This window comes from Botryllus schlosseri, chromosome 6 (genome assembly GCF_051294905.1).
Source record: "Botryllus schlosseri isolate E-star chromosome 6, Bs_hap1, whole genome shotgun sequence".
NCBI classification, from domain to species: domain Eukaryota; kingdom Metazoa; phylum Chordata; class Ascidiacea; order Stolidobranchia; family Styelidae; genus Botryllus; species Botryllus schlosseri.
Window position 1 is genome coordinate 4,013,688 of NC_137241.1, and position 121,033 is coordinate 4,134,720.

At 40.7% G+C, this 121,033-nt stretch overlaps 3 protein-coding genes across 6 annotated transcripts; all 3 read left to right on the forward strand.

Annotated features, from left to right (window-relative positions):
* Nucleotides 1-39,714: 39,714 nt before the first annotated feature.
* LOC145440917 (uncharacterized) lies at nt 39,715-84,565 on the forward strand. Of its 4 annotated transcripts, XR_013915652.1 has the most exons (38): nt 39,715-40,076; nt 40,537-40,703; nt 41,177-41,301; nt 41,624-41,730; nt 43,382-43,519; nt 45,418-45,578; nt 46,299-46,426; nt 49,393-49,513; nt 49,592-49,670; nt 50,315-50,362; nt 51,415-51,638; nt 52,195-52,410; nt 53,418-53,572; nt 53,802-53,831; nt 55,957-56,102; nt 56,428-56,958; nt 57,933-58,020; nt 62,791-62,977; nt 63,369-63,573; nt 64,261-64,444; nt 64,955-65,085; nt 65,252-65,347; nt 65,407-65,493; nt 66,182-66,295; nt 66,631-66,805; nt 66,997-67,206; nt 67,633-67,753; nt 69,411-69,532; nt 71,852-72,001; nt 73,548-73,750; nt 73,997-74,161; nt 75,905-76,144; nt 78,753-78,965; nt 80,742-80,928; nt 81,695-81,924; nt 82,042-82,276; nt 82,883-84,264; nt 84,296-84,565. XR_013915652.1 is itself a non-coding variant. In XM_080318689.1 (37 exons), exons 1-37 carry the CDS (start codon nt 39,877-39,879, stop codon nt 83,066-83,068), a joined length of 6,105 nt encoding a protein of 2,034 aa, XP_080174815.1. In that variant the 5' UTR covers nt 39,715-39,876; the 3' UTR covers nt 83,069-84,565. The 4 variants fall into 4 exon arrangements, 3 of the variants coding, with proteins under 3 accessions (XP_080174815.1, XP_080174817.1, XP_080174816.1); XM_080318689.1 differs by having other exon boundaries at nt 82,883-84,565; XM_080318691.1 differs by lacking the exon at nt 78,753-78,965 and having other exon boundaries at nt 82,883-84,565.
* Nucleotides 84,566-86,425: 1,860 nt separating this feature from the next.
* Nucleotides 86,426-97,238, forward strand: LOC145440476 (putative imidazolonepropionase). Its single transcript, XM_080318087.1, has 9 exons — nt 86,426-87,302; nt 89,248-89,479; nt 89,937-90,025; nt 90,550-90,711; nt 91,398-91,623; nt 92,175-92,299; nt 93,303-93,396; nt 93,862-94,022; nt 96,908-97,238. The coding sequence occupies exons 1-9, from the start codon at nt 87,154-87,156 to the stop codon at nt 96,996-96,998; spliced, it is 1,329 nt and encodes a 442-aa protein (XP_080174213.1). The 5' UTR covers nt 86,426-87,153; the 3' UTR covers nt 96,999-97,238.
* A 514-nt stretch (nt 97,239-97,752) lies between these two features.
* Nucleotides 97,753-101,636, forward strand: LOC145440475 (lysosome membrane protein 2-like). The gene is made up of 2 exons (XM_080318086.1): nt 97,753-97,860; nt 100,071-101,636. The coding sequence occupies exons 1-2, from the start codon at nt 97,812-97,814 to the stop codon at nt 101,543-101,545; spliced, it is 1,524 nt and encodes a 507-aa protein (XP_080174212.1). The 5' UTR covers nt 97,753-97,811; the 3' UTR covers nt 101,546-101,636.
* The last annotated feature ends 19,397 nt before the right edge of the window (nt 101,637-121,033 follow it).

Here is a 121,033-nt window from a genome sequence, read left to right on the forward strand (position 1 = left end):
CGCACCATGTAACCAGGTCAAGGGCAACTTTGAGCTTGACAAACCAGCCAATATCTTCTGCTGGTTCCACCGTGCTAATGGTCAGCCCCTGGTGTGGGATTTCAGGCTCCATGTTAACTGTATTGGTATTGGGAGCACTATCCAAATCTACAGCAGCAATCACGGATCCCACAAAGACTGGTGCGATGGGACTTGAGCGTCCGTCCACATCGTCTTCACCATGTAACAGTATCGGATTCCACGGAGCGTATATTTGTCCGACCAGAAGCACGGCAGACAGTTTCGAAATGTCCTGTTTTCTCACACACCGAGCAATTGTAATCGGCAGCAGGACAGAAAAATCTACCAAACTGGTGCTTCTTACCACAGTATTTGCATTTTATCAGCGACGTCTTGGCATCCTTTCCATCTTTCTGTCGAGCAGTAGATCCTGTTCTTAGTGGAGGTTTCTTTGTGACTGCATCAATCGTAGCAGATTTATAGGACGCGACACCATGTTTGACGTATTCGCGTTTATCGATGATCGATTCAACTTTGCGCAGTGTCAAGGTTTTCGGATCCTCGGCGAAGAGTTCTGACAAGGTACCGGTGTCCGTACAACACAGAAGGAGTTTATCCATAATAACTTCCTCAAGACACCTCTGCGGATGATAGCAGCACTTGGCTGCAGCTTCGCGAACACGGAGTGACCATGGCAAAAAAGACTCGTCCTCCTCCCGTTTCAAGAATAGCCAAAACTTCCTTCGCATTCTGAAGCGGTCATCACGAAGCTCAAAGCACGCGTCAAATTTGTCAATGACTAGTTTGTAGTCATTTTAATCCTCAGCAGGAATGTCTTGATCATTTTCTCGTCGAGCAGGAAGCCACGTGAGATTCTTATAAATTGACTTTCCCTCCGGACCAATAAGACTCAGGAGGTGTCCTACCTTGACGCAGTCATCCTTTTGTGATAATTCTGCAGCACAGAGATACGTTTCAAAGTCTTCCTTCCAATCAACCCACGCTTGAGGCGGGTTGTTTCCAGCCAGTGATAATGGCTTCGGGTGCAGTCCTTGCAAGGCAGTATATCCACTAGCCATAATTCTGAGTAGCTAAGTAATTGCTATCAGCTGCATTTACAACGCTGTCACCATGTAGTAGCGTGACTGACGGTCTGTCTAATATACGAGACGTGAGTCCTCAAGCAGCCATGTATTCAGTGACGACCAAGCACCGAAGCACCTGCGATGTCGTCACACCCTAGTGGCGCCATAGAGCTACCACTACACTTAGGATTAGAGCCCGACCGATTATCGGCTCGCCGATAATATCGAGTCGATATCACGCTTGGAGAGAAATATCGGTATCGGCCCTTGAAGGTAAAAAAATATCGGCCATTTTCGTGACGTCACAACATGGTGGAAGGGAGTCAGAGAAGTCGATAGAAGACGTGAGGACGGTAAATTATAAAAATGAATGGCCAAGCTGCATATAGTGCGTACTGCATACAGGGGGCAGTAGGCGTGCCTATCTGAAAAATATTATAGATAACTAACCACCGTTATGCCCCACTGACTTCGAGGGAATCCCCCTGCAGTAATCGATCACCAAAGACGGAGAGCAGCTGGATGGATAGTTGTCTGCAGAAGATTTCAATCAGTAAGAGAAATGAGAACTGCAATCATGCTGGACTGACCCTCGTAATGATAGAGAAAAGCGTCGCGTCGAAACATTTCTCGGTTCGGTACCAACAGAGCTAATTATTCCAGTAATGTATGAAGTCGTCTGACTGAGGCCTGCGGGGCCACCATGATAGTGATAGGAAATATGCAAGCATAGAGGGCAAGAAAATCAAGCAAACGTGGAGTAAAGCCAATAATTGATACGAAAATTTTTGATTCCATGATGACATTGGCCAATTCTGACAAAAGAGTGTAAAATGTTGATTGTTGAAATGCTGGTCATGGTCAAGGCCCAAGGGGAATGGGTGGAGCAGTTGCAGACGTGGACAATTTGAGTTGTTTTGCACATTCTCTTCAGCTATTTGTTAATGATGTGCTGAAGGCTCCAGGTGCATTGCCAGAAGAATATCAATATTAATATCAATGTATGGTGAAACCATTGAAGGAAAGATCCCCTGCAAGGGAGCGGTGGAACCGAAATGAAGAAAGATTTCCAATTCTTGCTGTGCCACTAACTATGGTACCAAGTGAAGGACTGCTCAATGTGTTTAGTACTATATACATCATCTATGGAAGACCACAGAAGTTCACTCCGAGAAATTGTGCTTCGTGAACTGTAATCTGCATTTGCTGGATTGGTGCTTTTGATATGTTTTTATAGTTCCTGGATAATTTATTTCATGTTCAAGCATATCAATGGCTGTAAAGTTGCTGAAGGAAATACTCTGATGTGTTAAATATGGACCTTGAGCTAGATTCCATATCTTTTGAATATCGGCTGAATATATCGGGGTTATCGGTGGAGCCTGGAGGTACTGGATATCGGTCTTATCTGTATCGGCTCAGAAATCCAATATCGGTCGGGCTCTACTTAGGATGTTCTCGGGGTAAGAATAGATTCATAGAAGAGCCTCGGGTATTGTGTGAATGGTGACTGGTGAGATGAGTGAAATAGTCTAGGAAGATTTCTGGTAGGCTCTCATTGTAGTAGCCATGCATGAGCTTACCTATTTCATAAAAGTGGATATCTTCAACTTTTAAGATGTTCAAGCGACTATATAAAGGATTTACACTATCTCTGCGATTGGCGAGACAAGTCAATTTAATTGCTTTATTCTGCAGGCTTTTAATCCGATTCAAGTATTTGGCTTTAGCTGAACCCCACAATACGACCCCATAAGTCAAGTGCGAGTAGAAGAGTGTGTGATATATTGTTAGTCGTGTGGAAAGTGGTAATAGGAAACGAACTTTTCTTAAGATTCCTATGGCTTTCGATAGTTTAATGCAAATTGAATTAATGTGATCACCCCAGGATCTCTTATTATCTATAATTATGCCAAGATAAGATAGAGACGTCTGGAAAGTAAGTCTTTCATTATTGAGCTTCAGTACTATGTCTTTTGGAGTACCTTTACCAAAGAACATACAGTGTGTTTTTAAAGTATTTATTGTTAGTCTATTGCTGCACATCCAGTCATATATTTTTATTAGATTTGAATTACATGAATACTCAAGGTCAGCTGTATTACAAGATGAGAGCATGAGAGATGTGTCATCTGCAAACAGTTGAATTGTGAAGTCCGATACATTGTCTATATCATTAATATAAATTAAAAATAGGAAAGGACCCAGAACTGATCCTTGAGGTACACCCATTTCAATTTCGAGCTTATCTGTTGAGACTTCACCATTTTTAACAAATTGCCATCTATTACATAAATAGGACTGTAGTAGCTTATACATGTTACCCCTAACTCCATAGTGAGATAATTTCTCGAAGAGTATTGATCTATCCACTGCATCAAATGCCTTTTTTAGATCTAGAAAGATGCAGATGGTGGATAGATTACTGAAAAGGTTTTAAAGATGTTATTTATACTATCTATAACTGCATGCTGGGTTGAGTGACGCTCTCTGAAGCCAAATTGTTTTCTGAATATTATGCTAAATTTCTCAACGAAGCAAGTTAGCCTTTTAAGTATTAATTTTTCTATAATTTTAGAAAAAATAGGCAAAATAGAGATTGGTCTATAATTGGTGAGATCTTTAGGATTGTCTTTCTTCAGAACAGGCGTGACTCTGGCTACTTTCAAAATATCAGGGAAGATCCCAAGCTCGAAGCATTTATTGATCAGTTTAGTGAGTATAGGTAATATTGTATATATGATCTCTTTCAGAATAAAGACTGGAATACCATCAGGGCCTGTGGCTGTATCATTCTTAAATGAGTGAACTATCGCGATGACTTCATTCTCAACGACTGGCTGGACAAAGATAGAGTTCTGTTGTGGTTTATTGAGATATTTCTTGTAGTTATTGGTAGGCACATGTTTGTCAGCAAGGTTTCTGCTAATATTTGTATTGGTTTGTATTGGTTGAAAGCCTTGCATATGTCAAGTTCAGATGTTACGGTTGTATTGTCTATGCTGATTTTAGTTGGAAATTTTTTTTGCTCAGTTGATTTAAAAAGTTTATTAAAGAGCCCCCATGTTTTTGTTTGATCACCTTGGTTCTTATAAAATTGATCCTTGTAATAGTTGGTCTTCGACTTTTCTTCAATTTGGTTAATATATTTGTGTAATTTTTATACAATTCCACTTTGCTATCTACACCGGAAAGAAAATGACTCTTGTAGAGTTTGCGTCGAGTCGCTATTGAGATTCGGATTGCAGAGGTCAGCCATGGTTTATTTGCGTATCTCATCTCCCTGCGAGTTTTTTTGCGGAGAGGTGCATGTTTTTCAATTAGGGAGTTGATGGTATTAATTAGAGATGAAAAGTTATTGTTTATATCATCAGTTTGAGTTCTACTTTCGACTTCAAGGTCATTTATTGCATCAAAAAGTTCATTCGAGAAGTTGTCCTCCGAGAGATTTCTATAGTTACGAGTGTATAGGCTATTTTGTGTTTCATTCCCACTGAAGCATTCATGATTTTGCAGAAAGTTGGTAAGTGATCAGATATATCGCTTCTTAATATTCCGGATTGGTGCTCGACCTGATTGTTGGTGAATATGAGGTCAATTAGTGTCTGTGAGTTATGAGTTATTCTAGTTGGATCTTTAATTAATGAAAGACACGAGAAACATGATATTAGGTTGGACAGATCCACAGAATATTTGTTATCTGATTTAAGGAGGTCTATGTTGAAGTCTCCCAACAAGTAAAAAGTTTTTTTGTTGTAGGGTCAACTTCTCGAAGCAATTTTCCATTGCATCTATGAATTGAGCCATCGATTGGTGAGGGTGTCTGTAGATTGCACCTATTATGATGTTTTCTCTCTTTTTGTTTTTCACCAAAGTTATTTCAATCCACAGGTCTTCACAGCCTTGAAGATTCAGGCCAAACTCTGAAGTGATATGGAATTGGACATTGTTCCTAATATAGAACCCCACTCCACCCACTACTGTGGGAAAATTTGCATTGATAAATGTATATCCATCAATATGGACGTCAAAAGGAAGGACAGTAGATAATCTCGTTTCACTTATGGCGAGTATGTCAGGATGTCTAGAAAACTCAGAAATTAACGAAGTGACTAAGCCACTGTTTTTAGGAAGTGATCTTACATTAGCATGTAGCATAGTAATATAAGGGCTATCATCAGTAGGAGCATTAAATTCTTCTATTCTATAATAATTAGAGAATCCCTTGGTAGGTCAGAGCTAGATAAATTTTTGACATAAGATAATTCCCTAGTTAGTTGCATGTTGTCAAGTGATGAAAATGGTAACTCCGAGTTTAGGCATTGGCAGCAATAATAATACTCATCAGTAGTTCCGATAAGATTGAATTGCGGTGTCGTCAGTTTGGTGCACTTCAAATGAGTCCAGTAGTCACGGATATCACAGCAAATGCAAGGCTGATTTGACTTGCATGGTTTGTGGCAAGAGCCACATGGAAATAAGACGGGCATTTTCTTATCTATTGATCAAGGCTGAATTAGTGGTTACAGTTCATTCTAGGGGGATGCCATACCTTGTCAGATCATCATCACTTCTGATTGTCCAAATTTGACTTTCGTCGTCCTTTCTCAAGTAGGATACTCCTTGCCTTGTCCATATGTATTTGAACTTGTTGGCTCTTTTGAATTTTAGGCATGCATTGAATCTTTTTCGGTTAGTCTTCGTAAGGCTCTCATTGATGTATATTTTTTCTTTGGTTTTGTGCAGTATTGATCTGCTATTGTAGATCATGTCACGAACTCTTCTCGAGCAAAATTTGACTATCAAGATAGGATCAGGATATAGTCTTCAGTTGGTTGAGCTAGTCTATGACAAGCACTTATATCGTGCTTTGTGACTGTCACATCTACTTTCTTGGCAACTGACATCACAAGATCTTCAGTACACTTGTTCTCGTGGTAGGATATTCCTTGCAATTCAATGCATTCTCTTCTTCCATATTGCTCCAGATCGTTTATTGCTCTATTGGTCTCTCTGTTGGATGTTTGGAGGTCGTGTACAATTTTCTTCAGGTAGTTATTTTCCGATTCGACTTTCGACAGTTGCTTGCTCGTAGTATCAAGTTTACCTTTTATCTCCTCATATTTTTCGTTTAGGAATTCGGCACTCTTTTTGAGTTCTATGATTTCCTTCATGAGTTCAGAGAACTTCTGGCCATTTTGTAGTTTTTGATCATCCATCTTGTCTGAAAGTGCATCCAGCTTCGATAGTATAGTTTCGTAATCCACATTCTTTTTGGACGAGGATCTTTGTGACATTTTCTAGCATCACAGTGCAGCAGTGCATATAATGATATAAGTTATCAATACGTATGTATATATCTTAATCCAACCAATTTTCATCATCTCGCGACCCGAGCCTCAGCCATGAAAAGGAATTTATTTTTAATATTACAGTTGTATGCTACAATTTTACGGGCATGTATGACATACAGAACGCGCACACCATAATTCTATCCAACACAGCTCTACAAAACATGTCTGACGCACGTGATTTCAAATCAGGGCGAATTAAATTCCTCTGCGTATCGCAGTTGTTGTACTACTGTCTACTCAGATTGCAAGAACGGGACTATTCCGTGAAGACAACGGAGTATATCCAATCCACCTCGAAAGGTTTGGCCATCCAGCATCGGTAATTTTTAGACCGAGGTTTTGTCGCCGTTTATGTTTTTGGCACCGCATTTTATCAGCGGTTTGTTCGCTAATACTTTACGTCTTTATGTGCCCCGAGGCAGAAGGGGTTGGCCTCGAAATGAATGAGTCTCATAGGCCTGAACTCGCTCGTTGCACACCCCTACACTAGTTCATCCCAACGATCTTCGGCCATGTTTCCCAGAAAAACCAGTCGGACAAATCTTATCATGAGTTCTCATGATAAATCGACAGATAGCTCTGGCACCGTGTCGACCAAAAATTATACTCTTTGCGGTCCATGCTTTAATAACCCTTGAAGGGGTAAAAATTTGCATTACAGTAACTTGCAAATGTGGCTGTGTAATGACGGTATTTACTACTATCCTCGTGCCTCGCGCAAATCGAACATTTAGTACGAAAATACGATGATTGTTTAGCGAAAGAAAGCAGAAAGTCAATTTGACGTCATTTTCTCAGCCTGTCGCAGGCTCAGACGGACTGATATACTGCATGTTTGCCACTATAGAGATTGTAAAGATCTCTATACTGCCACTACACCAGCTTCAAACCAGGCTTTTGGTTACGTAATAATTAGAGTGCGGCAATATTAAGTCACTACGGCTTGTGAGAGCTACGATGAGCGGAGTGTAGTATTAAGTTTTTACAATTGCGTCGCAACTACATAAGTTAGCCTACACTGATCTTAAATTTCCTATTAGAGTTATTTGAATTATTCCACGTCAGAAAAGTTAACAATTAATCACGATTTTCATTCGCACTTGATCCGGATTTTCATTCGCACTACCTTCGTCATTCGCACTTGATCCGGATTTTCATTCGCACTGTTCGCACCACCTTCGTCATTCGCACTGTAATTTTTTTCATGCGCACAGGTGCGAACCGTCACACAGGTTGAAAAGCACTGATATATACAATGATTGGAAACTCCAGTGAGCTCTGCGTTTGAGCGCGTCACGAGTCATGCTTCAGCGGAGTCTTCTTCATTTTTTACAGCCAGACTGTTTAGAGCAGTGGTTCCCAACCTTTTTCGACTCATCGCCCCCTTTTGAAGCTCCACACCGATCATCGCCCCCCAAATATTGGGAACCGAAAAATGGGTATACAAACTGGGATCACCGGCAAGTTGACTAATAAAAAATAAGGTCTACTTTTCGGCTCGACCTCGAAATTACACTTTTACAGCTAAATTTTCGTGAGTTGACTAAAAAGAAAAGTCATTTCTCCAACTTGACTCGAATCAGGACGGTAACAGTACTTCGTCGCCTCCACCCAAACGTTGGTCTTGGGCCGCCATAGGGTGATAAACCAAACCCCAGACCCCCTTCAGCCAGTGGGCTCTTTGTCGCTACATCGCTACATATCAGCTGTACCCTATTTCATGTATTGTTTGGTGAGTTACCATATTGCGCCTGAACGCATTCACAATTCACAATTCATGTTTAAATCAGTCAATATATTCGTTGGTCAGACTTTCAAATCTCGTATACTCAAATAACATATCATGTTAATCTCAAGTCGCCTGTACCGAAGAGTAATTACTTTTGTCTTACAAAATATATCGAGTAATAATTACTTTGTCTTGCAGAATATACCGCGTAGTAATTCCTCTATCTTACAGAATAGTAACGACTTTTAAAGTTGAATAAAAAAGATGCGTCGTAGGGATATGAGTACAACCGAATTTGTTATGGATTTTAGGTTTTAGTGATTGTATGGACTCGTGTATGCTTGGCTGTTTTTCATACTAATACTGTTTGAGTTGGTCGGGTAAGTTACAAACGGATTTACTTGACAATGTTTTTGTGGTTGACTCTTTGAATATGGTAAGATGGTAAGATGTCGAGACGTAATACTATTTCCGTATACTCAATTACAACAAAACATAACCCGCATTCAAATAATCCGTAAGCTACAAGTGGATTTAAAACTTGATGCTGTTTTGTGGTTAACTCAAGTCAGTGGTCATGTTTGTGTTGATTTCAGGAATGATCATGACGAGTTGGCCGGGTAAATTAGGTAATGTGGTAGTAACTATGACCGTACAGAGTTGCTGACATTCCAATATCTTTTACGCTGTAATATACGGATTTAATTGTGATAAATTATTTCTCAGTTATTGTTCAGACATTCAAATCTCGTATACTCAAAATATAATATGTTTATGTCAAGTCGTATATGCACCGATTAGTAAATACTTTGTCTTCAGAATAGTAACGACCTTTACAATCGAATAAAAAAGACCGATCATACGAATACAGCCAGGATGAATTAATTCAAGTTTGTGAGTTGTAGTGATATAATCAAGTAAGTGAAAACTAGATTTTTAACACTTGTTAATGTTGTGAATAATTCTTTCGAGTATGGTAAGATGTTAAAATATCTCTTTGACAAACGGAAAGCGGGATCGCGAATAGAGTTGTATTGTTTCATTACTTGTTTCAAATCAATGTGCGTATAATATCGAAATGGGACTGTGGAAAAGTTGGTAGTCATGTTTGTCAATCCTATTTCAATTCACACTACGCCAAAGTCAAAATATTTGGTTTCGGATTATCTCAATTTACCTATAGAACATCTCGCGAATGGATTCCGACACCGTACTATAACTAGATCGCTATGTCTGATGCATTATCGTGTCAGTGACGTAGGATTTTTACAATTATTTCACAACCTTTTTGAATAAGCGTCAACTTCACAGAGGATTAGGGTTGGATCAGAAATAAGTGAGAATTTGTCGGTATCCGAATCACCGTCTGCGACGGTTCTGTTATTCGTTACATATTAAATCTTACCAGTGAAATCCAGTTCTGCGACAAACTAATTACCAAAATAGTACCTTGTGATTGATTGGAATGTATGTAACAGCAAGTCGCGAGCGATGGTTATGTCTTAGGTGTTATCTTGTGAGCGATCGCGAGATTTGTAACCTATTTCACACCTTTTCGAAGTGTTAGTTAGTGAGCGTGGTTATTGTTGATTTCCAATCGCCGTCTACGCCGGCTCTGTGGCAAACTAATTACCAAGTGACTGATTCCTAGATTTAGCCAGCTATTTCACACCTTTTTGCTGAAAGTACGAGACACCGTCGCAGCCTATACCTGAAAGTACGAATCACCGCCGCACTTATAAGAATAACGATATATCATTGTCGCACTCACCGTAAACGTTAGGATTACCTCGAATCGGTCATATATAATAATTTTGAATATACATTGAGTAATGGCGTTAATGTTTACTAAACTTGATATTCAACACCACTTCACCAGAGATCCCTATACCCGTAACGTTAACAGGCAGGTCATCGACACAACGTATACCTGAAAGGGTGGTATCACCAGAGTGTACTCAAAGGTGGTGTGGACACAGAAAGAAATTCTCTCGTTCACGCTTCACTTGGGTAGTCAAGATTGTTATTTTCGATCCGTTTTAGTACTGACTCAGTGCAAAAGTCGGTATTAGTATATGTCGATTTTGACGATGTTTCATATTGATATGGGTGACCAGTTTTCGTATGGTATATCTGGATGATGTGATCTAATACTGTACCAAGTTTCAAGGTCCTCACTTCATGATTAGGGCAGTAGTTGCGTTACCGAAGTCAAATATGCTATTGTCGATCCGTCTGAAACAGTGATTTGACGCAAACGTAGGTATCGGTATGTGTTGATTTTGACGATGTTATATACCGAGATGGGTCACAAGATTTGGTATGGTATATCTTGACGATATCGTGGAACACTGTACCTAAGTTTCACACTCAATGATTAGGGTGGTAATCGCCTTATTCAAATCGACTAAGTATAAGTGTGCGCGGCCTACGCATTGCCGATTTTACGCAAAACTCGCTATTGATATGTTTTGATTTTGAAGGTATTCTATACGTAGTTAGCAGACAAGATTTCGTATGGTGTATCTTTATTATTTCAGCTAATCATGTACCAAGATTCAAGTCTTTCACTCATTGATTAGGGTAGTAATTGCCTTATCGAATTCGAAAATGCCTAGGTGAGAGTCAGACTGAAACTAGGCTACCGCATAACAGATTTTACGCAAAAGTCGCTATTGATATATGTTAATTTTGACGGTGTTCTATACGTATTTGGGAGACAAGATTTCGTATGGTTTACCTTGATTATATCAGCTAACGATGTACCAAGTTTCAAGGCTATCACGCATTAGGGTAGGGTAGTAATTGTCTTGTCCGAATCGACTATGTATAAAGGTGTGCGCTAAACTAAAACTAGGCTACCAAATAGCAGATTTTACGCAAAAGTCGCTATTGATGTGTGTTGATTTTGACAGTGTTCTATACCGAGTTGGGAAACAAGATTCCGCGTGTTATATCTTGATTATATCAGCTAACGTGTCAATTTTCAAGGCTGCCATTCAATGATTAGGGCAGTAATTTCGTTAGCGATGAGTACACCCCAATCCTTGAGTTACAACCCTAAAACTTGAATCAGTGTTGGATGACATCATGAAGATATACCATGCGGAAAAATGGACACCGGCCAGTGCCGGCTTTTGCGTAAATTCTGTTATGCGGTAGGCTAGATTCGAGAGGCCAGACGCTGCAGCTGCATGTCTTACATACACGGTCGACTTCGATAGCGAAATTACTGCCCTAATCATGAAGTGAGGACCTTGAAACTTGGTACAGTATTAGATAACATCATAAAGATATACCATATACAACATCTTGTCACCCGTCTCGTTATGAAACATCGTCCAAATCAACATATACTAATACCGGCTTTTGCACTGAATCAGTACAGAAAACGGATCGAAAATAACAATCTCGACTACCCAAGTGAAGCGTGAACGAGAGAATTTTTTTCTGTGTCCACACCACCTTTGAGTACACTCTGGTATCACCAGGCCCATTTACATGACGGTTTAAGTCAGCTTCGAAGCTGACTCGTCGATCCGACTCTCTCGTATTCGATGAAAAGAGAAAGGCAAACTGCTTCAAGTCGACTCGAGCCTCAAGCTGTTGTGTAATGTGGTTTACGATCGGCTTGAGTATTTGGTCATTGGCGTGCGGCGATTTTCGTTCGACGGCGCTGGTTTTTGCCGCGCGGGCTCTTGGCATCGTAATTCATGTTTTTCATCTGATGTTGAGAAATTGGGCGAACATGGCAAGGAAAAGTGGGGTTACTTTGTAAGTGCTCGCTTGTTTACGATGGAATATATGTAGTACACCAGTACACCAGTACCGGAGTAGCAACCGTGCTCTGAGGCAGTTTTATATTTGACATTTACGCTTCGATCTGTAGTAGCCTAGTTGCTGTCATCAGCTACATAAAATGGCTAACAAAGTAAAACGTTGCATCTGTATTTCAACTTCTCAGACTACAGTTCGGAAGTGATGTGGATTGTACCGGTAATACAATTCGACTACGACATGCATAGTGAACTGATGGAAGAAGCGGCCTTGCAGTGTGCTATATCGATACGGGAATACATGAACGATTGCTGCATTTCGTCAGTGGTGGCTCGTGACAATATCGGGTGGTGGGGCAAGGGCCGCAAGCGACTTGTTATCAATATGACGTCACAGTAGCGTTTTTCAACGTTCATGATGGTCACATGAATTTCCCGTAAACAATGATTTTTAACGTAGGTGCCGCGAGAGGTTTGCCGGTGGCGTGACTTGAAGTGCGGTAACAAATGTTTTATTCATTGTTTTTTATTCAAATGATTATTTTACAAAATGTACGCGAACTAAGAATCGTTCCCATGCCACGAATCAATTATCAGGGTATCCTTAGTAGCATGCGTTATGATTTCGTGGTAGAGATTACGCAAGCGCCGAGTAAGACTATACCAAAAAATACACAGACCAACTACCTACAAAGAGCATTCGCATGACACCTTGTGGTGTTTTAATCGTTCCATGCTCAGCAATTCTGTAAAGTGCTGCAGCGCCTCCGACCCGATTTGTATATGGTAGGATTCTCGTCCCGAAAGCGAGCAAAACAAGGCGTTTTTATCCTCGCCATAAGTAAGCCATTCATTTTTATCGAAATGCGCTGAAGAAAAGGCACGAGTGCGTTTTCCTCCGGCGTACGATTGGACCAATGGGCAATTTCTAGGCTGATACGGACCTATAGTCGCTTTACCTCTAATTTTTGCTCTGAAGGCAGCTGGCTAAACGGCGTACGGAGCAAAGATTCAACACGATTCATGTTCGCACTTGACCTGACTACTTATCTGCAGAAATAGAAATGACTATAAATCGAGAGATTGCGTATGCCTTACTGGAAAGGTCAACGAGTTCGGACACATACGCAATTGTTATCTCATAGATTGGACAATGAAATGTCATATTGAATCCAAAACATCATTCTGAAGAACTACGGATAGCATCCTCGGAAATTCGGTCCCGGTACAGCTTGGGAGATTTTGACCTTGAGGCTGGAGATTGTCACACGACACATACGGCTTACGGTCTATCTATAGTGTCTATACTGTCTATATGTCTGCTGCAAAATCGCCTTCGGAAAATATATTACCGAATAAATACGTGGATGAAAGCCGAAAACTTGGTACACTGTTACATGAAATCATCGAGAAGTAGCCTCATGACCGTTTTCGGTATGGTACACTGTCAAAATTAATACGAATTGATCAACGCCGAATTTTGCGTAAAATTTACTGAGGAATAGGCTGATCAAGCGATAAGCTGTTAGCCGCCATCGAAAACGAAACAGCTATCGCGCTTGACAGGGGTTGTAATTGTGAGCAAATGGCCCGAAGGCCAACATTCCACGGTGAAATTGACATTGGAGAATATAAAATAAAACTAAATATTTGAATGCAAACCGAGGATGTTAGTGAACTGTTTCATGATATCATCATCTCATCACCTATCTCAGTATGGAACACAGATACACCGGTTTTTGCGTGAAATCCGCGATGCGTTAGGTAGGCTGCGTTCATCGTTTGTTTTGATACCTATAGTGAAACCAGTCGTCAAAACCAACCCGTTCACATAGCATGAAGTTCTCGAACCAGTACCAAATTTTGGCGTTCACACTCGAGTGATTTTGATATCTTGGCCTCAAAACATGAGCGTTCATACTTGAGCGTGGTTACGAAGACTTGCCGTTTTGCGGGCTCGTTACAGTGATGAGCATCGGACGGACTCGGATAGCATTCGGACCGGATATTAGACAATTTTTTGGCAGTCGGATAGGATTCGGATATTATCGCAGACTTTTTTCCGGATATTGTCGGATAGCTGTAACTTTTGATACGGATATTTACGGATAGTTGTAACCAGATGTGAGATTTGATTACAGGCCCATAGAAAGAAGTCATCGATTCAATAGTTAACCAAATACAGACAGCTGACACCTTGCGATATGAATGGTAGCAGTCTGAAAATGTCTGTCAAGAGTCCAAGAAAATACAAATAAACTATCGCCACTACCATTCAAGAGTAGACAATACTATAAGGTCAGCCATCTTACCACATTTATTTGCTAAAATACATCAAGTATACCATACTTGCCAGTCCAACGATATATAATATGTGAACTGATAAAAGATGGTATGATTAGACATGAGCTCTCCTGACATAGTTATCATCAGTACAGTATTCTCGCAGAGCAGTTTCTGAAGTTCACAAAATTGAAGGTTTTGTTTCAACGTCAGTCACAGAACTGCATTTGCTTTCCACCTTGACATGTAGTTTTTGAACCCATAGCTGACGAATGTCACAATAGGGCATACAATCTCCAGAATCCTCAAAGTAGTTGTTGTGGCAGTCTTCTGCAGATAAATATAAGACAAATCCCTCTTTGCGTACTTTGTTGCATGACTGATTTTCATACTACCACAGTAGTTGTATGATACCCTTTCAATCAGCACTATACAGCGGTGCTTGTGCTATGGCACAATCTTTAGCTACCATGAGTCTTCCGGCAGTTCATGATCATAACGGAATATATCCCGATGACGTTTAAGAAGGTAATAACTCCATTTTGTGAGAAGGTATTCCCAGTGCGGACTTGGACTTTGCTTCAGCTTGGCACGTCGAGTTAACAGCTACCGTACCCACACACTTATAGCCCGACCAATCAAATAAGATATGCATACAAACATATACAAGTAGCTTTCTGCAGTCAGAAAATTATATCGAAAGTTATATAAAAAGATATGTACACAGATAAAATGTACGATAATTATTATAACGATGCCTCGACTATACAGTAGCCTATCGTCCCCTTTGAAATCATTCAAGATACATGCATACCTTACTAAGGTAAACTAACAACATATAACAAGGCTATGAAATCCAGAATTCCTATATACAGTAACAACGAAACCCAAACCTATTCAACACCTGCTTACACTTCCCTTCCTTCAGCAGCTATATTTTCTCCAATATGATTGACGGAATCAATCATCTAGAACCACTGAGCCATATAAACAAAAGCTGTTAGTTTTTTTTTCAACGAATGGTCTGTTCATGTAAATTTGATTTCAGTTTAGGAATTATGAAAAAAATCTTTGGCGTTATTATGGTGCATTTCTATATGATTTAAACGAGAGACCATGTAAACAGTTTGAAAGTCAACACCAAATAGTGGTGATCAGTGCGTTAGGGATGCGTCATTTCTCTTGAGTGGAGCTCCATCAACTGTTCGAAGTGTACTCCGTACCGGCGTACCGTGCAGTTTACTTTGCATTATTTGAAGACCTCGAATGTTGTCAAACTGCTCGTGCTGTCTGAGTTTCGTTTCTCCATAATAATGGATCAATGAGGAAAGTCGACGTCTTGAGAGATAGCACAGCAAGAGTGAAGTATGGCGAGATTGCATCCTGATTTATGGGACACTGCCTCTATGCAATAATTGCTATGAAAGTGAAACACCACAACTTTTCAAGTGGCCCAATGCACCTTACAAATCATATCCGAAAGGCCAAGGATACAGCACAGTTGGAGATAAGTTTCTTCTCTTCCAATATACAAGTCGGCAAGACAACTACTGACCTACTATTAGTCACTGGAGAGGAAATTTGGACAGCTAAAGAGGGACATTCAGCGATTCAGGATGGTGCTATTATTGACATTTTGTGTGACTCGACTATAAGCGTCGTGCTCAAAACTTTGAACTGATTGACCAAAGGTACAATAAGCATCAGCAAGTTTCTACTGAGCAGGCCTTCACACATTCCAGCATTTGTGGGCAAAATGCGGATCATCTGCATCCAACATTGATCATCTGAGATTGTAAAATTCCAGGGTTACAACATTGCTACTATCACTTCTTGATATTGGGTAATATCGTTAAACGCCTGATTGTTATATATGGCCATGGCCTAATAATCTGCCATTTTTAATTTTCTTTTGATCCGAGATATCACTTTCATTTGCACACTAACTTTAAATTAGTAGCGTTTTGTTTCTTCGCGTTAACGTTCCTATAATTAAAATTCCAATTTTTGTTCGGTTCGTTTTTGTTCATTCCATAGATACAATTTGTGATCTTTTAGTGCAGAACTGTATCTAAGCTCAGCTGTACAATTGATATTCTGCGATATCATTATTTGATAAGGATTTTTCGGATTCTTGTATGAGATTTTGGGATTAAGTCGGATAGTTGGATGAAATTCTACGGAGTCGGACGGATAGTTCCGCAGACACAAAAACTGTCGGACGGATTCGGATTCTCAAAAATCAACATCCGCTCATCACTGGCTCGTTATCGCGCTAATTAACGCGACGTTACGTCTGCGGTGGACGGTGTTTTGGTGTTGGCGCGAAATTCGTCAAACCTGCTCTCCAACCTGGTTTGAGCGTGCGTTGACTATCCAGTATCTTTACAGAGTAGATGGAGGGTAATGTAATGCGTAGCCGTGGTACATTGTGGAGACTGCAGGAAGTTGTTAAACTGGTGCAGGAGTGGAAGACGGAGAGAATTCAGGCCATGACCCTCGTCGGAACACCGACTAAAGAAATATTCAACATAATTTCGAATAGTTTAAACAAAATGGGAATGGAGAGATCTCCAGATTGCTGCTTAAAAAAGTTACAGGCCCTTAAGCGGGAATTCAGAAAGCATAAAGACAAAGTTACCAGCAGAGGTGAATCAGTGGACCTTTTCTCCTGCCAGTATTACTGATGTGTATGAAGATTTAGATGAAACCATTGGGAAAGACCCACTGACTCGAATAATCTCGATGGTAAGGTTTTTTCGAGTGATGCAGTTTAATATAGATGGATCAGATATATTATTGGGGTGGCGGAAGTGCAATGAGTTTGCTCTAAATACAACACTGCTCTCATTTTTACAAGTGTGACAAAGATGTGGTAAAGTGTATATAACACATACAGTATATGTTATTTTCCTTGTAGAAGGCTTGAGGTTGAGATAGAGACAAACCAGCAACCAGTCAAATTATTTTATATTAATTTCATTTCAAACTTAATATGTTGTTTCAGATTCTTATGCGAGTACTAGTTCGGGCAGCAGTGAAGTGAAGATAAGAAGGAAGAGAAATATCGATGCTTCAAGTAAATATAGACCCTCTGCTTAATACATAGTGTCACACTTATCTATAGGCAGCGGCATAGTTATATGCAGTCATGGATGTATATGAAGCTTGTGTTTTAATTATGTAATCAGCTAACTATCTTGCCATCAGTCTTGTGAACAGTGTCTCTTTGTGCAGGTGAATCAATACAGTCTGTAATCGAGAAAGCTGAAGACGGACAATACAAGCGGTTTAAACAGTGGATGCTGTTTTTAGGTGAGTCATTCATCAAAAGGCTTCTCATGAGTTGCCACCTGTTAATCATGATACTTCCTATTCCCATGATGTTGATTATGTAACAAACTTTGAAAATTTTTATGGGGTACCCTATGCAGCTGTTAAACTATTTGTACGTATAAGATAGTGACAAGCAATCAAAGTCTTACGAAGTTTCACCTCAATGCTAGCAGTCACAAAGTGTTGCGAATATTTCCCGTAATTGCAATGCCAGGTCCCAGAAAGATGAATATATTGTTTGCTGTGGAACTAATAAATCTATAATTATTTGTTGCAGCAGCATACAAGAAAATGAAGAAGAGGCTCCAGTTCCAGCCGTACATGTACTGGTCGAAAGTGAATAAATATTTCATCTCCGAAGTCTATATTGCATGGGCTCTCAAATCGGGTTGCGTCTGAGTTTTCAGGGGTACGCGAGCAGCTCTGCTTTTCTGGCACTGACAAATTTCATCAACAGCGTCCTTGGAGTTTATGTGACAAGCAACAGAAAATCGAGCATGCTAAATGCAGCGTTCATTTAGGCTTAAATTGGCATGTAACGTTACTGGCCTCACCTACATTAACTGTATAGTGAATCAGTTTCTCCAAGTCAATGAGCTAATGCTAATAAGTGTGGCCGACTGAAGACCTCGGGTTAGTTGACTACCAGAATCAGTGTCATCTGCTTATAATTAAAGCTACTTGACTAGCCCTATCGCATTCTCCGCTCTTGCTTATGTCTGATATGGTAGAGTCCTATTTAGCCAGTGACAAAAAAACGTTTCATTGTTTATTTATTAGGATAACCTGCTCTTAGCAGAAAGCTGAATGACTGTCGTGTCAAATCAAAACAAAGCATATTTAAACATGTCGCGTACTCAAATACCAGACTCCAGATCACATTCAGTGCTGGTAGCTTCGATTTCGTCATCCACTACATCTGTACTTCTGTAGGTGGCAACTCTGCTTAGTCCATGTTCTCTTCACAAAAGTTGTGCAATCTGATGCATGATGCTATCTGCAATAGCGCATTCTCGGGCAAAGCCCCACACCTCTTCAACATACATCGCCAACGGTGCTGCAGCCGACCAAATGACTGCTCCACTACTCGTCTTGCAGAACATAACTTTTAAAAATAGACTTTAGCTTATAGCCTAATTAAACAACAACATATCAGGCTTGTATCTACCTTGTTGAAATATTCCTCAGAGCGTCTACATGGGTTGCTATAAGCTTTGATCAATCATAAATACTGCTAGTACATTACGTTATGATTCATTGCTTCGAAGCAATCAAGAAGAGGTTCCTTACGCTAACATCCATACTGGCCTGTTGATCAACAAACAGACGTGAGCAGAGCCGTCATCAGGTTCGCACAACTGCGCTATACCATATTGGCACTTTCCTGCATTCATAGAGTTCATCCTTCCTTCCAATACTTTGATATGAACGGGGAAGCGTCACACCAAACGGCGTCAAAATTTTCTCCTCAAAACCAGTGCGTTCATTTAGCAGTCAATTGTGACGTCGATGTCGAAACCAATGCGTTCACCGTCACGTTGCGAAGTTCGCTTGCGTTCACATTGCTGGTTTTCGTAACGGGTTTTCACAATCACTCGTGGCGAAACCAAACGATGAACGCAGCCTAAGTGTCAGATCAGCGCACATCTCTACCATACTCGAACTTGATAACGAAATTGCTTCCCTAATCATTGAGTGCCAACCTTGAGACTTGGCACAGCGTTCGATACTAAAATCAAGACATACCATGTAAAAGCTCATGACGGATCTAGCTAAGGAGCATCGTTAAAATTAATGGAGACCAATACCGGCTTTGCGTGAAATATGTTTGCGATACATGACGGATCAGCACACACTCGACTTTGGAAACGGAATTACTACCCTAAACTTTGAGTAGAAACCCTGAAACTTGGGACAGTGTTAAATACCACCATCACGACATGACATACCAAGTTTCAAGAATTATCATGGCGTGAAACACCATCAAAATCGACCTATACCAGCAAAGGTCGACTGAACGCATATCACGGTATCCGAGTTCAGACATAGATACGATTGTTACATCACACCTTAGGGGCGACAGGCATATATGCCCGGTTGCTCGGCCATTTTACGAATAGGAGAGAGTATATCACCGTTTCTTAATTGTGCGCGGCTTTGAGAGAATAGATAGTGAAAGCTTGTTATGAGCGCTACCGGGGCAAGCCCCGGCTAGGCATTCACAAAGCGAAAACACAGAAGAGAATTCGATTTTCGCAGAGACTTCGCTATGTATGGGCATTTGCAAGCGAAAGCACAAGAAGAACGCGGGTTTCGCTGTGATCTCGGTATATATTGTGCGCTGTGCGTCTATAAATGGTCAAATTGTTATTGAACAGAATTTTAGGTGGGGCAATGCCCCAGTTGCCCTATAGGACGAGCCGCCACTGCATTTCGTACATAGGCCTACTGTTCCACTGGATAAACTGATGTGAGCGCGCATGTGATGGGATGGAGCTGGTGTCTCTCCCGGGTGGATGATATGGAGATTTGTGACTCCCCTGGTGATGATGAAGCGCAGCGGTGTTAGGATTATTGCTTTGTTTTTAGTTCTGGGTTATAGGGTGGATTGCACAGATGCCGATTGAAAAGTAATCACCGATTGCCTTAATCGGCGATAATTTAATCAGCGAGCAAGGTCCCCTGGTGACTCTGTGGTACAGATACGGATTCGCCTGTGAGTTATCTTATCGCGGATTACTGACGCAAATCGACGCAAATGACGTACTTTGGCAATCAGCTGTTTTCGGTCGGTGGCGATATGAACTGTGTCGTCATAGGGGAGAGATGCGCTCTTCATAGATATGTATGTTTAGTTGATGTCAGATGTCATGTGCGTATATAGCAGCAACTAAACTGTTGCTACTGCACAGTGTAAGGTTATGAACGCCAGAACGCACGTTTTGAGGTTATGAAAAGAGGTATTGTAGGAATAGCGCACCAAAATCATCGTCTTATACCGGTATTGCTATGCCAGAAACTCTACTTCAAATTTCGTATATTGCAGGACATTTATCTCATTATTACTCAGGGATATCTAGAACTAGATAGATACTTTTCAGATATAATTTTATTTTCCGTTTATTGGTGCATTAGTCATGATAGTCGCTTCACCAATGTGAAGATATACAAATTGAGTTCATACACACACATTTGCATACGATTTTGATTTCTCCATACCAATGACAATTGGCTCTGCAGGAGTGTAGAAGTAAATTTTAGCCATTGCAAGGATCTAACTGTTGTGCAATGTGACGATGTTATCATATAATAAGTCATATGCATACGTGTGCTCAAGTGCTGTACAAACAGTAATGCATTTATGTTACAATTTTGCAATGCCTAGTTATCTGCTGTTACCCAGTTGAGTAATCTTGTTTGTTGACAGCCAAACCTCACTTCAGTTTATCAAGAATTTGGTCAACCATAAAATTCAATACAACCTGTTTTATAGAGAGCTACATTAATATAGTGCAATATCGACTGATAATAACAATGGATCCATACCTCAATGTTCTTGCTACCCTCCAGATGTTGGAGAGCCTAGCAGAAGAGAGAGTGCCAAGAAGATTGGTCAAAGACAGAGCAAATCCCTTGGAATATACCCTGGAGATTAGCGACACCGATAACGTGACGGCACAACTTCAGCGCAGACAGATTGTTCAAAATCACTTCTCTGGAATGTCTTGAGCATTTCATCTCGTGTTTGAACACCAATAACCACACTGTCCTGAGGGACGAGTTTCAGCTCTTTGACCGAGCTGGACGAGAGTATCTGGCTGATAGTATCTATGACTGACTTCCGATATTCTTAACTAGCTTGTTAATCCAGAGACAGTGTCTTTCCGGTACTTTGTATTATTGACGAACAGCGAACACGGATCAACTAATCCAACTGATAACAAGACGTTAAAAAATACTTGCAATACTGCAAAATAAAAAGACATTACGTCAATGCCCTACCAAACGAGGAGCAACTCATGACCCTGCTAACTACACGGCCGTCGAAAGAACGAGTGAAACGTGGTCGTGCTTCTTCTGCCGTCCGATGAGGCGAGTCGAGCGTGACCATTGTGACGAAAGAATAGTGTTAAAGAACCACCGTGACACACACATTCAATTCCTTGCCAATTATTTTTATTACGAGATCCAGTAGCCTATGCTGTAGTCAGAATTGGACAACTAGAAAATCAGCTTTTCAAAATTAGACTATAATGATAATTATGGCTGCATATTTTTCCAAATTAGAATAGAATTATAGACAGTAGTTATTTTTCAATTAAATTAGAATATGGATTACTGAATATGTGAAAATTGAATCTGCACAGCTCGCTTAGTATTGTAGAGTTCTACTGTAGAATTTTCAGCAAAACCAGAAATTAAGTTAGAATTATATTACTGGCATTTTGCACTTACTATTTTAATTATACAGCCAATTAACTAGTTGTCCAAGTCTGGTTTTTGTGCTATTTCGATTCGTTGCTGTATTTTCTCAATTTTGCAGTTCTTTTTCCATTTCCAGTTTCTGGTACTTGACATGCATCTGTAATTCAAAATATTTCATTCTGATATCATGCTGCTCCTTAGCCATTTCCAGGACGCTCATTTCTGAACACCACATTTTGATCACCAACATTATGGTTAAAATATGATTCTTTCTTTTCATCAACACACCTGACTCTCATTTTCGAGACAATTAGCGTTAAGCTTTTTGTGCTCTCTGTTTCATCTTGTATATCTGAATGTAGTAATGAATAAACTGTGGGTTGCATCACCATCATTGTATGCTAACACTTACCGGTCTGGTGTCCCATCCTGAAGTCTGTCGAGGGAATTGAAGGAAGCGTCACATCGCCATCAACAACGAAAAGGGCAGCAATTTCATTTGCTGCAAGAAAACTATGGTTAACAACAGTTTTATTGATTCAATAGAGTTCAAATTCAATAGAGCAATGTTAATGTCAATCAAAACAACCCGCAATGTTCCATTTGAAGTATTCGTGTGGCTATGGTAGTACCAACACGATTCATATGGATTTCAAATTAGTACCTCAAATTACCATCGCTGTTGTGACATGAAGAACCAGCCTCTGTGTTCACATCCTTGTCGATGATGAAGGTACAAACTGAATCTTCGGAATATGCATCTGAATAAACATTTTATTAAAAATTTTAGTTAGAAATACATTAGAAAAGTTACTTTCAAATTATTTTTTCACGGTTTATCTTAACCTCGCGAAACATAGGAAGGATGGATGACTAAAATCATGACTTGACTCGAGTTGGAATACGATGAATGGATTTGACTCGAGTCACTGCTTCAATATGACATACTGTATGAGAAATCCTGACTCGAAGTCAAATCTGAAAGTCAAGTTGCAAGCCTAACAATAATATGGCCAACGATACTGCTCAGGCACCTGCACAGTAGCAAAGCCAGACTGTTGCAAGTTAAAATTGGATGCAAGTTCCTCTGTCGTTGGTTGTAACATATTAAAAAAGTTTATGTCCAAAATGCACTCACCATTGTTCGTGTGACTATCGAATACGCAATCGTAGTCATACCGATGTTTCAAACATTCAATTTGAGATGGAATTAGGTCTGAAAAGTGATAATAATTATACCAGTGCTATAAAATCAATTGCAGATTGATCAAGGAGCGGTTCACATTAGGAATTTGCTGAGCAGTGTTCCCCATGTGTCGTTTTCGTATAGCTGATGACGTGGAGCAGTCTCTGGATATGGTTAGTTTGTTGGGAATTACAAAAAGACAATAAATCCATGTTTCTCATGATCATCAAAATTTGTCGATTTAGTTCAAAACAAGCGTTAAAACGTGAGTATGAAGCACGCAGTGAGTCACAATAAACACAGATGGAAACAATACATCTCCTAGTGCGAATTGTAAAGAATTGTCAGTAAAATTACCTATTGAAAACCTTTTCCAAGGAGTTCGTCAACTGGAGGTGGGCCAGTTTTCGCCCGTTCGACACGTCGTGATGCATATAACTTTTTTGATTTTCGTTTCAAATTTTTCAATACATTCTGGTTTTGGCCAGTTGTACGGCTGCACGCGCAGGACCAGTATTCATAGGTGCATAGGCTATTTCTTACTGATTACATCTCAGGCCGCATCTTTTTGTTTTGCCGTCAGTTTTTTTGTCTTCTTTGGTGTCAATATATTCTTCTATCAATTCAATTATTCTAAACTTTTCCTGTCTGTTGCAATTTTCCGTCCTCGTATTTTATTTCCAAAGTATACTATTGAATTCTGTACAGTGTACAGTACAGTCTGTAAAAAAATGTCATACTGGTAATCATAGCATAAGGTACATCGGCTGTGGTAAGCCCAAGCCCATAATATGCGCCAACAGTTGTAGTAGTGTCTGAGTACAATGTTTTCAGCTAATACCGCAACTGCACGTCAGAGCATTCAGTTAACTGCATCTCAATACCAAATACTAGTGTACCTATAGCCAGCCCAGACCGCAGTCAACGCGAAGCACACATCCGATTAACTTTCTAGACACCTCGCTCGGCGGATAACATTTGGCCGATTAAAATTCACCGATTAGTAGCAGATCGGCATCTGTACCACGGAAGCCAGCCGATTACTGACGTTTAATCGGCGATTAGGAATTAATCGACATCTGTGCAATCCACCCATAGTGTTCTGCTGATATGATGCGGTCGTGCGGGTGTTCACGATTTTCAGCTTGCCGTTTTGATATTGTATTCATGGTAGCCTATGTGTTTGTGAGGGTGCTGAAATTGGCACTTCTCAAAGTTTAATTGGTGGGTAGCAATTTAGTAGTAGTGCTCTATATTGCTCTTTATGACAGTTTTTATAGACATTCTTGGTATTGTTAACTTCCTGTTTGGTATATCATGCCGACAAGATGCTTCAATAAAATATCTGCAGTAGTTCCTGTATCGTGACTGACTCTTAAGTCACCGGCATACATGGGGTATAGTCTGTTACAGAGGAGCGGCCGAACAACTAGAGGCCACATGGGGTTTGCAAGTGGGTCACTTGAGTGTTAATGACCTTATTTTAATCGCATCGACAAGTGATGCCTGCCATATCAAAACAGTCGTTACTCCCGCCTATACTCCGCGGCCCATCTTCGTTGACGCCGAAAAAGCTAGCTGATAACTTATACTTGTTGTTTTCCTCTACAATCATGATATGAACCAGATTATTTTTCTCTACAAATATCGATATTATGAGTATCTCATCATCCTCGTTAATTTCGAGGATAAGAAATGTTTCAGAGTACGACCAAACACACATCGTCGTTGTACCCTTTGTACGGGGTAAAGCGACACCGGGTCGTCCACGATACAGCTTCCTGAAGGATCATGTATAAACAGGGCCCTTTAACGAGTCAGCTTGGAGATGAGACGTGACGTCACTAGAGACGACTTGAACGCCAAGTCGAGTCGAACATGTAACCAGGCCTACCGACGAGACGGCATATGTCATCAGCGATAGGGACTCGAAAAGGGTGGAGTCACCAACACGAGTTTTCACGGCAGGTCATGAGCGAGCCCTATACCTGAAACGCTGGGTTCACCAGAGATCCCATAAGAACACATGGCACCATGCGACCGAGAGGGGGGGTCAAAAGGGGGGGTCACCAACACGAGTTTCGCGGCAGGTCACCAGCGGGCCCATAAGAGCCCCAGGCACATCACGACCGATCTATACTACTACTGTCGTAATACCCAAGACAGTCGCACCAGCCTCGCCAGCAACAAAGAACTACGTTATGAAAGCATACGGGAAACAGCCGCTTTGAAAGAAAGACTGCTATTTTCAGAGCAAAAGCTGAGATGAAAAGAAAGTTTGTTGAAGATGAAGCAAAGTTATCGCAATTGGCTCTGAAGAGTCAGATTGCTGAAAAACAAGCCGTGATCAAGGCTTGTGAGCAAATTGAAAGGGAGGAACCCCTTTGATTTTGATGACGATGAAGATGTCGTACGTGAAGAACCAAGTTATACAGATATACGGTTTAAGGTTCCCGTCGTATTAAATTCGGAAGACAAGGTACAAAAGTTTATTAGAAGAGCTTCTTGGAGGTACAGAACTTCAATATACAATTAAATAGTATATTCATATTGAAATGAACCCGAATATTTTCGGCTGACACTCGTCAGGGGTAATCGTCAGCAACTAGTAGAGAATTGGAAAGAACATTGTATATCAACAATCGTATCACAAAATATGACGTCACCAGCATGAAATTTCGAATGAGAGAGCGTTCAATGTACTATTTTTAGGTGGTTCACGAACTCCTTTTGTTGACAGAGTTTTGGTTGGTGTATTTTGATAAAAGTTGATTCCAAGGCACACAAATGGAATTGTGAACGGCCTCGCTCGCCCTACGATTCGAAATCGGTCGTCTCGATAATTATTCGCACAAACCGGATTATCCAACAGATGTTTGCCGATGGCAGAATTAATGGCCTTTGATCGATCAGCATCAATCTTAAGTGGATGAGTTAAGGGTGAGCTTTTGACATCGCGTGACGATTACCCCTGACGAGTGTCAGCCGAAAATATTCGGGTTCGTTTCAATATGAATATACTATTTAAAAGTTTATTAGTAGTAACTCACACGTCCGTCCTGAAGTTGGGCATTGTAATATTCCGAAAATATAGCTACACTAAATATAAATTTTACGATCCACAATATTTGTTATTAACGTATACTAATCGCGCAAAGTGTTGAAATCGTATCCGATATAACTTCTCCGTATTGATATTCGCCTAAACTTCGGGCCTTATAATATGGGGTAGTGCACCATGCCATGATATTCTCTAAAACGGGATCTTCTATAGCAAACAAAGGGTTAGTATCGCATTTTCATATCAATACTATAATTTGCATCCCATGATGCGAAAGAATGCTTATCCTGTCGATAAATTGATTCCTCGCGGAATGCATCAATACGAATCAAGCTCTCTGCGCCTTCCGCATAGCTCAATTTGCAGCTTTTGACAGTCCATGAAAACGAATTACGACTGTGTTCAAAACTACTTACTTACTTGAATAGATTTAAAGTCAGTCAATTCTACTTCTACTTCAAGTAGTTTTAGGTGACTTATGTAAGAAGTACTTCTACTCGTACTTGAGTAGATTTTTTCATCGCTACTTCTACCTGAGTAGCTTTCTTGACTACTTTGACCACCTCTGATTAAAACAGAGCTTTTGTGTCTAAACTTGCCCCATGTGTCAATCGAGGCGACTCGAACAGATATTCCTAGTTTATCCTTGAGAGCTGTATAGATCAGTGGTTCTCAACCTTTTTCACCTCGCGGACCGGTAAACTTTCAAATAATGTCCTGGCGGACCGGTGACCTTTCAAAATTGAAATGAAGCTAAACTGTAAAGTATGCAGCCGTTTTTTTGCAATTATATGGTGCTAGCGAGTGACATTTCGCGGGTTTTGGTCGTAATTAATTATCTTCATGATGGCATCCATGTGATTTTTTATGGTAGTCGCATTCTGCTAATTAGAGGTAAAATTGCCTTGTCCGAATAAACGTGCTACCGCCGAGAGTCGTTTACAGTCTTTCGCGCCGAATGCCATGGGTTTAACCGACCACGCCAACTCGAATAATATTCTTCTCTTTGACAATATCGAGAGAAGAAGCGTTTAGGAGTCGAACCAAGCACCTTGTCGTGCTACCTTGCTCATATGGTCACTGCCACCGGACGCATAGGGTACACTGCCAACTACGAATACAATGCGTGCCGCAAGAAAATACTATACAGCAACTATACTGGCCATCGGCCAATCCGTGCCGTAAAAGCACTTCGTCAGCTCTCCGCAAAAACGTTGGTCTTGAGCCCTCACATAGCGACAAGACAAACTTCCGGGGGCTTCGCCCCCAAACTCTGCAGTGGGGCGAATGTTTTCACCTGTACTTGTCAGCACATTCATTAGGCTCAGTGTAAGCATAGAGAGTTCATGTAGCTCAGGGGTCGGCAACCTTTTGCTAGTCGCGGGCCAAATTTCAGGTGCACAACATTTTGGCGGGCCGGACCGGAATTTTTCTTATTACTATAGTTAACAGTCACGTCGGTATATTACCCTACAATGCTGCAATCTCAATCATACAAATCACAAAAAGAGCAAAACACATGTATTTACACTTCACCAACGCAGGATAAATGTGACACTTGGCGCAGCTTGCTTTGTGATGGGTTTTCAACTTCTGGCAACAAGTCAGATGAAGCTAGAATCAGGCCATATTCAGAATGTGCGTTGGGATACGTGATCTTAGCTTGCTATTCGTGAATTTCATTGTTGAAAACTATTGTTCACATGCGCACGTGCTACCAAAAGTCGATGCTATTTCTTTTGCATTGTTGGTCAAGCTGGGATGAAGACCCATTTCAAGAACGTACTTTTTGTCAAAGTCAATCAGCGATATGCTCTTTGTATGAAATTTGTCATTCAACTCAACTGCATGGCATTTCAAATGGGCCCATTTGAAATTTTCTGGCAATGGTATTGGCGCCCACATTAACCGGAGTACTGGGTAGTCAGAATTTATTTTGTACAGAACGAATGTCGGAAAAGCGGATGGAAATTCATTAATTAAATTTGGTATATCACAGTTACAAATGTATAGTGCTGATACTAGGTTTACTCTCCTCCAGTATAGGAAAGTGAGCTTATTTAGTTGTTTCCCCCTGAAGTTGCAAATTCAATTTGTTTAGATGTGACGTTAAATGTTCTACGAAAGCAAGATTAGATACCCATTTTCGATGACAAGATTATGAGTCGGCGATGTTTGTATTTTCAAGGAAAGTTGCTATTTCATTTCTCAGTTCATACACTCGTGCAATCATCTCGACGTAACAAAGCATGTACCCGTTTTGCCAGTGACACTTGCTACCGTCGGGTTTGCCCAAGACACAGAAAACTTCAGAAGAACGCATATTGATTGGAATGCCGAACAGCTTCTTGTAGTTGAAGTGCTCTATGTTTCGTTGTTCTTGTGTTTGAAATATACGTGACAAAGTAATGCTTATTGGGGTAGGCCTATCTTTACTATTGCTTTTGGGTCTGCATTCATTACAGTGGAACATATTGACTCAAAGGCTTTTCGCGTGCGCCTTGTCAGGAGTTAGCGACGCAAGAAGAGCTTACTGAAATATAGACATACGAAAACCAAATTGGCAAAATATGACGTGACAATGCAACAATAAAAAGGATCGCTAACAGCTGTACCGGTACTCCGGTAGTCATAACAAAGTGACAAGAGAAAATCAAATCATACAAAACACAGACAATTAGCGGTATTTTATTTAATATTTTAGGATTGCATAGATAGGCCTACTATTTGTGCTTGTTATTGTGCCGTTAACTCTTTGATGGGGGCACACGGGGGATCTTTGAGGTGATGGATTCTGCTGTGGTGAATGTGGTTCTGAGAGCAATATTCAAGTTCAGTACCGCCAGTAACATTTGAGGTATCTCTGCGTTTCTCTGAGAGCTATTAGGGTGATTAACATTTAAAAACAAGGTATTCTGCGACTCACGCAGCAGCCTGATTCTAAAATCGGAATATGACGAACCCGTTCACTTGTGGACCAAAAACCCTTTTTCTCCGTAAGGCTGTACTGAGTTTGGTCCGAAAGTGAACGAGCCCCGTAGGTGCGTGAATTACATGTTCCGGAATCATCATCCGTAAGTGGAAGAAAACATTCTAAATTTTGACATTTGTCGAAGCAGTGCTGCACTGCAGATTGGAACTCATTACGAAACGGCGGGCCGTATTCTTGTGGTAACTAATTATTTCGTCGCGGGCCGGACGATATCGCTTGGCGGGCCGGATCCGGCCCGCGGGCCGTAGGTTGCCGACCCTTGATGTAGCTTAATCGCACCAATATCGAAAATTTTTGATCATTCATGACTGAATCGGTTTTCTCGCTGCCGAATTTTTAGCACGGATCGGAGTCCCCTGTTAGCCTAAGCTTCATTATGTGTTGGTACGTCTTGGCGCGGTAATGGCTGATGCCGAAATGCCTATTTCTATAAATCATGCTTATTTCTCAGAGAAGAGCACCTGATAAACAAGACATTTAGTGACACTAAATCGCGCAAATCGCGAAAAGAAATGTTGGAAAAAGTTTTAAAATACTACGCAGTGATTTATGTTAATTTACAAAATAATTTTGGGCTTTTTTCAAGCTCGGCCCCTCTCCAATTGGGTGGTTTGGGGTGCCCCAGTTACGGTCCTGCACAAAATGAATGAATTGAAAACGAATGATCGCTCAAACTGCGCTGTTTAGCGATGGGCCGGCTCGTACCTGTTCTGTAGCCTACTTGTCGCTCGCATGTTCTCAAATGACACGTCTTGAGCTTTAAGTCAAAGCGAACATGTTTCCAGCCCTGTTATGTCACGATGTTCTGGATCAGTTTAAAATTTGATGTTTTATTTATTTTATCAATGTACAAGCCTTCAACATTGCATCTTGAATTTAAGGTATAGAATTGTATGGCGGACCGGCAAGAATGTCGTCGCGGACCGGCATCGGTCCGCGGACCGGCGGTTGAGAACCACTGGTATAGATTGCTGGTTAGCTGTATTTTTGTGGATGATTGACAATCGTTAGCTGTCGCTATTGCACAATGTACATAAGTATTATACCAGGGGCGGGCAACTTCTGCAGTCGGCGGGCCTGATATAGAATAATTAAGTAATTGGCGGGGCGAATTGCTGAATAGATACATTATTCGCCCATCGATCCACATATACGAGGAATAAATCGTATTTAATCAATGTATTTTAACAACAGCAATGTCACTACAAAGCCATATCTCGCCGATAATAACGAAGGCAATGTGGATTTGAGAACAGCATTTTTATACAGGCACCGCCATGTCTTCTTCTCTCTATTCAATTAACACACGGTGCAATATTAAATAAGATTTCATGGCGTTCTATAAGCCCGGTACCCTAAATTGACAAAGATTTCAATCCATTAAAGTTGTTTTCTAACGACAGTACAGGTAACAAACGTACTAGTAAACACAAACCGAATTGTCACACTGTTGCGTCAATTCACCGATGACTCAGTATGAGACACTTGATCTCGACCAACGAATCTACATTGGGCAACCGAAACAGGTGAACCTTACGTGGTGGGTATTTTCGATAACACCGGCATGGCAAACTCTAATCTCTCTACTGGCAATATCAGAGAAGGTTGCTTAATTATTCAGGCAAGGCTAGAAGCAACAACTAGCAAAACACAAATCTAATGGCCACACCGACATTCACAGGTAACTTCTGTAATCGTACATGTTTAATTTCTATAGTACAGGTACGAAGCATTTTGAACAGTGTTGCTCCGTCGCGGCTCTTGGACTTCCAAAGACCACTGTCGGCATCAGTCTATCTCACTGTTTGGAGTGCTAAAGTCTAACATAGTAATAATGATGATCACTCGCTTATGTGTAGAATGCAGAAATATTTGTATGACCTCATGGCTTCGGTAAACTTACTAAAGCGAAAAGTCACTGTCAAGTGGGACATTGATTGATCGTTCACATGTTTAGCGTTGATATTCGTCGGTTATACGTGCCTTCACACTTCAAATTTTTATTATTATCGAGTGTGGTCATAAATAGGCAGGGAACAACTTTGATGCGTTCAACACAATAGGCGTGTAACACATTTTATTCCGGGGTCTTAACCGATCGTTTACCACACCTTCTATTTTACACCGTATCCGATACAGCTTCTCCATATTGCTCTTCGATTAAACTACGGGCCTTATAATATGGGGTAGGGCGCCATACAATGATATTTTTCTAAAACAGGCTGTCCGACTTAACAGAGGATTAGTATCGCATTTCCATATCAATATACTATCATTTCATCCCATGATGCGGACGAATGCTTATGGCAGTGGTTCCCAACCTTTTTCCACTCACGTACCATTTCGAGGTTTTATGCAGTGCTCGCGTACCACCTATAAGTTACGCGCGTTTCCCATATTTATGACGTCATACTCACGTATTTGACCTATGCGAGGTGTAATATAACAAATTTGATTAAAATAGGTGTCAAACAGACGGCCCGTGGGACGGATCCGGCCCGCCAGACGATTTTATCCGGCCCGCATAGCAATTCTGAGTAGATTGAAAAAATATTATATTATCCATCACATCCACAGTAATATACCAAATTACAACGCAACCAAATATCTAGTATTCATCACAACGCATACGCAGGACTAACGCCAGATTATATCAGTGTTAGGATCAAGTCACTACCTTCGAGTCACGAGTCACTTCGAGTCATTGCACATTTTGACTCGAGTCAAGTCAAGTCAATCGATTCTCGAAGGTGACTCTAGTCAAGTCAAGTCACTCGATTTTTGGTAGTGACTCGAGTCAAGTCGAGTCAAATCAAGTCAAGTCACGAGTCAAGCCACAATTCAAGTCATGTTGCCTTTTCGCCGTAAAAGGCATGATTACGTCATTGCATTTTGCTAGCTGTCTGAAATACAGATTGAGTGGTCATTGATTCTGAACTGAAGAACGAATATAGAGTTTAATATACTAGCAAGAAGCCGCTGTATCGCTCACATGTAGGCCTACGTACAACTGGTAAACTGCATAAGTAATTGCATAGCCTCAGTTTATACAGTTACTAGCCAAAATAGAGAATAGAAAAACTAATTAATAAGATGCAATGAATTACCCATTTACAAATTGATATGATACAATTCGAGCCTATGCCGTTGGTTGAGAACTATATAAACTTTATCCAATTTCAATGAAACAAGAGGTTGGTTAAGGTAAGAACAGATTACAGAAATATACATTTTGCTACTAAATTACTTTGCTACTAGTTTACGACAACATAAGCAGTAAGCTTCGATCATTTCGTTTGATGTCAATTTATTTGGGAGATAACAATGGAGACTCAGTAAAACGTACGATCAGCATTGAATGATTGGTCGCTCTCACGGGTTACACCAGCGTTTCGCGAACAATCCGAACTTATGCAAGATACAGTGATTTTTGTCGACACCGATTACTTGATGACTTGAAATTGACTCGTGAATTTTGCTCCGAGTCACGAGTCAATTCACATTTCTGATACGCCGAGTCAAGTCAAGTCAAGTCATTTTACCAAAGTGACTCGAGTCAAGTCAAGTCATACGAAAAAGGTGACTCGAGTCTGACTCGAGTCAAGTCATGACTCGAGTCATCCCAACACTGGATTATATGACTAAATCAAAGGGAACAAGGAAATATGTATACTTGCATCGCCGGTAATGCCACTGTTTTAACGGTTCTTAACTGTATTCAACCGGACAATCATCGTATTTTCTCCAATTTCATTGCCGCAAATAATGGCGTTGCGATTCGCTAACATGAACCAGGGCTTTGGAGCAGCCATAAATTTGCATTGCTCCAGCTCCGGAGCTTTCTTCTATCATACATTAGCTCTGGCTCCAGCTCCGTAGCCGCATTATTACCACTGCTCCGGCTCCAGCTCCGGCTCTGAAAACTATGGAAGGTACGTGTCTCTCTATCAGGGTTGTAACCAAGTCATAAAGCTCCGAGTCACAAGTCAATCTCCCTTTTATAGTTTTGACTCGAGTCAAGTCGAGTCATTTTCAATTCACCACCGAGTCAAGTCCGAGTCCAAGTCATCGAGCAGAGGTTCGGGTTCGAGTCCGAGTCATGGTTTAATGACTCGAGTCCGAGTCCAAGTCATTGTGCTGACTGCTCAGTTTCCAGTTGAAGTCTTGGTGAACCCACTTTTATAACTCTGTTTGGTAATGTCGAATGATTCACATTTATAAAATAATAATTTTCCTCACTTTTAGCAGTTTCTGGTCGCCTTTTCAAGTACCAGTACCAATAGACGAGATCCTAATAGGGTGGTTACTTAACTGTTATTCGAAATTACAAAGAAATATCGGTCTTTACCGTCTGAATCTCGAGTCATATGACTTGGTTCGAGTCATGTGCAATGACTCGAGTCCAAGTCGAGTCGAGTCATTTCCGCATTTTGAGAAAAGGACTCGAGTCAAGTCGAGTCATCAGAAAATCGTGACTCGAGTCTGACTCGAGTCGAGTCATTACATCCCTGCTCTCTATATCAGGGGTGGGCAACCCGCGGCTTGCGGGCCATATGTGGCCCGCGAGAAGGTTTTGTTTGTTTGTTTGTTTTATTCGCAACATTGGCGCTTATCGCCTATAAGGTTATTTGCGCCCAGCACATTAATTGCATCAACACACTTTTGCGGTCTTGCTTCGTCTTTCTGGTCATTAGCTGCCATCTTTCCAGAGTTCTCTTCTTCTGGGCTTTTCAAGGCGCTGTATTTACAGCGGGATCGGCGACGAGAAGCCCAGATAAACCTCCGACACATAAAAACATGGCAGAGCCGAGACTCGAACCATGCAGCACCCATTGGTGTCGTGACTGCAGTGTTTAATCAACTGCGCCACTCGCTTCCCCACCCGCGAGAAGGTTTTGAGTAGCCCGCGAACTAATTTCCCACTATATTATCGAAATTGAATTGCTCAGACTGTGAACTTGCCAGGCCAACAAAAAAGATGATTAGTCTGGCCGCGACACTTGTGATGTTGATGACTAAAATATCACAGTTTCGACGCATTGGCAGATCCAGGGTCCAGTCACATTTTTAGTAAATCGTCGTACATTACAATAAACTAAAATAGTAGTAAGATTTTTCTTCACGCTTCGCGTGTGTAATTGTCACACGATTTCTTTCTTTGTAGCCTATACCCCCACCTGAAAATGAAAATAACGCCTGATTTAGCCGATTGAGTCTAACTATATATTCGTAATTACGAGATGAAGTATTTTCGCGTTTGCGCTCGTAGAAAGATCGTCGGCGATGAAATAGGCAGAAAGTGATTGTCGTATATTAGCGGAAACCTTTGATATCGATATGTCCAGATGCCGAATAGTCCTGTCCTTGCAAACTGAGCCCAGCGGGCGGTATATAGTCGACCAGCAATATACCCAAGTAATAATAATATTAACTTTGAAAATTTTACGCGCCTGGCGCGACAAGTATGCAGCGCACTCGATCGTCAATTTCATGTGGCCCTTTAGCCGAAAAGGTTGGCCACCCCTGGTCTATATAGAATACTAATTTACCCGTAGGTTAGTTATCTATAGTAATATAGAGTCTGTCAGCCGTCAGTAGCATCGGATGCAGCAACTAAGGCATAGGTGCCGCCGTACCGGCTTGTGACGACATAATGAATACTTGTCAATTGTCGATAACGTCATAGTTGCACTATAACGCACTTTACTCTGCGCCATTGTTGTGTACAGCATTAAAATTCTGATGCGACGTTTTAACACTGGCACTGCACTCGTTAACATTAAGCCATACAACTCAATTCAATTTTTAAATGTGCGATTATTATGCAACTGTAACTGTAGTAAGAGCAATATGGGCGGGTATAACGACGTGATCAATAGAAATTCGATTTGTACCAAATGGCCAATGGTTTGACGTTCGATATTGGTGCACTTGTTACCAGTCCATCCGGTGCCGATCAAGTTTATCTGAATATTATATCTTCCGGTTGAACCAAATCTAATAATCGAATTAAACACTGTGTCATGCACATTGCGCCATGCCCATAACGAATTAAACTATGCAGTATGCACATTGCACATTTACAAGTCACAGTGCGCGATAATCTGGGAATACTAGAGTATCAAGCAGACATCAAGAATGAATTAACGAAACAGATGATTACAAACTGGAAATCGCGTATCAAATCAGTAATTTGTCTCCAACATAAAATAACATGGGGTTTTGAGATACTCTCCTGCCATCCCTTATTTACGCTCGAAAATCCTTACTGGAGTGAATGACGATGATGCGCAGTGATGAATTCCAATTAGCATGCATAATTGCATAATCAATAACACTGTCCAATTTCGCGGCCTGATTAAAGAACTATCCCGAAAAAACGAGTATTTGGTCATCCGATTCATAGCAACGATAAGCTCGTGCTCGTCATATCGACATGTCCCACGAAATCACGTTGTTATCCTCACTCCCATTTCGCATAATACATAGTGATCATTATTTTCGAACCGTACAATTGGCCAACAAGGTTATGCTGATGATGAAATTGCGGGTATGCCGAATACCCACAATATTCACGCAGGCATATTTCGCATACCGAGGTTCGGCAATCATGTATGAAAATTGAACATTCAACATATGACTGCTTAGCTGTTAAATCCCCAGGAACATGGTTAGTCGGAAAAGGTAGCGTCAAAGAGGGAAATATTCCTAATTTCGCGAAGGCCTGCTGTTGAATTATGTGAACTCAGCAGATATGGTTGTTGCATATATAATTGCATCTTATGAAATACGTCGGAGCCGGAGCTACCCCTCAAATAACTGGCTCCAGCTCCGGCTCCGGCTCCGGCTGAATTTTATGTAGAGCTCCGGCTCCGGCTCCAGCTCCAGTAAAAATGCACTGCTCCGGGGCTCCGACTCCGGGCTCCGGCTTCGGCTTCAAAGCCCTGCATGAAACCCCTATGATCCGTGTATTATCTATATATGCTTGATAATATAGTATTCCAGCGAGAAGCAACGGCACGAGGCAACATTTTGGATTCCGTTTACTGGTCCGGCCCGCGAGCGATAACATAACATAACATAACATGGTTGGGTTATATTTTTATCTGAACAAGTCACACACAATGTACAATGCGATAAGACACAATGCGATTTCATGAACAGATAGGAGGATGTAGAACGACACGCATCAGTAGCGATCCTTTACTCTAACATCCACCTCGGCCTAGATAGTGCCCGATGTCACAGTTCTTTTTCGATGTTGATCTCTTTGAAGCCGCGGCCCTTTCTACTAGTTCTTTTCCATTCATTGTGAGTGCTTTCTTTCGTCGGGTCTTTTTCTGGGCTTTTTTGTCGCCGTAAGAACGGCAACGGCAGGGGAAGAGGAGCCCAGATAAACCTCCGGCGGGAATCGAACACGGTTCGCCTGCGTGCTGGGCGCTTATCGTAACCACTACACTATCTCCCCTGTAAAAGCGATTTCATGACTTGGATCCGGCCCGTGATGCAATTTGAGTTTGACACCCCTGAACTAGGCATTATTAGCCAGGGTTGATGGGATGCATGGAAATGTTTTTTTCACCACCAGTCACAAGAAGAACAACATAGTGAAATAACAACACATAACAAAAGTCAATATAATATGCGATGGCCGCAATAACTCGGTTTCGTTTCTTCGACTTGATAGTCATTAGGGATGAAAATCCTTGGTCGCATTCCCACGTATAATAGGCTTACCATACGTCCTCTTTTAAGAGGATTTGTCCTCTTTTTTGACTTTTTTGAAAGTGTCCTCGGAGGACGCCCTTTTGTCCTCTTTTTTGAGATTTTGTCCTATTTTTTGAGAATTTAGGTCAGATTTACAGGAAAATGCGAGTGATATGCCGCGCAGAAGTGAAGCTCCAGCGGGTATTTCGGAGGGAAAAGCGGTGATTTTAGCTCTGAGCGAAAAGATGACCTTGGAAATGTATATAGCTGTGAAAGGCTGATCGGATTTTGAAGATGCATGGGAATCCGCATGTTTCTATCATCATCATCATTGGTTTATTAGCAATTTTATCAGTTCAATACACCACAAAAAATGCGATACAATGAATAGACAGGAAGATGTCGAAGCGACTTGGATTTGTCAATGGAATCGGACACCCACCTTGGCCTAGGCGTAGTAAAGAGGAGGCATGCACACTGAATGAAAGTAAAGAATACAGTATAGAAAAAGAAAGCGACAAGAAATAGGGCGGCATGTCATGGGAAGCGAGATCGATAGGTCAGTCGTGGTCCGGTAATCTTGAGGATGGACTGTATTTATTTAGTAGTAATTGCTTGTATTTCGACTTGAATGTGGACATGCTCGTCGACTGTCGGATGGCCGGCGGGATACTGTTCCACACATCAGGTCCGGCATATTTGATGGAGCGATGATCTTTTCGGTCGATCATATGATATTTGGACGACGTGGACGCGCGTGTGTTGTACCTGTGCGCTTTTGATTCAGAGGTAAAGAAGTCATTGAAATATTCGGGGCAACGACCGCAGTGAAACTGATACATAAACTTGGCGATTTCTAGTTTCCGCATATCTTCTATGTTTAGGACGCCGAATCTCTTCAGCAGCGACTTATTGGATGGGCAGCCAGGCCCCTTTGGGGCCCTAGCTATGATTCGGAGCACTTTATGCTGTAGTTTCTGCAGTGGCTTGAGTGCAGTTTTACTGGCAGCCCCCCAACAGAGGATGCCATAATGTAACTTCGATTGGATTAAGGATTTAAAGAGTATCAGGAGAACCCATGCTGGCATGAAGCGCCCAAGGCTGTAGAACAGGCCGCACTTCGGTGATAAGTTAGTTTCTAGGGACTGAATATGACTCTTCCAGGACATGTTCGAGTCCAGTAAAACTCCGAGATATTTGGCATTATCTGTGTTGGAAACGGGCTGACCAGCGATATTAACGGTTAGGTTATTTTTTGAATTGACTGTCAGCAATTGTGATTTCGAGGCGTTTATGCAAAGGTTGTTCTGGGCAGTCCACTCATGGACTTTGGGCATTTGGTCACCAGTCAGGGCATCCAGCTCTGCCGTAGAAGATGCGGAAGAGAGGAGGTGAGTATCATCAGCGAACAGTGTGGTGTTCAATGAGGAGGTTTCAAAAATGTCGTTGACATATAAGGTGAAAAGGACCGGTCCAAGTACTGAGCCCTGGGGCACACCACAGGTCACCGGGTGAGGAGAGGACAAGGTGTCTGAGATCGCAACCATTTGTTGGCGTCCAGTGAGGTAACTTTTCATGAGCTCAAGTTGTGGGCCCCGAAGTCCGTAACGCGCCAATTTCGAGATGAGAATTTTATGATCTACGCAGTCAAACGCTTTTTTTAGGTCGAGAAAAATGCTACATCCCACATTTCGCTTCTCTGAGATATCATAGTACTGTTCGGCCACTGTTAGGAGGGCATGAGCGGTTTGGTGTTTGTTTCGGAAGCCAAATTGTTGAGGGGAAATGACAGACATTTTGGCGAGGAATGAGGACAGGCGGGAGAGGAGCAACTTTTCGAATACAATCCCGATGCATGGGAGAACGGATATCGGACGGTAGTTGGTGACATTAGTTCTATCCCCAGCTTTGTGTACAGGGACTACTCTGGCTTTTTTTAGATAGCTTGGGTAGACTCCATTTTCTATCATGAAGTTGAAAAAATGGGCCATATATTGACCGATATGCAGGCTTATCATTTTTAAAAACCATGATGGGATTTGGTCATAGCCGTCGGCCTTGTGCGATTTCAGTTTGTGGATGGCTACTTCCACTTCGTATTTGGTCGTAGGTTCAAGCACAATTGACTGGGATATCGATCTCACCTCTGACCTGGCCGACACAGGTTTTGTAATAGAAGAAGCAATATTTGGGCCTACGTTACAAAAATATTCATTGAAGTGATTCGCGATGGCCGCCGGGTCTGAAAGTTTGTTTCCGGTATCCGAATTCACAATTTCCGAAACAGACTTATGGCCTTTTTTTAAGATGTCATATCAAATTATAGATAACTAACTGAGGTATCTATAATCATATCATAACTCATAAATCATAAAGGCCAATTCAAGTTGTTTCGACACCGTCCTATCTTTTCATTGCATCGCAGTCTTGTGATGTTTTGAAATGATGAAAATAAAAACTGATTGACTGATTGAACAAACAATCTGCTCTATACTGCTTTCGGTGGTCGTTCGGGGCAAAATAACAAACTTCTGTTAGCAGGTTTGTTCGATTTGAATAGACTGATATATCGTTGACAGGCCTGGCAAGTCCTATACGCTGTTAGTGGTAGTTTGTGGCCGAATTTCGTGTCGTAAAGATATCAGTTAAATTATTCACTTGTTATTATGGAGTTAAATTGTTGATAGACGTTGCTGCTATCGGTACGGACACGGACGGCCAATCCGTAGATTAACGGTAATCAACAAAAAAAAACAAGCACCACTCACGAGATCATTTTATATTTTCGCATATTATCATGAAGTTGCTAAACTAGAAGGCCCTGGTACACCAAAAGAAAACCTGTTCAAGCATTGCAGCAGATAGATGCGTTGGTCATGAACGGATACCGCCGAATGATCTATACATCATACTCCAATCCGAAAGTTTAAAGGGGCTGAGGAATGAAGAAGATCTTCAGGAGAAAGAAGAAATCAGCTTCCGAAGGTGGCAGCATTGGAAGCGGATTATCTGGATCTGCGTATAATATATCGCCCAAAAAAGATTTGGGAAAGCTCCATCGTGCTGCTTATGAGGGGGATCTTAGTAAATTAAAGACAATCTTGAAAAGAGGAGATGTGAATCAGCTTGACAAAGAGAACAGGTAACGTTAATAGCTTTGACACATTCTGGGGTTTTAGTAGCCGTTGAATTCGGAAGAGCATTGAAATTTTTGGACAATCCAATGGCGTGAATGTTTCATAAGAGGATATATGGCACTTTTGAGTATGCTACCTGAGTGATTCGATTCTGAATTGAGTATCAAGTATTCAAGTGTTCAAATAGCCTATTAGGCCTACTGAAGGTATTACACTGCAACAGTATAAATGATGTAGAAAGTTCAGATAATAATGTACCTTTTATTCAACCACAAAGAATAGGCTATCATGCCAGTTCTACATCACATTAAAGATAATTTGGTGGTTTTCTGACCATGCCTATTTCTTTGCACTTGGTCACTCACAAGCTATGAGTTAATCACAACACATATTTTATTCCCGAATCATTGTGCCCAGTGCTATACTTGTAGCCGAACAATATGAATGTTATTTCCCTATTTTCAGGACGCCGTTACATCTGGCCTGTTCGAATGGAAAGTACGATGCCGTTAATATGCTTTGCGAGCACCCGAACGTCAACCTCAATCTCTGCGACAACGAACGCAAGTCGGCCTTGATGAAATGTGTTCAATGTGAACACTTGACTTGTTTCAAAATTCTATTAGAAAAAGGTAAACAGCATTACCTTGCACTTTGTTAATTTGTAAATTCCAATTCTAATCCATTTTCATAATAATATACGTATTGTGCCGGGAGATTTCATACTGAAGGGGTTGAGTCGCAGTCGTAAATGGCCATTTCATTTTGTACAGTACTGGGTAGGCTTTTGTGAAATGTGAAACCATAACTTCTTTACAGTTATAATATGTTAAGTATTATTGTGATAATTTGGCCATGAAAACATTGTCTGGTACATCGGTGGTCTTGGTAATGGTCTATTGTTACTGCATTTCTGTTTCCCTTGTTTATTTCTCATCCAGTACTTGTACAAACTACTGAATTTTCAAAATGTGCAACTAGAACCAGAACTACTCATTTTTCAAAATTCTCAACTAGAACTACTCTCTTTTCAAAACTCGCATCAGGAACAAGAACTAACGACCTACTCGTTGTGTTTTTGAATACATGATTTCTTGTATATCAGGTGCCGATGTATCCTTGTCGGATGAAAATGGGAACACAGCGCTACATATTGCAGCCAGTATTCCGAACAGCGATATATGCTACCTACTCCGGGATTACAATGCCGACCCGAAAGCTAAGAACAAGGTAAGCTTTTCAGCAATTGCGATAGTTTTTTTTCGGCTGACACTCTCCATGGGTAATTGGCTGCAATTGGTAGAGAATTCAAAACAACTTTGTATATCAACGATCGTATCACTAATTACGAAGTCACATGCATGAATATGAATATATTATTCAATTGTATACTGGACTTCTGTACCCTCAAAGAGTGTCTTCAAATAGGTTATTTATGATATGAGAATGATACTTGTTTACGTGTAACGTGTTGTCATCTATGCAGACTTGTCGGGACACACTTAGTACGCGGATTCCAGTCATTAATTTGCTTGATTTATTTTATCGAAAGGATGGTGCTACGCCCCTTCATGTTGCCGCGTCGCTCGGAAGTGATGAGATAGTGAAGTTGATGCTGTCTTCTGGCGTTAACATTGATGAAGTTGATGAAAATGAAAAGTAAGTTGTTGAAGAATTTGAGAAAACAATTTCTGATTTAATATGTCAAAAATTTTCTTCTCTTCTCTTCTACTGGTTGGAATTGAGCCAAATTTCGTGTGCAGCATTTTTTAAACCAACCTAATAATTTTATTAAATAGTCAGTAAAATTTGGAGAAAAAATATGTTATTTTTGAACAACCCTACTGTACATATCCTATAACTATGCATTTATTGGTTTTCTGACAATCCAGTTGGGGGGAAATTCTGATAACTGCCTCCTCGTCCTGATGTGGTCCGGATATCCACTAGACTAGTCCCCTCGTTACTTTATGTATCATGTAGCCTTGGATTGGGATGAAAAAGTGTTAGACCTCTCTGGCTCTCATCTTCTTCAATATAATCAAACACTTTCAATCCCCCCCCCCCAGACTTCTTAAAATGTAAATCACTGTTTGAAACACTCTGAAAATGATACAAATGTGACTGATAGACCTGAAATTTCATTCGAGATTCTTTGGTGATCCTCTTCGAGCTGAATTTGTTAGTTGATGTAATGCAGCAAATTTGGTGAATAGGTTTTGCAGAACCTTGTTGCACTGTTGGTATTAAATTTGATAGCTTGGGCTATGTTTTGATTTTAGTTATTAGTATCAATGTCAATAATCTCATAAACGGGGCTTGATTGAGTGCACTTATACATTGTAATAGTAAAGGCCCATTCATTAGCTCCAATCCATTACAAGCTGTCTGTAAAATATTCCAGTGAGGGCTTTGTGTAATCGAGTGCTACTTAAGGCCAAATGACATTCACGTCGTTTAAACTTACCACAAATCCGTTGTCTAAGGCCTTAAGAAATTGACCGTGTCCCATATCATTGATTTAGCACCAGTAATAAAATGCGGTGTGCAAATATAGTTAGTTTGGTAGCAGTTTTGGTATATCGCGTCTTTTTTATTTGACTTGTGAATCATAAAAGACTAGTATCTTCTAATTTTGTTTGCTTGCTGAATGTGTGTGAATCTTCGTTGGACTCATGGGGGATGGGGCTCTTCATGGAGTTCACCCTCATCAATTACATTTATAGGACATATTCATTCAAAAGTTATTGATCTGTAATTCTAATATTAGACTTCTCAAGCCTACTGCCGTAAAATTAAACTGAATTAGACTTTTGTATGCAATTAAATAATACTTTCTATACCGCCACCGTAAATGTAGCCTAATTTATGTTCACATGAATTTTGGGGTCATAGCAAATTTCAATGCCGCCCCTAAAGTGCCAATCCTGACTTTTCCTCTTAATTGGCGAACCCGTTCACTATGCTGCAATGTGTTAAGTGGGTTATTACTGAAATATCTGAGAAGATGGATGGAGATTTATTTCATCGACTAATGAGGCCAAAAACTATGTTCAAATATGCGTTATAAAGCGATGCTTTGTTGGTATTAAACTGGATTGAAAATTGAATTGATGTAATTATTTTTGTGTTAGTGATAGCACAGTCTAATGGGGTCTCTATATTCGTGCTGGATTATGATATTTTACGTTTTGCGTCCAGCATTATCCTCCTTCGAAATCACTAGGGGATACAGTACTTTCGAAATATTTGGTATCGGTACTGTTTATGTAACGTAAGATTGTGTACAACTTATTTTTCCGTCCTCCAGGACCGCGTTAATGATCGCTGCGCATAAAGGCCATCTGACCACTGTGAACTTGCTTCTTTCGAAAAACGCCAACGCGGTGTTGCGTGACGTGAATGGCTGGACCGCCGACGATTATGCTAGCATGGACGGTCACCACCCGTAAGTATAAATATGTAAATGTCTCCGATTCTTTTGTCTTGTTTGAATCCGTAGCTTTTAGGTAGGGCTGTAATGAATTGACTTGAGTCAATTTGTGTATTGACTCGACTTGTACTAGAGTCATTGGACATGAGTCGACTAAGTCATATGACCCAAGACTCGGATGGGCAAGACATTCATTTCATTGTAAATCGGAAGAATAGTTAAGTTACCACATTATTTGTGATTTGTAATAAGAGTGAGGAAATTGAACGCAATGACTCTGACTCTGACTCGAGTCTCAACACTGTGATAACCTCACAATTAGCACAATATGAATACCGTAAACCGGGGTAACTTTGGACAATTTTGAACAATTCCGTTTGGTATCTCGGAAATGCTGGGGTGTAGGGGAGGCAAGTTTTGTGTTTTTTAGGGGTCATGGAGCATAGATTAGAATTACCTAATCCAAAATCTTCATGGTCATAAATAAGTACCTTATTTTTGTAAATTATCCGTGTCCAAAGTTATCCCTGCATGTGGGGTAACTTTGGACAATGTAGTTTTTTGTATGATTTTACACTCAATTGTTTATGAAACCTCGTAAATGAGGCTTATTTGGTAAGAGTTGATGAGAGCAGTGGCTAAAACTGAAACAAAATAGTATATGTCTGGCCTATTGCATGATTTTTACCTAATCCCCCCCCCCAAAAAAAAAAAACAAATAGGTCATTTATGAAGGCTAATGGGCCCTAATTCATCTCTTATCTCAATTTTCCCTCATGCCTTCGCCAATTGGGACTTATAAAATAACGTATGGTGATAAGGGATATACACTTTCCCTTTCCTATTTCCTCTTTGATGGATATAGCCTATTTGTCGTAATTTATGATATCTCATATTCAGCAGGCGCATCTTTAGTAGTATGTGATAAGTTTTTGAAGTAGCTTACACCCGACTACAATCTCTCAGCTCATTGCCTACCCTTTTTTTCATATTCTGGCAAACTCTAATTTATTAACCTTCTCATTCCATTTTAAAAAGCCATCAGGCCGGTAATAAGGAATAGAGTTGACCATACACTTTGACACAGATGAAGCAGCCACTTTCTAGAGTTCTAAATATCACATTTTCCACTGTCAAAAGTTACCCCATTCTGATAAACTTTTACGGGGTAACTTTGGACATCACATTTTCTTGTATTGATCTAAGGGTGAGCCAACTGAGATTTTTGCCATGGATTAAGACTACTTAGAGGTATCTGCTGCCAAGTTTTGAATCTATGAATCACATGCTAACTATGTTTGATTGTAAGAAGTTTAACGGCCATAAATTTTGATGAAATTGACCCCCTCCATTAATTTATCAATGTTGGGTCAAGTTTATCTGGTAGTGAAATGAATCCACCTTTTATTGGGACTACCTGTGGTACTGTTGCCTCATGAAAAGAATTGGACACCCAGCGGCAACCCTTTTCCACCAATAACCATTCAAATCTTTTACTGCCTAGTGTCCAAAGTTACCCTTAAGTCCAAAGTTACCCCGGTTTACGGTAGGCCTAATACATTCTTACTGAAATGAAGCCAATTATTTTCGGCTGACACTCGTCGGCAGTAATCGTCAGCAACTAGCGGAGGATTGAAAAGAACATTGTACAATGAACAATCATATCACCTAATATTTGTATATTAACAACGGTATCTTACATTGGTGATACGATTGTTGATATACAAAGTTCTTTTCAATTCTCTACTCGTAGCAGACGATTTCCCCTAACGAGTGTCAGCTGAAAATATGTGGGCTCATTTCAATATGAATATAAGCCAACTATTCAATTGTATATTGAAGCTCAGTACCTCCAAGAAGCTCTTCAGTTTACGCCAGTTTTTCCCATTGTAATAAGCATCGTGTTTATTCAGCATTTCGCACATTATTATGGAGCACAACGCGAAGAAACGTCCGATATCCGGGCAATCTCATCGATCGACCCTGGCCAGAAACACACCGAAAACGACACCCCAACGGTTAGGGGTGAGGTCCGCTTCCGGCATCGGCAGCGTGACTCTGGGACTCAGCGACGGTACGTTCTGAGCGAAGTTGGAGAAGCAGAAAATTTTCAGCCTTTCCAAATTAAATTACAATCAGAATTATAGCTACACAGTGTTTTCCAAATTAGACTAGAATTAGAATTATAGCTACACCGTTTTTTTAAAAATTTAGAATATATTAGAATTATAGCTACACTGTTTTTTTTTCAAATTAGAATAGAACAAGAAGTATAACTGCACAGTGTTCTCTGAATTAGATAAGAATTAAGATTATAGCTACAGTTTTTTTTTTGAATTTAGAATATATTAGAATTACAGCTACACAGTTTTTTCTAGTTTAGATTAGATTAGAATTATAGCTACACTGTTTTTTTTTCAATTTAGAATAGAACAAGAAGTATAACAGCACAGTGTTCTCTGAATTAGATAAGAATTAAAATTATAGCTACACAGTTTTTTTTTCGAATTTAGAATATATTAGAATAATAGCTACACTGTTTTTTCCAAATTAGAATAGAACAAGAAGTATAACTGCACAGTGTTCTCAGAATTAGATGAGAATTGGAATCATAGCTACACAGTGTTTTCCAAATAAATTACGATTATCATTGTAGCCACACATTGTTTTCCAAGTTAGACTAGAATTAGAATTGTAACTACACAGTTTGTTTTTTCGAATTTGGGTTCAACTAGAATGACAGCTAGGCAATTTTGTAAATTGTGTTGTGACTGTTTCTGTTTGTATTTCGCAGATGATTCCGAGAGCGAAGACACAACTAGTGTGAGTAAAGCCGTCGAAAGTAAAGGGAAATACGATGATGATTCGTGGGCTTCTTCAACCAGTTCTGAAGACGAGGAGCCGAAATATTCAGTGGTAAAGGTGAGCGCTGTGTTGTCTTCCGAAGCAGGGTACCCCGTGGTTAGGGGATCGTGTTAGTCTGCGTGATAATGTTGAATTCGTCAAATCTACTTCGATTCTTAAGTTGTTGTTTGCTGTGAGTTCACTATGAACGTGCGAGCCTCCCGGCATACTTGGCATTCATTGGATTCGTAAGTGTTGATATAGCAATCCGCCGGGTATTGTTGTATGGTCTTGTGTATACATATTTAATAGTAGCACTCTCTGGTAACCTGATTCAGATGCTTTTAAGGTGTTTCGATTCCAAATACATCACCATATTTTTGCTGATACTAATGAGAAATGAAATATGATACTGTTTACCTACTGGTAATATTATACGTGTAGTAAGGTGTGATGGACCGCGGGTTCAGGCGCTTTGATATCCATGTCATTGCGTTATTGTGCCGTGTTATTCTTGAGGTTCCGGTGCCTTTGTGAATTAGATCTTGTCCTGCCTATTACATTTATGGAACGAGTGTGGTCTTGTTTTACACCGAATGATCCGATTAACGATGTCCTCGCGTCTTCAGATGCTGCAGCTTTCTTATTCGGAAAGATATTGGTGCTGCCGTGTGTTTATTCGGCCAAAGACATTGCGTTTTTGAGTATTAGAAACCGGATAACCAGCACTGCAAAACAAGATTCATAAATATAATTAGGGCTGTTCAAAAATCACTTAATAACAAACCTCAAGAACTCTGCAGGCCTACAACAAATTCGACTCAATTCCAATCTGTGCAAGCATTTCTATTAAAGGAGAATGTTTTAGAATTATTTAATAAAAATAACAGTTTTTCAAGATTTACTGGCCACCCCATGAACCTATAAAAATAAAAATAGGTATAAAAATGTACAAAAAATTGGGCCTAATTCCAACAAGTCGGAGCAAAGTTATGCAGCAGAAAATTTTGGAATTGAAAAAATATTATTTATCATGTCTAATTCTGTAATAAATTATGAAATATTTTCCCAATACTATTTGTTTCATCTCCAGAATTTTCTACTCCAACACTTGCCCTTTTACGGGTTGGAATTCAGCAAAATTTGATGCCGATATGCATCGTATTTCTAGACGACCTAATAATTTTACGCCAGGGCAACCTGTAAAATTTGAAAAATTGCCATTTTTATCTAATAAATACACCCAATCTTCTCTGATATCCATGTTTCTACAGATTGGAATTGAGCCAAAGTTAATGTGCAGCGTTTTTTATCCAAACCAACAATTTCATCAACTTTCAATTTTCCCTATTACATTTTTTAACAACCCTAATATAGCCTACATGTAGCTTACACATTGTACAGTCAGATGGTCCTTATTTCCATGCACATTATTTACAAGTGTAGACCTGCTAACACAGACACAACGCCTTATACGCATAGGCTACCCACTAAGGACAATATTCCGTGTATAGGTAAATAACACATCCGCCCCACAACGCAGTGATTACTTTTTGTGGCAAAATGTCTGATCTGCTGCAACATACAGATTCTACCATCATATTATTCACATGCGTATTCCAAAGAATAAATTCTTTCGGGATATCTCACCTTTGTTCAATACCAAGTGCTCAAAAGTTGGCGGTAAGTTACCCAAGACATGAGTCTGCGTTGAATCAGACATGAGACAGGAATTTATGACGAAGTAAGCTATCAGCGAGTCTCTGTCTAAAAACGCTATTCTCGTGTTATCGTCTGAAGTATCTGTTCAAAACGCTGGGTTTTCATTGAAAAAATGTCGAGTGGTAATTGTAGTTGATTCAGTAGCGTCTTGCCATGTTCAATTTAGCCGGAAGGGATTTAAAGCACTTGACCCCGGCACTGTTTGAACAATGGACTCCTACAGGGCATTAGTTATGCGGTAGGAATTTGAGGCAAAGGTTGCTTGCTGTGTAGCATACTTTTGTTTCCAACTACATATTCTAATCTTAAGAGGCGTGAACATGAAAAGTGTACATATTCCGCGATTAATTGCAAGACACGAAACCTTCGGCTGATACATATAGCTGTAACAAAGCTTTTTATTTTTATTTGTCAAGCTTCTTTCTGCCAATGCTATTTGCAGTAGTTCGTGCAGCGACCTGAGCAGTAGGGGTGTTCAAAAATGACTTTGTCTTAAATTTTGCTGGTTACTTGATAAAATTGTTAGGTTACCTAATTGAAGCCTGCACACCAAATTTGGTTCAATTCCAACCAGTAGCCGCGTTGCTACAGGAGATGAAAGTTTTTTATTTAATATATAAAAAATGAATTAAAAAAATTCAAAATTTTCTGTTCACCAAATTTGGTTCAATTCCAGCCACCGGAAGCGGAGTTATTGCCGTTGAAAAATTTTGGATTTCAATAAAATAGTATTTACGGTGACCAATTCTTTAATTATTTATTATAGTTGTGCCCACCGTAAATACTATTTTATTCAAATCCAAATTTTTCGACATCAATAACTCCGCTTCCGCTGGTTGGAATTGGGCCAAATTTGGTGAGCATCGTTTCTGTAGACAACCAAACAATTTCATGGGGTGAACAGAAAATTTTGAACTTTTGTTCATTCACTTTTATATAATGAATAAAAAACTGTAACAATGTAACAATGCGGCTACTGGTTGGAATTGAACCTAATTTGATGTGCAGGCTTCAATTAGGTAACCTAACAATTTTATCAAGTAGCCAGTAGAATTTGAGTCAAAAAGTCATTTTTGAATACCCCTACTGAGCATAGATGAGAGATAAATTAAATTAGATATGTATTACATGCATTTCGTTCCAATTAGTCAAATTACACTGGAATTATCTAGTTTCCAAGTCTGTCCTGAACTGGCGATGTTCCAGTGCGTCAATTCATATTCTCGTAAACTACTTTTTTTGTAAAATGTGCCAGCCTACACTATACTATCGCTTGATGCTTTCATTTCACATCCACGAATCTTCCATTTTTATTCCCGTAGAAGAAGACCGATGCCGAAAAGCCAAAAATCAACGTGCTGGAAGCCATGAAATACAGAAAACCGAGTTCAGAGTCCAACCCAGTGTCGTCGACACCATCTAACCTTTTTCTAACTACGAGCGGTGAGTCCGTTTCCTGTCAACATACTGCTTTCAATTGCGCTTTCCACAGTTCAATGTTTCATGTTGTTTTGTCTGCAGCTCGGCAAGAAATGGAGCAAAAAATGGACGACCAAGTGAACGATGGCGACGATTTTGAAGATAAAGAGTTACGCTCAAGGTAGCGGTGAATGCTGTCATTCAGAATTCGCTTTTAAGTAGTAATATTGATCCAGGCTTTCCATTGATTTCGTAATGAGCTTAACAGCACGATATTCTCATGTACTTTGAGTGTATTGGAGCCAGTTTTGTATACAGTTTTCGTGCAGATACGTTTTGTTGTATTTTAGTGTTGTATTTTAGTGTTGAATCTCATGTGTTGTATAATTTTAGTGTTGAATCTCATGGTTTATAGCCGAAATTTATAACAGTAGCCAGATGTATGATGGTGTATCTTAGTCTGTTGGGATGTGTGACAAGACGGCATCATAAATTTACCGTCAGTGGTGTGCAATTTTTTTTCCCTGTCTTACATACTTGAAAGAAACTCTGGATTAACAGTGTTAGCAATAATTTATTTTGACTAGGGTTGCATTTGAACCAAAAATCAATTTCAAACAAACCTGTTTTAAAACATGGTGTACAATAATGTCATTGACCATTGAAGATAAGACTTCCAACCACTGTCATAAACAGACCAAAAATATCTTCGACCAGTTCCATTTTCATTGTGACGTAACAGTCGTAGCTCCAAAAACGAAATCAAATCTCTAAAAAACATCATCCCTGTCGAAATTCAGCCTGTAAAGCTTGTTGGTTCTACAGCTGTGAACCTGTCAACGAAGAAAATTCGCCTGACCGCTCGAAGAAAAGGTAACTCATTTCCGATAGTGCCAGTGTCCTAGTAGAAAGTAATTTTGGATATGTTGATATGGACATTATGAGTGAAATTGTGATGTCAACTGAGCAAAATAACCCCTGTACCAGTGTACCACGGCAACTGAATTTATTTTCAAAAATTTCATCTGCGAAGTGTAATTAATCAATTTACCATACGTTCTCCTTTTTCAAGAAACGAAAATGTCCTCCGAGGACGCCCAAGTTCCCTCCTTTTTGGCCATTTGTCCTCCTTTATAGCGTTGACAGCCAGGCGATTGTACACGGGCGCCCAAAAATGCCATAAATGACGTGAAATCTGTAATTCAACGGCAGTGATGACAAGGTTGGCTAAAAAAAGGTCAACGGCAACCGATTTTACGTGGAAGCAGGTCATTTTTTAGTCAACCAAATACTTTATTCCGTATATTGTATCCTCTTTTTCGGTTCTCAAAATATGGCAACCCTAGTTTACGTTGATCGAGAGAAGTGGTCTTATCTGATCTGCTAAAAGTATGTGGTTTCGACATATCTTTGAAATCGTTCTGCTACTAGGGTAGGGTACAGATTTTTATGTTACTTCTAGCCGTACTTGATTACCAACGATCAGGGTTGTAATGACTCAAGTCATGACTGGACTCGAGTCACGATTTTTCGATGGCTCGAACCAAGTCATATGACTCGAGACTAGGACGGCTGAGACAGAAATTTCATTGTAACTCTGAAGAATAGTAACATGATTGGTATTTCGTCTATCAGTCCTGATGCTTGGAAGATTGGGCCAGAAACTTTTAAGACCGAGGAAAATTAGTATATTATGAATGCGAGCCATTCTCTATCACTCGAGCAGAGTTGAGAGAAGTGGGTTGAACACGGGATTGAACTCAAAACTGAAAAGTGAACACAATGACTTGGACTCGGACTTGACTTGTGGTGAATTGAAAATGACTCGAGTCAAAACTAGAAAAGTGTGATTGACTTGTGACTCGAAACCTTGTTACTTGGTTACACACCTGCTGACAATGGCAACTTTCACCTTCGATCTACAGATACGACAGTAAATCGTCAAAAGGGTTACCGGTATCCCCCAGCAAACCCCCGTTACCCGCGCAGCGCTCCCCGAGACCGGCCAAAGATCCTGAAAAAAGTGAAGGCCAGTCGATGAAGCCGGCCGGCAAAGATGACGATTCTCCATGGGATTCTCCGGAAGATGAGGAAGAAGTTCCGGACGGGGCAAAAAATCTCCAAGTTCCGAAGCCTGCACTGCGATTAAGTATGATTTACATAAGAATTTTATGGGAGGCAGTAGCCAAAATCAGGGACGTATACAATGGCGTCGAATTGATGTTCACTTTTTTTCTGGATTCCGGGAATTCGCTGATTATATAGTCATGTTGCCTGAAAAACCGTTGTACACCAAATGTGGCTCGATTCCAACTGGTTGGAGTTTGAATTTATTACAAAAACATTGAAATAGATATCAAATTTTACTGTCAACCGCCATAAAATTGTTAAGTTGTCTAAAAAAACGATGCTTACCAATTTTTGCTCACTTCCAACCAGTTGAAGCGAAATTATTGCAGATGAAATTTTTTCAATCGCGATAATAGCCTTGACGATGGGTAATCCCAGTATTACTAATGAAAAACTCAAAAAAACTTTGCTTCTACCGGTTGGAATTGCACCAAATTTGGCTCGATTTCAACTGGTAGATGTGAAGCCACAGGAGTTTGAAACTTTTGAATTTAATATAAGAAATTTTTTCAAAGTTTGCTGCTCTCCCCATGAAATTGTGCGAAAACTAAAAACATGCGTGCATTCGTGTTCAGGTCCACTGAAGAAACAGACGTCAGAGGAGATTACTTCGAAAAATAAAAATTTCGAAGATGCGTCTTCGAGCGATTCCGATGTTTCCGAACGAGGCAAGGGCGTTACCGCCGTGAAATCAAAAGCCGTCTCCCCGGAACCGTTAAAAGCTGCGGACAACGAGGAATTCGACTCGTGGGACGATAGCTATTCTGAAAAAACGCCGCCGCCAAAGAAAGGTATGTTGGCAAATATGTATGGTAGGCTATTGGTTAAGCGGCCGGCTCGTTGATCGGTAGGTCTTGGGTTCGATCCCTGGCCGGGTCAGACCAAGAACCTGATTAGTAGGGTGATTTTAACCTAAGAATCTGAAGATTTTGACCTAAGAAAAAATCAAAATTTTGACATTTTTTGACCTTGAAAAACTTGAAACGACAGATACTTTCCTACATTCTCGGGTAGAAAGTGTATGTCCTTACTAAGTAGCATGCCAAGTATGGAGAAAGAGCGTTCAACAGCAACAGATGTTGGCTGACAACACTGAAGTTGTGCGTACACTGCTGGTGACACACGGTGTTACTTCATTCTGACAACGTTATCTACATCACAATTTTTCATCATGCTTTTCTTGATATAAGAACCATGCAATGCCAATGCAGTCTGGTTTCAGTTTGGAATCTTAGGATATTGCGGTATGTTGACCATAACATCATGTCAACCTATTTGTTTCATTTCACCATTTATAATTCACTATGAGTAGACAATGGGCCGTCGACAACGATAGGCCTATAAAGTAGGCCACAAGGTGTAAAATGTCAAATGATAAGTTCACTGACAGTGCAAACGTCTGCGATACATACGAAATGCAGGTTGCAAAAATCTTGACTTTGTAAACAATTTTGACAATTTTTTGATCTAACGCTGCAATTTTGACAAAAATTTGACTTATTTCGACAAAAATAATCGCCCTTCTGATTAATAAAACTAGCATGCATGACTTCCCCGCTTGTCGCTCAGCATTACCGGGATAGCATGGAAAGAAAGAAAGAGAGAAAGCCTTCAAATGCTTTATCTGTAGCTTCCTTGTTCTGCAGAGTATGCACATCACGCACTTATGGTATGTATATCATCACGAGTCGGTGTATATGCCACAAAAACATCGAGGAATAATATATTAAACGTCCTATTTTGAAACTACTGTATTTGCCATACGCAACGGTCTAAGCTTGCTTCCTTTTTGTAACAGCGATTCCCTTCAACCTTCTCGCCAAATCTGCCGAGTTGAAATTCGATGACGAATCGGAATCAGATCGCGAGCAAGTAAAAGAGACTGCGACCGTAACTGCGCCGAAAAAGTTTGCGGCAAAAGATGACGGAGACTCGGACTCTTGGAACTCCGACGTAAGAACTACGGCACTAAATGCAGGGAGAATAGTTTTACAGAGGCACTGCTTTGTGAATATGATGCGATCTCAAATTACAGTTGGATGTATGAAGATATTTTCGGTAGAGACTATTTTTTCCTCGATACACCTAATCCAATTCGTGAATTTTCACCGTAAAAATAATATAGCGCAAACTGGAAAACCGCTTCCAGCAAAATAACAGGCATCACTTATTTATTTTGCAGAAAGTCAAGAGTGCGAAAGAATTACCAAAAGTAAGTAGTCAACTTTTTTTCGGATAATTTTTTACTAGCATTTTATTTTTTATAGGCAATGATTGAAGCTTACATTGTCCAATTGATTGTAAGACACTCTATTGCTTAACGAGATTCGGTTATATACATAATGACTTATCAGACTTCGCCACGTGGACCAGGCTTTTTGCAAGTTACCTTTCTGAATAGAGGAATTTACTTAAACTTTGTGGTCGAAACCAACTGATCAAATGTGTTTCAGGGGACACAACTGTAACATTTGAAAAAGCATTAAAATTTTCAAGTTATTTTTTGGGGCTGGAAATATTAACAAGTTACCTCTGCTTTGACATCATGGCCTTATTTCACCAAAAAAAAACAAGAAAAAAATTGTAAAATTTCGATTTCACTCAGCATACTGTCATTATTTTCTTTTATTGCGAAAATGTTCTACAGCGTTTTTCTCCATTGTAAAATTTCGTTATATCGCTTCATCAGAAACCAAAAATTTGTGCGAAATTTTTTGCCATAAATGTCTCACTCGTGGTTTTTTGAAAAGCCAACATCCAGATCTACGTTTTTCTAATTTCTGTTTGGCCTAGGTATAACATGGTTTGAGTTAGAGAACATCACAGCAAACATTTGAAAAAACAATTAATTTTGAAATTTTAGCAACACGCGGGACTGTCCTATTACTTCCTAAAACAGGCATTAGATCAGAAAAGGAGCACTACCGTATTTCTCTTGTCAAACCAAATTCTGTGGGTTAGAACTACAGTTTGTGATATTGAATAGTATATCCATATTGAAATAAACCCGAATATTTTCGGCTGACACTCGTCAGGGGTAATCGTCAGCAACTAGTAGAGAATTGGAAAGAACATTGTATATCAACAATCTTATCACAAAAGATGACGCCACCAGCATGAAATTTCTAATAATCGGGGCAAAGAGAGAGCTTATGCTTAATGTACTATGCTTAGAATCCTTAGATGGTATACGAACTCCTTCTGCAGGCACACACTTGGTGTGCGTATTTTTATAATAGTGTTCTCCAAGGCATACAAATGAAAGTTTGAACGGCCTCTCCCGACATCGCAACTCCTTTTGTTGACAGAGTTTGAACAGTCAACAGAGCCAAACGAACGAACAACCAAAGATGTTTATATCCATCTACCTTGGACTGGTCCTATTTCCGCCCGTTTTGAAAAGCAGTTGATTTCTGCGGTCAGTAAGCGGTACGACACAGTCAAAACCGATGTGATTTTAACAACTACACAACGGCTCCTTTCAACAAGCAAAGACGTGCTCCCTGCACTTCAACAAAGTAATGTAGTGTACGAATATAAGTGCCACTGTGATTGTGGCTACGTGGGAAGAACGTCAAAGCGTCTGCAGGAACGCATAAACCAGCAAGTCCCCAGATTTATCAGAACACGTGCATCACGCTCGGTGAGAAGCTCACCCTTAACTCATCCGCTTATTCTGCCATCGGCAAACATCTATTAGATAATCCGATTAGTGCGAATAATTATCGAGACGGCAGATTTCGCGTCATTGGGAGGAGCCGTTTACACTTCCATTTGTGTGCCTTGGAGTCGACTTTTATCAAAATACACCAACCCAAACTCTGTCAACAAAAGGAGTTCGTGTACCACCTAAAAATAGTACGTTGAACGCTCTCTCATTTGAAATTTCATGCTGGTGAAGTCATATTTTGTGATACGATTGTTGATATACAATGTTCTTTCCAATTCTCTACTAGTTGCTGACGATTACCCCTGACGAGTGTCAGCCGAAAATATTCGGGTTTATTTCAATATGAATATACTATTCAATTGTATATTGAAGTTCTGTACCTCCAAGAAGCTCTTCAAATCTGTGATATCTTGTTTATAGCATAGCGACACCTAGCAGCTGTGAAAATGTCATGCGGATGGGGGTTGCCCTTGGCGAGATAGCGATGTTAAGTGGATAGTCCCCTTGATAGACCCCGTCATATATCAAAATTCGAGACAATGACGCCCATATTTCCTATTTTGGTCGAAGTAGCCTGTATTTTCTGCCCTCATCAAAATGTGACATATTTCAACTAGAACTTGTAACTCGGGGAAAATTCAAGCTATATCTATTCTTTTATCTTTAGATGTCGCCAGGCAGCAAGCTACCGCCGTTGAAAACCTCGAGTCCAAGTAATAAGACAGGCCTTGGAATCACGTACGGGCAGCTAAGTGGCAGTGACTCGTTTGACAGCGACATCGAGTCTGAGAGTTCGTGGGAGCTTGAAAATAAGTACGTTGACCAGCTCATCGAATTTAACAATTTTCAGACATTTCACCGTGAACTAGAACTGGAACTACTCGCTTCTCAAAATGCTCAATTAGAACTAAAACTGGAACTGCTGGATTTTCGAAATCCGCAACTAGAACTAAAACTAGTGATTTTTCAAGATGCGCAACTTTGAACAAGAACTAGAACTACTCGCTTCTCAAATGCACAATTAGAACTGGAACTGCTGGATTTTCAAAATCCGCAACTAGAACTACATGATATTGGGAATCCGCAACTAGAACTAGAACTACTCGAGAAGAAAAAACATCAATGTTGTTGCTTTCAGGAGAAAGTCGTCTTCCAAGAAAGCGGATGAAGCAGAACGAAAGAAGTCGGAGGAGCTCAGGATACAGAAAGAGAAGGAAGCCGAGGAGGACAGAGAAAATCTGAGAAAAGAAGAAGAAAAACGAAAAAGAGAGACCGAAGATAGAATCAGAGAGGAAAAGAGACAGGAGGAACTCAAACAAAAGCAACTGGAAGAGGATAAAAAGAGGGAAGAAGATGATAAAAGGAGAAAGGAAGAGGAGGAAAGGAAGCTGGAAGAGAAGAGAGAGCGAGAAGAGCGGCAGAAAAAACTGGCAGAGGAAGCCCGCTTGCAAGTGGAGAGAAAATTGGAGGAGCAGAAGAGGCGGGAGGAAGAGGAAGAGAGACAGAGGCTTGAGATGGAGATGCTGGAGAAAGTGAATCGGGAAAACGCGGAATTGGAAAGGATCAACGCCGAGCTGAAGAGGAAGGCTTGGGAGGAGGAGAGGAAACAGTCTGTCGGGATGATGAAATCCGGGGCGTTGAACGAGTCTTTGAAAGCGGCCCTGCAACAGTAAGTGCGAGTTATTGAAATGTTTGTTTGTTAGTTGCGTTTTTTTCTTCTTTGGAAGCGCTCTCTCCTATTCCTTCTCTTTACTGTGATGCGAAGGCAGTTTGAAAACAGATGGAATCCTTCAATACCAAACATGATTTTAATGTTTGTGCACTGAAAGCAGCTTTGAAATTATTATGTTTTCAATATGGAGTTGTATTTTTTCCGCGTTTTTGACATGCAGTTCTGACGGTCGCTATTTGTAACCCGAACCATATTTAGGCTGTAGTAGAAGGGGGCTTCATTTGTTTGTGTAAGTTTTTGAAAGTAGTTTGAATTTATGGGGTGTGGTTCAGACTCATGAGATAAGTCATTACACGTTATTGACATCGCATCCACTGCATCAGTGTACGATTTTACTGAAAAAATCAGTAATTTGCTTGCAACTTTTTTCTGTACATTTGTAAGACAAAGTTCTACGGTAATAAGATAGAAACATGTTTCTTCGGCAGCTTTTAAGCTCAAAACTAGCTTTCTAGCGTGGGCGGTCCTCAAGATATGGCCGAAATTAGCCATTTTCGGCGGGTCCTGTGAAATTGCACGGCCGCTAGAGGGTGCAGGAACCTGAAATTATGATGAAACTGTGTTGTATGGGTTTTTTTGACGTGATATGATTGATGACACATACAAATAATAGAATTTTAGAAAATACATTCAGCTACCGCGGGTACTATTTCGCGCATTCCTCATGACAATTTCACTCAAAAATGTTATGAAAACTTACCCAAAAACTAGTTTCTACTTCACAAAATCCAAAGTATAAAAAAATTGGTTTTGCAGAATGTAGAAGTCGGAACAGTCTAAAAAAAATCATTTGCGTCTGCATTAAAAGTATGCGAAACCCTGCGGCTTGTACCGATGCAAATCTTTCTGAAATATGACCTCGCTTGGCTTTGTGTATTTTTGTGAAAGTTCTCTTTTCCTACCAAATCCAGAGCTTCTGAAATTCCGAGCACCGAAAGCGAGTCCAGCGAGGACGAAAAGAAGAATAAAGAAAAACCGATTCAACTGGGTGCCGGAGAGGTCAGTGTTGTTACTTAGTGACTATTGTGATGCTACAAATGAAAGCACTTTTATCTGAATCAAGTGTTAATTCCAATGATTTGGGTTAAGTAGTGAGATATTTTTTCCATATACTGAAATTATTCGCTGCTTGCTACTAAGAGTAAAATTATCAAACAGAGTTATAGTTTCGATACTCTTCTCATACTATTGTGACGTCATCATAAGTGTTACTCGAATCTCTCAGTCACTCACTCTGCTGTTGTTATGATAGCTTAGGGGTGAGGGGGCACATGATCATGCCACATTTCAGCGTGGGGGTAAAGTCTAAGGTTGAGTCGTGGGTAAGCATTGCTTTTTATAGTGGGGTTAGTTTTTAGGTTATAAATACATATGCTCAAATGTCGAGCAATCACTTGGTTTGAAATGCGTGCTCGCTGAGCTGTACAAAAATGCCTATTTTTTCAAATTTTACTGGCTCGTTGACAAAATTGTCAGGTTGTCTAAAAAAATGTGCAACAAATTTGGCTCCATATGTGCCCGTAGAAGGGAAGTTGTTGGAGTAGGAATTTTGGATTTGAAAAAATAATATTTACGGCGGGAAATATTTATGTAATTAATTATAGTATCACTCACTGCAAATAAAACTTTCAATTTCATGGGGTAGCCGGTGAAACTTGAAAAAAGTTTACATTTTTATAATAGATCTAAAAATTTCTACCCTTGTAGCTTTGCTTCTGCAGGTGCTTATTGAGTCTTCTTTTGCGAACCTAACAATTTTATCAACAATCCAGTAAAATTTGGAAAAAAAAAACACTTTTAAACAGCCCTAGCACACGTGCAATGTTTTTTACACGATTTTTCAAGATGTGTTATTCTCAAATACTTTTGTGCATTCGATATAACTTGGTGACAAATTGCGTGTTGGTGTGATTAGCACGTACATATTCATAACATGCGAGCTTTGCGAACTTGACGTAACATTACATTTTAAGTGCCGTGTCCGTAATGGTAATGAATTTGAGAGCATTCCCCGTGAAACAAATTACGGGCTTAACGTGCCATTGATATGTCGTTCAGCTCGGTGAGCTTAGCCATTTTGACGTTGATTGGCCTATTCAAGAGGCAGCTGGTGCAAAATATATCGATTATCATAAGTCCAAGTGGCAATGACGGCCTGTTGAGTGGTCAATATAGCCAATGCATTCCTGAGCCTTGTAATTCTATCATTTATTGGCTCGCCGTGTGTACAGCAAGGGGCACAGTTATACAACTAGAAGATTTTCAGATTTTGCAAATTATATTATAATTAGAATTGCAGCTACAGTTTCTTTTTCAAGTTAGACTATAATTAGAATCATTGCAACTCATTTTTTGTCAAATTAGATTAGAATTAGAATTGCAGTTACTTAGTTTTTCCAGATTTCAGTTCATATCAAACCAAAGTTTATTCTTATAAGTATGACGTGGAAATGGCAAATGTTTGTGTAGCAAGCTCGGCTCGTTTTGCACTATACAGCTCTCCTGTAGCATTTTCAGAACAAAATTTGATTAGAATTAGAGCAAAGAAACATTTCACAAATTAGATTAGAATTACATTTCTGACATTTTGCTCAAACTAGTGTAATTGCACGATTAGAATTATGTAGTCGTCCAAGTCAGCGAAGGGGGTGAATATATTGAAAGGTTTTGGTAGGGTTTCGCTTGTAATGATACGCTGGTAGTTGAAAAGTTGCTACATTTTGTTAGAATTTGGGCATGATATAGGTTACTTTGTTGTATATTTTACAATGTTATGTTGTTTTAATTGAAATTGCCAGACCCTATAATTCAGAAATCGTTTTGACAGTGAGCAATGAGAATATGATCACTATTCAGTGTGTGCGCATATTTTATTATTCGTAAAAGTTAGTTACAATTACAGTAGGATAGTGTATGCCTCTCTGGCTTAGTATTAGTAACCCGGTATGCAAGAGTAGGTCTCAAAGTTAAACGACCAGAAAATTTTCAGCTTTTTTTTCAAATTAGATTAGAATTATGGCTACACAGTATATTCTGAATTAAATTACAATTAGTGAGTTTGAAAATACTTGGAAATTAAATTTTAAGAAAAACAACAAATTCCATTCCTATCAATCAAAATTTTCGGTAAAACCAGAAATCAGATTAGAATTTAAATGAGAACTTAGAAATATTTCACGAATTAGATCAGAATTAGATAACCGGCATTTTGAGCCGATTAGTCATATCAGACAGTTATAATTGTAACAAATTGTAATTATTAATGGAAGAACCTGCCACCGTGAACACTATTTTTTTCTCATCGAAATTTTTCACATCGTTTTTTATAGCCTACAATGTAACAATTTCATGTGGTGGCCAGTAAAATTTGAAAAAGTTTTATTTCTAATTGAAAGTTTTATAAATCCTAACACTTTTCTCCTCCAATGCTTCTACAGCAGTGTTTCCCAACCCCGAGTCCGCGGACTCAAATGAGTCCGTGGAAGGGGGTGGATGAGTCCGCGAGCACACTAGTTGACAAATTGCCAACCTGGCAATTCCGTGTGTGTTTTCAATGTATAGACGCTAGTCTCATGTCGCATTCGTTATTTTAGAGCATTAATATTGATAATACCTTGAGAAAGGGTCATCGATCAAAATTTGGAGGTCTGTTTTCTACCACGGACATAGTTTTAGCTTCAGCAAGTCGAAGATCTATGATAATGTCAAAATTTGCAATGTTTTCGTCCACTTCCGCATTGTGATTCCGCAATATGTAATTTGCGGACTAGCGGGGCTCGTTCACTTTCGGACCAAACTCACTACATCCTTACGGAAAAAATAGCTTTTTGGTCCGAAAGTGAACGAGCCCCGTACTGGTCCGGGTTTGTCAAATTAAGATTTGAGACTTGGGCTTCAACCTTGATGGGTGATTAGCAAAATACAACTCTTGAACTGTTAGTCACCTTAATAGCTGTCATATAAAATGCAAAGATACCCAAATATGTGACTAGCGGTACCGAGCTTGAATAGTGCTTTCAGAACTATATTCATTGTAGTAGAATTTATTACCTCGAAGACTTTCCGCGTTCCCCTTATCAAGAGATATACAATAAGAAGGAGAAAGAGTTTGTCTACAATCGTTAAGTATGCAATAAATATATACCGCTAATTGTCTGTGTAACGTCTTCCGTGTATTGTATAATTTTATTTTCTCTTATCCCTTTATTAGACTACCACTACCGGTACAGCTGACTTTGGCCAGCTAGCGTTCCTTTTTATTATTACATTGTTACGTCATATTTTGCCAATTTGGTTTTCGTTAGAACCTATTTCTGTATGCTTCTTATTGTGCCGTTAACTCTTGATGAGGGTCATACGAAATGCCTTCAAGTTAATAAATTATACTACAATGAATGTAGTTTGGAAAGCAATATCAGAGATACCTCAATAAGCGATGTTTCGCCACGTATATTTCAAACGCAAGAACAACGAAACATAAAGCTCTACAACAAATTGTTCAGCATTCCAAGCAATATTCGTTCTTCTGAAATGTTCTGTGTCTTGGGCAATCCAGTTGGTTGCAAGTGTCACAGGCAAGACGGGTATGCTTTGCACATGTGTAGCATCTTCCAGGCTTGATACCAAATATGTCAGGTATGCCTATAAACCCTTATTATCGCCAACTGGAATTTTTCAAAATGCCCTACATTTATGCCCGAGGTAGCCCATTGGCAAAATTGTCATAACCAATTCTATCCTGGTTATAAATGTACAATTTTGGTCGGATTGACTTGAATTTGGTACGCTTGGATGCGGAATTTGACGCTGACTATTCACATACCGAAAATGCCAGGTATAAACCCCTATGACAGCTCTTCATACACACGTATGCACGCGTTTTCGGCGCGATATACGCTGAGTGTTATTGTATTTATTGCGACTTATGGTCCACTTGTAGACGTTATTTGGATATTGATAAATCGTAGGGACATGTGCTCATCACAGAAACAATCTATAGTTGTCTATTATCAGTAGAACTCGAAATATGGACTACATTACTGAACATGAACAGTTGTTTGCATTGCAAAGCCGACAGATATGGAAAGACAACTTTAAAAAGGCTTCTTTGACTCAATTTAGGGCAAATGTGCAGTCGATAGAGCATAGTCTTTCAGATCTTTGCTAGCAAGCTGCAACAGCTCTTTTGCCATTTCCCACCACATACCTGTGTAAATCTGACTTTTCAACCCCGACGATGATCAAAAGAAGTATCGCAATAGACTTCAACCGGTAGATGACATCAGATGTAGGCCTACATTAACAACCATAATTCCGGAATTCGATAAACTTGTCAATCAAGTTCAAGGACAAGGCTCTAATTGAGTGTGTGTTTAGTGAAAAACAGTGCTTGATTATTTCGCTGATACCGTCTTAAACTCTCTTGGATAGAAATCAAAAAACCTTATTTTCGTTAATATATAGCTTGAGTCCGCGGATATATAGGCGAGCTTGAGAATAGTCCACGGGCTAAAAAGGTTGAGAACCACTGTTCTACAGGATAGATTTCAGTCAAACTTGAGGTCCAGCATTATTTCTGGCAACCTAACAATTTTATCATGTAGCCAGTAAAATTGAAAAAAAATTGTTATTTTTGAATGTATGTATACGGGTCTCTTAATTTTGTATGCATGTCTTTTCAGCGAGGCTGTAAAAACTCATTTTTTAATGTAACCGTAGCCGCATCGCGATCGCGACATGGCAATGCAATTTGTGCCTTTTCATTCGAAGGACATCCGTCCGTTGAATGTGGGAGGTTTGAAAGGGTCTCCCGCCCATCAGAGCGTCCAAAGAGACGCCTACGACGTCCGTAACGATGACACCAATCTCGATACCTTGACCGAAGAAACGGAATCTGATGACCTTTCGTTGTCCGAGATCGCCGACCCCGCGATTCAGCAATCTTCCGCGTTCTCGGGTGAGTCTCACTGGCTTTTTAGGGGCCCCATTGCGGCGATCCTGGTCAGTTACAATTTAAAAAATATACCCAGGCAAAGGTCATGAATTCTGACATAGGCAAACATGGGTGGGATAGTTCTGTTTGTGGGATATTTTGCGATACGATTGTTGATATACAATGTTCTTTCCAATTCTATACTGACGATAACCCCCTGACGATCGTCAGCCGAAAATACTCGGGTTCATATCAATATTCATTCAATTATGTATTGAAGGTCTTCAAACATTCAATTACCGTGATACGGGGGATATTTCGCCAGTTGTTATGTCAATTTAAGTCCTTAAACTGTTCAGTGGAAGTGGAAACACTTGAAAATTATTAGCGTTTTACGCCATATTTCTTAATTCAGACTCGATAAAGCTCACCGAAGAAAAACAGAAGCTTCACCTGCAACTTTCAAAGGAGCAAGACGCCAACAGCGTCGCGCAAGACCAGTTGGAAGCCGTCAAAAGGGAACAGAAGCAATTGAAACTGAAGGAGAGAACGCTGCTGGAAGAGAAGAAAACTTGGGAGCTTGAGAGGGTGGAATCTCAGGCGGAGAACAGGAAATTGAGGTGAGGGGATCTTCGTGTTTTTCTATGAAATTCTGTCCCGGCAACACCTGTACACATCTAGCGCTTAGAGCGCATTTCCAAGACTTTAGAGCATGTATTAGAACAATTTTACGACCATTGCTGTGCTTATGCATGAAACAAACTAGATAGGCCGCATCTGGATGCCTGTAATATATATGAAATAGATCAATATTCTCGAAACTACCATGCTGTGACATCATCAAAATTGTTGATGTTAGTTCAAATTCTACTGGCTAGTTGATAAAATTGTTAGGTTTTCTAATAAAAAAATACGCTGCAAATCAAATTTGGCTCCATTCTAACCTGTAGAGGAAAAGCTATTAAGAGTTTTGGATTGATTTTAAAAAATTGAAATATTATTTTCAAATTGGCTGTTGTCAAAGAACAATGCATAACAAATTTGACTAATTCCAACCAGTCGATTTGCAATAATAGTATTTACGGTGAGTAATTACTGTATATGATAATAATTGAAGAATTTGACACTATAAATAGTATTTATTTCAGGCTCACAGTTATGTACTCGAATAAATTCTCTTTTACCGGTTGGAATCGTGGTAAATTCGGTGTGCATTGTTTTTTTAGCCAACCTATCAATTTTATTAACTAGCCAGTACAATTTTAAAAAAAAGTTATTTTTATACAACTGATGTGCTTCTCACGCAGTTTCGAAGTGGAAAACCTGACCGAGAAGTTTGAAACCGTCTCGTTGACTTTGAAAAAGCAAGAGGAACGTTGCGAGAGACTGGAGGGGCAGCTCCAAGTGGAACGGGGAGAACGTAGGGAGCAGGAAGTGACCTTGCGGGACTTGAGGCTGGAACTCAAGAACTCAAACTCGGCCGCGAAAAACGTGGGTTTTAGACTCGACTTGACTCGAGTCAATTTTTGTATTGACTTGTGCTCGAGTCATTGTGAATGATTCGATAATAGGACTGCCGAGACTGACATTTCATTGTAACTTCAAGAATAGTAAAGTCACCACATTATCGGTACTGCGTCTATTAGTCCTGATACTTGGTAAATAGGGCCAGAAACTGCTAGGACTGAAGAAAATTACGCTATTATGAATGCGAGCCATTCTATATAACTCGAGCAGTTGACAAAAGTGGGTTGAACCGGATGGAACTCAAAACTGAACAGTAACATAATGACTTGGACTCAAACTCGAGTCACAACATTTTGACTCAGACTCGACCCGCTACTAGCTGACTTGGACTCGGACTTGACCTGGTGATGAATTGAAAATGACTCGACTTGACTCGAGTCTAAACTATAAAATTGAACTTTCCACGTCATTCATACTGTTATCATTTAGCGGTACTCGAACCACTTGCCCAGCCTTACATGCGACCTTGTTTAGGCGGAGCTGAAATGCGAGGAACTGCGGAAAGAGCTGGCCACGGAGAAGGAATCCAACAACCTGGCTAGAACAATACAAAAGGATAACTTTAAGCTCAGCGCCACTCTGCAGAACGAGGCCATGAAAGACGAGTGAGTTTTGTTACAGTCACGTTTTCGCCGAGTTTTGTTGTGATTGCGCTGTTTAAACCGGCTGTTCTTAACCTTTACCCATGTATATATGGTTTGGCGAAGGAATTGAAATAAATATTTTCTCCACCGCTTGTATTTGTCTAAAAAAGTGTGTTTCCTCTTTCAGTCAAGTTGCGATACTGGAAAAGGCGGTGAACGAAAAAAATCAAGAACTCATCAAGGTGCAGGCGGAGAGGAACAGATATGAAGACGCAAGCGTCAGGTACGCTCTATGCCTGTGGTATTGTAATGTGTCGGGCATGCAAGCTCTGATTTGTGTAGGTATAAGCAAGAGTTGGTTAAACTACGCTCTCAAGACTCGGATCAGCACGGGCAACTTTTTCAAGTTAATCAAGAACTCAATGAAAAGTGAGTTTGCGTTTCTTATTACGAGCCAGGAGTCTGTTGTTAGGTTTGGTTTGCCGCACGATTGAATAATATCTTTTTTTATGAACTTATCTATAATTTTTGACGATTTTTTAGACTCTGCGACTTTAAAATTATTTAAATATATCTGTTGATATATCTACCAGTGTTGGGTTCGAGACACTACCTTCGAGTCTGAAGCCATTTCGAGTCATCATTAATATTGACTCGAATTATGTCAAGTCATTTAAAAACGGTTCAAGGCAAGTCAGGAGTCGAGTCATTCCGAAATTTTTCATAGTGACTCGAGTCGAGTCAAGTCACGAGTCGAATCGCACAAATTTTCAACGCGAATCAGCTCGAGTCGAGTCATTTTCAAATTTGTCACGTCGAGTCAAATTTTTATAGTCGCTCTAGTCATGAGTCATTCCACATTTCTCATAAGCTGAGTCAAGTTGAGTCATTTTAGGACGGCGACTTGAGTTATTTCGGTAAAAAAAAACTTGACTTGAGTCATCCCAACACTGATATATACTAATTTTCGTCAAAACCGGTGTAGAAATCAGCCTAAAAGCTCGTTTGCGTGATATCATGAGGATTTCGGTTTATTGCTTATTAAATAGTTAATTATGGCACAGCCTGAAGCTGAAATACTTCATACTTTCTCTGACCTCTCGACATCTATCTTCAGGCTCGACGAGAAAGAGCTGGAATTGCGCGAAAGCGAAGAAGCGCTGCAGCTGACGGCGCTACAGTCGATGCAATTCAAGCAGGCGTACGAAAACGCCGCCTCGCAACTGTCAGAGTAAGGACTCGTTGTAGTTTCACGAAAAACTGTGCGGCTAGCTAGCTTTCTGAAAGGATTTTTCATTTTTCATGTGCCGAGGTGGTGTAATACATATTCATTACGGTTCAGTATTCATTACATTCAAGTTCTGGTGTTCATTGCGCTTTGCTAGATAATGTAAATGTAACTTTTGCTAAATTTTTATTCATTACCGTGGAGACCAGGACATATTGTAACATTGTGAAATCACCGTCGTAATTTCTCGTCGGTTGATAATAGTTTTCGTTTGCGACCATAAAACTTTCCTCAATTCAATCTCAAGAAACTCGATCTGATTCGCAGTGTTTTTTTAGCGCAAAGCGAGAAAAAGAAACACTCGCGCACGACTTGAACCTGCTCAACGTTCAGCAGTCACAGCTGAAATCGGATTTGGAAGACGCGCGGTCCACGCTACTGCGCGAACAAGAGCGCACCACCAAGCTGGACGACTCGCAAGAGAGAATGAGAGATCGAGAGAGCGAACTGCAGGTTTGAATGGGTCTCCGTTTACAAAATATAAGATCTGTATTAATTGCTGACGATTACCCCTGACGAGTGTCAGCCGAAAACATTGGGGTATATTTCAATATTAATATACTATTCAATTGTATATTGAAGTTCTGTACCTAAAAGAAGCTCTTCAGATAGAATTTTTGACGCTATGTTCTAATTTCGTTAAGAACAAACTGCTCGCGGCCGAGACCAGGGCCAGCCGTCTCGAAAACGAGCTGCAGATATCGCATTCCTCCAACAAGCAACGCGTCGAGGACAACGCAAAGTGGGAGAACGAATGCGAGAAGTTGCGCGGCGTCTCAAAAGAGAACGAGAGAAATATCGTGCGGCTCGAGCGGGAAATCGCGGAACAGTCCGGCAAGCTGGAGGCGATGAAGGTTCGTTTCTTTATATTCGATTGCGTTTTGTGGCCTCAACTGTAAAAAATCAGACAATCGGCGAGCCACGACTTTAATAAAGCTAATAAATTTTATATTTTAATGAAAATTATTTAGTTTGAGCTGTGCAGATGCGAGAGCGTTAAAAAGGGAAGTATCAATTTCTAAGAAAATACTGACATTTTAAAAATAATATTTACATTGAGCTGCATCAGAGAAAGAACTTTTGAGAAGGAAAATTTCTATTAAAAAAATGGAGATTACAGAAAGGTGTTATTTAAATGGAACTGCACTAGCGCGAGACTGAATGCGTTTCAAAAAAATTCGAATTTCAAAACAAAATACCATTATTATTGAACGTCACCGGATATGAAACCAAAATTACTATTTCTTAGAAAATTTGACATTTTAAATATAATCATGTAGATTGAACTGCACCAGCGCGAGAGCGAATGCGTCCAAATGCGTCAGGAAAAGGAAGACGTGCAAAGCCGCAGCGTCGTCTCTGCCGGCGAGCAGCAAGAGAAATTCAACAGCAAATTATCGGGTGCGTATTCTCCGTGTTATACGGTCTTCGCCGTGCCGTAAAGTGAGAGATATTTGTTACGACTCAGACGTGCATTTGACGCTGGAAAAGCAAATGGGCGAGATGTTCTCGGGGTTTGTTCTGCCGGAATCCTGTGATGCGAACGGTACTTTATGTCGGTCGGCATGCGTGATGCGTATTATTGCCTGTGTGAATTGTTGCTTGGATGTTCTTACTGTACTCTGATAGTGGTTGCTTCATAAAGACTTGGCTGGACTCGGCCAAGATATCAAAATGAAAGAAAAAAAAATCCTACAAAAACAGGATTTTCCCGACATGTTAAAAATGAGCAGGAACTACTCTTACTCCATTGCGGCGCATTGTACTTGACATTTGGTACCGTTGTAATCGTTTGTGGTCATTTACTGCATCTTGTGCATGTGATGCTAATGTGACTGGGACATCGCACAGTACCGACTAAATTTTTAATGGCATATTATCGACACAATTTTGATTTTGAGAACTATGATAGCGGCAACCAGCATCTTGATGTATCCGCCGATGTTAGAAACTCGAGTGATTTTGCACTTTTTGCTGCGCAGGTTGGAAATATGCTGGCTACTCTGGCATGATTTTCGTCATTCTGTTGGCAATGTCGGTGGGATTTGCCTCATTTACGACATCCTTGCCTTGTATCAAGTATGTAAGTGCCCCAGAGCCTTGACTGCTCACAGTTCTGTTATACTACGAAATAGGCTCGCTTCGATAAACTGATTCACTTTTCGGCACCACAAGAACAGAACCTGGGATTTAGGTATTGTCAGTTGACACGGCATCTTAAGAATTGCAATGTCTTGGAATAATGATAACCGAGCCCTAGTTTGGCACCGTGTGCTTTGCGTATTTATCCAATATTAATTTCATTAACTTGTGCACCGTGAGGATTTGAAGATATCCAGTTCGGTTGTTCAAAAATAACTTTTTTTCCCGGATTCCGGGGATTCACTGATTAAATTGTTGTGCTGTCTAAAAAACGCCACACGCCAAATTTGGCTCGATTCCTACCAGTAAAAGCAGAGCCAATCGAAATTTTTGAATTTATTATAAAAAATTAATTCTTTTTTCCAAATTCTACTGTCAACCCCGTGAAGTTGTTGGATCGCCTAAAAAAAACTCTGCTCACATTTGGCACAATTACAACCCTCAGTCGCAAAGTTATTTTAGTTTTTCATTAACAATTCTGGGAATACCCACCGTCAATGCTATTCTTGCTAATCCGAAATTTTCAACTGCAATAACTTCTCTTCTACCGGTTGGAAGTTGACAAAAAATTTTATGAATCGTATTTTTAGGCAACTTAACAATTTCATTGGGTTGGCAGTAAAATTTGAGTTCTTTTTTTTTTAAATTTTTATAAGAGATTTACAAATTTCAATTGGTTCTGCATCGGCTTCTACTGGTTGGAAGCAAGCAAAAATTGTTATATGTCGTTATTTTAAGAAACTAGACAATTTCATGGGATTGACAGTAAAATTAAAAAAAAATCCCAAAATTTCAATTGGCCCTGTGTCGACCTATACTGTTTGGAAAACCCTTATCCAGGCATGTGATGTCGTTAGAACTAACCCTCACTATCGGTAACGCTCCCGACAGCTTAACAAAATCGTTCCGTATTCAGTCTTGCAGAAAGAGCACGAAAACGAACGGGTGGCGTTTGAAACTCGCAACACTCAGCTCACGCAGCAGATCGAGCATTGGAAGTCGGAAGTGGAACGGATAAAACGCGAAAAGCAAGATAAGGTAAGAAATTTAGCTTATTGTCGGATATGTTTGGATAGTTGGAGTAATCAGTACAATGTGGAGATTTTTGATGGGCCGGACATGGCTTTGTTATGTCTGCGGTTGGTCCAGTAAAGAGGAACATCTACTTTTTGGGAGTAGTAGGACCTAATTGCAGTACTTAGGTCTCCTTGATTTGTGATGTTTTAGGGTGGAGCCCAATTCCTATCCTCAGCCAAGTTCTACTCAAATGCGTATCGATACTCAACTAAGTATCGATCGTTACTCAGCGTTGAGTGCGCGCCAATTCTCTCTACTCAGTTGAGTGTCGATTTCCAGACGTCGTTTTCCGAGATGGCGTTGCCAGATTTTTTTCGCCTTCGACCGGACACGCGTGAACGATTTTGTCATGACAACACGACGCTGTCGTCATTATTTCGTCACTGGCCTACAAACTAGACGCAGTTCTCACTGATTTATCTAAATGCAATGAATACCCTCAGCTGATCCACACTCTTTAAAGATCACCTAATATGAATATATAAATCCTTGAAGATACCCGGAACGTTCCTATGCCCCACAGAAGTATCTTTGCTAGTCGCTACAAACCCATTCGAAATATATACAGATAAGTTTCACATGATGCGAACACGTAAGTGCAGACCAGAAATAACAAATAATGCATCTATTTCTTATTTCCAATAGCATATTGCTGCTATCGTCTAAACTGGCTTGAAGGTATCCTAACCCTGATATTACCTGGAACTCAGTGGTGGCTTTTGGGGTAGGCGGTCGCCCGGGGCCCCCCTGGTCGAAGGGGCCCCCCTATTCAGATTATAAGGATAATAACGAATAAACATGGAAATCCGTGTACCAAGCAAGAATATGATTCCGTACGGATGTGTCAATCATCATCAAATCTATGCATTTGTTAGAAAAGTCCCGTATCCCGATGATGATCACGTCTCTGCATGCAGTAGAATTACTTAGTCTTGATGTAGTCTATCCTTAGACACATGCATTAATAGACATAGCCGAATCCAGCACCTGGTCAAACGTTACCGCGGGAAAGGGGGGTCTGGTGGGCGGAGCCCCCCCAGAAGTTACGGTTAGATACTTATAGCCCCCCCGGTAAGTCTCGCCCAGGGTCCCCCCGTGCGTAAGGCCACCACTGCTGGAACTCTATCTGCTGAGGTTCATACTGGGGTCTGTTCAAGATGTTTCATCCATTTAATTGTGGGAAGAGCATGCGTAATAATAAGTATCGTTAAGTTATATTATTCATCTGAACAAGTCACACACAATGTAAAATGCGATAAGACACAATGCGATGTAATGAACAGATGGGAGGATATCGAACGACACGCAGTTGCGATCTTTTTTTCTACTGACATCCACCTCGGCCTAGAGTGCCCGATGTCACAGTTCTTTTCGATGTTGATCTTTTTGAAGCCACGTCCCTTTCTAGTTATTTCCATTCCTTGTGAGTGCTTTCTCTTTGTCAGGTCTTTTTCTAGGCTTTTTTGTCGCCGTAAGAACCGCCACGGCGGGGGGGGGGATGCTAGCGCATTGAGACTGTAGAAGTTACCGTTCCGGTATACCGAGATGCCGTACGACAAGTCGAAAGGGTACAGAAGATACAATTATAGACACAATATCCGTCCAAGCGCCACTGCGTTCATTCGCTCAGCAGAACCTCACTAGTGTACCTATTCCAGCTATATACGACAGTGCCGGTACTACGGTATTTGGCGGGTATTGCCGGCAGTTGGCTGCCCGACCGTGAAAATTGACACTTAAGTCTGGTGGTGCGCTGACTTAGATTTGAGTGCCGATCTGGACGCATTTGAGTATGAGTATCCTTTTTGGCGTGAGTTGAGTTACGAAATCGTTGCTGAGTAGAGAATCGCTACTCAGTAGAGAAATTGGGCTCCACCCTTAGACTGCTTCTACTTCTATCGTAATTTTTTTTGGCTCATACACTTACTTTCGATGTCGTGGCTTTCGAAAATTAGAAATTAGTTAGCCAAAAGTTTGCCTCGCTTTTTTTACGAGTGAAATCGTCATAGAAACCGTGTGAAATAACCTCTGTGTCTTGTTGTGGGAATATTTTTTATCAAGATTTTACATTACGTATATATAGTGTGTCTGTCGTTAGTCAAGAATTTTGAAACTAGACACCCGCCGATTACCAGCCAAAGTATGCGGCGCCTCGACCATTTACACTAGGAATCTGCGGCCTGTTACGTCTACTTGACCAGCAACCTTGACTACTCTGAGACTTCTGTATTTGATCTAATCCCGATTGAAATTTTTGAATCTGCGATTGTCCGTGTTCAGGAAGAGGAACTGGCCGAGGCGCAACAGGACCGGATAGAAGCCCATAAAAAGTTGGGTTACGCGGACGCTTTTTCCAAGTCGGCCTCCAAGGAGCAAAAGTATCTGGCCGAGGAAAATTGCAAAGTTAAGGAAGACAACGTGAAGCTTCGGGTACGATGTCGTTTCACTAAGCTGCGCAACGTGTATGACTAAAATTTTCTCATCAATTTTTCCCCTTTTTGCATCATTTCCGTTATTAGAATGCTGGATACCGTAACTAGGGCTGAGCACAGTGAGTTGCGTAATGAGAGGTGAATTTTTCTAGGCTACGGCGTGGCAAAATTGAAGGTTTCATAGACTCCCGCGGTGGCAAGAAAGTCCTTGAACTGAACCTATCGTTGATAATATAACTTTTTCTGGAAAGACGTGTATAATAGGGTGCGATTCCAGCTGGTAGATGTGAACGCACAGGAGTTTGAAAATTTGAATTCATTGAAAAAAATTTGAACTTTTTTTTGAATTTTACTGTCAACCCCGTGAAATTGATAAGTTGTCTAAAAGAACGATGCTTGACAATTTTTGATCACTTCCAACTGGTAGAAGCAAAGTTATTGCAGTTGAAAATTTTTGCTTTCACAAAAATACATTGGACGAAAAGAAAAACTTTGACGACTTCGCTTCTCCGGGTTGGAATTGCGTCAAATTTGTTTTGCATTGTTTTTTGTAGTCAACTCAACAATTTCATGGGGTGGACATAAAAATTCGAATTTTTTTTTATAATATATTCAAAATTTTTAACTGTGCATTCATATCTACCAGTTAGAATCGAGCCATATTTGGTGTGCACCGTTTTTTAGTCAACCTAACAATTTTATCAATAAATCCCTGGAATGCATGAAAAAGTTTTTTTTAGCCACTGTAGTGTATAATTTCAGTACTCAATAATATAATTTCACAACTCAATAATATAATTTCACTTCTCCATAATATAATTTCACAACTCAATTATATAATTTCAGTACTCAATAATATAATTTCAGTACTCAATAATAAAATTTCACAACTCAATAATATAATTTCAGTACTCAATAATGAAATTTCACAACTCAATAATATAATTTCAGTACTCAATAATATAATTTCACAACTCAATAATATAATTTCACTTCTCCATAATATAATTTCACAACTCAATAATATTATTTCAGTACTCAATAATATAATTTCAGTACTCAATAATGAAATTTCACAACTCAATAATATAATTTCAGCACTCAATAATAAAATTTCACAACTCAATAATATAATTTCAGTACTCAATAATGAAATTTCACAACTCAATAATATAATTTCAGTACTCAATAATAAAATTTCACAACTCAATAATATAATTTCAGTACTCAATAATAAAATTTCACAACTCAATAATATAATTTCAGTACTCAATAATGAAATTTCACAACTCAATAATATAATTTCAGTGCTCAATAATGAAATTTCACAACTCAATAATATAATTTCAGTACTCAATAATATAATTTCACAACTCAATAATATAATTTCACTTCTCCATAATATAATTTCACAACTCAATAATATTATTTCAGTACTCAATAATATAATTTCAGTACTCAATAATAAAATTTCACAACTCAATAATATTATTTCAGTACTCAATAATACAATTTCAGTACTCACACCCCACCTTTACTCGCAGTCCCAAGTGTCCTTGCTGGAGCAGAAGCTGGAAGAGCGATCCCTGGAGCTGAGCGACCTGCAGCGACAAGCGGACCGGTTCTACCAAGCCGAGGCCAACGCCACCCGGCAGGTGGACTCGCTGAACGAGAGCCAGCGTCTGGCCGAATCTGCAAAGTCCCGGACCGAGCAGAGGCTGAAGGAAACGGAACTGGAGAATATAAGGTGAGGCTGATTTAGGATTAGTTGTGTTTGAATTTGCGGGGCTTAATCTTTGAAGTCGACGGTAGGACTGAGTCAAATCGAGTGACGACTATAAAAATAAAATTGACTTGTGACCCGAAACCGTGTGACTTAGTTAATAAAACCTTTCGGTGAAAATGTCTGAGAATTTATACAAGATTTGAAATCGCGACCATGAAAGTTTCGCGTTCTCTTGTAGGATTTCAAGCCTGCTGCATTTTTTTTCAGGCTCAAATCCGAATTGGAGTCTGCCAACTCGTGGAAGGACAGACTTCAAGAAAGCCGCGAACAAGACGCTCGCACCAAGGCCGGTTTGGAAGAGAAAATATCGAAGCTCGAATGCGACAGAGTGCTCGCAGAGGAGAAGCTCACCGCCGAGATGGCCGCCGCTAAGTATGTTCTAACCGAATAGTGTCTGACTATAAATTACTAACCCACTGATAGATGCAGCTTGAAGACAGTAGGTTCGTCTGCTGCGTTGATGAAAAGCAGTATTACTGGTCACCCAATCGCTGGTGACCCGGGCGCATTATCTAATAGAAAGCCACTGTCGCGCTGATTGCTAAAATAGTCCTTAAAATCTTGCCGGGGCTCTGGAACCATCCTGAAATCACCCGCAAAGTTGGAAATCCGCTTTGTTCCGAGCAACTGGGGTGCTGCAATAGGTTATTGAAGGGTTCTAACCAAGTGACAAGGCTCCGAGTCAAGTCGAGTCATTTTCAATTCACCACCGAGTCATAGCGTTAAGACTCGAGTCCGAGTTCAAGTCAATGTGTTTACTTCTCAGTATCGAGTTCAAGTCAGGTTCAGCTCACTTCTGTGAAATTCTGGTGATATCGAGAGCCTCGCATTCATAATATATTCATTTTTCTCACTCTAAACATGTTTATTCAAACCAATAAAAGACAGTTTCTGGGCCTATTTTTCAATTGTGGGTCTTGATATATGAGACTTGAATTAGTCATATGGGATGTCTCGAGTCATATGATTTGGACGAGTCGTGCGCAATGACTTGAGTACAAGTCGAGTCAGTACACAAATTGACTCGAGCCAAGTCAAGTCATTGTCCAGTTTTGAGAAAATGACTCGAGTCAACGAAAACTTGCGTCATCATTGTTGTGTGCATCAGATGATAGCTCAATTAGGGTTGTCCAAAATTTGGAAAATCTCAAAAAGTCTCCGTGATTGTGTCTCATTCTATAGATTATTGATAAAAAACAACAATTAGCCTGAAAGAAGCTTACAGGAAAGCCGTTAAGATTTCGGCCAAAGCGTTTCTGCAGGATCAATAAGGACTTTGACATACCATATCCAGCACAGCCTGTGCTAGTGTTCGTACATTACCACCTCTTTTCTGCGTTATCATTAAGGACTTCAACAACTCCTACAAGTGCATTCAATTTGTTGTAGGCATCTGATAAATACCAAGCATAACCGGCGGATTCCGCCGATCCCTAGAGCATTCAAAACGTCACCTATATACTACAGCTTCAGCCCAATAAGATCACACAAAGTATAGTGTCATTGTTAAGCTTTATATATTTGTATTCCCTGATGGTGGATCCGTACTGAAACGGTGAATTCGCTCAACACTTGCATAAGCGCCTTTGCTTTCTCTCGAAGAAAACACGACATGTAGGCTTCAGCCGTTTCCTTCACAATAAAGCAGTCATGCTGTAAAAGCTTCTGTGAAGCAGGTGTTGTTTGTTCATCATGTATTTCGTACCTCAACATGTCCTGAATTGATCTTAACTCATCACCTGCCAAACTACTAACAATGCGCACTCAGAATCCCCGCCGGTAGCAGACTTCTTGAACACCTAATAAGCAAGCTGCTGCTGCCGTGGTCATTGAAGCATAGCCGAATAGCCAATCAAGAGCCGTGGTTATTTGATTACTAGTCTTCTCGCCGTTCTATGGTCAGTGGCACGCCCATTCTTGAGCAGCTACTTTCAAACGCTTTGGCCGAAATCTTAACGGCTTTCCTGTAAGCTTCTTTCAGGCTAATTGTTGTTTTTTATCAATAATCTATAGAATGAGACACAATCACGGAGACTTTTTGAGATTTTCCAAATTTTGGACAACCCTATAGCTCATACATTTCTGCCTCCAATTTATAATCATTTTTCTCCACAGAATATTGAAATCCGAAGCCGACGGCCATAAGAGCATGTGGGAGTCTGAAGTGAAATCCAGATCGAAGCTGGAAGTGGAGCTGTCGAAAGTCGCGAAAGAAGCGCAAGACGAACGCGTCAAGGCACAGACGCTGCGTGACGACCTCACCACGGCTGTGAAAGAGAAGAAGTCCTACAAAACCAAGTACGAGCAATTGAAGAGAGAGAAGGTGGATGCGGAAAGAAGGGCCGAGTCTTACAGGTTGGTTGTACTCTTGTTACAATGCTATGTGTTAGGGCAGGCGCGGAATTTAAGCCTTCCGATTGTATGCGAACCCTTTTCTCCTTTGAAATGTTTTCTCTACAATGTTTAGTGATAGTTTTGCACATTTCCGATACAATTTTGGCATGGATAAGTTTCTGATATCGCTCTACGGATTTAAATGTTTCAGCAATCTGTTTACTCCATTTCCATTACATTTTTATGTTGTTTCTTTGCGTTTGTTGTTCTGATTCAGCAAGCTTAACATTATGTGTTTATATAGCCGTAGGCTAACTAATAAATAACCCGGAACGGTGCTGTCAAAAATTTTACAGAGACTAGTATGATATTTTTCCAGCGTTTCCATGTTTTTACACAATTCTTGAGCATATAGTAATAATAGGAGCATAATTTCGGTTTACAAGACAACGCACCTCAGGCCTCACTACCTTACTAGAATCATCAAAATTGATATGCCCAGCCGTATCAGTGTGCAATGCAAATTTCGCTGTATGCTTGCCACTATCATACCTAGCCTGCCTTTGTGTACTTGTCACTTCCAAGATTAACGAGCCGGAAGCATTTAAATGATCTTCCCACTTTCCAGTGGATTTTTTGTGATGTTTGCCAAGGGCGTTATACAAAAGTTCAGAAAGTTGCCTTCGTACAGTGGTGATGAGGAGGTACATTATTACATGGTGCTTAACTCACCGGCTGAGTAATTAGCTACAACAATAGAAACTATTTTCATTGTTAAAACTGCCCTTTAATAAACATAAACAGGCTATTGTTTTGGAAAGGATGAGTTCCAACTGTAATATGCCTAAAGTATCTTCAGGAAAGAGTTGATATCAGTGAAACGGGGAGCAAGTTCTGCTGAATTTATGCGAAGTGTGTTACATGTCAACATCCATTATCTAGATAGTGAAGCCAGCATTAGCATGTACACTTGTACACCTGTTTTATTTACCAGCAAAGCACAGTGTATTTAGCTCAGGATTTGTTGATTTTAGCTTCAGTTGCTTGGACAGCTAAGTGACTGATCATGTGTATAGCGTATGTATGTTGTCAGGGTACGGCAGCTTCAAATTTCTTGATTTCGTGGCAAGAGGCATACCGCTGTAACTTGGATACATTTGGAGATTAATAAAATGTCATTAGCAATCAGCTATGAGACAGACACATAATGTGTGCTGTGTATTGAGCTGATTTGATGTTATTTTTTATTGCAACTAGCACTAGAACACGTCATCAGCCGCGGCATAGAGCGGAAATTAACGCAATTCAACGCAGAAAAACCAACAGAGCCCACCGAACGAACAGTAAAAGATGTTTATATCCATCTACCTTGGATTGGCCCCATTTCCACCCGCTTTGAAAAACAATTGATTTCTGCGGTCAGTAAGTGTTACGACACAGTCAAAACCAATGTGATTTTTACAACAACACAACTGCTCCCTCAAACACGCAAAGACTCTCTGCCTGCACTTCAACAAAGTAATGTAGTGTACGAATATAAGTGCCACTGTGATTGTGGCTACGTGGGAAGAACGTCAAAACGTCTGCAGGAACGCATAAACCAACATGTCCCCAGATTCATCAGAACACGTGCTTCACGCTCAGTGAAAAGCTCACCCTTAACTCATCCGCTTAAGATTGATGCTGATCGATCAAAGGTCATTAATTCTGCCATCGGCAAACATCTGTTAGATAATCCGATTTGTGCGAATAATTATCGAGACGACCGATTTCGAATCGTTGGCGAGGCCGTTCACAATTCCATTTGTGTGCCTTGGAGTCGACTTTTATCAAAATACACCAACCAAAACTCTGTCAACAAAAGGAGTTCGTGTACCACCTAAAAATAGTACATTGAACGCTCTCTCATTCATGAAATTTCATGCTGGTGACGTCATATTTTGTGATACGATTGTTGATATATAATGTTCTTTCCATTTCTCTACTAGTTGCTGACGATTACCCCTGACGAGTGTCAGCCGAAAATATTGGGGTTTATTTCAATATGAATATATTATTCAATTGTATATTGAAATAGGGATTTGTAGGTACAGTGAAACTTATTCAAGTAGAACTAGGAAACGAAAGGTTTTTTCATTGATTGTCTGCAATACCGTAATATTTTTAATCGCAAGGGATGTTAGTAAACTGTGAATTCGGACATTGCGCATTGAGTGGCCGGGGCCTTGACTGGTTGAAATCCCTGTGTGTGTGTTCTTTCTGTCCTTGTCTGGCTGATTATAATGCAATCTGTGCGATACCGATCTCACTCGTAAAATAATGCAAATCTATTGAAAAAATACTGCTATTATATTTGTATGCCTAAATAAGTTCCTCATGGCACAGAATTTGAATATTACAATGGACAATACATTCATATTCGCAATATATTCAATTGGAAAGCTCAGAGTGAACAAATTGTGAATGAATTGTTCGTTGCAATATTTGTATGACTGTAAATTATTTCATGTTAGTTATAACAGACCTAAACAAATTCCAAATTTTTGTTACACGACCTTCGCTAAAAATAGTCAAGTATCACTGCCCTTGTCACTTTGAATATCCCCGCCAACTATCGATGACGTTCAAGGTCGGCCATGCACAATGCGGGCCGTAAGGCCGCGGACACGGAGTCCGAATGTGACAGCCAGATATCGATGATGGACGAGCAACACGCGGCCGAGACCGCTCGCCGTGAAAACACGATCTCAAAGCTGCGGGAACAGGTCACTGATCTCATGCAGCAGTTGAAGGATAGCAAGAGGCCGTACTTTCCTAACGGACCTGCAGAGACCGGCTTCGGGTGGGTGCCTGCCGGGTGTAAAATGTTGTGCCTGTACGATGGGTGTAGTTACTAGTTATTGTGACATTTTGGGTACTTGCAGATTGCCGTGTAGCTGATTTTAGTTCATGTACTCATAGGTTGTTAGTAGAAAAATACTTTGACTTTTTTGTACTAATCAAGGCATAGCTTTTTCGTACTCGTATTTGATGGTTGACTAGTTTCTCTTCCTCTTAGATATTCTTTTACTCCTTACACATGAATTTGAGAAGTAGAAACTAGTTTGGGACAATCAAGTAGTTACTCAAGTGGTTTTATACTTTATGACACTACTTGAGTACTTTTCTAGCCTTACATTTTGTACTCCGAGTACTTTGGCTTGGCGTGTCTTGAAAATCGGAACTTTTACTTGACTACTAACGCTGACTATTTTCAGCACCTCTCTGTATAGGCCCTCCTATGTCTTCTGCAAAAGTGTCTCGTGATTTGTGTATTCGTCCATCAGGATGTATGACTATTCGTTTAGTACGTTCGTTTGCGTGTTAGTGGGTTAACATTTAGATACGTTGTGATCTAAATGAAATCAGAGATGTCCAAAGAATCCAGCGCATGAAAAAATTCCTATTTATGTACTCGGTTGCATGTTGCCTGCAAAATGACGGTGTGTTTTTCGACCTTCGTGACTCGTTACCTGTTTTTCTACTCTTTGAGATGCCACACAACTTTGTCGCGTCTGAATTCGGATATATTCATTATTTTACATTTAAAACGTTAGTAGCCTATATCTAATCGCTGTGTTTCCTGGATGAACTGCATATTCAAGCATTGTCAAAGTGTTGTTTAATGTTATTTTATCCTATTGGTAATGGTGTTGTTTGCTGGATTAACCATAGCCTGTAATTTTATGGTCAAACTGTTATTGTTACCAGCAAATCTTATCCAACTTTATGTGCCACGATTAACAGTTCTAATCAGACGGTTAGTATTCTCCAAGATACGCTAACTTTACAATCTTCGCCTTTAGGGTTGATGCTATAGTGCTTGTGTTACTGTAAGAAAATATGTGTTTGGGTGTGCTAACACTTTTACTGTGGAATCTGTCATCACCGAGAAATCAAAGTTGGATTGACACTTTGATGTATCGTCAGTTGTAATCAATCTTTTGCAGTACGGATATCATGCCGCATCAGCCTGTCTTTTCCAATCTTGATACTGGTAATGTCACGCACTTTCTCCTACACCGGACTTGTACAAACGACCAATCTAGTGGGTTTAATAATCAACTAACTACTTGGTTTTTTTTTCAGTAGTTGTAGGTGTAGTTATGAATTTTTAAAAGTGAATAGTCCTAGTTGTAGTTCCCCTTTTAAAAAATAATTAGTTGCCGAATAACTAGAAATCATGTGACGTCGTTTATCGTTAATCATGATACCGTTATTCTGTTGTGTGATGTTTTTGCATCCATTGCTAGCTCATAATCATCACTATATTAACAATGACGTAGCCAGGGAGTGGGTTTTAGGGGTCGGAGCCCCTCTCATTTCAAACTCAAAACCCGTCCTTTTGAGAAGCCGGTTCTATCTCTCACAACTTTTTCCTCATTCGCAATTCGTTAATTCGTATTATCAGCTACTAGTTGATTAGTTGCTGATGTTTAATGGTCGTTAGTTCTAGATGTAGTTGCACATTTTGAAAATCCAGTAGTTAGTGCAAGTCATAGACTCAAGGATCGACTGTGCCCGGCGTAGGAAGTTGTGCACAAAATACTGCGCATAATAACGGTGTGATATTTTACAGCGGCGACGAAATCCGAAAGCTTCAATTTGAAAACGGGAAGTTGAAGGAAGAATTGGAGCAGCTGAGAACTCACATCAAAGAGAGTTACGTCGACAAGGCAGAATTGGAAGCCGCCAGACAGGAAGAGAGAATCAAAGCGCAAGCGACATTGGCGCCGACCCTCGACCAAGTCAACTCGTTCTTAAAGGTAATGCTTCCATGATCCTAACTGTAGTCGGATGAAGATACACTGTGCTGAACTTGATGAGGAATAGTTCTTGTATGACCACATAGCCTGACGTGAAGGGGTCTCATATTAGTGATGACAAAATTGGTTTAGGAAGTTTTTGTGACGATGATGGAACAAAATATTTTGTTACTCTCAAACGGGCTTTTAAAGGGGCACTGCACTCTAAAAATGATGTGATCTCAGATTGAAGGGCAAAACGATGAAAAAAATTTGGCCGCAGCCGTTTTCTTCAGAACGCCACCGTAATGGAGCTGCAATTTAATGAAATTTCCACAGTAACTTGACGCTCCAGCAGTCACGCAGAGATCAAACTTTTTATAGTTGTTAGCCGATGTTATGAAGGAAATACCGGTATGTCGTACACGCCAAGTTGGTTCAGATACCGCCTTTTCTAAAATATGTAAAATGACTTGACTCGAGTTGAGGCAATTTGTGTATTGACTAAACTCGTATGACTCGAGACTCGAACTTCCAAGTTTTGCGTTGCGTTGTAACTTCAAAGAATAGTAAGCCGCCACATTATTGGTTTTTCGTCTATCAGTACTGGTGTTTGCAAATACGGCCAGAAACTGTGTAAAGTGAGGAAGTTCACCATATTATAAATGTGAGGCAGTTAATATTACCCTAAAAGAGTGGGTTGAACAGGATTAAACTTGAAAATGAAGAGTGAACACAATGACTTTGACTCGGTGGTGATTGAAAATGACCCCTTTTTCCTCTCCAGAACCAGCAAATCGCCCAAGAATTTCGCGATCAGCTGATCCAGAAACGGGAGGAGAGTACCGCCATGAAAGCCGCCATGAGGATCGCCTCTCTGGAGGAGGAGGTGAGAACGCTCAAGAGGAGGCAGGACGACGAATCGTACCGGATGTTCCAACGGCAGGAAGCCGAAATGGCTCAGCTTTACGAGAGCGCCAAGCGTAAAAACGAAGTGCTCGAACAGCAGCTGTGCAGGTACGATTCGCGTGAATTCCGTGACTTGCAAATCAATGTATCGAAATGACGTGTGACTCAGCAGCGACTCGATCCCTTACGATTCGAGAGGAAATACGGACCAGATTTTTCTTGCAGAGCAAACGGGAAAGTGGAGGAATACAAGGGTTACTGGATCAAAGAGAGGAAGAAATTCCAGAACTTCTTTAGCAACACCCTGGGTGGTAGCGTCGTGCCCAACGGGACAGACCTGTCCGCCAATTTTGCCGTCAACAACACCTTCGGATCGTCTCCGGCCGCTCTCGAAAAGCAACCACTCCCGGGCTTCACTTCCACGCCCAAGAGAGACGCGCAGGATCCTTTATTAACCCAAGTGAGTTGTTGTTTTGGTATTGATAGTGTTTTAACTGCTGTGGTCATTTACACCAGGCTGATATTCTTTATTATGAACCCGAGCAATGTACCGATAAAACAGATAACTAGCACCTTCACCGATAACTCTTCTAAATTCAGCCGGTTTTCAAAGATATGGTATCTATGTTAAAGGGGCACTGCACTCTAAAAATGATGTGGTCTCAAATTGAAGGGCGAAACGAAAAAAAAATTTTGGCCGCAGCCATTTTCTTCAGAACGCCACCGTAATGGAGCTGCAATGTATTGAAATTTCCAAAGCAAGTTCACGCTCCAGCAGTCATGCAGAGTTCGAACTTTATATCGTTGTCAGCCGATGTTATGAAGGAAATATGTCGTACACGCCAAGGTGGTTTAGATACCGCGTTCAACGGAAGATGTCCAGTCAGGAGATTTATGTCAAAATCGGGCCCAGTGTATTCTATTTCTTTAGGACAGAAATAGATCATGTCCTATTCTTATGTATAAAACATTGTTAGACATGATCTATTTCTGCCCTCGTTTTCCATGGGCAAAGCCGATCCTGCTCGGATAAAATAAGCCTGACTGACATCTCTTTTCATCGCAGCTGAGGAGTAAGCTAGACGCCACGATAGCCGAACGCCTGAACGGCGCACGGGAAACGTTACCTAACGGGCACGCGTCTTCGGGAAGCAGTTCCAACACGCCGAGATCCAACAGCCGTCACACCACGGGAGCCGCTTCCGGGCAGAACTCGGCTCAAAACGAATATCTGTCGTTTCTTCTCACGTAGCCAAAATTGTTGATTTGCACGTTATGTCCTGCGTTTGCCATCATTTTGTATTATACTATTTACTCGACTAAACTAGACATGGTTTTATTTTGCGATGCGCGTTTCTGAGCACTGATGATTGACGTTAGGGCTGGGCGATAACGAGTACTGAGTGATTCGAGTCTGAATAGAGTTTTAGGCGTGGAATTGAGTCTTCGTGTATCACTCACAATGAAGACATAACAGTGCGGATGATTTGGTAAGTTTAAGTTTTGGTGATGGGCTTGTTGATGTACAATGTTCTTTTCAATTCTCCACTAGTAGCTGACGATTACCCCTGACGAGTGTCAGCCGGAAATATTGGGGTTTATTTCAATTCGAACATATCATTCAATTGCATATTAAAGTTCTCTACCTCCTAGAACCTCTTAAAAGTTCAAATATGTCACTTTTAGCGCATGGGTTTCCATTCTCTCCCTCGGAAAAAAGGGAAAACATCATTTTAATTGAACAATAAATAGTCTGTCCAGTTATATTAAGGTAAATTTATAGATAACTTATTTTAAATATTATTTTATCGAATTTTCATAGATTTTTGAAAAAATGTCCTACCATGTTACAGATAATTTCATCATTTACATTATGCAGAAATGCAATTTCCGCTAATGTGCGTGGCTTCGTAATACAGGTTTCAGATGCTATGATACGACCAATCGGGGTTTCAAGGATTCTACGGTGACTAAAAAAGTATTAAAACTGTAGTTCCCGTATATTATATAACTCCTTGTCAGCTAATACTCGGTTCGGATTCGTGTACTCGAATCGTTATGCTCAGCCCTATTGACAAGTACACACAGTATCTGTGCCGACAAAAATACTGTATTCATATTCTCGACAGGATAGAGATATATGCATAGGGAGCCTTTGTGTGTAATCGCTTGCTCGTTTCTTGATTTCCAGAACAATTTACTTTTGTAGAAAGTCTGACGCTTATCTCATGACACATTTATATTACACACCCCGTTAATTTGCGCATATTTAAAGCTACACTATATAATATTATACCACGCTACTGTGTCGATTGTGCGTTCGGCAGGGCCCTTACCTGCATTCGTTATTATTTATAATGCGTTAATTCCGTCGGTTCTCGGCGGGCCATATTCTCTGTTGGGGTACATTTTCATAGTTACTGTATAGCTGTGTATTTCCGACCATCTGTTACATATTTGCTATACTGTTTCTAACGAGTGTCTTATGTCGTGCTACTTCTACCCTTGAATATATATTTTTGTACTGCTCCTATTGCCTGTCAGTCTACGGGAGATTCTGTTTTAGCGTCTCAGTCGTTCCCGGGAAAAATTCCAGCAAATCGGTTGTCAATGTCACGGTCGTATTTATTCACTCGATTGGTGCTTTCGACAAATATGGTGTTATGAATTGCGATGTTGCATATATCCGTTTTGATTCCTACTGATTCCGCGATATAGGCTTCTTTTTTAATAAAATGTCAACGAAAAATGAGACTTGTTATTTGCGAAATAAGGTGACGTTTTCTTGGTAGATGAGTGCGATAGGTGGCTATGGTCAATGGTCTTGGCTACGGAATGGTTTCGATTTGTCGTACATCTCGTGTTATGGTTGGTAATTGCGTTGTTTATGTAACGATAGGCGAGGTTGTAACAGTTTTCATAGTTAGAACTTCAGTTACCTTTATGATTCTATCTGTCTAGTGTGCACTACCCAGGCCCGAGTATCAGGTGTTTGCTTATTTCTATGTAGTTAAAGCTTCTACTTTACAAGCTGCCAGTGTTGGGATGACTCGAGTCATGACTTGACTCGAGTCAACTTTTTCGCATGACTTGACTTGACTCGAGTCACTTTGCAAAAATGACTTGACTTGACTCGGCGCTTCAAAAATGTGGATTGACTCGTGACTCGGAGCAAAATGTACGAGTCAATTTCAAGTCGTCGACTAAATCAGTGTATAAATTCATGTGTATAAAGATTATTCGCGATACGTCGGTAACACTTGTGAGAGCAACCAGTCATTCACTTATTGTACGTTTCAATGGTCCTCCCTTGTTACATCACAAATAAGTTGGCCGCAAACGTAATGATCGCAGCTTACGTCACCGTAGCCGTGGAGCCGACTTTCATCAAGATACACCAATCAAAACTCTGTCAACAAAAGGAGTTCGTGTACCACCTAAAATAGTACATTAAACGCTCTCTCATTCGACATTCCATGTTGACGTCACAGTTTGTGATACGATTGTTGATATACAATGTTCTTTCCAATTCTCTAGTAGTTGTTGACGATTTCCCCTGACGAGTGTCAGCCGAAAATATTCGGGTTCATTTCAATATGAATATACTATTCAATAGTCATCGTAGTAGTAGTAGTAGATTAATAGCAACGTATCTAATGACTCGGCGCTTGCATTGTGCTGTGCTCCCCTTTACCAACCCTCTTGTATGATTTAAATCGAACATAGTTTGTGCGTTTATATTCTCACGGACGTGTAGATGGGTAGTGTATTGTACCATATCAATTTGTTTAAACTTCCCGAGGCTTCGTATTCGATCCTCTATTTTGGCCAATGATACATATATCATTGATTTAGGGTGATAATAACAGACTTTAGCATGTAACTATACAGTTACTCACATATTTTATTATAAGTTCTACGTGGTGTGTGCGATACGACGCCTTTTTGCATGTGCATTTAACTTCATATTCGTTATTTGTTTCAAGATGAAATGCTAATTTATCGGTCTTTCACACAGCTGACCAAATGTTGCGACTTTGAATCATCAATTATACGTCGAAAATTCAATTTGACTTGAATTGTGACTTGACTCGTGACTTGACTTGACTCGACTTGACTCGAGTCACCTCTAAAAATTGAGTGACTTGACTTGACTCGAGTCAAAATCTGCAATGACTCGAGATGACTCGTGACTCGAAGGCAGTGACTTGATCCCAACACTGCAAGCTGCCAGTCTAGTTGGTTTATGGTCAACTAACTGCTGTCCCCGTGATTGGTTCCAGTTGTAGTTGCGGATTTTGAAAAGGAAATAGTTACCGAACTACTAGAGAACACCTATCGTCATTTGTCTGTAATCGTGATGCCAGTGCTCTGTTGTGTGATGTTCTTGTGGCCATTGCTAGCTCAGATGTAATCGCTACTAACAGTGGCTTAAAGGATTTTTGAAGGTCGTTACTTCTCGTTCTAGTTGGACATTTTGAACATCCAGTAGTTTCTACGAGTATGATCAGTATTCCAGGTCGTGCGTGTTAGAATTACACCATCGTACAGGCATCACTATCTTGATTGACAAGGTTGTATGCACGACTAGTCACGCACAGGCCGTATTGATAACGGGAAACAACCGTTCCGTATGATTTTCCCGACGCACGTTACTGTCAGTTCGGATGCACCTTACCTTTACATTTGCTGCTTAGTGCGTATGTTTTGATGCTTTTAGCAGAATATCCGGTAATTTAAGGACATGCATGTTATTGTTGTTGAGAAATTTTGTACGTCGAGGCTCATATATTCAGAGTATCAAGTCAACTCAATGTCGATAACGCCGCTGCGTTGCGGTGTTATGTTTTTCCTGCCGATCTTACAACGTAGCAGAGGCGTGAATCGTACAAGAGCGCGTAACGGCATTGATAATCCTGAATCAGTGTTGTATTTTGTTGGTATAAGAATACCGTATCGAGCGGAACAACACAACAGGATATGTGGATTCGGAATACACTGTAACGTTGCGAGCATGTAGTGTAGCCAAAACCGTTCCACGCACGTGTACTTGTGTTTATCATGCCCAGTAATTACTCATCTCTACAGAATCTCGTAGCGTGCATCATCGTGCTCACTAAAGTATGGAGACAGATTTAGGAAGGAGCCGGAATACCCCAACGCTTTCGGCCTGCCTCAGTTAGAATTTTGTACGAATGCAACATCGTAAATTGTTAGTATGCGTAGTTTTACATATGAGTTCTGCTTTGCAAGAGAATGTTTCCCTATTTAGTGCAGGTGTAGGATTTGATTTCGTTTTGGTTGTCTCTGTAATAAGCACTGCAGGCTGTAAATAAAATGAAACCCCGATTACTTGTCCGTGGTGCTGCTCAAATTGTACAGGTTTGCGATGCCAAGCAGACTATGGTAGCTGGTGATGCGTCGAAGGAAATTGCGGTGTTTGAAACGGATGACTGCGTTGGTGGATACGCTCTTGTTGTCAATGAGTGAGTGTAGCGTGTTTAACTAGGAAATAAAAATGCAATTTGGCGAAACTATTCCGTTGTATGTCGTAATTTCTACAACAAACACTAATCTGTTTTCGAGGTTGTTATATTACCTCCCGAATGCGTCAACACTTGGCTGATTTCGAGAAACAACTACCAACGTATTCGCTTCATCGTAGTAAATTTCGGTGGCAACAACGATGGTTGTAACTGTTGTTTATGGTGTTTGGTGACTAGGGCTGTTCAAAAAGAACCTTTTTTCCTGAATCTTGAGGGTTACTTGATTAAATCGTTAGGTTGCCTTAAAAAACGACGCACACCAAATTTGAATTCATTCCAACCAATATTCGCGGATTTCGTAGAGTTTGAAAATTTTGAATTTGCCTAAAAATGCAAAAAAAAAATTTTTTCAAATTTTTCTGCCAACCCCATGAAATTGTTGCGCTGTCTTCGAAAACGATGCCAAACAAATTTGACTCAATTCAAAGCCGTAGAAGTGGAGTTATTTCAGTTTTTCTTTGATAATTCTGGGATTATCCTTGATTGGTGCATCATCCCCGAATTATCATCAAAAAACTTGAATAACTCGGCTTCTGCAGCTTGAAATTGAGTCAAATTTGTTTTGCATCGTTTTTGAAGACAGTGCAACAATTTCATAAGGTTGGAAGGAAAATTGGAAAAAAAAATTTTTTTTGCATTTTTAGGCAAATTCAAAATTTTCAAACTCTACGAAATCCGCGAATATTGGTTGGAATGAATTCAAATTTGGTGTGCGTCATTTTTTAAGGCAACCTAACGATTTAATCAGGTAACCCGCAAGATTAAGGAAAAAAGGTTATTTTTGAACAGCCCTATTGTTGACCACAATGGTCATTTACACCAGGCCGATATTCCTTATTTTTGATTCCGTAACTGCCGACTTGTAGCACGGCCCAATTCTATCTCGCTAGGTTTTTGTATAACACACCGCTTACGCGGATGAGATGGTCTTATGCATCTTGTGCATGAAAATAACAGCACCGCTAATTATGACTACGCCTCGGGCACAATCCCTCGTGGCGGACAACAGACCTCATTTTCGAATTGAAAAAGAAGGGCCATCACTGTGGTGGCTTTGCCCTAATTTAACCTGTCGCCTATATAGCAGAGAAATTCAGTTTTCAAACTGGCTCGAATCCTGCTATTGGACTCCAATATTTCCTTATGGAAAGTTTTCCACTTCCGCGATACGATTACAACTAACTGCATCGAACTTACGGTTTCGATGACCCATTTTCCCATTAGCACCAGCGCTTACTCAATCAGGTTTATTAATATTTTCATCGTTTCAAAACATCACAAGACTGCGATACAATGAAAAGATAGGAAGGTGTCGAAACAACTTGGAATAGCCATTAAGATCAGACACCCACCTTAGCCTAGGCGAAGTAAATAAGAGGCATGCACAGATTGCACACTGAATGAAAAGTAATGCAGAGAATATAAGACGCAAGCGACAAAATGAGGTGGCGGAGGGCGAGGTCGATGTTAGGTCGTGGTCCGGCAATCCTGAAGACTTGCTAGTATTGATTTAGAAGAAATTGCTTGTATTTCGACTTGAATGCGGACATGCTCGACGACTGTCGGATAGCCGGCGAGATGCTGTTCCACAATTGGGGTCCGGCATACTTGATAGAGCAATGCGTTTTCTTGTATTCAGTCCTGATCATATGGTAGTTGTTCTTCGATGACGCGCGTGTGCTGTACTTTAGACAACCAAATATTCCATTTTGATCAGAATAGTCTTTTAACACAATATATTCAGTTATTCACTGGTGCCCAAGATGGGCTGTAATCCGAACAGAAGGTCTTTTCGAAACGCCACGCGCATAGCTAATTAGCTATAGCGGGAAACAACAACACGCTATATTCGATAAACCGATCGATTCGTAGTATGCCATTCCAGAAACGGAATTATCAGCGATATCGACACCGATGTGGCGATCCGGCATAAGTATAACTACGGAGAAGGCTCCGGAATACAAGCCGAAGATGTCTTCGACGAAGTCATTGACGCAAGGGGCTGCTGCGTTCTTCCCGGCCTAGTCGACGCCCATACTCATCCCGTTTGGGCCGGAGATCGGGTCAATGAATTTGCGATGAAGTTAGCGGGGGCGACCTATATGGACGTGCATAAGGTAAGCCCGAACGAAAAAGGATCATAAATATGCCATTTCATGCACTACAAGTACCATTCGAACCTGAGACCGTCTGTACCCCTCTTATTCGGAATTTGACATATAGATAATTCTGGAACTCAATACAATTATTCGATTTTGAATTGACAAGTAGTTATCGTCCTTCCAGTGAGCGGCCAAATTACGCTTAAAGCCACAGTGGGGAACCGCTGGTGTGTGACAAAGGTTTATATCTAGGTGTATCAACAATACGCCATTGCATCGTGACTGATTCTTTTTCATCGCCACATCCGTGTATAGCAGACACTATTATTTCTTCTCATACTGGGCTGCACCGCTACGGCTATTTCACCCAATATTTATTATTATTTAAAGGTTACTCGTTACGTGGCAAGCACAGCCTACATTAGGTAAACATATTTTTCACTTTAATATACCTGCATACAATATCCAACAGGCAGGGGGCGGAATCAACTTCACGGTAACTTGCACAAGAGAAGCCAAGGAGGACGATTTGTACCAATCTTTCAAGGCCCGATTACTGAGGTTTGCCCACTGAATTTCGAAATTTGATTAGAAGACAGCATGCGTGGCGAGGATTTGGGCTTGGACATAGAATTGCTATGATTTTTCAATTTCCATGTGATATTTAGATGAATGCCAGTTATTGTTAGAATCGAATTTAAGTTTGGACTTCATTCCAAAGACATTCCAGTGGTTCTCAACCTTTTTGACCCCGCCGATCGGTAACATCTACGGAACAAATGTTGGGAACCGGTGAACCTTCAAAAATCAAATTTCACCCTAAATTTAATTAATACAAATGTATCCAATTAAAAAGTAGATATTGGAAACTTCGTTTAATGCGGCCTTTTGATATTCGACGTCTTATACGTGAGTTTGATTGTTTGGTGTCTTTTGAAAGAAGTGAGAGTTTGCTTTTTGTTAGCCTCTACTTTAATGCTAAATGCTGTCGCTACATTGTACTATCGAAATTTAACGTGCTTGCCACAGACCGAAGGTTGAGAATCACTGTTTGAAACTTCCTGTTTCTATTTTTACTGCCACAGAATGATGGCGTCCGGAACCACCCTTGTCGAATGTAAAAGCGGTTACGGCCTGGACCTGGAAACCGAAATGAAGATGCTGCGAGTCATCGACAGGGCGAGATACGACCCTGACATCCCGATACAGATATCCACCACTTACTGCGGCGCCCATTCCGTCCCAAGGTATTACTTGCGACTACAGTGATCACTTACACGAGGCCTATATTTTCTGTTAAATTTCTCATCTGCTGACCACTAGGATTTTTAAGACACCTCTATCGCGGTTCGGACTTTTTGGGTTATATTGAGCTCGGTAATGTTTTCTAGACTGACCCTTTGATCGGTTCATAAAAGTCTTGACTTCCCAACTGCTGGATTTTTGAGTAGTTCTAGTTCTAGTTCTAGTTCTAGCTGTTGATTTCGAAAATAAGTTGGTTGAAAAAGAACTAGAAAACACGTGTCGTCGTTGGTCGTGAATCGTGATACCTGTGTTCTGTTGTGTGATGTTCCTTCAGCAATTGCTAGGTCAGAGTCATCGCTACTGATTGTGGCGTAGCACGGGGTGGTTTTGGGGTGTCAACCCCTCTCATTCAAAACCGGAAGCCCAGTCCGTGAAATGAGGAATCTGTATCCAATATCTCTTATCTTATCTCTTATCTATCTGATTACTTGCTTCGAAAATGAATCTTGTTAGTTATGTTTTAGTTAGGTATTTGAGGTTTTCGAGAACTGAGTAGTTCTAGTTCTATTCACTGGTTTTGAGAAGCGAGTAGTTCTAGTTCTAGTTACCTGTTTTGAGAGGTGAGGAGTTCTAGTTCTAGTTCTGACTGGCGCGAGTAATTTTATTCACGCACACCCACAATACCCAGAGGCCGCACCGCAGACGAGGCGGTAACGGACGTGATCGAGGTGCAGCTACCTGCGATATCAAAAGAGGTACAACGCGGAAGGCTGACAGTGGACAGCATCGACGTTTTCTGCGAGAAGGGAGTCTTCAACGTGGAGCAAAGCCGCCGGATGCTACAGGCGGGCGTGGATCACGGCCTGATGATCAACTTTCACGCAGAAGAATTGAATCCGCTGAAGGGAGCCGAGGTAGGATACGAGCGGTAAAACCAAAGTGGCCAGAGTTGCTACTCACGTGGAAGTAGGAGAAACGCCGTTGAAATGTACTCAATTACAAGTAGAAATTGCAATTCCCGATTTCCGCCTTATATGGTGGAATTTAGGTGGGGAAATAGGGAGGAATCGACTATACACTTTCATCACTGCAGGTTGGGGGAAATTACTGCTAGTGGATGTTGAAAACGACAGACCTGAAAAGAATTCGAGTAAGCATTTTAAAAAGTAGATTTGGTCTCGCGGTCGCGTACTTTTTAGTGCAGTTTTGGACATGCCTACTTTCGCAATTGCAAGATTGTCTTCGCGACCACCGCAAAGTAACTAATGACACTGCATATAGATGCTGTTCTCCAAAATAGATTTAGTTACTACGATAAAAGGCTATTTCACGCGGTTCCTTTAAAAATTTCACTCGTAACAGTCGTAAGTATTCGAAACCGGCTCGAATTCTCTGAAAACGTACAAGTGCTCCCTCACTGATCATTACTGATCTGGATGAAATACAAACAAGATCCGCTTTTCAGATGGGTGCGGAGCTGGGGGCGCAAGCCATCAGTCACTTGGAAGAGATATCGGAAGAAGGGATCCGTGCCATGGCTCTGGTGAAATCCGTCGCGGTCCTGCTGCCGACAACTGCATACATATTAAGGTATATCGGCTAACGGCAAATGTTATCGACACCGTGATGTCAAAAGTTGGGGTAACGGAGGAATCCAGCATTCCACCGTCTCCCCGCCGTATCTCCACTAGAGCCCGACCAATTTTATCGGTTATATTATCGAGTCGATATCACACTTTGAAAGAATTATCGGTATCGCCCATTGGAGGTGAATAAAATATCCACAACAGGGTGGTATAGGAGGTCAGAAAACTATAATCCTTGTCCGCTAGACCGGGAATATGGCTGTATTTCATATAATAGCTTACATCACTTCCAAGGTGTTCAGATGCAGTACTTGTTTATTTCATGTTCGAGTATGACAATGGTCGTAGAGCTGTTGAAATAAATGCTCTGCCCTTATGAAAATGCGCCTTTTGAGGTAGATTCCGCCTCATTTGAATATCGTCTGGATATATCAGTGTTCGGTGAAGGTGTTAGATATTGATTTTATAGGTTTTGGCCGAATAAAACAAATATCGACTGGGCTCTTCTCTACGATAACTCTATTATCGAAAAGGTTACGTATTGATTATTCACACGCAAAACGTAGCACACGAAAACAAATAACTGTCACTAAAAATAGGCCTTTTCGAAGTACAAAACTTGAACATCGCAACGAACAATATATTCATTATTCATATATGCCCAAATTGTTTTCGAAATTGGTTAACCGCAATTACTGATGTTTGCTGTTGACGAGAGTCAGTCGAAAAGCTTCTAGAGCGGAATGTATTTGGCAGTATCAATGTCTGTTGCTAACCAAGACAAGACAATCGTCACTATAATTATCATATGGCATATTGTAACACAGTCGTGATAACGGTAAGATGAGCACTTGAGAGCAGCACTTCGCGTATTAATTGTTTACTCTATTCCCAATTTCCCAATGAATGGAATGAGTATCTTTAACTGTGATCCACCGCCCAGGCTATTCATCCTGTGACTGAAACGGGATTTCAGAACTAAATTAATGAATACTATTTCTTTATAGACTAAGACCGCCGCCTGCTCGGAAGATGATAGACGCAGGAGTGCCGGTCGCTTTAGGAACGGACTTCAACCCAAACGCATTTTGCACGAGCATGGTACGTTGTTGTTTGTTTGTTTGTTAATTTATCAACGACGCTGTGGAATGCCGTGAACTCGATTGGTTATATTGCACTCGCAGCATACAAAGCGAAGGCCTAGTACAAAGCTACGGACGTTGGTGTATTTTGTATATATATGACAATATCTGTAAAGTCGTGATTGATCCAAATGATCCACAGCATTATCGCAAAGTGCAATGTAATAGGCATGGTCGAAATAACACCAAATAACCGTTAATGCGATGTAGAACAGGTATTATATTCTTTGTGGTCGCATAAAAGATACAAATTTGATACACAACATTCATACTGTCATGGCGTTCTAGTGAGAGATACTCGAATGCCGAAATCCTAATAGACCTACAGAATCGAATTCAGAATCGAATCCCTCGGGTACTAAAATTCTGATCAGCCCTACTAACAAGCTCTATCGTATTTGCGTTCCCTTCCCCTTCTTTTTAGCCGTTGGTGATGCATCTGGCCTGCGTCACTTTTCACATGTCGATGCCAGAAGCTCTGAACGCGGCCACTATCAACGCCGCTGCGTCGCTGGGCAAATCAAGCCAGCACGGGTCGCTGGAAGTTGGTAAAAGGGGAGATTTAATCGTGATCGGCGCGGCAAGGTGATTATTTTGATAATTCCCAACAACCTGATAAGCGGCGTGCGCTATTGAGGCAGACTTGGACAGTTAGATAATTCTAATTTAATTCGTTAAGCTAGCGCTACGATATTCATGAATATCGTAGGCCCCCGCGTGAAGTATAGGTATGCTCTTTCAAATTCTAATCTAATTTCTGAAGTTCCTGAAAATTTTACAGGAGACCTGTGTAGTGCGAAACGAGTCGAGTCGAGCTCGGTGTATCACCCACCGTACATACGCAGACTTGCAGAAGTAGAAAATTTTCTGATCTTTAAAATTAGATTAGAATTAGTGAATTCGCGAAACACTGGGAAATTGAGTAAGTTCAGCTCATATCAAATCATTCTCACTCCCATACGTATGCGAATGGTAAATGTCTGTACAGTAGGGCTCTTCAAAAATGACTTTTTTTCTCAAATCGTACTGGCTACTTGATAAAATTGTTAGGTTACCTAATTTAAGCCTACACACCAAATTTGGTGCAATTCCAGCCAGTACCCGCTTTGCTACAGGACAAGTAAGTTTCTATTTATTAATTAAAATAAATAATAAAATGTTTGAAATTTTTCTGTTCACTCCATGAAAGCGTTAGGCTGTCTATGGAAACGACGCTCACCAAATTTGGTTCAATTCCAACCAGTGGAAGCGGAGTTATTGCCGTCGAAAAAATTTGGATTTGAATAAAATAGTATTTACGGTGAGCACAACTATGATAAATAAACTAAGAATCGGTCACCGTAAATACTATTCTATGCAAATCCAAATTTTTCGACGGCAATAACTCCGCTTCCACTGGTTGGAATTGAACCAAATTTGGTGAGCATCGTTTCTATAGACAGCCTAACACTTTCATGGAGTGAACAGAGAATTTTCAAATTTTTTATTATTTATTGTTATATAATAAATAGAAACTTTCTTCTCCTGTAGCAAAGCGGTTACTGGCTGGAACTGCACCAAATTTTGTGTGTAGGCTTAAATTAGGTTACCTAACAATTTAATCAACTAGCCAGTACGATTTGAGAAAAAGTCATTTTTGCAGAGCCCTACTGTACAGCAAGCTTGGCTCGTTGCGCACTATACAGTTCTCATGTAGCAATTCCAGGAAAACCAGAAATTAGATTAAGATTGAAATAAGAGCATGGGAACATTTCGCCAATTAGATTAGAATTAATGCAATGAAATATTTAACGAATTGAATTGGAATTAAATTACTGATGTATATATCTTTTATAGGTATGAGAACTTACATTTCACCCTCAAACTACTATAAAAATCACTGACATCTCAACAAACTTCACTATCACATCACTTTTAAAAGCTACCATGTGGTAGAATATCAGCTTATACGTCACATATCTAGTTCATGACGATAAAACATGACCCGTTGATGATTTGTGACTGAAAATTGTGATTTGGTTTGGTGCGACCTTCTCGTAAAATTACTCGATTTTGGATTGATTGGGTAATTGACTCGAGTTGAGTCGGGTCAAACGTAAAAATCAGCAAAGGACTTCCGACTCGGAACGGTGACTTGTTAATCCTGCGGACGCAACAATCTATGAAACTGAGCTTGCATTGGGTAGGGTATATAGCCATCTAATCTGGTCAGTATGGCAACCACTGGCATTCTATATGACCCCCGTGACGTATAGTTGGTTACATGCTGGGTGTTGTTTGTTCTCTTTATCGATGTTATATCGGTGGCGAGTAGGGTAGTAGTACGCTCTACAGCTGTAACACCAATGAATTATTTGCCGATTGGACATTTCTATTCCAGGGGTTCTTAACCAGGGTCCGTAGACCCCATCCTGGTACGAAGCACCACATCAGGGTGTGCGAGATGAATTGTGGAATGAGGCCTATATGCTGTGGAATATGTTCTTGGCCAATTTAACTCAACTGGAAAATAGTCTTCGCGCTACGCGCGATTTTATGTGAATACGCTTTCTGATTTTAATACAGGTACCACCAGAAATTGTGCTGAAAATGGACAGGGGCTACGAGAAATCTCATTGGAAGTAGAAGGGGTACGATTGCTAAAAAGATTCAGAAGCAATGCTATTACTATGGCTCAATAATGATGATATTTAAGTTTTTAGTGATATGTTCCAATAATAATCGAAGGCAAAATCTAACGCTGATTTAATTTGAAGTTGGCAATGCCCATAACAATAGCCTATACTTATGACGACTTTATCAAAACCAGGATTAGGCTACACCGCTCAAATGTCTGATATCAGATCAATCTTCAGTAGATTTTAAAATATTCTACATAAAATTGTGGCACGTCAAAGGTCCACTAGTTACAATATTACAACCCGACAGTTTTACGATGTCATGAGGCAAACTCTCGTATGATGTCTATAACTCATTAATTAAAAAAAATATGCCCGGCACAAAAACAATTTTATTCAAATATTTGAAACTGTGATTTTTTTCCTGTCAAGGGTGAATAATGCAATCCTAAATTAAATTTCCACGATGTTTGCGGAATGCATGTCTGCAAGGTCCCGTCAAATAAGGCCTACTTGGAAATTATACATGGAAAATCCCGATTATTGATGCTGCGGCCCGCGGCGTCAGCAAAAACTAGAAAATGGCCCGCGAGCACATTTGAGTTTGAGACCTCTGGTCTAATCAGACAACTAGAATTATCTAGTTGTACAATTCTGACTGTACGTACATTTTCCATTCTCTTACTTACGAGAATGAACTTGATTTTTGTTGTATCAAGCTCCAATACTTTGCGAATTCATTAAGTCTAAGCAAGACAAATGTGTAGCTACAATTCTATTTCTTAACTAATTTGGAAAAGCTGGCAATTTTCTAGTCTTCCGTCGCCGTACTGAGGTTCTTGTTTTTGACAGGTGGGAGCACCTAATTTACCAGTTCGGCGGGATAAGTGACATACTGAAGTATGTTGTGTGCGGAGGAAAAGTTTGCGTTTCGAAACGCTGAAACGAAATCGACATGCGGAACTGTTACAGACTACACGCACAATTGCAAATCGACTTCCTTGTCAGATAGGCTACTTTTTTTGTATCGTGCTGTTTATGTCGGTATACAGTGTAATTTTCATGTGATATGCATAGTATTTGTGCTGACGCTTGAGACCTACCGGTACCGGAATCATGACAAGGCAAAACAATCGAAAACATGCTGAAATCGAAGTATATCCGTGTCATGAAAATCGATCACGTCACGACTGTTGTTTTCAGCGGTAGATTATTAGCAGAACGGCGGATGAGATGTTGTCCAGTCATTATTAGTCACGGGAGTTGTTATTGCGGCTTGCGAATCTTGAATATCGAAGACATGCTCACATAGTTGACTGGACTGATGGATACACAGTGAAGATATAGTTGGGTGAGGAGTCGTGGATAATAAGACACGTCTACATGTTACATAGGACTTGACTTATGAAGTCTACCGGACAGGAAATGTGTAAGCAGTGTATGGCAGCATGCATATGATGCATTCACTGTCTGTATGTGACGCAAAGCCGTCGCGTGTAGGCTGAATAGCTGGCTGGCACGAATCGTTTTTATTGCGTTATCTGCCGCCTCGATGTAATTATGATCTTAGAGACGCAATTAGAATCGGCCAGGTGAGCATACGACGTGACAGTTGAGGCTTCTGGCGATCTATAAAATATGCTACTGTTGCGTGGTATGTTACTCTTCCGAGTTAACGCATGGACGTTCTCAACAGTTTGCCTTTTGTCGTACTTCGGCACTTTATTGCCTTATTTATAATTTGAACCGTCAAGAGATGGGTAAAAGTGAACCGGAGCAGGATGCGTGCCTGACCAACTGCGAAGGTTTGTAAGTATGGATCGGAATAGGAATAGGACGTTATATCTTTTTGTCCTTTGTGTTTTGCGGCATACACCGACTCGTGATATACACACACGCGATCTGTGCATATGCATACCATGAGTGCATGATGTGCATTTGAAGCTGGACAAAAAAAGGTGCAGAAATAGGATTGCAATAGATTGATTAGAAACAAAAAGTATATCGAGCATCCGAAACACGGTATCAGTATCAAATTTATTGCTATTTCCATCGTTTCAAAATACCACAAATCTACGATACAGTGAAGAGATAGGAAGGTGTCGAAACGACTTGAAGTAGTCTTTGAGATCAGGCACCCACCGTGGCCTAGGCGAAGTAAAGAAAAGGAATGCACTGCACACTGAATGAAAAGCGAAGCAGGGGATATTAAAGGCAAGCGACAAAATGATGTGCCGGAAGGCGAGGTAGATGTTAGGTGTCGTCGAAATATGGAAGGAAAGATAAGTGTGTCAAAACTTCTATGAACTCTCCTGACTGCGTTCCGCAGTTTCCTAAATTATCATGCCTACGAACTGGTGCGCAATGTACATTGTACATTGATCAAACGTGTAGTCACGCGTAAGTAAACTAAGTTTAGTTCACACCACAAAAATGCTACCGCGATAGAGTTACAATAAGCTATGATATGTATCGAATCGATGTACGTACTGAAATAATTATTATTCTGCTGGATAAATCCGGATCTGTTTCGTTAGTGGAACCTGTTCGTTTCATTTCTTCTGTCCATATTATAGCCGTTATCAATTGAAATTGAGATTTCATCTCGTGAATATGTTTGAAAGCCGACCAAGAAACATCCCAATAAAATGATTCCGTAACACGTCAGTGTTCGACGTGTTCGGGCTCTTCAATTAGTCTATTCCTGTCCGGATTACGCACCCGCAGTCGATTCTCCAACCATCTAATAATGGGTGGGAAAACGGACTGGGACCGAACAGGTGTAAAGTGTTTTCTTTTATGTTCTGACTGAAACAGCTCGGATGACTGTTCTAACATCCCTGGACCTTGATCAATGATCATGTCCAGATTGCCCAGTGCCCACCCGTGGTAAATATAGCTGTGCAAGTGTGCAATCTGCATGCCTAGCCTATACATTTGTAAGCAAAAGGAGGTGTCTGAATACGGTACTGGAGTTCTACAGTCGTTTCGACTCTTATCTTTTCATTGTATCGCAACCTCGTGGTGTTATGAATTGATGAAATTACAGTCGACTCCGCTTATTCGGAAAGTTTGGCTCCGCTCACTTTTGGCCGACTGAAGCGGCGAAGAGGCTTTGACATAATTTGCAGAAAACCAATTGTTCGCTTAATGGTCGTGCGTAAAGGAACAACACATTCACCACAATACAGAACTGTTGTGTAATACATACTGCACTAATTGGCACATCCATAAAATACCTTCAGGTTATATTTGTAATTTCAACACCAAGCCATTCAACAAATACTGTGTTACTATGCAACGCGGGCATATAGGTTTCAAAGTCACTCAACTATGTCACAGTTGAGTGATTTTGATAGGTTTCAGGTAGTAATTTTTGATATCCCAACCAACGCTATAACTAACTGCCGAGCTTTATTGAGTAACTCCACTTTTTCTGCTAAACTTTCATGTTCCAATCTGTTCTACAAGATACACGCTCAATTATTATAAGCGACTATGAAGCAGGCACGGCCTTGCAGAAGTTCATTTTCGATTGTTACTACATCGGTCGTCAATTGTTTCACTATAATCACTCGCCTTGTGTTGAAGCGAACGAAGTCTATGCTACTGTTCAACCTTACGATAGGAATTGGGACTCGGGAGCAATGTTCCCTCTAATTTTTGACGGGTCTGCGCACACTCACCAACTCGCTGCGCAGACCCTTGGAAAACAGTGCACAACGACTAAAAAAAGGTCATCACTTCAGATTTTTTGTGCGCAACTTGGATTTTCTGTGCGCAGAGACCGTGAAAGTACTGCGCATTTGCGCACGTGCGCAGCTTAGAGGGAACATTGCTCGGGAGTCCGTTCCGAATTGAGCGGTGAATTGACTGAATTAACCGGATCTTTTTTACGCGCAATATATTCTTTTGTTCCATTCCTGGATATTTTTGCTGAATGAAGCCATATCCGGAATCGTCTGTATTAATATAAACCGATACTAATACAGAAAACCTTGTTTCCAATTCCCAGTGTTCTGCTTCCTGTTCGCCGGAATCCTCATGTTCGGCGGCGTGGCCGTGATCGTGTCCCGTTTCGCTGAGAAGAACGCCGAATGGCTCGTGCAAGGCGGCCTGGTCGTCAGAAAAGACTCTGACGTGGTGCGCGCGTGGCAGCATCCCGAGTTCCCGATACTCATGAAGTTCTACATCTTCAACGTCACGAACGCGGACGAGATTCAACAAGGAGGCAAGCCGGTGTTAACCGAGCACGGCCCATATGTTTACAAGATGACAGCGCCGCGTTTTGATATAGATTTCTATCCGAACGACACTGTGTCTTTCCGTAACAATAACACCCTTCATTTCGACGCTTCTTTATCCGCTGGTTACGAAAACGATACGTTCAACCACATTAATTTTCCGATTGTGATTATGGCGGAATCGTTAAAGACCTCTTTCGACTGGATCAAAAGAATGGGTCTCTACGACAAAGTCTTGAGTTTCGTGGGCAAGGAAAACCTCATTGAATCCCACACGGTGCGAGAAATCATATTCGGTTACGACGACCCGTTGCTGGAAGACCTGAGCGCTTTCTGGAGCCTGTTCGGCGAAAAATTCGACCCCACTTTCGGGCCGTTTCACGGCTTCAACAATTCAGACGACGGGCTGTTTTTAATCGACACGGGTGAAGCTGACTTTAAGAACTACAGCGCGATACGACGTTGGAATGGCGAAGACTCTCTTTCTTGCTGGTCTGATGAGTACGCGAACATGATCAACGGAACGGACGGCAGTTTTCTCGGGCCTGACGTCAAAACTAACGAGTCGCGATTCGTGTACTTCCCGCAAATGATGCGCTCTGTTAAACTGACTTACGAGAAACCCACTAGCTTTAAAGGTATAGACACTTTACAGTATCATTTCGCTGACGATTTACTGAAAAACGAGTCTACTGTACCGGAAAACAAAGGATTTTGCGTGCCTAAAGACAACTGCTTTGATTCTGGATTGCTCAACGTTGGCAGTTGCGGGAGTAAAACGGTACCGATATTTTTATCACTGCCTCACTTTTACCAAGGATCGCGCGATCTGATCGACAACGTAACTGGTATGAAACCAAACAAAAGTCTGCACGATTCGTTTTTCCACGTAGAACCAACCACGGGAGCTGTCCTAGTCGGAAATAGGCGATTGCAAATCAACATTCATGTTACCAGTAGTGCAGCTTTGCGTCAGATGGAAGATGTTCGCGATGTCTTCTTTCCTTACCTGTGGATTTCCGGGGAAGCGGTCGTCAGTGACGAGATTGCCAGCAAACTCCACCGTGCTTTAATCTTGATTACTGCTTCAGCGTACACAGGATACTTGATTCTACTGATCGGGGCGATTATCATGGTGGTGGCGCAGATTAAAAAATATAAAAGGATCGGCGTGATCCGGTCGAAACCTGTTGCAGAGGACGAGGAAAGACTCGTGCCGCACACGTCTGGCGATGTAGAAGCGTGATGTTAGTGTTATTTTCCTTGTGTTAACTTCTTTTTCTGTGCGCATTTAGTATCGTTGCAATGTTGATTAATATATGATATGCAAGACATAACGACCTTGGCCTTGGTAGGCTTGTCATCTGTTGTGCGAGGGATGGAGCTGAGCCGTGAAATTTCGTCGAATCGTGGTCGAATTTGGCAATAGCGTTTAGGCGGTTAAGAATTTGTCAGGTTTTGATACCTAGATAAATTTAGTCGTCTATTTAGAGCAAAATGCTGGTAATCTAATTCATAATATATTTGTGAACTATGTTTACATATGGTTCTCATTAGGGTAGCATTTCAAACAAAAATCAATTAAAAAAAACATGTTTGAAGCAAGGCCCTAATTTAAGACATGTTTTTTTCAATCCATGACGTCACGAATATTCAATTGTAACGTCATAGTGGTTTGACATTAACAATTAAAAATATATGGTAAATATAGCTCCTTTGACGAAATATCTGTACTAATGATGTTGAACCGATTATTTTTAGGGCTTCAACCATCCCATATCGATATACGTCGGCTATATCGGGTGGTAATTGTCTGTAGGCTCATACAACATGTTTTTTGAAAAGTATTTACACAATTATGGCATGATTTTACAACTTGAAAAACACAGTTTTTTTCAAAGGCCTCTGTTTAAAACACTGTCAAAACATTTAAACATGTTTTGAATAATCTGTTTTAAAACACCGTTTGTTTTAAATGCAACCCTAGTTCTCATACCTTTTCGCAATGCTCTCCTATAGATGATATTAAAAAATCTGATATTAATGAGGTGCAGTGGTTGCATGAAACGCACAATATTTTGAAGAGCTTTTTGAAGGTCAGGACTTAGAATTATACAATTATATGCATATATTCATATTGAAATGAACCCGATTATTTTCGGCTGACACTCTCGTCAGTGGTGTCCGCAACTTTTATCAAAATACATCAGCCCCAATCATTATGTCTACAGGAGTTCGTGTACCATCTTAAAATAGTACATTGAACGCTGTCCTATTTGAGATTTCATCCCATGCTGGTGACGTCATATTTTATGATACGATTGCTGATATACAATGTTCTTTCCAATTCTCTCCTACAGTTAGTGACGATTATTCGGGTTCATTTCAATACGAATATACTGTTCAATACATATTTTAGCAATTTTGTGGCCTAATCCCTTCTGTTGCCGATCTGGAGTTCAGCACAAACGTACCTGACCATAAGCTAAACCAGAAACCAATGTCACAGCTACACGCATTCACCAGTTACGCTGAAGCGTAAGGTTCGGTATCAGTCAAAATCTAGCATCAGCGGGTGGATGATACTTCGCAATTACGATATTAAAAGTCGAAATATAATTAGAATTATTACCACTGTTGAAACTTCGTAGTTTCAGCGCACAATAAACTCATTCCTAGTTCAAGAAAATCATTTTGATCGGGCGGCTTCGTGCCTCCCCTCTGATGCTTTCACGCCCCCCCCCCCCCACTTTGAGAACCATCGAGGAGAACTGCATAGAGTGCGACACGAGCCACGCTTCCTGTGAAGAAATATGCCATGCTCATTGCTCATGCTTATGAGAATGAGCTCTTATTTGATATGAACTGAGCCTGATTGAATTTGCAAGTTTTCGCAAATTGAGTAAATATAATCTAATCCTAAAAAATGTGTAGCTATAATTTAGGGTTGCAATACGTCCTCTTTTAGGACGATTTGTTCTCCTTTTTCGGGTTTGTGAAAATATCCTGCGAGGACGCCTAAATGTCACCCTTTTTGAGATTTTGTCCTCTTTTTTTTCAGAATTTTGGTTAAACACAGGGCAAAACTCGGCCGAGATACCATAAAATAGCACTGAACCAGGGGAGGGGCAACCTGCGGCCGTACGGCCGCATGCCGCATGCATTTAATTGGTATGTGTTGGTGGCCGTCAACGGGCGAATTGAAATTTTGATTAATTGAATTTGATATAATCTTGAAATTTTCTTCGCGCTGCGCGCGATTCAATGCTATACTTCATAGTAGTGCCCTTTGCAATCTGAGCCCCACAGTACAGACGCGAACAGCAGATATAAATGATGCGCCCCATATAGAGATAACAAATTGATATGGTGTGCTTCTCACGAAATAAATTTGTTTCTGATACGTTTAGGCCAGTGATTCCCAACCGCCGCTCTTAGAGCCACATGCGGCTATGATTGACCTCTGATTGACCTTCTTGCGGCTCTGATTGACCTCTAAATATGCCACAAAAATATAATAGAGGACAGTTGTTGCTTGTTTCTATGAATAGCTATAGGCAATTTCTGTATATGAATGCTAAAATGGGGGACATTAGTTATGTCTAAAGCAGTCCAAGGCCGCTTCTGAAAATTGGGAAAGAGAATTCTTGCGGACTGGCCTCAAACGCATGAATGAATACTAGGGCTGTTCAAAAATAACTTTTTTCCCGTTATTTTTGAACAGCCCTAATGAATACCCGTCAGACAACGATGTATCTTGAGTTCTGTTGGTCATAGACCTTTATATAACGTCTCTTTGAGGAGAAAATTTCGACACAATTTTACTAACATCAAAGTAAAGGCTCATAGAGAAGTATAAATTGCAATAAATCCAACATTGCTCAGCGTATAATTCCCCGCAAACTTGTGCATTAAGTGCAGGAATGTATGAAGAGCTATCACATCACGACATTATAGTACTCGCTAATTTGCTGGTATCGATGCTATAATAACCGATATAGAATCTATAGAAATCCATGTGCAGTATGTGCAATGTGCATGCTTTTGAATTAGCTGGATGGTGAGAGCAGAGGTAGGCTAGCTACCTTTAAATTTTCGTTATAAGTAGTCCATAATTGAGTGTTTTCATGCATACATTCGTACTCTGAAGTTTGAAATGTGGTCCCGACACCCAAAAAGGTCGGAAACCACTGGTTCAGGCGATTCCCATATATTTCCGCTAAGCCTACCGACACTACTGATGGAAGGTCAGGAAATAATAGCATGCAACAAAGTGTCCAATACCAACTGCCCTAAATTTCGGAAGACACTACCTCTATCAACTCCACCAGTGGATCTGATCACATGGGCTGATTGTAAATATGTGAGTATACTAATAATGATGACGAAATTTAATTGTGAATCTGAAAAAAATTTCGCGCCCGGCGCGACCATCACTTTCACGGTCATTGTTCAAAACATGGCCCCTCGCGATTTCGGTGTCCATAGTAAGCCGATATGAGAAATTAGATAAGTATGGAATTCAACTGAAATGGACACGGACGGTATAACATGGGTATTTGACGCCCAGTTAGTTGATTACGGCTTATGCACAGGAATGCGGCCGTAGGCTACATAAGTAATCGAAATGCGGCCGTGAATAGCAAAAATGTTGCCCACTCCTGCACTGAACTAACACTCAGGTGGGTATTTCGGAAGCTGAGCGAAAGTTGACCTTTGTTTTAGTCAACCACTTGATAAAGTGAAGGCAAAAACAGCATTTTGGGCGCTGAGCGAGAAAGTTGATTTTTTTTTAGTCAACCGACTACGAAGAGGGAAAAATTGACCAATTTTTCAGGATTTTCCACCGGCATTCTAAGTTTGAAAATTTTGACAAAGTGTCCTCCTTTCCCGATTCAAAAATATGGTAACCCTACTATAATTGTTATTCTTATTTAATTTAAGAAAATGTAGTTCCAAGTTGTTCAAATCTGAAGTTAGCGTAGCCTTCACCTCGCAGTCGTGGATCGCCTAAGAAGCTATCTAGCAACTCATGTGATGCGGTTTGTTTGCTGATCGTCGGCGTATAACTTAAGTATACTTAAGTGCAGTATCAAGAAACGTTTTCAATACGCCAGTGCCAGGAGTTTGCCGGTATATTTTTCATTTCATACAGATGTTCGAGCTTCAAGCTTATCTGTAAGCTCTGAATAGTTTTTATGATCACGGGTGTTGGCAGCGTGGCAAAAATAATACGCGTGTCGACCGTGTGATGGTCGCTATCGAAACACACAGGCGTATTGCTCGTTTGGGAAGTCTGGAAATTCTTTACGGTCGCGTGTAGTATAGGCTATGTAGTAGGCCTATAGTATGCCAAACCAATATACGCGCAGTGCACATGAACTACGTGAGTGAAGACTCGCATTTGTGCTGAAGGGATATGGCAAGTTCGGTATTTGTCAAATATTTATAAAGTGTGACAGTTACCACGTCGTCGGTGTGAAATTATATATATATGGACAATTTTGGAAGCTCACAAGTAGGAGTTTCCTATTTGAGGGAACTTCAGCACTGAAGATTCTCTTGCAACCGTGTGGTGGACACTGGACAATTACTGCCCTCCCGGGGTTTGATAAGTTAAGGTAATATAATATTTTTTTGCATGTCTGCTTTGGCATTCATTAATATCCAGAAATGCGAATTGTAGTGTTGGCCAAGGCGGCTTTGACCAAGACGTGGAAAACTGAACAATGAACATGCTTTCCCGGTACGCTGATAGTCCTGATACTTTATTGTTTGGTAGAAGTGCGTGAATAGAAGCCGCTAGTCTAACACCGCCAGAGATAATGCCCGCTAGAAGACGCTCTAACACCTACCACTAGTCCACTGACCACTACCAGACGGTAAGCCACGCACCGACAGAACGGCGGATCGTGCAGAACCTAACTGCCGTAGCTTATTCGCAGTAATTCTATGTGAAGTTAATTACAAATATCAAATCATAAATGGCCACTAGGGCACAACAGTAACACAACAACAACAGCCGACCTCTCCGCCGACGCATGTGATCTGCCTGCCAATTGTACTGTACGTCTCTAAACCAGTGTCCCCCAAACTTTTGCAAGCTACCGCGTCCCCTGGACAACGAATAAAGTATACCAGCGCCCCCTCCCGACCAATGTTCCGTATAAGCTACGCTCGCGCGCGCACTGCTGACAAAGTCTGCGCGGACAAAAATCCACCTGTGGCTCGAATAAAAATTATCACTGCATCTTTCGCAGAAGGCACTTATGATCATCAGACCACATTTAAGACAATTTCAGATGCACAAATGTACATCATTAATCTGATATCAGACGAAGCGATATCATCTCTTTTTTGTATAAAATCTATTAGTGCGATGTATAAACTCGAGTCCGTCGCAGCGAACGTCAGAGTTTCGCAAAATTCGGGGAGATCGAGAGTCGAGTCAAAGTGCTGACCTCTTTTCTCTAGTCAACACCACACATTACAGGTAAAAATGTGGGTAAATCGAAAATCCAGCCGTGGCAACCCTATTTTATGCACTATTGTCCAGGGGGACCGCGGAGTGAGTCATTTAGTTTGCACTGACTCGTGAAAAATGGTCCGTGGACATATTATATTAGCATGCGACACAATAGCAAGCGACACTTGAGCATGCGACACTTGAGCATAGCGACTTTTGGTCATGGCGACTCGTGGGCATGTAGACATATCAGCACAGGGGCATATTAACAGGAGGACATATTAGCATGGAGACACATAAGTATAGGGACACACGAGCATGGATACACGTGAGCATGAGCATAGGGACACATCAACATGGTGACAATTTATTAAGTGCCACTTGAGCATGGTGACTCATGAGCATCCGATACATGAGCCTTGGCGACACATGAGCATGGCTGCACAAGAGCATATGCATGGGCACACATGCTCATATGGACACATGGGCATGGGGACATAAGAGCAAAGGTGCACATGAGCATGGGGTCATGTACGCATGCGACACTTGAGCATGCGACACGTCTACATGCAGACACTTGAGCATGCGACACGTGGATATGCAGACACTTGAGCCTGCGACACTTGAGCATGCGACACTTGAGCATGGGACAGCTGAGCATGCGACAGTTGAGTATGCGACACTTGGGCATGCGGCATTTGGGCATGTAACACGCGAAATTAGAGGGAACATTGCGTCACGTCAAAATCAGATACGCAACAGGACCGGTGTCTAGCTCAGGCAAGCAGGAGAATTGCAAAAGTTCACGTTTTGGTAAATCTTTCTGATCTACCACGGGCTTATGCTGAATCCGAACAGTGTCATTTTCATCTTGATCATGTTTCATTATTACCAAAAAAGGATTAATTCGACTCATTAAGTTTGGAGAATATGTCTGTCAAGTAAAAGTGATATGTTTTCTCGCAATCATAAGGCCTTGCCTAATGCCAAGTAGGGCTGGGCAAAATCGAGTACCTGAGTGATTCGATTCTGAATCACGTAATATGCTTCGAGTCGAATCGAGTAATCGAGTATCACTCATTATGACGTCATAACAGAATGTAAAATTTCAAAGTTCAAATATGTACCTTTTATTCGTCCACAAAGAATATAACGCCTGTTATCCATCACATACTTTGGTGTTTTTTCGACCATACCGATTTCATTGCACTTGCTGACAATGTTGTGGGAAGATATGACTTCAGCAATATGCTATTTCCAGTAACGTTCCTAGCTCTGTACTATATGTTTCGTATGCTACGATACGGCCAAGCAAGGTTTCAAGGCTCCAACAGTGAAAATTAGTATCGAAACTATAATTCTCGGTGATAAATTAACTTTCAGTCGCAAGGAGCGTATAATTTCAGTACTCGAAAAAATCGTCTTTCACTACTCGACTCGAATCATTAAAATTATTACTCGATTCAGATTCGAGTACTCGAATCATTATGCCCAGCCCTAATGCCAAGGTCGCAGCAGTGTGAAAATTCCACGATCGGTTGAAAGGCATTTTTCCTTAAAAAAAGTCCCCGTACGTAACTGTGCAGCGATAAGTGTTCAAATAAATCTTAGTTCTCACCACACAATGAACCACGCTTTCTAGTGATTCTGTCGACTGCTGAATCGGTCCGTTAATGGATACATTGTCAAGTAACACTGGATTTTCCGGTGCAGCTGCTTGAACCATGTGTCCTATATGGCGTGGACACAAGCTAATCTCACGGCTCATTGAAATTGGTCTACGTCAACATTTTCCATTTGGCTCTAAAGGCAATTTAGCGGTAAATTTTGACCGGCTTGGCGTACATCAAATTTGATAAAACGGGTATCAATCAAAAGCTGCCGCTGTACTGATTACGAAAATATAAATTTCATTTCGCTCATGGCCCTGGACCCCCCACAATCAGCCTCGAATCTTTCATCATAGTGTCCTATATGGTGTCGACACAAGCAAATCTCACGGCTCAGTGAAATTGCATCACGTCACAATTTCCATTTGGCTACAGGCAATTTGACGGTCATTTTTGACCGGCTTGCCGAGCATTAAATTTGGTAAAACGGGTATCAATCGAAAGCTGACTCTGCACTGATGACGAAAATATAAATTTTATTCCGCTCGTGGCCCTGGAACTCCCACAATCAGCCTTGAATTTTTCATTGTTATGGAGATTGGCATTGGGACGCAACAATGCTGTCTTGCGAAACGAGAGAGAATCTCATGACGCAACAATGCTGTCTGGCGAAACGAGAGTGTAGCTCAAGAGAAAAAGGTCCAAAAAGCATTGTTGCGTCCCAATGCCAATCTCCATAACAATGGAAAATTCGAGGCTGATTGTGGGGGTTCCAGGGCCGCAAGCGGAATAAAATTTATATTTTCGTCATCAGTGCAGAGTCAGCTTTCGATTGATACCCGTTTTACCAAATTTAATGCTCGGCAAGCCGGTCAAAAATGACCGTCAAATTGCCTGTAGCCAAATGGAAATTGTGACGTGATACAATTTCACTGAGCCGTGAGATTTGCTTGTGTCGACACCATATAGGACACTATGCTTTCATCGTTATGGAGAGTGGCATAGTGACGCAACAATGCTGTCTTGCGAAGCGAGAGCGTAGCTCCAGAGAAAATGAGTGACGAGTGAGAGTGCGTGGCGAGAGTAATTGCTCAGCTGGCGTCGCGGCAATGGGCAATGGGCAATGAGGTTGTGTGTCGAAGTGCAATCGCGCCGCAGAGAAACGTTGCGCTGTTAGTACATTCCATTAGGCGCATTCTATAGAAGCGAACACACATATTACCAGCTTTTCCTTGACTTGTAAGGGTAGAACTGGGTCCACAAAATGCATTAGGGCCCTACGAATTTTCGCGCTTTGCAATTCAGCTTATAGAGATCATTCCGTCTAGGTCAGGGGTCACCAACACGCGGCCCGCGGGCCGCATGCGGCCCGCGAGGTCATATTTTGCGGCCCGCGGCCCGATTTGGAGAAATTTTGGAAGAACGCTCAGCGAACCATTTCGAAATGCAGAAATTGATTTCAGTTTAAACAGGTTGTTGTTGTTCAAAGTAAGCCATTCTACTGTGCCCAATATCACTATTCCTTCGGTTCGGCATGGTAATATCATTCTATGCTGGAGGAATAATTTGCTGATATGAATGCGCATAATACCTTGGCGTGCAATGACCAACCACTGCCAAGACCAGAAGGCTCGATAAACGACTTCGGGCTCTACAAGAGACCATGCTTTACGAGTAGATAGTTTTCCAGCAAATAGGCTACCTTGCCTATAACTAACCCCAATATTGATTCTTTAATCCTGGGGCGGCCAATCTGCGGCAGTAGGATAAAAATTATGCGGTCGTCGACACTCAATTCAATTAGGATGTGTTGGCGGCTGTCAATATTATGCGAATTTAATTTACGAATTGACTCCCTAATTAATGAGAGATTTGAATTATTCTTGAAATTTTATTCGCGCTGCACGCGCGTCAATACGAGTTCATTTTTGATATTAATATAGCAGTGTCCATTGTAATCTGAGCCCCACCGTACAGATGCGAACAGCAGAGAAAAATTATGCGCCCCATAAAGAAATACCAATTTTTGATCGTGTTCTCCTCATCCCGAATTATTTTTTTCTCTGGTAGGCCTGCGTTTGGGCGAATCCAATATATTTCCACTATAACGACAATTCTAATGGGAGGTCAAGAAATACCTGCATGCAACATAGGAGACTAATGAGAATTGGCCCACTCAAAGATGCACCACAGCAATAATAACTTCTCTAAGTTTTTGAAGACACCCCCTGCATAAACTCAACCGATGAATCTGATCACATGGGCCGAGAAAGGATGAATTGTTGATAGTAATATGTGAAACAATACTAATAATACATTGACGTAATCCACTCATGAACATTGAAAAAATTTTTCGCACTTCGTGCGACTACAGTATACGAATCCCTGTTGCTCATCTTCACAACATGACTATATTCACGATCTCGGTGCCCATAGTAAGCCGATATGAGTAAATAGATTTGTCCGGAGTGTACCAGCAATGGACATGGTGAGTTTAGCGTAGATATTTGGCCCCAGCTTGTTTATTACCACTATGCATCGGAATGCGGCCGCGGGCTACATGAGTAATCGAAATGCGACCGTGAATAGCAAAAAGGTTGGCCACCCCTGTTTTGGTTGCTCCAGGGTGTTGTCAGGTATCGTGCGCAGCTCATAGTTCAAAATATAATGAAATTAATGAGCATGATATTTTTTTTGTATTTGTGTTTGTTCAATAAAATATTATTCATTTTGTGGTGACTATGCCCATCGCCCATGTAAGAGAGCACATCATTGTACTTACGTAGAGTTATCACACGTGATTGATAAGCTGCGTTGGCTATGTTAATCTCGATATTGAAGTCATGCGGCCCGCGGCCTCTAGGAATTTTGAAAAGTGGCCCGCGACTCATTTTGAGTTGGCGACCCCTGGTCTAGGTAGCTATTAAATACGTCAGATTATTATGATATCGATTGGCTTAGCCCTCTTGTTGTTTAGGGCTCCAGCAGATACACGTTACGCTGTTGATGGCGGGTGTCGGTACTTTCTATAGCCGCTTTGGTTAAGTGTGAGCTCACATTAACAGCCTTTCCTTGACCCGTAATTGTAACACTTGTTCCGCGAATGCGGCAGTTAAAATGTCGCAGTCCGGATACAATCCCTTATTAGATAGCTTGCGGCCCGCACCAGTCAAATGATTCCAAAATGTTACCACCAAATCCCTACCCTTGTTTTTCACTGGAATGCTCTATTACCGAGCCTAGGTCTATATAGCCCTTGGAGATTTAACTAAACGGTGACATTGGAATTTGGTTTATCATTTTTCAATGACCATTCGGATTTCTCTGAATGCCGTAATGTCTTTGCGTAAGAAGTAATATAGCGGTATCATTGCCGCGACGGCAGCCGAGCACTCACTCTCGCCGCACAGTCTCTCATTTGCTCTTAAGCTACTCTCTCGTTTCGCCCGACAGCATTATTGCGTCACAATGCCACTCTTCCTAACAATGAAAGATTAGAGGCTGATTGTGGGGGTTCCTACGGTAGGTTAGTTATCTATGAACAGACTGGTGCCTGGATCGACCATGAATTGCCTTGACTGAATCGGGACAATTGGCAATAGGGTCTGATGTGCAATGTGCATATGAATGCACCTTCGGATCCGTTCCTGCGGTCTGATTGATAAACAAATGAAATCGAAAATGGATGCGGGAAATTCCTTTTATTGAGTATTGAAGTGAATTTGCGAGCATATTTAATTGTTTACCCCGAATACACCCGATTTAACACAGTCAATGGGATCAAGTAGTAGACCCCAAACATAGGCCTATGGAACGTACATGACGTAACACTCTGCAGTATGCATAATTGCGTATGCCTGTGTGTTAATACCGTTGACCATAGTGAATTGATATTGATAGTGACGTCAGACGGTGTTGCTCTGAATCAAACAAGATGTTTCGATTCATCTTGAATGGATGCGGAAGTGCAGAACAAGTGTGTGGGCAGTTATGTTCATTGACTCACTCGCTCGAGATTAACAATGAATCGCGTCATAAATTTGGTTTTATGTTGACGCGTTATGAATGCGAATGCCTGCTAATAAAATCACGCATCAAAGTAGTCACCACACTGGCTACAATAGTACGCAGACTAATTGTTTCAGAGGTGTTACGAAGTACGGTAGGCTTGTAGGGATTTCAAGTCAAAAGGCGTCAGTTTGTTTAGTATAGTTTGTTGTATGTGCTGTACGCTCATTCAGAATATCAGCCTACTACTCAGTCCTGGACAACGAGATTATTCCAGCTATCTAATTAGACCAGTGGTCGGCAACCTATGGCTCGCGAGCCATATATGCGTCTTTTGGATATAAATTATTAGCAATATTACAGCAACCTGTTAGTAAATTTTCATGACGGCCAGACTAATTATTCTCGTGGCACCATGAACAACCGAACATATCTTTGCGAGGTCAAGACGGTGGGATATCCAGTGTTAGGGGCTCGTATCGGCCTCTTTTTAAAATCCCGCAATTTAAGCTGCTGTCGCGCCGGCGACAAACACCACTCGCGCATCCGATCTGCCCAACATCACGCGCTTCGAAACCTGGGATTGTGCGATACCTTGATTGATAAAAGAAAATAGCAGACATGGCGACCCTTGTAGGACAATGCAGTTTTCAAATACACAGTGTCTTCCTGATCTACGCCGAGAAATAAACTGCCGCCGAATTGACATTCACAATTACTAATTCAAATTAAAAACAACGCCATAGCTATCCATGTTCTTGATTGGCAAGTAGCTTTCTAGCACCGCCGTAAAATGTAGGTGTGTAGCGCAACGTAACATTACCCCAAATACTTTAGAAGTCGATCAATGATTAAATGTTCGAAATCAGCGCGACAATTACATTTGATTAATTTCGATGATTATAAGTTCTGAGCTATTTACGATGAGTTTCGCTATCACAGGTGAGGCTTGGCCCGTCTGTGCCTCATATGTGCCTTATACCTCTCCTTTCGCGCATTATTTTCGAACAACAAATATGAAAATTCCGTGGTTTTGGGAATACAAATGTTCAAAATCTAGTCATTCATAAACCTCGATAGAAAATACCAATAATCATTGAGGGTTCCACAATTTTAATTCACTCATCCCTGACGACGTCTGAGCCACTGCCTCACTTGCCTCTCCTAACCCCACATCACTGACGTATCACACCTTGTAGTGGGTATGTACTGCTGTAGTGACCATGTTTGGCTCCACCTACGCATGTGGGGTGGGAAAAAAATATGGCGCACTCTACGAATCCCATCTATTAGTGCTACCGATGCGTCGCGGATTTTCAATCGTTCCGTAACAGTGTTTTCATCGTGGTATGTTGGTTATGTATTAGCAACGCGACGCATTCCTAAAACTAAAATATGCGTGTATCATATCTGACACCGCCCACCATTGTATTGTATAGCAACGACAGTGCCCCTAAAATGCAAGGAAGAGACGCAAGTAATAAAGGCCGAGAGCAAATAGAAATATGGTCGACATATGGCCTTCGTAGTTGAGAAATCCCCAAAGTATTAGAATTGGCAGTAGTAGTAAAATGCAATGTGTTGATATCGGATTGTGTTTAACCAGCCGATATCAGCACAGGTGCACAATTTACAGTGGGCATTATACTCTTTCTCTTATGAAGTAAGAATAAAGACAGAGCGCAGTCATCCAGTGTTAACAAGTTGTGACGAAATTTGCATTATTGTGATGTACATTCCCCACATGTGACATAATGTCCCAGCGCTAGTAAAGATGAATAGCAATGGATTTCAGTTTTGATTTGAAAGCAATGGCGCATCGCGTCCAGCGTGACTACAAGCTATACTTGGAGTGTCGAAAGACCGGTTTGGTAATGTAAGACGCCCGTAAACAGCGGGAAATACCAATGCATTAGTACAGGTGATGTCACTTATACTTTCCTGGCCGCTGTCCCCAGGTATATAATGGTTACGTTCTCTTTCGTGAAATTCTGAACTAGTTGAAACTTTAAATGCGGCAGAATCGCGCAATCTACTCGGTGTCCCGTCCTAGTAGCAAGTAACTGGTACTACTAACGCGTCATTCAACCGTTAAAACAGTTAGAAATATCGCTTAACTCAACGTTAATCAAACTGGGCGCTGTGAAACTTTGCTAGAGGCGCCGCGAAGGCATTTAAAAGTATTTTGCATGTTTCTCCTCTCTTGCTTATTGGGAATGCATGCGCGGTGTATTCAGTGTTCATCAAAATACTAAGCCAAGGTAGCCTATACGCCAACGTCGATGACGAGACCCCTCTCTCACGTGTAAAGTGTTGGATTTTCATATTATTGAGTGATGGAACATCAAATATGTCACAATGCTCGCTTGACTTGAATAAAAATACACATGCAAAAACCATATTCCGTAGTAGCTTACTTCGGCCTAGAAAACTTTTCGTAATTATGTGAATTTAATTATCCACGATAATTATAGTTTCGATACTATTTTCCACTGTGGTAGGCTGTAAACCTGGTGACATCCACCTTATGGCAGTGATTTTGTTGGAATTTCCCTATAAATGTTGCAGATGGATTTACATCGGTAAAGCTAGTGATGTCATATTTATAAGTTGATCGGCGAGGAAACTACCCCACCGCTGGTCGTTTGCTGCTGTTGTTGTTTGTAGTATTCATGGACTCATGGTGTTTGTCGACTACTATATTGGTCATTTACACCTGGCCGATATTCCTTATTTTTGATTGCGTGTCTGCCGACTTGCAGCACGGCCCACTTCTAGGCTTTTTGTAAGATACCACTCACGCGGATGAGATGGCGAGTAGGAACCTAGATAAACCTCCAACACTTAGGTAGGAATTCATGAGTCGACCTCGGTCGTACTCGAACCCACAACCCATTGGTGTCGTAGCTGTGGATTATACCACATACGCTATGTCATATTTATAAGTTGGTAGACGAGAGAACTACAAAAGTCTGGCGTTTGCAAGTTCACAGTTCGTTTGCGGCTCGTGGTTAAAGTTAATTAGTCCCACAGCCTTGTCATAAAACAACGCTTACTGTTGAACGCCTCGATTACCACAATGACTCGATATATATCATTATCTGAAATATAGTAAGAACATCCATCCCATTCCAGTTATATACAACTACTTCCTATGTTTTGTTAGAAATTGTATATAGTTATGCCATAATTGTGTATATACTTTCGACAAAACATGCAGTATATGAGCCTACGGACGACGTGCACTAGATATAGTAGACGTGTACGAGAAGGAATGATTGGAACCGTCGAAATCGTCGTCGGTTCAGCGGTTATAGCACGTATTTATAGATCATTGGGACGGAATGGTTGTCTGATGATGATGATGACCGCCGACGATGTGGACCTGGTCAGACATATTTCTGCTTCGTTGTTTAAGACATTGGTCGGAAGCGAAGGGCCATATTTGCTCTAATTTTAAATTGTCAATTCCATTCCACTGCGACGTGACAATTAAAGATTCGTGATGTCATGGCTAAGAAAAAAACAATAAAAAACATAAGAGTTACGTCCTTCTTTAGGAGGATTGATCCTCCTTTTTTCAGAAATCGATAATGTCCCCCGAGGACGCCTAAATGTGGAAATACTGTGTACTTATGATTCTAATTCTAATCTAATTTGGAATAGCTGGAAATTTCCTATAGTTGTCCAAGTCTGCTGCTACTACATGCCTGGTGTAGATCGAAAAATGGTTGGCGACCAGATGTAAGTGGGCATTGTCATTATTACCCATTTTCGAGCAAAATATACATCTTTTTATAACAATAATGCATTGACAATTTATAGTGTCTTTCAATTAGCGGCTAAAATGGTAGAATTAGTTATCTTTGTCGTTTCACAACAATAATAGCTTAGGATAGGACTTTCTGTAGTGTTATGTACTTTCCTGCGTCGTTAGGTAGAGATATAGCTAATAAATTAAGACCAATTGAAAGCTTGTCTGTGTTCATTAGGGCTCTTCAAAAATAACCTTTTTTCCTGAATCTTGCGGGTTACTTGATTAAATCGTTAGGTTGCCTTAAAAATGACGCACACCAAATTTGAATTCATTCCAACCAATATTCGCGGATTTCGTAGAGTTTGAAAATTTTGAATTTGCCTAAAAATGCAAAAAAAAATTTTTTTCCAATTTTCCTTCCAACCTTATGAAATTGTTGCACTGTCTTCAAAAACGATGTAAAACAAATTTGACTCAATTCCAAGCTGCAGAAGCCGAGTTATTTAAGTTTTTTGATGATAATTCTGGGATGATCCACCAATCACGGATAATCTCAGAATTATCAAAGAAAAACTGAAATAACTCCACTCCATATACTATGTGTAATTATATATATGGTGTCGTGTCTATCGAGATTTTGGAGTTACTTATAAGCATGTTTGGGTCCTTATGATTTATTTTGCAAGGTAACCAGATTTCTAAATCGTCGCCAATATTTTAAGGTGGTCTAAGCAAACGAAGTAACATTTATATTGTTTACTATACTCGATTTTGTTGTCTTTGTACAGTGTACAAGTGTACAATGTACGTACATGTACAGTACATGCGCTATTCAGGGCAAGTACACGATCATGATGTTAGCTTCCAGCTATATATATAGTTGCGCACGTGCGCTGTATCATATACAAGATATATCTACTGAATGAATAGGCCTACCTCAAGATTACCAAACCTCGATCTGACATATCAACCTCGCCGATCGACACATTCATCATTCATTTTCATCACTAGTCGTTTAATGTTATCTCTTATTTCTTCTCATGCAGTGTGCGTGTATGCCTCTTACTTACATCGCCTATCTCAGGTAGGTGTCTTGATTTAGACACCTTCCTTCTTTTCATTGTATCGCAGTCTTGTGGTGTTTTGAAATGATGAAAATATCAATAAACCGACACTGATTCTACGAAACCTCAATCGTAGGTAATTGATTGCTGATTCGCATCTACTAGTCTAGTGAATCGCCAAAATCATTGGTAATGTGGATATAATACCGCCACTGCTGTATCGCGAACGCGGACAACAATTTTTAACGTATAGAATATACTGTGTAGCATTTGGCGTCAGTCACGAATTTTAGGAGGTTGTCACGAGCTACTGGTGAACGCAAGCCTCTGCTCGTGGTACGAAATGACCTTCGACGCCAGCCGGTCAGCATGACTCTTCAACGCGCTAGAAACCGCATAGTCTCCTTGAACGTGAACTGATGAACTGAACTGTCAATTGAGGTTGTTGCAACGTCGCGAATATGCTTGCTCAATGCTCAGTCGACATTTATAACGAAATATTACGCTGCGCAGCTGCAACACCAATAGGTTGCGAGTTCAACTCCAGAATTCCTATATAGCTATGTGTTGAAGTGAATAACTTGGACTGCTATATATAATTCTTAGAGTTGCCTAATTAGACCAGGGGTGTCGAACTCAACTTGCGCCGCGGGCCGGATTGAAACCTTCCGATCGCTCGCGGATCGGTCCAAATAGTTACCTCAAAATTCATGCCATTGTTTTTCATTGAATGCTTTATTATCAAGCCTATATTAGTATATTCGATTAGATTATATTACGGACGGCAGAACTTCAATTTTAGCAACATATTTATTCGCAAACAACCGAATTGACAAAATAAATACTGTGATTGGCCATTTGAATACCGTCTTATAAAAGCCTAGAAGTGGGCCATGCTACAAGCCGGCAGCTACACCATGAATATCATAAACAACAACAATAACTGTTATATGGCGATTCGGCGTTCTCTGGAGGTCGGGGGACCTCTTAAGTCAGAAGTTATGCAATGCACCATAAGTGCAACTAATATATTCTCGATGTATCCGATATATATCGGTTTCGCATTGGCGTTTTCGCTTGTGTGAATAACTATTATTTTTCGTCCGTAGCACTCTGAACTCAACGGGTGCACTTTTTTGTCTTCTCGGAATTGGGTGTCAAGTCAATGTCAGCGACTTGTACCTAATAGCGACTATAGACTGAGCTGAGACCACAAGACCGCTGTCGGATAGTTATATTGTTGCCTGTTATCAATAAACATACTCGACATTTTGCTGTCTTGAGGGATTATTCAATAGAAATATTTCTTACTAAAAATCTAAGCATTTGTTAGAAATACGGTGGAAAATAAAGGTATTTTTGAATATACTCGGAATTACTTTGTGGACGGATGAAATCGTCTGGCAGGCCGGATGCGGTGTCTAACAAAAGCCTATAACGAAATTTGAGACGTGCTACAAGTCGGCATCTCAGATGTCATAATAAGAAATATCAGCCTATAGTAAATCACCATAGAAATTACCATCAAAACATCATTAATATCAACAAAAACAACAATGAAATATCAAACATGCACTGTGTACCTGTTTAGTGACTTCGTCTCGGAATATCGAAGAAGATTAGCAGCAAAACATAGGAAAGCGAAAGTCGTGGCATACGGTGAATATGATCAGAACGCACGACTATGGCTTACGAAGCTGGGATGTGGGATTTTGTGCAGCGATCTCGGTAGTAATATATTTCACTGTAACGCTAAATAGCGCCGACTTTCCAGTAGATCATGTGCAGTGTAACTCACAGTTGTAAAATGTAGTGTTTCTGAGAACCGGCGAAAATCAGTATGATTAGAGGTTAGCTGACCATAGTGAGCATTCGAAGACCTGATGTTTGAAAGCCATTACTCATTTACTGTTGTACTGACAATGTACGTATCATCTGTAGCGAAAAAAGTTGTTTTGATCTTGTATGTCCGCTAAATATCTCTGTAACATACTTTAGGCACGGAATTGATACGGTACGATATTTGTTATGGTGTTTTTCGATTTCGGCGAAAAGTAAAGTAACAAAATCCGTTGTTTTTTATCGTACTGCCCCGTATTTGTTCGTATTTGGAGCTGTCGACCAGTATTCTAATGTAATTGCAATGCTAAATTAGTTGATAAAAATAAATTGATTACGCTTTTTGTTTTGTGGCTTTATGCGTGGCTACTGCAGTAGCAATATCATTGTAATTTATCTATTGCGTTGTTAGTTGCTATACTATTCGACTCAACCACTATAGAATGTTTACAATTTACATCATGATAAGGAAAGGCACGGCCCTAAAGACAACATAACATGGTGTACTTTATTGACTGTCGTAATTGTTTTAAGTTTGCCGTACCACACCAATTCCCTGACTTCAAGAATCTTGCCGATCATGCGAAATACGCCCGACCGTATATCGTCTCTCAAACATATCGACTCAATTTGAAAAGTTACAGACGGTATGGAGGCAGTTACCCGTCAGTGAACCTTATTTAGCACGCCAATTCCTACAATACACATTGCTGACTATCAGATAATATCGCCATATCAGCAGGCCGCAAGCGGTTGACTGGCATACCTTCGCCACGCTGCACGTCTTGTAGGCCTGCCTGCCAGTCGAGTCTCAGAGGCAAGGTCACGGACCTAAGTTACTTCGTCATGATATGAGTAAACAAAACCGTTTCGGCATTCGGCAACATCAGCAGCTCAGTACACAACCATAACCGAGCGGTGTTATTTCCGTGGACACAGAACAGAATAAAAAATAACCCGCATTCTTGAACGAAGACTTGAGCACTGAAGGTTGTTCGTTTGAAATCGGCAAAGAAAGTACGGAATTATGATAAGACTGTCAGAAGCGTATGGAACATGAGAGCCTTTAGGAAGTTTCGATTCCGCAAGGATTGAGAAGAATGGTATTGGTTACTTGTTGTCATTGGTTTCGTCTCTTGTAACCCGATATTAATGCTACATACCACGTCTACTATAGTAAACTGTTGTTGCCTATGTTATCCCTTATTCATTTCCAACCAGTGTACGGCACACTGTACAGTGTACAGTGTACAGTGTACAGTGTACAGTGTACAGTGTACAGTGTACAGTGTACAGTGTACAGTGTACAGTGTACAGCAGGGGTCACCAACACGCGGCCCGCGAGGTCATATTTTGCGGCCCGCGACTTGATTTGAAATTTCGGAAGAAAGCTAAGAAAACTATTTTGAAATCCTGAAATTGACTACAGTTTCAACACATTGCTGTTGTTGTTTCAAAATACGGCTATTCTCCGGTGCCCAACATCATTATTCGTCACTAGCTTTGGCTTTGGCGATGTCAACAGCATTCCATCGAGGGAGAATAACTAACTGATATGAATGAGCTGGGCCTATTGCCTTGACGTGCAATGGCCCCGACACTGCCAAGACCGAAACGTTCGGAAAACGGCATAGGGCCGTGGTTCTCAAACAGGAACTGAAAAAAAAATTCGCGCCTGGGCGATTTACAGCAAATTCATATTTTGTGTATAGTCCGGAATTCATATAATAGAACTCTCTCATCAATTAACAATCATAGCCTTCCATGCCATCAAACTATCCGTTGAGATTGCTAGCATTCTGGTTGCACTTTGTGATATGACGGTAAGTGGGGAGCGAGATTACTAAGTATCATAAATCTGGGCGTGTATAAAAAGTTTAAGAACCACTGGCTTAGGGCTTCCCCGCAAGGTAGAGCTTAATGTGGAGATGGTCTTTCATCTAGTAACGTATCTCACTAGCCCCAATATCGACTCCGTGGTGGCTGAAAA

What these genes read in the sequence shown, in the direction of transcription:
- LOC145440917 (XM_080318689.1), top strand. Translation starts at nt 39,877, where the DNA reads ATGAAGAAGATCTTCAGGAGAAAGAAGAAATCAGCTTCCGAAGGTGGC. An exon ending in CAAACTCGGCCGCGAAAAAC is followed by an intron (nt 64,445 to 64,954) that starts GTGGGTTTTAGA and finishes GACCTTGTTTAG; the next exon opens with GCGGAGCTGAAATGCGAGGA. An exon ending in ACGGAACTGGAGAATATAAG is followed by an intron (nt 73,751 to 73,996) that starts GTGAGGCTGATT and finishes ATTTTTTTTCAG; the next exon opens with GCTCAAATCCGAATTGGAGT.
- LOC145440476 (XM_080318087.1), top strand. Translation starts at nt 87,154, where the DNA reads ATGAAACCCCGATTACTTGTCCGTGGTGCTGCTCAAATTGTACAGGTT. An exon ending in ACGCATTTTGCACGAGCATG is followed by an intron (nt 93,397 to 93,861) that starts GTACGTTGTTGT and finishes CCTTCTTTTTAG; the next exon opens with CCGTTGGTGATGCATCTGGC. An exon ending in ATCGTGATCGGCGCGGCAAG is followed by an intron (nt 94,023 to 96,907) that starts GTGATTATTTTG and finishes TGTTTTTGACAG; the next exon opens with GTGGGAGCACCTAATTTACC.
- LOC145440475 (XM_080318086.1), top strand. Translation starts at nt 97,812, where the DNA reads ATGGGTAAAAGTGAACCGGAGCAGGATGCGTGCCTGACCAACTGCGAA. An exon ending in GTGCCTGACCAACTGCGAAG is followed by an intron (nt 97,861 to 100,070) that starts GTTTGTAAGTAT and finishes TCCAATTCCCAG; the next exon opens with TGTTCTGCTTCCTGTTCGCC.